Genomic DNA, 144,179 nt, shown 5'->3' on the forward strand with positions numbered 1-144,179 from the left:
TGTGTGTGTGTATAATGAGCCTGCTAGTTGTGAACTCACTAAACAGAACTTATGCATTTATAATGAATGTAGAGAGAGCAACTGTACTTTTCATAACTAGCATGCATACGTTATCCAAATACTGGTCTTTTGACATTTACATCCATGTAGGTTATCAGTGAAGTTACGTTTGCTAGTAATACGTAGCATTAACAAAATAGCATAGTAACTAGCTAGCTAGCTTAGTGACAGCAATGAAACGTTCAATATTAGATGATGATCCAGCAAAATACTAAGCAAATTTATTTTATTTAACACCTTAAAGGCTGAGATGAGAAGTCTTACCTCTATACTGGGCTTTCCTTTTATCTTCTTCCTTTCTCCGTTTTCGTCCCTGTGCACCGGAGGGTTTATTAGACCGCTTCATTTTCTTCATCAACGCGCCAGCAGCTGCGCACTTGCCTAACGTAATGGCGACCCTAGAGGGCGCCCGCGCGGCCGCACCCCCAACATATTTGTCGCCCTAGGCAACCGCCTAGTTCGCCTATAGCAATCGCCGGCCCTGGCGCGTTGTGTGATTATCCCGGCGGTTAGGACATACCACAAGATTTGTGTCATCACAGAAAACATTTCATCACTGGATAGTTTTTTCGTTTATTTAAAGTGTGGTTTATATGTCAGCTGAATGTGTGGAACGCTTTTCAGAGAAGATAAGGCAACGTATTTTAGCACAATTCCCACCCAGCGGTAATTCAGGAAAAAAGAAATCTCCGAATGCTCCACATGAAACTTTAGTCTTCCGACCATGCCATCGTGTCGATTTATTTTCATTAATATGTGCCAGGGAGAGAGAGCAAGACCGTGCTTAGTTTTGATACGGTGAAGCCTATACTTTCGCCTGGCTCCGCAGAGAGAGTGCGCGCGCGCGACCGGGGCTCTATCTCTATCTCTGCTCGTTCAGTTCATGCGCCCTGTCAGAAGCGCAGCAGTGCATCTACATGACAACAACGATGTGTGAACGCCCGTGGCTGCCTCGTTTGTTAGCATTGCTGCAGGACAACAGGCTATACAAGTACGGTGCTGTACAAAAACATAAATTATAGTTCGCCTCAAAGTTTTTTATTTGTGTATTTATTTAATTTGTATTATTTCTTCCCCAAGCTCATAAAATAAATTTGGGTCGCACATAAATTGACAGGGTCGGTCGTAAACCGGAACCAAACAAAAAAAATGTTTTATGACTTAAGACCAATTACTGAACCAGCTCTCTTGATCAGCTTATTTATCCTATTCTTGTCGCCGAGGGTGTTCTCCGGCCGCCGCTCCTGCTGGGCCTCCGCAGCAGCCTCCACCCAGGCTTCAGCATGGAGCCGGCTGCAGTAGAGACGCCCAGCCCGCTCCAGGCGCTGCCAAACCAGGTGGCAAGCGACAGCGAAAGCATTCCGGAGCGGGCCGCCCAGGGATGGATGAGATGCTCTTGGAGCTGGCACGATCACTCCCTCCCCCCGGAATCCTTTCACACTCAGTGTTGAGCAGAAATGCTCCTGTTGCTCAGTGAAGTTCTACGCCCTCAAGTGTTGATCAGAGATGCTCCTGTAGCTCAGTGAGTTTATCACACTCAGGTGTTGAGCAGAAATGCTCCTGAAGCTCAGTGAATCCTTTCACACTCAGGTGTTGAGCAGAAATGCTCCTGTTACTCAGTGAAGTTCTTCGCACTCAAGTGTTGAGCAGAAATGCTCCTGTAGCTCAGTGAGTTTATCACACTCAGGTGTTGAGCAGAAATGATCCTGAAGAACAGTGAACTTATCAGACTCGAGTGCAGAGCAGAAAATGCTCCTGAAGCTCAGTGATCTTCACATGTTGTGTTGAGCAATGCTCCTGTCTTTTCGCGCCCATCGCTGGCACCTACGGTGCCAAGTCAGGAGGGAGCAGGTCTTCATAGTTGCCCCTTATTGGCCCAACTAGACCTGGTTCCCATCGACAGCCTTCCTGACTTCCCCTGAACACTTTTTCAGGGACGGGGCACGATGGCACCCGCGTTCTACCCCTGGAGATTCCGGGCGGTCTTACATCTGAACGCGGAGGTTCAGGTGGCTATTACAGGGACATGTGATAGTTACCATCACTTCTGCGAGCACCCCCTAGAAATGGGTGGCGTGCTTACGCCTTTAGAAGTGGAACCTAGTCGTTGACTGCGTCTTCTCTCCAGAGGAGATCCTGAAAGCTTTCGATTACTTCAGTGCTCTCTTTCTTGCAAGATGGGTTGGAGTAGGCTGTTTTTCTTCACCCTCAAAATGATGTTGCCTCGGTGTTTAAACGACGCTCATCGTGATGCAGAAGTATGGAGAAGCACGTCCTGATCGTCAGGTTCCTGAGGAGAAAGGTAATGTAAATCCTTGCGTCCCTGTTCATCCTCTTGGGCCTTATCTCTGGTGTAACTGCACTGCAGAGACCGCCCCTGAGCCACTGCAGGCAGTGAGTTAAAAATTCTGTTATATCAGTTCTCCTGCTCACGTGGTCTCTACTAGAGGGTAGGGACTTGCTCGCTTTCGGTCAACGTATTGTGCCTGGAGTTCGTGCCGGCTAACTCTCACAAGCTGAGACCCCGGCTCGGATTGTGCCCAAGGTTCCTACCTCTCCCGTAATAGGAGCAGGTGGTGAGCCTGCAAGCGCTGCCCCGGAGGAGGCAGATCCAGCCCTGGCTTCTCTGTCCGTTCGCTTATAGCGGTTAGACGTGTACAGAACGCAAGCCATAGACCTCAGACCAGCTCTACAAATATCTGTTAAGAATTCTGCAGAGAGGGAAGGCTGTTTCCAAGCAGAGTTGGCCACTTAGTGCTTGCTTTCATTTCGGTAAAAATTCCGAGATGCAACATGTCCACTTAGGTGTTGAGCTCCTCTATGATGAGTGTAAAGTGCTCCGCCTGGGCGTTGACGATATGCTTTGCTAAACAGATTCTAGAGTTGGGGGCTGGACGACACCTAGTTGAACCGCTGCTTCCCGTGGGCTCCCTTCTCATGAAGCCAGTTTCACCGTGAGCCCGGTTCAAGTGTCGGCTTGCTGTGCCATTCCCCTCCTATGGACTGGATACGTGCGCCTTTCTACTCCAGTTGAGTTCCCTTAAAATTGAACCCTGTTAGTTCCTCCACACCCCTCCGACGTCGGACGTGCGGAACGTCTGGTGTTAGGCCTACCACTTGTAAGCAGTGTGGAACCTGTGTTAGGCTTGGTCCATATGTTGTGGTCCCTACGGTGACTCCATATGTGTATTCTTCCACGATACGGCTCCCTACGGCGAGACCGTGTCTTCCCTCGGCAGAGTCTCTCTACCGTCACTTTCCGGTGAGTCTCCCCCGTCTTAGGCTGGAGCCACCCCCGTGTTATTCCATAGGTTATACTGCCCGGTCATCCGCCCAGTTCATATGTGTATTTTCCACATTTACCTCCCTTCGGGTAGGATGTGCTTCCGCAGCGTCCCTTCCTTCCAATGTACGGGAACGCTTTCCCAGTGGTCCTGTAGGAACAGCAGTGACTTCCCTGGCCTAAGCCCTGTCCTTCCCCGCCTTGATTGCGGGGGCATCAGGAGGCTTTTGTCTAGGCGCTGGAAGGTGGCAGCTTTAGTGCTGCTTTCAAAGGTTATCCCCATTCAGTCGACGTCGACTACGTTATCGGCTGAAAGGGAACGTCCTGGTTGCGTATGCATCCCACCGTTCCCTGAAGGAGGGAACGGAGGACGTAGTCCCCTTGCCACTACCGCTGGACCACCGCTGACTCCGGGTTACGCTCGGCTCCTCAGCGAAAAAGCAACTAGTGCATGCATCCACTTCCGTATTTATACCAGCGCCACGGGGGCGGAGTTGTGATGCGAATCAGGCACGCCAATTACATTGGCTCGTTCAATATTACTCGAAGATTATAGGCTCTCTGACGCGATCCCCATTCAGTCGACATCGACTACGGCGACTTCCTCCTTCAGGGAACGGTGGGTTGCATACGCAACCAGGACGTTCCTGAGAGTAAGGGAACGAGTATTGTGTAGCTATATGCTACTCCTTTTCTCGAGAATATTTAAGCTTTTATGTTAAAACGTAGTGCAGCTACACAGCCAGCACAGCACAGAGCTTACTAGCTCACTGATTGGCTGGGCTGCGGGAACTGCACAAACCTTTTCCATTCCCTTTCGAGAGCGTTGACTTCGTATTGCGTAGCTATACGCTATGGGAACCCATTTTGAAACGCTGTGCTATTAGCTGACGACTTTGCTTGGAACTATCGCCTGGGGCCAAGCAGTCCGAGGCTTATAGTAGAACTAAAGTCAGAGCCCTACGGGGACCAGACAATGTCGGAGCCCTGGCCTTCTGGGGCCAAGACCTCTTTTCAAATAGAAAGAACTTGTGCCTGCAGTGCTGGCACTTCTAAATTATAAAATCTTACAAATGTAGACGGCGAAGACCAGTCAGCCGCAGTACAAATGTCTTCAATTGGTACACCACTGGACCAAGCCCATGAAGAGGCCATGCCCCTTGTGGAATGAGCCCTGACGCCTATGGGACATTGAAGAGACAGCGTCCACTATCCATTGTGATACTCTCTGCTTCGTGACCAGAAGCCCTTTAGTATGGCCACCGAAGCATACAAAGAGCTGTTCTGACTGTCTGAATGGGGCAGAACGCTCCAGATTCTGAGAGCCCTAACAGGACAAAGCAGACCTAATTCTCTATCGTCTTCCAATAAGGGAAGTGCAGATAGCGAAAAATTACCTGGGCTCTGAACGGAGTAGAGAGCACCTTGGGTACATAACCATGTCTTGGTCTGAGGATGACTTTGGAGTCGTTTGGCCCGAACACGAGACATGAGGCATTCATAGAGATCACTTGTAAGTCGCCCACTCGCTTGACCGATGATAGGGCCAGCAGAAGTGCGGTCTTGAGCGAAAGAGGCTTTAAGTCAGCCAACTGAAGCGGCTCAAACGGGGCTCCCTTAAGGGCCCTGAGGACCGTGGATAGGTCCCAGGCAGGTATAGAGGGAGGTCGAGGCTGGTTAAGCCTCCTGGCTCCTTTAAGGAAGCGCATGACCAGGTCGTTCCTTCCCAAGGACTAGCCAGCCACAGGAGCATGGAAGGCTGCTATAGCCGCCATGCATACTTTGGCGTGGAGGGATCCGACTCACGTCCAGCAGCTCTTGAAGCAAAGAAAATACCAGTGGTACATCACAAAAGTAGGAGTCAAGGTTCCTTCCAAGCTGCACTCCAGCCAGTAAACACTGACCATTTAATGCTGCGTTCACACCAGATGCGAATAGAGCGTCAAATTCTAGTTATACTCTTGAACACTTTGAATCCATTCGCGTGTCGGAGGCGAAATCCGTTGGCGGCCATCTTTTTACAAGACGGCTAATGTTGATCGAGCATTCATCGAGAGAGTCACTGCTCTGTATTTGTTCTGGAGAGCAGAACAGCGGCGTAGGGATCATCGTTGCCATATTTGGGTCCACCAGAACTTTCGGAGGCGAACCCAGTTTGGCGAGTTTCACCATTTGCTCCAGGAGCTGCACCTGGATGCCGGCAGCTTTCAGCGTTACTTCCGCCTGTCCCGCGCCCAAATTGATGACCTGTTGTCCCGCATCGGAGCGACGATCACCCTCGCCCTCACCCACCTAACCTGTAATTTATTTTTGTTTTGATGATAACGTTAAATGGAGCCAGCCTAGGCTACTACAAAAGTGATTAAACTGTCCTGTGATTTTTTTTCTCTCACACAACACTGTCCAGACACAAACTATGTTCTTGCACTAAAGTATGTTGGTTGTCTTTACATTAGAATAATAATAATGTTTCATATACTGTAATCTAGATTAGATATGGAATAAATAGCATTCAATACAAAATGAATGTCTCATATATTAAAGGGGTGGTAAAACACAATTTCACTTTTCTAACTTTAGCTAGTGTGTAATGTTGCTGTTTGAGCATAAACAGCATCTGCAAAGTTACAGCGCTCAAAGTTCAAAGCAAAGGGAGATATTTGCTTTTAAAAAATTCAATTTCTAAGGACTACAGAAAACGACCGGTTTTGGACTACACAACATTCCTCCGGGTTTGCTGACGTAAGCATATCCCATTATTTACATACAGTAAACCCCTCCTCCGAGAATACTTAATAAGCGGGGCGAGGCCATTTTATATTGCTGTTTTGGAGATGAGTTGTCGCAATGCCGTCGAAACGCTGCTGTTATTTTCATCCGGATTGCAGGTCCACTTTGTTCAGCCTTCCTAGGACCGGGGGAGTTAGGGATCAATGGTTAAAATTTATTTTTAACTCGGTCCCTCATAATTATGACCCAAATCTCGCTCTCTGTGCTGCACGTTACGGAGGAAAGCTTTCACAATCTTCGTGAGCTCAATGCAGGATTCGCACATCGGCTTGTTCTGAAAGATGGAGCAGTACCAACTATAAAAACAGAAGCTTTTGTTTACGGGCCACAACCTGTAAGTATGATTTATTTTTCGTCTATGTGTTTTCCTGTAATAGTTCGTATTGCTAATTGTACGTTGTAGCAAGGAAATAAACAAATGACAACGCTGTTTGGCTCTGCTGGTTTGTTAAATGCTCATTCATACAACGTTATCCGACAAACACCTAACGTTTCAAACTTTTTTTTAATCAACAGCGAACTTGGAATTAGTGTAAATTATTCTTTCATTAGAGCTTTTATGCTTATCTACATGCTTGTTTATCTACAGGCATGCTAAACATGGTTCTGTGTTTGATTAGGCAGCCGATGTTTAGTGTTCGTTTTGGGTTAATAGATTTGTCGACAGATATTCTGATATACAGTCAGAAACGATCACTATAGGTCCGCAGTCTTTACTAAAAAAAATCCCTTTGAGGACTATAGTATAATTTGTTAGAAGGATTATATGAAACTCTTGTTTATGAAGCTTATTTTTTTGTAATTCTATAATAATTAGTACAATTAAATAACAGCGTATCTAAAAAGTAATGAGAGAACAACAAAAACAAACCTTTCTGAAACGTTGTTTAACAGCCGTTCTTGAACTGGTTCTGCTACATCATCTTAACTAACGTTTCATTGTTTATAAGGCCAGTGACACACTGGCGGCGTGGCGTGTCCGTTTTTATTTCGGCTCCCATGTTAACAGGCCCGAGACGCGCGTGTCACGCAGGTGGTCTGCAAGCTCTAACCCGTTAACATGGGAGCCGAAATTAAACGGACACGCCACGCAGCTGAGACGCTTACGCCACGCAGCCAGTGTGTCATGGGCCTAACTGTACTGATCCACCTCTGCGACACGACTGGAAGCGTGGTGTCGCACGCCTCTCCAGATTTGTAAGTTGATGGGCGTTCCTCAAGTTTACCGCTATGGGCGTGGTTTTGACCCAGCGCCCAGTCTAGAACAAAGGCCCCTCGAGAGACTACTTCTATTGGATAGATATGCGCGTTTGACGGATTAATTTGCATAAAGATGGGCATCGGCCAGCTTTTTGACGCGCAGCATTTTTCCGTTTGAAGCGCCGCCTTCCCGGGATGCTTTGCGGGCGCGTTAAAGTCGCGTGACGTCACCCATAGGAATAAAGTGGAGTGCGGTGCGACTGAAGTGTCGCACGGACAAGTTGATCAGTACCGTTACCCCTAAAATCCACTGGATCCGTCTACGGCGTGGAACGTCAGCGCCACGTTTTTGATGCGTCCCTAGCTCGGCGTCAAAGTCCACTGGCGTCAAAGTCCACTCAGACGCGTTTCAGCAGCGGAGCGTTGGTGACGTCTTCATTTTCCCTCAGAATCGGAGCGTTGTTTATTTGTTGTTCATTTGTCTTCTTTTGGCTCAGGAGCAGACAGTTAATTGTGCTACCTTATTGATTTTTTTTCTTCAATTTTCCTCTTTGTGCTTCTACAATGGGTAAGTGGGTTACTTAAGTGAATCCTTTCTATTAGTTTTTTCTGTTGTTATTTCCTACTTGGTATCCAATCAGAGGCATTGTTGTCCAAACTGTAGGGATGCGGAGTCTCCACAGGGTGCTTATTTTGAAATTGATAGTGTTTTTTTACTTTTATTTTGTATTCACGGTGCGGCTTGGACGCGGGTCCGTCAAAAATAGACTAGGCGCCTATCTTTAGCGAAGCGGCGCGGAGAGGCGCTTCTGGGACGCTTCTGAGACGCGCTGCGTCCGCAGCTGGTGGACTTTAGAGCATTGACTATAATGGCTGCGATTAGCTGCGGCATCCGCGACGCTGACGTTCCGCGCCGTAGACGGATCCAGTGGATTTTAGGGGTTAGACTTACCCCTAAAATCCACTGGATCCGTCTACGGCGCGGAACGTCAGCGCCACATTTTTGATGCGTCCCTAGCTCGGCGTCAAAGTCCACTGGAAGCGTCTCAGACGCGTTTCAGCAGCGGAGCGTTGGTGACTTCTTGATTTTTCCACAGGGTGTTTTATTTTGAAAATCGACCGGATCCTCTATGCCGTTCTGTGTTCTGTGTCAGTCTAGGGTTCCTACCAAGGATGTATTGGTGTGCAATACAATTGGGATTCTGCACAGGGTGTTTATTTTGAAATTGACAGTGTTTTTTTACTTTTATTTTGTATTGACGGTGCGGCTTGGACGCGGGTCCGTCAAAAATAGACTAGGCGGCTATATTTAGCGAAGCGGCGCGGAGAGCCGCTTCTGGGACGCTTCTGAGACGCATTGACTATAATGGCCGCGATTAGCTGCGGCATCCGCGACGCTGACGTTCCGCGCCGTAGACGGATCCAGTGGATAGGGGTTAGAGCTTGCAGACTGCCTGCGTGACGCGCGTCTCAGGCACGGCTTGAGCCGCGCGGAAAGCGCGTGCATGCTAGAAATAGAACCGACGCCTATTTTTCACGCAACACGCAAGCGTCTTGGAAGCGTTTCCAGGCAAAATAGAATAGGAAAAGATGTTATGTTATTTTGTACACGAATGCATATTAATAAATTACATTTTGATGGTTGAAAGTCTAGGTTTTGACATAAATTTAGATATACATATAATTTAAAAATAAAAAGTTCCTTTTATATTATTTTTATGTTCATATAGTTTTTTTTTGATAATATAACCGTTTGCTTGTTCTTATAATATCAGTTAATTTATTTTTGTACTTCTTATATCTTTGTTCCACTTCTTTTGTTTATACTTTAATGAACAATTTATAGAGATTGTTTTTCTTTTTACAGGCATTAATTATTCCTTTCGTAATCGGGGCTTTTTTATGTTTTTCCTTTATAAAATATTATTTCACAGGGCAATGTTTATTATGCAGGGAATTAAAAATATCTAAAAAATTACAATAAGCACTGAACCAAAGCATTTGGTTCTCTGTGAACTGAAGTCCAATCCTGGAGCGCTAAACTGTTTAGGGCACGGAGCATAATGCATTGCTAATGTTAGTAATGACGATACGCCGTTTTTATTACCCAAACAATTCCTTACCTTTTCAATTCGATGACCACCTCCTCCATATGAGCTAACATAACGTTACTTTGCACGAACATGCATAACTTTGTTGGACTGTCATGAATATTTGAAATGTCCATTTACATCAAGTACAAGTTAGCCAAACATAGATGAATCTTACCTGTCCTGGGGCCCGTTTCAATAAGGAGGTTCAACCAACTCTGAGGTAAAACTTGACCTCTGAGTTGACTTACCCTGAGATGGGAAACTCTGAGTTTTCGGTTTCAGAACAGCTGAAATGAGTAAGTTCAATCAACACTAAGTTGACTGACTCTGAGTTAAGCGCGTGCACCACAACTATAAAAAGCCATTATCAATGGAGCGCAGATATTATGAGTCACCATGGTAACAGCCAGACAAAAAGAGGTCTGCATATTTCTCACCAGCAGTACGCAAACATTTTTTTTTAAGCAAGGCAGCAGCGGTGATCGAGAGAGTTAGTTTGGGAGAAAATAGTTGCTCGAGTCAATGCGTAAGTTTACATTTTATTTACTGTTATACAGTGTTGGGTGTAATTACCTTGTAATCTAAAAGGGATTACTCTTAATGCTTCTGTAATATAAAGTAAAATATTATGCCATTGCATTAAATACTGCATAGACTATAGAACAATTCTGTATAAAACAACAGTGGATTTAACATAGCATTTTTTAAAGGTATATTTTTAATGTAAACTTCTCTCTCTACACACTTTGGTCAATTCAAGAATAATTCATGCAATTGTATATTGTTAATTTGAAAGCATTAAAAGCACAGTTTATTGTCTCTTTTTGTATTGTTCAAGTGGTTGAGGTTGATATGGGATTTATAAAGTAATAAGTAGACCAATACTTTCTAGAGATAGTACTTATTACATTAATCTAATTACACTGTTGAATATGTAATTTGTAGTTAGTTAGTAATTTATAACTATTTTAGAGTAACTTGCCCAACTGTTATAATATCAGAGGTGAAACTGGAAGAACAGTATGTTATTCAACCTAATTTTAATTTCCATGTAGGTGCAATCCTGCAGGCATTAAAATAACATGGCAGCAGCTGAAAATGAAATATAAAAACATAATTCAGTCAGGTAAGGCTTTAGCAAATCATGGATGTAGGCTTCCTGACTTTACAAACATTTGACATATTAAATAACTAAATAGCATCCAGTGTCTAGCAGTGCAGCAGCATTTTTGACATAGGTCTAATTAACACAATTAAATGTTCATTCTCATTTGACTTCTACTCAGCCAACAGAAAGAAGGAAGAGGCTAGCAAAGATGGAAATGGAGATGCAGAGATGCAGAGGAGATGGAGATGGCCCTGAGCCTGAATGCTGGAAGGCCAATGGCTGAGGGAATTCCTGGAGTGACTTCATGAGAGCCAGTCACTCCCGAAGATTCAAGTGCCTTCATAATATGTAAGAGGTCTGCATATGTGTTATTTTTTAAATAGGCTGTTTTTGATATTTCCATATATTTTACTTTGGGTTGTTTTTTTTTGTTGTTGCTCCCAACAGATTCTGATGGTAATATCTGTCTTTTGGAGCCTCCTGTCCCAACAGAACCCCAGACAGTTGTAAGTAGCCGACTCAATACACCAGAAATTATGACAAATAGTATTATAAAATGTGCTCAACCAAATGATCATCTTCACAATACGATGAGGATGAAGAAACAGTTTCTGCTGCCACAGACAGGCCTACAGAGGAAATGTTAATATTATGTGTCTACACATCAAACAATCTACACATTCACATTTCTTCACATTATTTATGTAGGGTATGGACCAATCAGACACATACTAATTATTCATTATATACAAAGGTTTATGAAACTCCTCACACAGCCCAAATGAACAAACACAAGGGCAGAAACAGTGTCATGTTACAGGGCATGATAAGGAGATTTTACGACCTCCGAGGAATGTGGCCTCATACTCAAGAGAGAGACTATGGAAGACAGAAACCCTCTTTAAAACAGACTTTGCTGCATTAATCATAGACTAACTGATCTATAAATGAACATGCATAAAACTGTGAAAGAAACAGTGTAAATGGTTTACTGTCTTGTGTACTATTAGGTATATATTATGGTATGTATCCTGGTATACAACCAACTAACGATCAATGTAACCTCACCTGTATCATGCCTCCTACCTAATTAATCCTCATTTAATGACTCACACTTTGATGTACATCACCTTCTTCTAGAATGCAGTGTGGATGTGTTATAGCTATCTGAGCATTAATGAACGTATAATCATGCTAGGGACAAAGATCCGTAAATCAACTAAGAGCCACTTTCCCTCACATGTCACCTTTCTGATTGGTCGAGTTCAACCCTTAGGGGAGGATCTTTTCCAGGCCTTATTAGAGACAGTCCACATGTGACCTCCCTCTCTAAGTTCTTTCATCCAGCTGCAACACTGTTCTGGTGATTCTGGGGAACCCCCTCCCCCTCCACGGGGGCCCCAGGGCCCAGCAGGCCTCGATTCCAACCAGATATGGGCTCAGGCAGGAGAGAGATGACTCTCTCACAAAGAACCAAGGACAATCTCAAGAGTTTTGGAACAAAGACTCCAACCAACAACGACTCCAATCACCCATCCTTCCGACTTCCTCACTTCTCCTGGGTGCTCGGCGTGGCCTCAACAGAGTCCCAGGCCTTGACCAAACCAGCGATGCGTTCCTGGAGAAAGAGAACGCTCAACCAACTACCACTTGACACTGCCGGAACCATCAACGACTTCAATTTTCAACAACTTCAAGAATTGTTCCCATTACAAATGCAAGTATTCAATTCAATGAAATGTGAAAATGAAATTCTGATGGTTCTTCTCATAGACCCTCTTCCGGTTTCCAATTTCATCCTATCACTAACCTATTTATGTATTCATGTGTGTATGTTGTTTAGTTTATTTATATTCATTTAAATATCTATATTTAGTTAATATAACTTGTACATAATATGTATTTGGTTCTGTTTTGTTTGCAATACAAGTCACTTTACGATCACGGTTTTTGCTACTGGCTCAAAGTACTGTACAGGCGAAGAAATAAATATTCTTCTGTGGTCATGGAAGATACCCTTTTCTTAAAATAAATTATTAATCAAAACAGTTCGTTGGAAGAACTGATTAATTGATTGTAATATTAATTCAGCCACATCAAGTTAATCCAATTAACTGACCCAAATATTTATAATTAATAATAACAAGATATTATTGATTATTAATATTTCCAAAAAGCTGAGTTCCTTACATATATGGTGGAGAATTTTAAGGCATCGTATTAAACATTGTATGCAAGCAGACAGTAATCAATCATATGTTGTCCCATAAGTTTTTATTAACATCTCATACATGCACGTACAAGTTTCTGGGTAAATCAACAAAACTATATCTTGAATATGCCTTCCTACGAATGGCAGAAAGTTTACAAATGCTATAATCCATATTTAAATCGTACGATAAGAAACTCCTGATATTAGCGAAGAAAGCCTAATTTCAGATATAAATCGAGCATAAGCCTTCTCTGACGAAGAAATCTCAGATTAGCCGCGTGCATAAATGGTACCAGAACAAATTAACCTGATATGGACGAAGAAATCTCCATTTTCAGCATTTTTGAATGTGTTCTGAGCGATGTTCCTCAATCACCGATTAAGGCCTTATTATGCGTTACGTCATTGTATTCATATTAAACCACTGAAGCGCTCATATGAAACAATCGCGTCGAATAAGTGGTATTAAATTCTAGCCCAGCTAACTAGTAATTTGCCATTGTCTGTGAAAGAACGGTGCTGTTTTGATTTGTTAAAAAGAGTCACTCACACGCAACGTCGTGTCTAAGCGAGAGACTGAGTGCAAACTGTCAGCACAGCTCGATCGCTGCTCCGACCGATCTGTGTTGTTGGTTGGAATTGCATCCGGAACGCGAGCAGGCGTTCCTATCTAGTTTTTCTGACAAAAGCACCAATCTCACAGACCCTTGTGTAAACAAGCGACGGTTGTAGCCAATAGCTCCCTCAATCCTAACTTACAAGTAAAACCCTCTACCTCGAGTGATAGTTTTAGCACCGCCTAAAAACTTAGACACGTTAGAGCGTAAAGTGTAACCTTAAACCAAAGACTATAGATTTTGCGTGATTTGAACTGAGTGATTTGAACACGAGTAATGAGAGTCAAAGCTCTTCGAGGCTTTGAATCAAAGGAGTCAACTGCGTCACAAATGATTCTTTGTTTGAAGCGCCCTCGCTGGCGACCCCTGCTGGTCAAAACAGTGGAAGTGTAGCGGAAACTCAAATCAACGGAACACCTTTTACAAACCAATCCCAAAAGTTTTATCAAAAGGTGTAATCAGGTAATGGTAATCCGCGAGCTACCTAATATCGTTTAATATGAGGTGTCTTTCAAGGCACAATATCTTAGTAAACTGTAGGGCTCGTTTTATGAAAGCTTGACTTGAAAGTCAATTAGACCCTTTATCAAATGCGTCATTAAATGTGTACGAATCTATAAAGTGATACGAGATCACATAGAGACCAGATACACACTGGTTCACGAACCGTTGAAATTTAAAACAATTTAGAAACAGCTATGACGCGTAACGAAGCCCAGTTTAATAAAATCACGTGACCTTAGCAGTGATACACATTACACACTCCGAATGATTAGAGACGAATGATTCACCCTGATGTCAGAGCTTCACGAAGCACGTCTCATAAGAGGGTTAAACCACCCTCTTCTCTCTCTCTTTCTCTCTCTCGACCCCTTCCTCTTCGTTTCACTTTCAGGTTTTTATTTGTGTTTCTTTTATTTTTACTTAAATCTACCCCTATTTTATTTTGTGTATTTACACCTGTTGAGCCTGAATCGTCCTATTCAGTTAAGTTGAATTTAATTAAATTGGGAATTTAATTAAATCAATTTGCTTATTCAAGTTCCCCCCTAGTTACCCGAGCTATGAGAACACAGAATGTTTACATACATTTCTTTTGATTTTATTTCAATTTAGTTATTTACTTTTGTTTCAGCCTGAATTCTTATATTCAGCTAAAGAAAAAAAAAGGGCTTAACTAAATTTGAAATTTAATTAAATTACTTGATACGCTTCCCTTTCCTTTTAGTTTTCTTAGAGCTATAAGGAACTTTACCTTTAACTTTACCTTATTTTAGATCACTAGTCACTATCCTCATCTTCTCTCTCTCTATAGGATTACAATATCTAGCGACTGTTGTTTCCATAGCGAGTTACACAGGTCATTAATATCCTACTTCCTGTCTGTGTTTTACCCATCCTCACTCCTTAGCACCAAGCTAAATACATGAAGTACAGCTAAACACAAACGCACAGTAGGCCCCAGACAGAACTGGAAACACTTCCCATTGTTTCTTCTTCTTCTTTTGGACCTTGAGATGTCTGATGTGTCCCTGGTAGCTTAGTCTAACAGCAGCATAACCCATAAGTGACTCCTGTTTACCTATGTCTCCTAGCTAAACCTAAATAGGTAAAACACTCCTTTCTTCCTCTTCTTTTCTGGTTTCATCCTATTGTTTTATTTTGGTTTTGCTCTATCTGTTACTCTCGTAGCACAACATGTGAGAAGAACCATCAGCATTTTTGAGTAATAGGTTATGACATGTAAGAGCCCAGTCATCAGTCGATGCTGCTTAAAGCACGTCAACTTATAAGCAAGATACTCAAAACTTTTTTTGTTGTTGTGTGTGCTCACCAACACTAAATTTTAGCTGCTCCACATAGCCATTCTCCCACACAGATAGCTCACCACCTCTGTAGAAACTTGCATTTGCCTTTGCCATTTCTCTCTCGTGTTCCCACAAGTGTGCCAGTAGGCCTCAGACACCCGGCCCTGCCACCAGGACCCCATGAAGACCCGGCAGAGCAGTGTCATGGACATCCTTCAGCCTGAAGCAGGCAACGACCTGCCACGGCAGAGGAAGGAACAGTTAGGCACCAACGAAAGCAGACGTCTGACACCCAGCCTGAGCCACCAAGAGCTGACCAGCATTATCTTCTCCTTGGCCATGCTCCGCAGGCCTCAAACAGGAGGTAAATGAACTAACGCTGCCAGCCACAGGACTCCACAGAGGACGAACCCTGCTTAACGGGAGAAGGCACAGGACAGATGCAGAGACCCTGACAGCGTGGAGCAACTGAAAGAGATCACCAGTTTTCAAGCGGCTCTGACAGCTGCTGAGCACCTGCCAACAGACAAGAGAGGAACTGGTTGAACTCAAAGAGAGAGACGCTGAAGCCATCGGCTTGCGGCCAGAGCTGAAATCCCAACACTGACTCAGCGATGCTGCAACATTATAGACCAGCTCGATGTGGTCCAAATAGAACTGAAACAGTCCAACCAACTGCAAATGGACCCCACGAGAAAGATGTACCCTGCTGTACTTCGCATCAGCAGCGTAGGCTTCCCCAGCCCTGTACAAAAGGGGGGGGGGGGGGGGGGGGGGGGGGGAGACAAACCCCTCTGCTTAACATGTCATCAGACAATTTCCTTAAAGCTTCTGCAGCCGTGGAAGGAAAAGGATTGATTCAGAAGAATCTTGAAACGACGCGTGTAGTGACACTCAGAGACCTCAACCGAATGGCCAGACATATCCCTGCATTTACACCAGAGCTTGCTAGACTCTATCTGATCTGGATCACATCCAGCCCAGAGTTGCGACGCTTTCTGGCTCGGCATACAGAAAACATCCAGTCTAACTACCAGCAGCTGGGACAAGCCATCACAACAGGATTCTCAGACTTAAGAGTCTGAATGTAGACTGGGCGCGGTCCCAGACACCAACCAGGGTAACCCTGAAAGTCCCTGTGCTACTACCACAGACATCAAGCGAGCTACCTCGGAGCGTGCAACGAACTTGTGATGGAGGAAGACACCAGCTTCAAGAACCTTTTGACTCTGAACTTCAAAACCCAGAAGACACACGGCATGACCACAATGCACGACTCTGCTACAAAGTTCCTAGTCAGCATAGGACATAAAACTTTTAAAGTAGATGAAAATGTGTGCTCAAAAGGAAGCAAGAGTTTGCATTAGTAAAATTTGAATTTTACTGATTTAAAGAAAATCTTGAATGCAGGTCTAAGCCTCACGTGCCAACAGACTATGCACTGCTTTTTGAAACATACAGACATTGTGCTACCCGCTGGTTGAAATATACACTGCTGCACATTAGTTTCCATGACAATGACTTGTTACAGGAAATACAAACTCCAAATAGGCCATTCGTCACCCTAATGCCAGATAGTAAGCAAACCACCTAAGCTGGGAAAACTAGCATGACCTAGAGCCCCTTCGTAACTACTGTTATTCCAAAAGTGCTTATTTGATCATTCCGATCCAAATGGGACATGATATGCGATACACATTTTGATCACTAGCTGCTGGCTTGTCTAAATGCAGATAAAACGATAGCTGGAATTGACATCTCTACTTAAAATAATAATAATTAAAAAAAAAGGGGTCTTAACTGGTATCGGTAATTTCAGCATTAAAGCGTAAGTCTGTTTGACAAAGGAATCTCATCTCTGCGGCATGCAAACTGTACCGGTATTTATTAGTCTGCTTTGGTTGAAGGAATCCAAATTGCAGTATTGCTTAATCTGTTTCTGACGAAGGAATCTCAGTACAGTGTTATATACACGTAGACTTGGGTGATGCTCCCCTTTCTACAAAGTAAAGACCTTACAAATTATTGTTAGATTGATGTAATTCACCTAAATTTTGGCTGCATCTACAAGCAGAGAGCTACCTAGCGATCAAAACTGTTCACTCGCTGAAAAGTCAGTATTTATGCACAAAATGGACGTAACTATATAGGCTTAGACAAGCTTTGATTTACAGCAAATCTATTTCCTTACTCTGTAAACAAATAGAATAAGTTGCGTAAAGTAAAGAGAAGAGTTCCATGAGTAAAATTTGCAAATGCCAAACCACATTTGCATTTTACTGAATGTAACATCAAGTTCTTGAAGGACTTAAAGTATAGGCGCCCCCTTTTAACCCGTTTAAACATGCATAACTCATTTAAAATGTGCAGACATTCTTCATGGACTGTTGAATTGTTCTGACATGCACTGGTTCCCCTGACAACGACTTGTCACAGGAAGTGCTAACTCGTGACGTCATTTTGTAAACAAACCAGCCTAGGTGGCTAAACTAACTTAACCTAGCGTCCATCCAGCTTAGGCTAAGCTAAGCTAACCTAGCATCCATCCAGCTTAGGCTAAGCTACATAATAACTTCTACAATTAGCGGTGAGCATCATTTACTTGAAGCCTTAATTACAGCTTTTATGTATACAGCGCAAAGTATTCTAAAATACTTTCTTTAACCCCATTTAGGGTTTCTAATTTTTCTCTTTCCTTACTTTCAATTCTTCTCAGCTGAATTTCACCTTCACTAGTTTAGGCATAGTCCTTGCTGAGCGCTGTAGGCTAAATTTGCAGATGCCCTGTCAATTAAACCCAAGTTTAATTACATGTAAGCTGTGTAGCTAGAGAAGAATTCTTATAGTTATGAGAATTTTCATCAGCATGTTGACTAAACCTTTGGAGGGACACACACGGTGTGGTCTTAAACACGCAACAGCTGTGACCCACTATGGAGTGTTGGTCCAGGCAAATCTAAAGGTTAGTCACTAGTGCTATTGATTATTCTCAATTTCAGATCATTCCCGCTGTTTTGATCACTTACTTAAGTCCTTTTTATTTTTATTTTACTTCGATAATAATAGCAGTCAGCTATTCACTTGTCTATTCTGTCATGTATATGATTTATTTCCATTTCCTCTCTTGTTAAAATGTGGTTCCATTTCCCATAGGGCCCAGAAAGGAACCAGAGACACCTTTATTTGTGATTTTGTTTATTTTCAACAAGTGCACTAATTTTTATGACCCTGCAACACAAGTAATTTCAACGATTACTAGGGCATAACTATAGTCCTGAGGACTGATAATAAGCATAATTTGAATAGGAAAGCTGTCCTTTTTCCTCCTATTCTTCACTTCGTCAAGCCGTAGTGAACCACCAGTTAAGTCCAGAGAAATATTTTAGTCATAAGAACCATAAGTCATTTATTTCATTTCGGCTATGCCCTTTCCAGGAAATACTCTCGGAACCACACAAGTCTTAGCCTCCTAACATCCACAGCTAAGATTATAAGGATACAATACACACTTCACTAGCTAGCTACACATGAAATACCTAGCTTTATGCTACATATCTAGCGAACCCATTAAACCGTGGCTCTGAACTTTCTAGGGTCATGCATTAGTCTCTCACCACAAGTGTGCCAAAATGTTGCAGATCCTCTGCTTAACCTGACCTTAACCGGACAGGAGACCGAAAAGACTGACAATCCATCGCGAGGAACACTGTTCCACCCATGGCTGCTGACATCCGACGGCACCGGAGCCAACGGAACTGCACAATGAGAGAAGAGGACAAACGACCCATGACCCAAGCCAGAGTTACAGCCACACCGGGGTGATCAAGATTCTCATCTCCTTACCCCACCTTATGGGTATAAAACAGAAGGTAAACAACCTCACATAATAGATCACAGCGTCCCACAAGGAGCGGACCTGTGCCCAAAGCCTTACAGACCAGCTAGAGACTGAGGTTCGAACCAGATTCAATGCAGCTGGACTGAGCATGCCCAGGACCAGCACAGAACTGTCACCATGGCAACAACCCAGGTACCAGCCAAGCCCCTTGGAGAAGCCATGGAGGACAGCACCCTCAACCTGCAAACACCACAGGAGGACCAACGGCTGTCAACGACAGCATCCTCTTCCATACCCTTCACACAGGTGTCAATCTGAGGCTCCGCAAGGACAGCTGGACGCACCTGCCTCAGAGTTACTGGAGCCGCTGACACACGCAAAATAGCTCCCTGCACAGGACTCACCCGAGGAGTCCTGTAAGGTACAAGCTTCCGACTCCTTGCCCACCCCAGCTTAGGCAAGCTTGCGTCGGCACCACCATAAGGACAGAGCAACACTTCAATCCTTCAGACCTCTCGTGACTGAGAGGCTAACAACCACCTTCTGACCACCGGCCACCAGCACCAGGTCAGCTTGAAAACCTCTCTATGCTACATAGAGGCCTAACCACTTCCTGCAACCACAAGGAAACACCTGCCCCAAAACTAATGAACTTCAGAATGCCCCAACACCTGCTGCCTCAACACCTGCTGCAGAGACCTGGACTTGGCTACTGTCCACATCACCAGCCGTGGAACGACCACCGCTCCAGAAGACACGAGCAACCAGAGGCCACCATGGCCTTCCAGCCTTCTATGACAAGTGTGTGTCTGATCTCTCTGCACTTCCAACTTCGCTCGTGGTTGTCCTTGAGGGGGGACAACAACGATCGAAAGGGGGGATCTGTAGGGTATGGACCAATCAGACACATACTAATTATTCATTATATACAAAGGTTTATGAAACTCCTCACACAGCCCAAATGAACAAACACAAGGGCAGAAACAGTGTCATGTTACAGGGCATGATAAGGAGATTTTACGACCTCCGAGGAATGTGGCCACATACTCAAGAGAGAGACTATGGAAGACAGAAACCCTCTTTAAAACAGACTTTGCTGCATTAATCATAGACTAACTGATCTAAAAATGAACATGCATAAAACTGTGAAAGAAACAGTGTAAATGGTTTACTGTCTCGTGTACTATTAGGTATATATTATGGTATGTATCCTGGTATACAACCAACTAACGATCAATGTAACCTCACCTGTATCATGCCTCCTACCTAATTAATCCTCATTTAATGACTCACACTTTGATGTACATCACCTTCTTCTAGAATGCAGTGTGGATGTGTTATAGCTATCTGAGCATTAATGAACGTATACTCATGCTAGGGACAAAGATCCGTAAATCAATTAAGAGCCACTTTCCCTCTCAGACATGTCACCTTTCTGATTGGTCGAGTTCAACCCTTAGGGGAGGATCTTTTCCAGGCCTTATTAGAGACAGTCCACATGTGACCTCCCTCTCTTAGTTCTTTCATCCAGCCGCAACACTGTTCTGGTGATTCTGGGGAACCCCTCCCCCTCCACGGGGGCCCCAGGGCCCAGCAGGCCTCGATTCCAACCAGATATGGGCTCAGGCAGGAGAGAGATGACTCTCTCACAAAGAACCAAGGACAATCTCAAGAGTTTTGGAACAAAGACTCCAACCAACAACGACTCCAATCACCCATCCTTCCGACTTCCTCACTTCTCCTGGGTGCTCGGCGTGGCCTCAACAGAGTCCCAGGCCTTGACCAAACCAGCGATGCGTTCCTGGAGAAAGAGAACGCTCAACCAACTTCCACTTGACACTGCCGGAACCATCAACGACTTCAATTTTCAACAACTTCAAGAATTGTTCCCATTACAAATGCAAGTATTCAATTCAATGAAATGTGAAAATGAAATTCTGATGGTTCTTCTCATAGACCCTCTTCCGGTTTCCAATTTCATCCTATCACTAACCTATTTATGTATTCATGTGTGTATGTTGTTTAGTTTATTTATATTCATATAAATATTTATATTTAGTTAATAAAACTTGTACATAATATGTATTTGGTTCTGTTTTGTTTGCAATACAAGTCACTTTACGATCACTGTTTTTGCTACTGGCTCAAAGTACTGTACAGGCGAAGAAATAATTATTCTTCTGTGGTCATGGAAGATACCCTTTTCTTAGAATAAATTAATAATCAAAAGAGTTCGTTGGAAGAACTGATTAATTGATTGTAATATTAATTCAGCCACATCAAGTTAATCCAATTAACTGACCCAAATATTTATAATTAATAATAACAAGATATTATTGATTATTAATATTTCCAAAAAGCTGAGTTCCTTACATTTATGTGGAGTCGCCTATAGAATCTAAGTTTATATCTAAGTATAAACGGATATTCTTATCTCTCCCCCGGCCCCAGAGTGTGAAAGAACAGCAGGAGGAAGGTCCATCAACTTCTGGTGCACAGATGAACACAGTTCAATGATTTTCAGTGAATGCCACAGTTTAATTCTGTAGAATTTGTTTAGAACTACATGATGTAACACTAATCTACTGTATTTTCAGTTGCCAGTTAAGAAGTTATATAGACTTCATCTTATTAAAAAAATTTGGGGAAAAAACAGCAATGAATAAATGTACTGAAAGAATGAATGAGGTGTTTAAACACTGCTTCCTCTTTAAAAAAGGGGAGGAGCCCGAAATAAACTCTGAGTTTACGGAAGTAAACCTGCTCCTGACCAGGTTAGGTTCACAGAGTAAGTTACCATGGTAACTGACTCGGAGTATAAGTTACCTCTCTTTCAGAAACGGGCTTGACTTACTCTGCTTTCTCAGGTTTGACTTACCTCCCATTCTGAAACAGAAAACCCAGAGTTTCCCTCATTTCAGGGTTAACATACTCAGAGTTTTCACTTAACCTCCTTTCTTAAACGGGCCCCAGGAGAAAATTAGCAACGTTGTCGTCTGTCTTCAAATTCTTCTCCGTTTTCAGCCGTCTCCATCTTTCAAAGGCATCTCCTATACAGATCCTTGTTTTATCCTGGACTTTGTCACTTAGTATTTCCGATTCATAGAGAGTTTTTTTTGGTTTTGCAACGTTAGACATTTTTTTATCCCATTCTGACACGTTTGTAGCTGCAGACACTGCAGAAAATTGATCCTGAGCCCAAGGTATTCTAGATGACTGAGGAGCCAGGATCTGTGGGCTTGTAATTCGGCCTCCGATTGGGCCAGAACGAGTCAATCGTTGAGGTAATTAAGAATGCGCATTCCCCACTGTCTCAGGGGGGAGAGTGCTGCGTCTATGCATTTCGTAAGCATACAAGGTGCCCGTGACAGCCCGAATGGTAGGACTGTGTACTTATAAGTCTGCCCCTCGAAGGCGAATCTCAAGAATGGCCTGTGATGGGGAACTATCTGGATATGAAAGTAAGCATCTTTCAGATCCACTGACAAAAACCAATCCCCTGGGAGAATTTGCGCCAGGATATGTCAGAGAAGCCCTTCACCATGGGACCAAAGAGGCCGGTGTTGGAGATTGGAGAGTCCAGGAAAGCAGTTCTGTCTGCATCCAGAATATCTGTCAGGTTGAGCCAGAGGTGGCATTCTAACACGACTAGACTGGCCATACTCCTTCCAATCGCCTGGGCGGTGGTCTTAGAGGTGCGCAGAGCTAGATCGGTGACGTGCAGTGGTGAGTGCAGCTTCCGTATGGCCAGATCCCAGGCACGAAACACACACACTGTGTCCATCCATCAGAGTCCCTCTGCATGAAGTACAGTTTGGACGCGGCATTTGGAACAATTTGCTCTTTCAACCGTGTCGCGGTGGCGAGCACACTGTGCATTTTTAAAGGATAAAAGCAGTTTTCGCCGGATGGCCACAGGAGAACGGCGAATCAGAAGAGCCAGGCGTCCGCTGAACTGCTATGCAGAGTCGGGTGTTCCACTGCACGGGCTTGTCGAAGGCAAAGGCTTCAGCAGGAGAATCAGAGAAGAGAGTTTGCTGAAGGAGATCTGATTCCTATGGTGAAATGGGCCATTTATATAGTCAGTCAGCAGCCATGTCCATTCTAGCGCTCGAGGGGGGAAGCGTCTTGATAGGATTGCGCCGCTTCGCCATAGGTTCCTGCAGTTCCCGCAGCCCAGACAATCAACGAGCTAGTCAGCTCTGTGCTGTGCTGGCTATACAGCTGCACTGTGTTTTAAAATAAAGGCTTCAATATTCTCAAGAAAAGGAGTTTTCCCATAGCATATAGTTACGCAATACGAAGTGAACGTTCTCGAAAGGGAACAGGCTATAAAGTACCTACTCTTTTAGCGCTTGTTAAGTACTTATTGAAATTAAGTACCTACCCATTGAGTATGCAGTTTCGAACGCAGCCAGAGCCTTTTAAGCAGAGGTGTAAAGTCCAGGGGTCAGAAAGTAAAAGTCCTGCCATATTTTTTTTTCCACCCATGAACTCACCCAGCTAATTTCACTAATTAGTTCTCCTGGCTGAAAAACTGTGCTAATTAGCAAATCCAGGTGATTGGAACAAAATACTGAGGAGGACTTTTACGGGTCTCATATCACAATACTTATTCAAGCTTATATATTTGAGTTCAGTAATGGGTCTCAAATTCATAGCTCTTCAATAAATTCCTTTAACTAACTATTAATATAGGTTTTTAACTAACTAAATATTAAAATAGGTTTTGGTTCATCACAAACATCAAGACCAGTCAAAATGTCTCTCAAGTAAATTTAAGATGTGCTTCACATAAATTGTCAATGCATTGTTATATCAGAGACACTGAAGGTGAGGTCTTCTGCATGTATATGTAGGTCATGCACTACTCCAGTTATTTCAATCAAACAGGTAAAGCTGAAAGTAACCAGTAAAGCTTAAGCCTTTGTTTTTAGCACAGTGATTGAAAGACAAGTAGGTGATACTTTGCTGCTGTTCAAACAAATTTGACTACATGAGTATTTATACTGTAAATGCTATGTGGTCACATGCATTTTCTACCACCACAGAATGTGATTTAAAGTAGACAAAACTCATGTTTTGGACCTCATTTACATCTGTATTTAATATTGTCCACATGTGACTGGATTGCCCAACACACATCTTAATATCTGGCATAAAAAGAGCTTTATGAGGCCAATCTGTAAAAAAGATTTAAGAGCCACCATAGATCTTATATTGTAACTATTCCATAGGGTGTTTTTTTACGGTTATATTATCTTTCAATGTGAATATCTAATGCAAATGAGTCTTTATAATATCTCACTCTCAGCTCTGTTTCCACTCAGCAATGTTAGGCAAATGCTTAAACTAGTTATAAAAATGTTCACAAACATTTTATTTAAAAAGCAAAATGTGACGCATATTATGTCATGAAAAGGGGAAGGGTCAAATTAGGTTAAAAGAATACAACAAAAATATGTCTATGGATGCTAGAAAAGTGCCAAATGTTTGTGGTGTTAGGAAGAGGAGAATCTCAATCAAAACCATATCCCAAATAAACCCAACCCTAACTGTTACAATGACACAAAAGAAATATCATGCAGCAAATTTGGTGTACTATATTTCTTTGAGAACAGAATGACACTTCAACCAAGTACTCATGATCATGTAGGTAAGGTGCTGGTAAATATCAGATCACATTCTTTTTTTTTTTCTCAAGCTTTTCTCTTTCCATTATATGAAAAAGACATTCATATAAACCAGTGAACTAAGTCTGAACACATTAACCGTCATCATTTCAAGATCTTTTCACATTAGAGTAAAACAAAAACAGACAATCTTTTATATTGTTGTATTGTATAAATCCACCAAGCAGACAACTATAGTTCTCTAGATGCAACAGGGGCATTGGTTTTGTTTGAAGTGGGGTCAATATCCCACTACTGTGGTCTTTCACTACTGCGGACCACTACTGTGGTCTTCATGGCACATGAATTGGTGACCTTACCGTTTATAAAAGGTCCCATCCAAGGAAGGTACAGTACTATGCCTATTTTGATTTTTTTTTAAAAAGGCTGTCCTGTGAGCTATTTAATTATAAAAAACACTTAAATTTGAGAGACCACAGCAGCAGCTCACTTGCTTTGTCTTTTTTACTGATCAAACCATTTGGCCACAGCATTTCTTTTCTCTCTTCCTTTCTAAAATGGTGGTTGGAATGCAAGGACTGGTCAAAAAGGAGAGTAAATTAAATATGAACTGAGAGAAAAGAAGTATATACTTTACAGGATTTAAAGGGCTTGAGAGGGTACAAATACTTTTTTTTAACGGAGTATAAACAAAAACATTTCTGCAAATTTTCACAAAGTCACATAGAGGGGCATTTAACAATCATTGGAAACAACTTAAAAAACAAAGTTTGAACTGACAATTCCAAGTTTTTACCTAAAGAGGCAATCATGATCACATTGGGAAACAAAATAAACAATTCAAATGGACCAACTGAAGCACCATAAGATCTGCTTGTCAAGTATTATATATCAAGTGAGTAGTGATTTTATGACACTAACGATAATTCAACAGGCCAGAGGGGCGTCAGACCCTAACGATAGTTAGACACTGGAATGATTCAGAGTGAGGAAATAACTCACCGTTCACTAAGAATTGCTTTCATGTGCATTCAAAAACACCTTTCTCTGAGCCAGGTTTGCTATCTATGAGCACACTACAAAACTGTTCTGATGACGACTACTGATAAAACTGAAAATCGGAGAATGTACTCAGTCAAGCGTGTGAAGCATCTTAAAGTATGAGTGCCATTTCATATGCTCATAATACCATACATTAGAAATTAAGATCAGCATGATCTTAAACATGAGAACCCTACTTTAGGAGAACGTTTTGTTTCACCACTGATGCTTAACTTTCCTCTTAAATTCTCAGCATGAACACATCATTGTAGCATTTGGGTGAATTTTCAAAATACATTTAAATCTGGTTATATACTCCAAACTAGTTACTTTAATGTTCCATTGATTTGATTGTTACGAAGTCCACACTAAGTCACATGTAACCGTAGAAATTCCGTTTTTGGAAAAAGATAAGGAACTGGGAAAGGTAAAGAAAAAAAAAAGAAAGAAAAAAAAGTAGACCATCCATACAGAACTCAATACATCAAATTTCCGCTAACAACGCAGAGCTTCTCCACAGGTAAAAGTGAGGATATCACACACTTCTCTTTCTGACACACACACACGCGCATACACACACACACTGTGGATCCTAAAAGGTCCCCGACTGTGTCCATACCCCTGGACCCTGTAAATTTCGTTGTGGATAGTGCTGTGCTCCAGAAGCTGTGAGATGTCTCGAGTTAGCCTGACTGGGTCTGTCTGTTCTCTGGCTGTGCACTCTGGACGACTGGGCCAATTTGGAGTCATGAGAACCTTGTGTGTGAGGTACTGCAGTGCTGTCCATTTTAAGGTGGCCTAGACCTCTTGTGGGTAGAGAAAGAGCAGCTGACAGGGTGCTGTCCAAAAGTTTAGCTTGAAGGCTTGAGGTGTCCATCCCACCTCCACTGCTGCTGTGAGGCTGTGGCACACACATTGTTGAGTCCACTGAGGAGATGGATACTGTAGAAGAGGGCGGGCTTTCTTGGGCGAGTTGGCTGTGTGTGGGCAGCTTTGAAGGATAGTAACTGGGCCTCCCAGAGCTGCAGCAGGGAGGAGAGGGGCTCACAGAGGGACAGAATGGAGAAAAGGAGCTCTGCTGGTCGAAGACGGGACTTTCCGAGTGCTGATGGGATTCTGGCTGGAGAGGCAGCATCTGCTGGACGATCATTAAAGACAGATTTAATAAACTTCCGATCAAACGTTTGTAGTGTATGGGTTTCATGGCATTATCTGAAATATCTGTCTTATCTCAGTTGCGCATTGTGAATATCCTACCTGATGTGGGTGTATAGAAGGACTCTTTATGGGAGATGCCAGAGATGAGCTCTGAAGATCATACCTGTCCATCTCAACAGCATCTATCAAGACACAGACAGAGAAGTACTCAAACTCTGCAGCTCACAGCATTCTCAGTTTAGTTACTGAAAACATGCAGTTCAATTCATACCAGTGGTCTTATCACGACTGCTGATTTGGTCATTCATTCCGGCATCTGCTCTTTTAAGGGCACGCTCTATGTTTAGATTACCCCTCAGGACACGTTCCAGAGCACCCTGTCCCTCCCTCAACCGCTCAACTGATGTAGGGACCATCCTGATAAACACACATTCACAACAACCGTTCATTAGGGATCTGTGAGAATGTATATGAAGAGCTAGTGTTTAGCAGGACCGGCGTTTTTATCGTTAACTTAAACTATTAAAAAAACATTAATTGAAATAAAGCTGAAGTTAAAAAATATTTGACGAAAAACGTTGAAAATTAGAAATGTTGCCTTTGCAACTAACTGAAATAAGCTTCTTTTTTTTCCTCACCAGTGGTTGGACTCTGGTCCACCCAGTACTGTGGTCTGTGTGTGGTTTCCAGACCGGATGCCAGGAGGACTGACCTCCTCAATCTGTGGGAAAGTTTGCCTTTCTGGAGAAAACGAATTGTGCGGAGAGACTGAAGGCTGAAAATGCATGAGCGGCTGTCCTGGAGACTCTGTGCGAGGGCAAATGGTGCTGAGGTTTGTGACGAGGGGCACTGGGTCCCGTGGCCCTTTCTTTCTTTCCCTGTACTCTAACAGAGAGACCTAGATGGAAAGAAGGTGTGTAAATAGTGACTACAATTTGCACATAGATAATGAACTGGCATGCAGTTCTGTCCTTCAGTATAATTTCTTAGTATACACATGCATCATAACATTCACATGTACACAGAAAGCAACACATGCATGATCAATTGATGTAGAATGACAATCTATAATTTCAACGAGTATGAGAAAGATACAGCATGCCAATGCTGCCATTTAGAAAAGCACCACACTAAAAACCACCACATCAATTGCTGATATTAACCCACTCAATGCTGTATAATAAAATAAATACATATGCCTTTTTTCTTTCATTGCTAGAACCCTTGCAAATATAACATACCATGGAAAAAGTTTTAAACTAGGATTCTAGACTCTAGAACAAAAGCAAAGAAAAACCCACATAAAAATACAGACAGATTGACCATGAGTAATGTTTGTAGATTACAGAATGAAAGCACCTGTGTCTTTGAATGAATACAATTGGCTCTGCAGCTGCTAACTTTTTTGTTGTTGTTGTTGTTGTTAAATAAGTTTGCCCAATACAGATGAGGGACTACATCATCTGGAGATGCAAATGTTATGGACATGCACACTTCTAGATGGAGGCCACTTATTTCATATTCACCATTTTTTGCCCTGGCTTGAACTGGCCCCTTACAGCTAATGCCTGGTACCCAGACAAGCCAGCCAGCTGACTACCAGCACTCACCATGACCCTCTGCCTTGAGAAAAGGGTAAAAGAAAGATTTTGCAAGAATTTTAAGAGTGAAGAGAAGAGAGAAACAGGGAGCAAATAAAAGACAGAGCAAGAGATTCATGCCAGATAGAGGACCACCGTTTTCCACTGGAAAAGGAAGGTAAACATCAGAGTTTTTTCCAAGATTTTAGATGAGTTCTTATTTTATACTATGCCAAGTCAAGATATATCCACTCTGTTAATTACATTTGTAAAGATGGGATTATGCGAAGGTAGAATGACATTGATAGGTTAACAGTAAGATGCTCCCCAAATAATTGAAGGTTTATTTCATCTGAACAGTATGGTATGGAAGCTTGTTTCCACCACAAAAAAAAAAAGAGTTAAAAGACTGTAAAAGACTTTTGATCTAACAACTGTTAGTTTAAATGAACAAATGAACATATATGAGATTTGCAAATTGCAAGTTATAAAGTCAGAATTGCAGGAAATAAATTTACAGTTGCAAGAAATAAAGTCAGAATTGTGAGAAATTAGATATTTTTTAATAAGATATACTTTGTGAGATATTTTTAATAAAAAAAAAGCTCCCATAGTTTTGAGGTAAAATAGTCTAATGTATTGTCATTGGATAATAGAGATGTGAGAATTTATTTTATGTTGGAAATTAAAAGTTTTTATTTCTGTTTGTTAGTGGGTGATTTCTGGACAGAAAATGTAATTTAGATCTGTATGGTATAAAAAAAAAGTGTGAAGTTGAAGTGAAAAGTTAAAAGTAGACACTTGGAGTAAGACCCCCCAACACCAACCCCCCCATCCCCATCCCCAGTTGGGACAAAGGCTCTGATACACAGCAATCGAAATCGCAGAATATACTGGTGTGATGTCATTTTTTTTTTTACAAAATCAGCTTGCCAAAGTGAAATTTATGGTAAAAAGTATGAACTATCATTGGTCCGTGGTGATTATGTAATAGGTAGCTGTGCTTTGGGACTCCTGCTTTTTGACGTGGAAATCTTCTCTGGTTCATTTCCTCTGTTCAGTTTGTCAAGGTCACACATGTGTAAAAACATGAACACTCTGGAGAGTTTAATACTATAAAGCGGCTTGCGCTAAAGCAATCTATAGTATAAACTGCTATTTAACAAATGTGACGTGACTTTACTGGAGTGCTGAATGGCAGAGCTCGTGCAAACATGCACATCACTATGGATCAGATGCTACCTTGATTACTGTTTTCTCACCAGTCTTTTTTATTGAGCTTATTTTGTTGCTGAGAGGAAGATGCACAGCACATATTTACATTTTCATCTACAGACCACTGCTAACAGTATGGGAGGCATCGTGATGTTTGCTATTTCTGCTCAGGTATTTTAATCTTTTTTTTTTACCTCTAAGCGAAGAGCGAAAAAGAACTTGGCTGTGAGTATATCAGGGTCTTAAACTTACCCTTGGGGTTATATTACCCCAGTGGTAGGTCAATAATATTGTGCTATAAGAGCTTAATTTAAAAAATCCATTTATTTCCATAATATGGTAAATTAAAAACATATGACTTGTAAATGGACAAACTGATGTGGCCGTAGTACTTGCCTTCTTCTTCTGTGGTGGATTGCTAGGGTGAGGGGATGTGCTGCTCTCTGAATATCCACCTCCGAACTGTGTGTCCAGATACAGCGAAAGAGAACCTGAACCCGCCTCCATCAACAGCCCCTGGCTGCTCATTGTGCTAAAGTCAGAGTCAGCTGTGGAAAAGCCCTCTGATTGTGGGAAGTGTCTGTCACTTACAGGACCACTGGGTAGACTGGCATTGAGGGGAGAGCAGGTGTAAATAAGGTTAAACTCTGTCCTAAAGGCCTGTTCTCGGGCCTGTGCCTCACTGGCATGTGAAACCAAGGAAGAGTCACATAGAGTGGACACAACAGCTGAGCTGCGGGGAGTCCCACCACCAGATCCATTGAGTGAGTCTTGAGCAGTGTGAGAAGTGAGAAGTGAGAAGTCTTCTGACACAGGAGCCGGGCTTCCCCGGCTTGTGGAAAAGTCAGGGAATGCAGTGACTCGTGAAGTGAAGTCTGGTGGCAAACAGGGCTGAGAAGAAAAAAAAAAGAAAAGGAAAAAAAAAATTTTCATTTCAATTTCATTTCTTTTCAGGTATTTTAATGAAATATTTAACTGGAATTTTTCAGTCCACAATATATTCCAAGAATGCAAAATATACGCAAAGCGCACACAATTGGATTCCTGCCGAATAAGAGAGGTACATGAGCCCAGGTTTACTTGTATAGCGCATTTCCCACATGCCTGTAGTTCGTTTCGCTTTAAATACTCTTATTTAGGCTTGCCGTTTATAATAATTAGTGGCATTTATTATGTAAACAACAATTATGTATAATAATTATACCTGCCTTTTCCATTCCTGTTCTGGATACTTTTAAATTTAAAGGATTTGTTATGGAGTGGGAACTATAATGTAATATAAACACAATAATTATGTATTATATCATAACGTTTTTATCTACCGGTGTTTTACATTATTTCTGAATGAAACAATAAAAGGTAATACACAGATGATACACAGTTATACACGTTTTTTTTTCTCTTAAACAATGCAATTTTGACCTGACTTATTTTCCAGAAAAAAATGTTAGATACTATTTGGGCACACAATTTTCTTTATCAACAATCTAAACTTGCCAGTTTTCTTAATTTTAGTCAAACTACACTTTCTGCACAATTTCATCACAACCTTAGCATACTGACTCATATGATGCGTGAACCAAACTTCACGTGACATTTGTAGCGCATCTGCCATCCAATAATTGTAAAAAGCTTTGTTACTTTTGATACAAAGAAGTTGCTTTTGCCTCTTTTTAATACACCGTGACACTCTAAAACAGTGGAAGCAGCAGCACGGATCAAGTGCACGTGAACCGATCGTTTCATCTCCTCTATTCTACAGCATGAAATAAACATGGGTGAACACCAATAAGTATGTTGAAAGATACATTACAACTTATCGAAATGAATCCAATCTCAAGTGATCTCTCAATCAGTGTTTCAACTAGGGAAATATACAATAAAACAGCTTGTAGGCTATTCAATGTCCATAAACTCAGTTAGCTAGAAAAAATAACTCAAGAGATCATCCCTTTGCTAAATATATACACTGTATTACAAATTCATTATATTGTGTCTTCATTATTTAATCTATGTTTAAATAAATCTGTTCTGAAATCAAGTTATTACTGTTTATTGTCGTTTAAATGTTAATATTACACCAATAAACTGGAGTAGATAAATTAACTTTGTAATAACATAATTGTAAGTTAATTTAAATGTTTGTACAACTCATTTAAGTGCATCCGTATTCTCAGAAATGGCAAAGCCAGCCTTCCAAATTTGAACAAGCAAGTATTAGCCCTTCCATGTGAATGTATAAGCATTGAAACTTACTTCTGGAGTCAGAGATTCTGATCTGTGCACAGGAGAAGCCTCAGGAGAAGAGATGTTCTGTGAAAAGAAACCAAGTCATATATATATATATATAGCTATTGTTTTCTATGACTACAGCAAATCACAACAAGAGAGAAGTCCATTTTATATTTTTGTTCACCTCAAACTGTAGAGGTGTATTGCAGCGGCTGGTGGGCCGGGATGTGAGTGGCGAGAACGGAAGCATGGTAGCATTTAGCTTCTCCACTTCCCCACCTAAATAAAGCGAGCAAGGATTTAGGAGCGAATGAAGAGGCGTCATTGGAAGTTCAGAGGGCAGAGGTGGGGTGATGGGGGACAATGGTCGTAACAAGAGTTCAGAGGGAGGAGCTGCAATTTCCGATGGACACTTCAATTTCCTCTTCTTAATGGGCCCTGCCAGCTCTGCACGAGAGGCAATATCAAAAATAGAAAAAAAAAAAAAAAAACATTAATTAGAACCCTGAATACAATTCACATTCAGCTGTCTCAACAGTGGAGTAAGAGCCATTACCAGGATTAAACTGGAGAGAGCTGCTGGTGCTGCTGGTGTTACTTTTGTGGGAAGAATTGGACTCCGTTCCATCCTCCAACAGGCCAGATAACATGCTCTCATCCAGCGCTTGTTTCATCCACCTCTGCTCAGACAGACATACACAAAGGCATGCAATGTAGCCACAATAACAATAACGTTGAGTCTACTAAGTCTTTGGTCAATTCAGCTACGTCTAATTCAAGCTATGTCTAAAAAAACCACATATGAGCTGGAGAACTCTACAAAATCACTTTCAGGGGAAACTTGAATGACAAAGCAATTTACTTGTTTAGTAACTCGTTCTAACCTTCTTGCAAGAACCATATGCTGGGTCAATCATAAAGGGTCGGCGACGTCTTTCAGGGTTAAAGGGGGAACCAAAACGAACATAGTGTTTGGGGGCGGTACAGATGAGAGGTGAATGAGATAGTCCTGGCAGCATGTTGAGGGTGGTGGCCAGAACTGTGGGGTCAGTGGTGATGCGTAAAGGGCGTTCCACAGACTCCTCCACCCGCTCTGGAACCTTGTCATTTAACCATTCCGTCACCAGGTACTTATAAAAGAGAGAGAGAATAAATGTTAAATGACTACATTTACAGCTCTGAAACATAGACTGACCACAGTATGAATAAAGCAATTTTTTTAAAGACACCATGAAATCAAAATTGACCATTTAAATTTTTATGTTAAGGACATCAATGTTTTTTTAAACATCCATGTGCCCTCAGAATATTTAATCAAATACAAATGATATCCCTGATGAAATGTACACTTTGCTCAATAACAGACAATAATCCCCCATCTCAAAGCAACCTGTCACTCACATGAGATCGCAGCAGTTAGCAAATGACAACAAACCAATGGTCCAATCAAGTCCAGTGCTACATTTGCTGCTACAAATCAAGTCCAGCGCTACATTGCTAACTTTAACTAGAAGTATTGAAAAAGTACTCAAATCCTCAAACCTAATCTGGCAATAAAAGAACAGAGGAAGGGGGAGAAATTTTAGATTTTTATAGTGCTAAAGTGTTTCCCTGCCTTCAGCCCTAAGCACTGGGATGGGCTCCAGCATCCCCATGACCCTGTACAAGACAATAAGTTTGAAGAGGGCATGGAATGAATAAATAGTGTTAAGGCCTGGACACACCAAGCCGACAGTCAGCCGGCGGGCAATATTAGGCCATTTTTGAGCGTCGGCCGGCTTAGTTTTTCAGTGTGTTCCACACCATTGGCTCTAGTCGGACGCAGTCAGGGATTTTTTTGGGCCGATTCAGCATGTTGAATCGGTGTCGGGCCGTCAGTGAGAGAGAGAACTCTGATTGGCTGTTCAGCTTAGCGAACAAGCCAGTGCACGAGAATAACAGCAAAAAGGATGAAAGCAGGCAAATAAGTCAAGATGGTACAGACAGAATATAATTTTACAGAATTTAAATTAGAATTTTAGATCATCTTACCAGAGCATTCGAATGCACAAATATGTTCAAAGTGATAAGAATGATTGATATTCAAAATGGTAAGCAAGTGCTCTTAGTTCACGTTTTGTATGTCTGCAATCTTAGCCGACGAAAGGCGTCAAACAGTGTCAGCTTTTGTCACCGCTAGTTCTTTGATGTCGGGTTGGTTCAACCAAAAATGAAAATTGTGTCATCATTTACTCACCATCATGTTGTTCAAAAAGACTATGGTTAATCTTTAAAACACAAATTAAGATATTTTTAAGGAAACCATCAAGTGCAGGTAACCAAAAGTTAGAAGATCCAAAAAGGTCAAAGCGTAAAATTAATCCATATGAATCGAGCGGTTAAATCCAAGATGTAATAGCTTTATAAGGTGAATGGATTTATTTTAAGATTTTATTTTCATATAAACCATGATCGACACTCATACATAGAGAAATATGGTAAACATGGAAGCACAAACATGATTGCGTGATGCACGAGAACCAATGAGGTTTAGGCCTCGTTTACACTGCAGGTCTTGATGCCCAATTCTGATTTGTTGCCTATATCCGATTTTTTTGATCGTCCGTTTACACGTTCTTTCAATTGTGACCCATATCCGATTCATGTGTTTACACTTGGCATACTATCTGAAACATTGTGCATGCTTAAAGGGGATTCTTGCACAGATGGACGAATGCAAAATATGCTTTATCCTAGCTTTGCGATATATGTGAAGTTCGCCAAACCTCACCATGATTTTGAGGCAGAGGAGGACGAAAAGGGCCATCATAGCAGCCTGCGCATGTGCTTCAGTTATTGTGTGCGAGAGAGATCTCAGGAATGGTGAGAACATACAACACGATCTCATGAAAGTGCGTATCTATAGGCCTACCACTAATTTTATTTCTCGTGCCATAATACCCCAAAAATAGTTTTTGTGTGCATGATACGCACTGTGAACCCCTTGGGTAGGATTAGGTATGGAGGTATCTCCTACGACCAGGGCTCGACTTAAGCAATGGCCCGATGGCCCGGGGCCAGTAAAAGAGTATGTCGGGCTAGTTGATTGGCCAGTCACTGGCCCGCACGGGCAAGTGACTGGCCATCGGCAAAACAAACAGCAAACGTCATACACGGTGACGCGAAGAGTGTCAATGTTACTTCAGGTTATTTATAACGTGTTAAAATGTCAAAGAACTACGAGGCTGATACGAGAAAGAGGACATTCCTAGTAGGGCTGGGCGGTATATTTTGTGCAATATATCAATTTCTTTTTAAACGATATGGAATGAGGCAATACCGTTTATATCGATACAGTAGTTTGATACGAGCACATCTGAAAAATAGCGGAGGACGCAGTGTGAGCTCCAGCAGTGAAAGAACATAAGCTTGTGTCATGTTTAGGACAACATGTACTAAGCGCTTCAAAATAGCTGGTAAGATATAACGTTAGTTAACAAGTTTAAAGCAGCTTGCATTGTCAGGTACTCTGATACTGTTGCTGACTGACAGATTTAATACTTGCGCTGTTTAATGCGTTTGAGACGTGGTGCTTTCCTCCGTGCTTAACTTACATTTCACAGGTATATTCTCCATCTGTAAATGTTAGAAAGTCAAACAAATATGTCAATTTCACTGTCAGGAGCGGACGAGCTTCTGTAAGTGAATCTCCGCTAATATTCAAGCTTCCGTTAATGAGCGCCGCCATGCGCATGCGCGCCAAACAGACGAGGATAATATAGAATAGTAGCGCAATAATTCTGACTATAATATACATATTGCTGAAATATTTGTTGTTGGAGACAATACATGTGCCATATGTGGAATTTTAAATCTACAAGTATGTTTTTATGAAAGTGCCCATTATAATGGGGGAATCAAATGCTAGTATAGGCCTAATAACTAATATAGGCCTAATTAGTTTGTGCTTTTGTTTTTATTTTCATTTTTAGTTTAGCCTTTAGTCATTTTAAAAACAAAAGCAATATTTTGTTTTTAGATTGTAATGTTACAATGTTAAAATGTAATGTGATTTTAACCACCTTTTTGCACATAATATATTGCATAGCCTACATTACATTCCCTATATTTGTTTATCCTTCAATATCAACATTGTGTGGATATCATTGAGCAGGATGTGAAATATATATATATATTTTTTTAATAAATACAGATTTTCTTTATCCAAATAGAAACGTAGAAAGAAGGCTACCGAATATTCAGTATATATCCTATATCGCCAATTAACCAAAAAATACAGAGATATGATCTTTTTTTGGCCATATCGCCCAGCTCTAATTCCTAGTGTCATGGAAAACACAGTACACCTGGGTGGAGAAAGGCGATGAGGGCATGTACTCTTTCGTTTGCCGGAAATGTCCAACAAAAGCCGACCGAGCCGTTATGCAAAATGCATAATTCGTGTTCGCTTCAGTCTTGTTATAGAATCAGATTCAGCACGTTCTTCATTTTTTCTTCATTGACAGATTTTTTAAGTGATAAATGTTAAACGAATGACAAAAATAATCAGGCAAACTAATATGCTTTTTGTAAAATACAGTTCAATGGAAAAGTGCTTTTCCTTATATTTCTTTAAGGGCCAGTAAAAATATAGAAGGGGCCAGCAAAACTCTGATCTACTGGCCCTGGGGGCCAGTGGAGATTTTTTTTTATGTTGAGCCCTGCTACGACGACACAATGTTTCGTCGGGCCAACCGTCTCTTTGCAGATGCGCGTCGGGGTTTTTCTCGTCATTAAACCGCTGAGACATAGCCTACGGCCTCAGAAAATCCGATCTGCCTGTTTACATGACAGTCACATTGGCACATATCTGATTTATTTCCACATAAACGAGGCCTGAAACCGATTTCGAAATATTTGAATGCATGCGTTTTTTCCGTTTACACTGTCATAGAACACATCCGATCTGTGTCACATATGAGCAAAAGATCGGAATTGGGTCACATTTCACTGACAGTGTAAACGAGGCCTTATTTTAGTGAATGACGCACGCATGAGTTTCTGAATGAAATCTGTTCATCATATTAGGTGATGCCTTTCATACCTTTTTGAATCTTCTAAGTTTTGGTTACTTGGACTTTCAATGGAGGGACAGTCTCTTCTCAGGTTTCATTAAAAATATTTTTAACTCGTATTTCAAAGATTAACCAAAGTCTTATGGGTTAGTAACAACATGACGGTGAGTAAATGACTGAATTATCATTTTGGATGAACTACCCTCTAAAGCCACAACACTGCAGTTCTGAACAAGATTTATGAAACCCACACTAGAGTGGCTAAGAAAAACATGACCATTAACCTGTGTAGGATTTATTGTGTGAAATGATCTAACCTTTTTGGTTTTTGGGTATCTGACATGTGTCTTATTACCCATCCCTGCAGAGGCAGCTCCATATAGCTCTCCATCTTGAAGATGGCCATAGTTCGGAGATCCTTCTCCCTGGCCCTGCTCCCTGAGGGCTGCCCCACCACTGCCCTCTTCACCCCCCACCAGAACGCCCTCCACTGCTTGCTGGGAAAGAGCCTGTCGCTGTCTCCGAGCACGCTGAGCTGAACTGGAGCGGTACCTGGAGATACGGCTCTTAGGACGTGGTTTGGAACTACGGGCAGGTTGTGCTTTAGGGGCAGGACTGGGTGTAGCAGGGGGCTTCTCAGGGTCGATGTCTGTTGTGTCCTAATGAAGAGACAAGTAAAAGTGTGTAAAGAACACAGCAATTATGAGCAAAATTGAAAGTAAAAAAAGTAAAAAGTAACTACCACAGTGGCAAGGGAGGTGCGCCGTGTGCTGACTCCTCCAACTGCTCCTGTATTTGGTACACAGTTTCCTGCTGTAAGTGAGGGCACTTCTGCCTCTCCCGCTTCCAGTTTGTTTTCTTCAGCTGTACCCTGTGCTGAACCCTGACCACGTTTCTTTCTCCTCTCTAGGTTCTCGAACATGTGCATTATGGCCTCTGCCTTGCGTTCGTCACGAGACTGAGTGGGGCAAAAAGAATGAGTGGTTGATATGGTGAGTAGGGCACTATGAAATCTATTTTATTTCAGGATTGGGTTTTAATGGTTTAATTAATTTATAGTAATCAAAAAGCATGTCAAATCTATGGAATTAATAAAATGTGTAATAATATAGTAATTAAATGGATTAAAACTATTATTATTATTCATCAAAATATTAAGGCCCTTTGAAAGTTTTTTTTATATAGAAATTCTGTAAATCAATTCAGGAAAAAAACAAACTGGTTTCATTAACAATTCCTTTTATTTTTTGAATAAACACTTCAAACGTCACTCATGCTTGAGAATGTGTAGTAGATGAAACTGTGCCACATCTTTTTGACCTTTAATGGTGCGTTCAAGTCCTCCTGGGAAGTTCGTACTTACGAGGTGGGAAGTCGTGTTTATGATGGCATGTGCGTTCAAGTCCCTTTCGTCAGAATAAGATATGTGTCCTTTTTCTTAATTAATTACACAAAAATAGAGCAAGTTTCTTAAACTCTAGTTGTAGAAAATTAAGAACAAAGAAATGTGCATCAGGTGTGCTCTGTTTTTTTATGGATTTAATTAATTTATGAAGCCACTGCAAACTTTATCGTTACATATTACATTGTTATATTATAATGCCATCATAGTCTGTGCAGGCAATTAGCTTACTTCGCTGTAAATAGAAAAGCCTGACAATATCACTGCTAAATACCTTTAAGTATAGTGGTATTCCGCCATGTTTTTCAGTGACACATCCCCAACTCGTAAAGATCGGGGCTTAAAGAAAATCCTGAGGTTCCCACTCGTATTTACGACATTGTGGTGGCATTCATGTGCACTCAACTCGTAAATACGATCTTTACAAGATGACTTGAACACACCATAATATTCACACTGGTCCACTACATCATTTTGATTAAGTGTACCGTCTTAATTTTGATTTATCCTTCCAAAATTGGCTAAATTCCGTGATATTATACTGTATTTAGCGATTCCATCCGTGTTTTCCACATTTTGGAAATCATAGGGCCCAAGGTGAGACCACAGGATCTGTGTTAGAATTAGACAGTATGTATTGATTTATAACTGTTCTCATATGATTAAAGCTTACACATCTGTTTGGTATTGGCACTCCATTCTCGTCTAACTCCTCTCCATTCTCCAACTTCACTCTGTCAATAAGAGCATCCTGTAGCACAAAAACAAGCTAAGCTTCATCATCATGTGAGATAATCATCATTATAATTTCACAAAGTATCTGCAATAGAGAAGTAGACTTTGAGAATCGTTATTCCACAAACATGCACCTCTGTATCGCTAACTCCCTGTGTCTCATTTGCATCTTCCAGCAAGTGGCTGCTCTCATCAGACACACCAGTTACAAGCCTGTCCCCTTCCATCTCTCTGCGTCGGGCTCGTCTTTTCCGTGTTTCTATTCCAGGCAGGGCAAATTGTGAAGACTGAGGGGATGATAGTTGGATGGGGCGGAGATTGTGTCTCTGCACAGGACAGTCCTGATTGCCCTTATGACATGCACAATCTACTTTATAATTACTGTTGGAAGAATCGGAAGAAAAGAGTCAATACAAACAACACCAAATCGCAGTTTATCTAAGACTCATACTAGATCTAAAGAAACGTATTAGAGTGACTAACCAGCAGCTAAACTCGTAGTCAAACCCGATAGTGACTTCAGAATCTTTTGAGATGTGAGCGACAGCATAGATACACAGGTGAATCATCCCCTCTGCAATCATGTGCCGCACCTGTGTTTTAGCGTATACAGGATAAAAATAACAAAATATAATCAGGCTGTCACTCAGAAAAGAAACTGTGAACAGAATATGCACTAATACGTATAGGTGAAGCAACCCTACCACATCAGCAGTTACCAGATAACACCAGATTCATCTCACCTCAGCATTGGGAGTGCATGATCTTCTGATAAACCGTGCATCATTGCCAAATGTCCGGGCATCCACACACATCTCCACTTCATTAAACTTGGAGTAAAACAGGACAAATGGATATGGCCTGAAGTGGAGTTAATAGAAGGAATCAGGAAGGACAGTCAATTTGCAATAAACATTTTACAAATGCACTGTTAAAATGAGATTAAATTTTTTTATATAATTTATCATTTTAAATAATTAAGATGAGACCAAGATGATGTTGACAATACATAGATACACTCACACAGAAACACTTACTTTTTGAAAAAATGTCCGTTGACTTCAAACTGCTGTCTGAGCATGACTTTGCCTCTATACTCAATGATGAGTGTTTCAGGGTCTAAATTCCGTGCAGCTCTGAGAATCTTCCTATGTTTCTGCACACGTGTTACACGCCCCAGCTGTAACTACAAAATAATTATATATACAAATAATTATTAAATGAAAAAGTACACTACATTTGGAAACAAGTTTTCAATTCAGTACAAGTCACTATACAAGGATGGCACAGCTTAAAAAAAATGGAAGCAACATTATATGTGACGAATTATCCCAGATTAACAGACTGGGACACATTTGTGTCCTTAAGTCCGCTTATCAGTAAAACGGTGTATCTCCGAGTTTAAAACTCTCAAGATATGTTTTCCACTAACAGTTTTTACTCTATTCACTAAGTGAGTTAATCGAAGATTAATTTTTAATTATAAATATATGGCATCTCATCTATACAATGGCTAGTTCCGGTTCCAGACTTTTGACTGTTTGTGTTCCAGACAAGCTGTCAGTCTATACATTAATGGTGGCCATATTTCAGTGACCTTTTCTGCAGGTTACATTGTTACACCAGTAGGTGGTGACCACCTATTTTTATTAGCAAACACTGACTCAATTACTTTATTCAAAAACACAGATTCATTCAGGAACAACACACCACCATGTTGTGTTGCTCATGCATTGGCTTTGTTTGGAAACATTTCCACTTCTGGACCCAAAAAAGGCAAAATGGAGTCTAAAATGCAGGTTACTACATATATAGTTATTTCTTCAACTGTGTAAAAAAATATTACACTCGCAATGGTTAAAAATGTTGCTATGAAGTGAGCATGGAGTGGGGTTTCTTTAGTGAGAGGCTCAGTACTAGTACCATTGCTTTTTACCCTGTACATGCTAGACCTTGGGAGATATCATTAGGAAGCATGGCGTTAGCTTTCACTGTTATGCTGATGATACTCAGCTCTACATTTCTTCACGCTCAAACGAAACTAACCAATTTACAAAATTAATGGAATACATAGTTGATTTAAAAAATTGGATGACTAATTATTTCCTACAACTTAATACATAAAAAAAACAGAGGTTTTATTTATTGGACCAAAAACCTTCACACATCATAACCTAGAACACTGTCCAACACTTGATGGCTGCTCTGTCAAGTCTTCATTGTCAGTTAGGAACTTTGGTGTGCTCTTTGGTACCAATCTTTCATTTGAAAGCCACATTTCTAGCAAACCACATTTTTCCCATCTTAAAAATATACCTAAATTACGACATATGCTCTCAATGACAAATACAGAAAAGGATATTAGACCGGTTCTGTCAACACTGCATTGGCTCGCTTTTAAACATTGCATACATTTTAAAATCTTGCCAATTATTTACAAAGCACTAGATGGTTTAGCTCCTCAGTACTTGAGTGAGCTCTTAATGCATTATAATCCTTCACATCTATTGCGATCTCAAAATTCTGTCCAGTTGATAATACCTATATCATCAAAATCAACTGCAGGCAGGAGATCCTTTTCCTATTCAGCACCAAAACTCTGGAAAAGTCTTCTTAGCTTTTTTTGGGAAGCAGACACAATCTGTCAGTGTAAATCTAAAAACACATCTCTTTAACCTGGCATACACAACACATTATCACATTTCTATAATTCACATCCGTTAAAGGATTGTTAGGCTGCATAAATTCAATTGTCAACCGGAACCGAGAACACTTCCCATAACACCCGATGTACTTGTTACATTGTAAGAAGAATAGCATCTACGCTAATATTAGTCTTTCTGTTTATCCCGAGGTTACCGTAGTCAGTCGTATCCTGTCCGTATCCAGACCAGATGGTGGACCTGCACCTAGACATGACCAAAACGCAGCCCTGAATGTCAACTAGACAATCCCCTGTGAAGGCCTCGTCGATATGACAGCCACCAGGCCTGGTTTCTCCAAAGGTTTTTTTCTCCATTCTGTCAATTGATGGTGTTTGGGTTCCTTGACACTTTCGCCTCTGGCTTGCTTAATTGGTAGGGTGTGATGAGATCTTGCGAGATTAAAATGTGACACCTGCGACATTTCTCGTCGAGGTGAAAAGCTGTCTAGTGATATTGCCACGACGGAGTGTGAGGGTGAAGATAGGATAAAATATGCCACGTAGTTCCATCCAATTCCATCTAGCTCATCCAACACGAGCTGCAGAGTCGTACGTAATGCAGCAGGAATCAGAGTTTACTGATCACGTGACGAAATGACTGACAAGACCATGGCTGAGGATTCGTTGCACAACAGAGCCTAAGTGTCTGTCAAATGTATTTTCTTGTAGAGTCCACGTTCAGCACCACCACTCCCTATTCAGAGTACACGCGATCGTGAAAGCGCAAATAAAATGCGAGCGCGCATTCAAACACGCATTTCAATACCCTGCTCCCTGACAGATGCGAATATCTTCCAATATGAAAACTATCTTAGACTGGGCTGTGTAGTTGTAACCATCTCTTAGCTCTGTATCATGTTTGAAGAAAAAAATTGGTCTCTATTTGCACTTTGAATATTGAGAGAGTACTTTGATTATGGTTGCACTTATTGTTTGCACTTAATAAGACTAAGAGAAAACGGTGTTATTCATTTTATTTCTATGATCATTTTGTGGAAAGGAGTTCAGTTTGGAGGTCAAACATTGTAGAAACTCATAAATCATGTACATGTAAAGTCTAAAGACACTCATAAAATCATACAGGAGAGAAGCCAGTCAATTAAGTTGGTGGCAAAACCTTTTACAGTGCTTGAGTATTGTTGTCTTTCAATGCATATGATAATTCATACTCAGAAAGTAGAAATGAAATGGCATTCATTACAAGATGACTTTGTTAAAACATTTCAAATGCACATGCAGATTATTTTTCTAGTCATATATTTCGTCATTGAGGATTTAAAAAAAAAACTGCAAAAGTCTTCTCATCTCGTTCTCGTGAGCCCAATCTCGCGAGTTAACTGTCTCGTCAAACCCCTATTAGTTGGGGACGCTTAATATTCAACGATATTTATTGATTTGACTGCACTGACACTATTGGACGAGAATTCAATTGAATTGTACGATAAAATCACTGTTTTCAGCAAAACTGATTTATAGAAATAGTTTAATAATTGATGATTTTTTCGATGGAACTGAATCAACACTGAACTGACTTTAGCTGAACAATGACACTATTTTCTTTTAGAGCTGCTGTACAGCCGAAATGAACAGTTTGCATCATTGAATCCTCTTCCTGTTATCAATGTTAATATGCTTTGAAACAATCTGTATTGTATAAAGCGCAATATACATAAAAGTTAATAAAATTAGCTGTCACTCCAATCTTTGCACAAAGCCATGAATCATCTTAATTGACTCTAGTTTGTTCCTTCCCAAATGTAAGATGTTTTAAAACAGCTGTTATTTTTTTATACTATTTATGATATTGATGACTTGATACAGTCTTAAAACCTCAAGACTTAAGACGATCCATGAAAACCCATCTATACCTGCATTTGTGAGCCCAACACAGTGTTGTTGCAAGCCAGTTCTGTTCGATTAATGGTGTCCATGGCGACAGTAGACTGGGATGGGGACGAGTTGCAGTTGGCACAGTAGTGTTCGAGGAGGGTCTGTACGTCAGCACTGTACTGGTTAACCAGAGCTTCCTCATATTGGTCAGTCCACTGGCGAATTCGAGTCTCCCATCCTTCTGTTGTGTTCTCATCCAGAACACTGGCCTCAGACGCAGAGTTCTGCAACAATCAGAGGATGCATTCGATTTAAGATTGATCAGATAACAAATGGAGGAAGAGAAAGATTTCAGTCTTTGGCAATTAATAGTACTAAAACTAATGCACACTACAATACTGAACAGATAAAAGACTCACATGTAGGTGCACACACTTCACAACTGATCACCATCTAGATGTGTCAATTACAAGACTATCTTAACTATTGTAGCCATTAAAAATACATTAACAAACTCACATAAACTTGCACATAACATGACAGAATTGCCACATTGTTTATATGTCAAGATTTCTAGAAAACATGTCAACAAATTTGCAGATTTTGCACTGAATTGCACAGAACAGGAAAAAGACAAGCAAAAAAATCTGGTGATGACCTTGAGTCTTGCTGTGTGCTTAAAGGGATAGTTCACCCAAAAATGAAAATTATGTCATTCCCTCCTTAGACAGCTACGCAACTTAACACTTTGACGCTAAAAAAAGTTCATAAAAGAGATCGTCAAAATAAGGTAACGGAAGGTCAACTGTATTATCCTTAAGGGACAATATGTTTCACAGCAAGCAGTAAAACCATACAATCAACAAAACAAACACACAACAGATTTACACACAGACAAAAAAAGATATCCATAAATAGATTACCTAGAACAATTTAAAAAACCAATGGCAGCTGGTACAAAATTTTTAAATCTATTTGTCCAACAAAATGGCAGATAATATCTACGAGTAGAAGGAATTTAATCCTTATAAATTAAGTGGCTCAGACCAAATTTTCTAAAGAGACCTGATCGCTTTATATGATGAACATTTATTTTCGCCCTTTATCAGCGAACATAAACAAGCTCAATCAGCCCTGCTTGAAACGCGATAACAAACCTCTTGCGGAAGCTTAAAATGACACACGAGAATGAACCTCATTCACAGCTTGAGCTTCAGTTGGTTTACCACAACTGATGTGTGTTGGTTGTTTACATGTGAATAAAAGCCTAAGTTCAATCTGTTAATCATATAAAGCAAACATGTCTCTTCAGGAAATGTTAGACTAAACTCAATTTATATGGATTAGTTTTACAATCTCTTTATGACTTTTTTGAAGAGTCAAGTGACATTTGCGTAGCGGTCTATGGAGGGACAGAAATAATTAATCGTCATTTGTGTTCTAAAGATGAACGAAAGTCTTACAGGTTTGGAACGACATGAGGGTGAGTAATTAATGAAATATATATATTTTTTTCTCCATTTTTGGGTGAACTATAACCTTTAATGAGTCTATGCAAGCAAAATGCTAATCTTCAAAGGAGATCCAGACACACAAGTCAGCAAACTGAACTGCTTTTCCCAGTTTAAGACAATGTCAATAATTGTACATATTACATACAATAATATTTCTTAAGATATAGAAGTGGATCATTAGATAACACTGCATATTTGAGTCCATACCTTCATCCTCATGGATTTTCTGGAACCCTCTCTGTAAGCCTGTAATGAGAACAAACACTTTTATTATCATATAATACAGACAATGGGAAAGCTCTGACAGATGTGACAATTAGTCAGTTACTGACTTTTCACATTTGTCATTTTTTGTAGGCAGCATTGTGCATGTATTTGTTGTTCTACCTTAACTTTCTTGGCTTTAGGGGTAGTGCGCGTTTTCTCTGTGCTCTTCTTTCTCTTCTTAACTTTATTGTGTTTGACTCTTTTGACAGTGAGAGTGATGCTAGTGGGTGTGTGTTGAGTGGCTGTGTACGACACAGCAGAGGCTGACATGTCCTCATCTCCACTCTCTGTAGCACTGCTCTCGCCCACTGTAAAGGAAGATGCACATAAGAGAGCAGTGACACTGGTGAGTTTGAGTTATTTTAAATTCTCCTTCAGTATGATAAATGTAGAGATATAAAAGAGAAATACCCAGAAAAACCCTTAAACTTCACTCAACATTTTGTCAGAAACGTCCAAATACAGAAGACATTTGAAATTAATTTACGTACTAAATTACGTACAACTGTTAAACTGTAATTGTATTTGGTATTACTCAATATTCAACTATATTACTGATTTGATAGTACGAACACTATCGGATGAGAACTGAACAGAGCTGGAGGATGACATCACTTTCATCACTTTTTTTCATCGTTTTCTGCAAAGCTGCTTTATAGACGAATTTCATATTTGAATATCTTTACACAGCTTTTAAATGGAACTGAATCAACAGTGAACTGACAACAGCTGAACAATGTTACTATTTGATGAGAATTGAACTGAGCTGGATGATGACATCACGTTTTTTTTGCAGAGCTGCTTTATAGCTGAACTGAACTAGTTTAATAACTGATGATCTTTACAACGGAACTGAACTGACTTCAGTTGAATAATGACACTTTCTTTTTAGAGCTACTTCAGAGGAGAATTGTACTCTGCAGATTTTTTTTGGTAAATGACTGTAAACCTGCTTTTAAAAAGTCTGTATTGTACAAAGCGCTTCAGAAATGAAGGTGACATGACTTTTATTGTTAATATCAGTGTTGAGTAGTAACAGACAGTTGTTTTCTGGATAATGTATGGATGATTGACAAAGCATCCTATATGAAATTAAAGGAATAGTTCACTTAAAAATGAAACTTCTGTCATCATTTACTCACCCTCAAGTTATTTCAAACCTGTATGAATTTGCCCACTTGAAGACCCTAGAGATGTTCCCTACTCCGCTCAATCCAGAGGGTTGTTATGGGGGGACCGCACTGTGGTTGCAGCCGTTGTGTGTGCTGACGCGCAATACACTGCAGCTATTAACACCAGACAGAAGGAGATTCACGTCACCAGATGGAAAGAAGCGTAAATGGATGGAGAAGCATAGGTTACTGTAAAGCTACGTCTTAGTTGGTGATTATCTTGGCGAAAGCCGAGTACAAATCAGCATGAAGTTTTAACACCAACTCTCGTGTAATGGAAATCATGAAGATCTGGATACGTCCAGTGACTGCAGTGAATAGTGCTGCTGGCAACAAGGGAAAGACCTTGTGACAGCCTGGAGAGACAGCTGACAGGAGGAAAGAGACCCCAATGGGGCTGGTAAGGGTTATTTACCATTGTCGGCAGTATCCAGCTCTGTGTTTACAGAATGCTGGAGACACCCGCCCAAGGCTTCTGAAAAATTAAAGGGGAAAATACCCCTAGAGTCTGCGAGAGCAGGGGCGGAAGATGACTCAATGGTGGACAACATGGTTAACGACTTTGGAATGGAAACGGATATGAGTATGGAGAGTACTTCACAAAAGACTAGTTCAGGCTCTGCAGTTGGCAAAGTCATTGAACTCCAAGCTTGTTTCTGTGGCTGGAGCAAGGCATCAACAGTCAGGGGTTTGAAGATTTATCAAGGGAAAATGAAATGCTTGAGGGAGAAGGGACAAGCGCCTCGCATTGATCAGTACTTCTTACGAAGTCAGTCAAGTCAGTCGAATGAAATCCAGCGACAGGAAGCAAACCACAGTTCGCAGGATATCAGCACCCCTGTCATAGAGGAGAGGAGGGTTTGCACAGTTAGTGATGAACACATTGATTCTTGTGAACCCGGTCAGACTAACCAGCATAAGAGAGAAAAGAACCTCAATGGGCATAGGCCTGGAGTTAGATGGGCAAGAGCTTGTGAGAAAACTGCCTATGACACGGTAAACACAGATCTATGCTTTGCATTGGAAAGATTAACTGGTACAGTTGAAAAGAAGCTGGATAAATTTGGGGACATCATTTACGCATATGGAGGTGAGAGGTTTCTTGTGGAAAAAAGGAAGGAAAAAGTACAAACTACTCCTGGATTGTCTAGACGGCAGCAGAAAATTGAAGGGTTAGTTAGAGAAAGGAGACAGCTGAGGAAGCAATGGAAAAGAGCGGAACAAAGTCAGAAGGAGGGACTCAATCTCTTACAAAGGGCCATAAAAGATAAGCTTGCAACATTACGCAGAGCTGAGCGCCTACGGAAACGCTACAAAAAGAAGGAGCGTGCGAGGGCTTTAAAGACCCATTCAAATTCATAAAGAAGTTATTCACCAGTGAGAAGAATGGCACTTTAAAAGCATCTAGGGTTGAGCTAGAGAGATATTTGGAGGAAACGCATACATATGCAAAAAGGCATGACCCTATGTCAATTCCGTCAGACATCCCACCTATCAATCCACCAGAATACCAAATGGAGGTCTGTGCACCTAAGTGGAAAGAGATAGAGCAGGTTGTGAGAAAGGCAAGGGCTTCATCATCTCCAGGGCCTAATGGAGTTCCGTACAGAGTGTACAAGAGTGCTTCAGGAGTTCTACGAATTCTGTGGAAATTGATAAAAGTGGCTTGGGAAAAGCAGGTTGTACCTAGAGCATGGCGCCGAGCAGGTGGAGTCTTTATACCCAAAGAAAAAGATGCTACAAGCATCAGTCCGTTTCGCCCTATTTCACTATTAAATGTCAAAGGCAAGATTTTCTTCAGCATTATTGCTCAGAGATTTTCAACCTACCTATTAAAGAATGGCTTCATTGACACTTCAGTTCAAAAAGTCAGCATTCCAGGATTCTCAGGATGCTTAGAACACATCAGTGTTATCTGGCAATGAATTCAATCAGCTAAAAAGGAGAGGAAGGAGCTCCTTGTGACATTCCTGGATTTGGCTAATGCATATGGTTCAGTGCCACATGAGCCTCTTTGGGCATCATTTGATTTTTTCAGGGTACCGATGTCGATAACAAATTTAGTGAAAGCCTATTTTGGAGATTTGCAATTTAGTTTCTCAACTCCAGAATTCAGCACTACATGGCAATGCTTAGAGGTTGGAATAATGGCAGGATGCACCATTTCTCCACTGGCTTTTACCATGGCAATGGAAGTAATCATTAGGGCATCAAAATGGGTAGTAGGAGGAGAGCGCTTGGCTTCTGGGATGCGACTACAACCAATCAGAGCATACATGGATGACATGACAACCATGACTACAACTGTAGCCTGCACTAATCGGTTATTGGGGAAGTTAACAGATAATATTGAATGGGCACGAATGCAATTTAAGCCCTCTTGTGAGATTGTGGTTAGGTCTCAGCAGCAACTGTTGGTTTATTTGTATAGGTTGTATAGTATTTACAGTCATTACGTTCCTGTGTATATTGCGTGAATGACAGGTGGTTGGGCAGATATTGTGTTTTGTGGTAGGTGGTATGCCATACGCAACCGTTGCCACTGAAACTGCATATTAACGCACCAGTGGGGCTCGACGGCCTTAGTCAAACGGGTTGGTGCGTATGGTTGGGTTGCGGAGAGATTGTGAGATTGTGGTTAGGTCTCAGCAGCATGAGGGAAGTAGAGGTCAGTAAGCTGGGCTGAGTTGAGTGGGGGACGGAGGGGGGTGACTCTGGGACGCCAGAGTCACTGTCGAGCCCTCTTGAGGTGTCGTGGGCTAGTCGACGAAACACTGAGGACGGAAGGTGCCCACTTGAAGACCCTAGAGATGCTCCCTACTCGTCTCAATCCAGAGGGTTGTTATGGGGGGACCGCACTGTGGTTGCAGCCGTTGTGTGTGCTGACGCGCAATACACTGCAGCTATTAACACCAAACAGAAGGAAATTCACGTCACCAGAAGAAGAGAAGCGTAAATGGATGGAGAAGCATAGGTTACTGTAAAGCTACGTCTTAGTTGGTGATTATCTTGGCGAAAGCAGAGTACAAATCAGCATGAAGTTTTAACATCTACTCTCGTGTAATGGAAATCTTTCTTCTGCTGAACACAAAGGAAGATATTTCGAAGAATGTCAGTAACGAAACTGTTGATGGACCTCACTGATTTTCCATAGCATTTTTTTTCCACTATGGAAGTCAATGGGGTCCATCAACTGTCAGGTTACCAACATTCTTCAAAATATCTTCCTTTGTGTTCAACAGAAGAAAGAAATTCATACAGGTTTGAAACAACTTGAGGGTGAGTAAATGATGACAGAATTTTATTTTTTAGGTGAACTATTCCTTTAAACATACATACTAATTTTCACAAATACATGGTAAATTAAAACTACTACTATGAAAATAATTGTCTATAGCAATATGTAAAATGTTTTAATAGGTATTGACATTTGTTTGTGGTGTTATGTTGTATTTATTGTGCATTGGCCACTACTTATAATGTGCTGGGATGGTTCTGTGTCCTTCCGAGTTCGTTCTTTCAAGGTAGCCTGGCAAGACCGGTCTCTTCTAGAACGCGAGTCCATTTTTTGCATTCTTGGAATTGAGAAACAGCCAGTTTTACCTGAAAAATTTTCTCCTTTTCTGCGTTGCCCGTCTAGCCCTTTCTTCTTCTCCAGACCCCTGCAATAATAACACATTCAGAACAGATTCTCTATCCATTAGAGCAATAACTAATTGCCAAGACTCGCAGTGAAGCTACTGGCCACTGTTCTTATGAGGCCAATAACTGCTATGATGATTCAGCCCATTTACATTTACACAGAGCTGATTTAAGGCCTAGACATTTGAGACCGGGCATGAACGTGAAGATGTTAAAAATGAAACCGTGGACCTCTGCCAAAATTCCAAAATATAACAAAAATTTCAAGTCCAATAAAGTTTTTGTCATTGGTAATTTATTTGTTTTTAAGGTACAAACCCTCAGCAGCCAGTAAGATATAAGCTTAGGGGTAAATGCTGACATTTTCCTATAATCAAGCCATCACAACATATCGAATATATTTTAGAAATGGACTGTGCCTCACATTAAATTAAGTGAAATCCATATTTTCATATGTGGTGAAACACGTTAATGACTGAAGTTTACTGTACTTTTTTCAGGTATGTAAACTTTACTAAAAATGGGGGTGACAAAAAAAAAAGTGTTAATAGTTTTGATGAAAAAATGCTTGCCATTTACAGATACCACTAAAGCACAGTACAATCTGAAATGAGATATCTGAAATACAAATCACCCACCTGCAATTCTCACACTTAATGAGGAAGCCATCCTGCATTAGATGGCACTGACACCAGGGAGGTGGAACTGCGCCCTCCACAACCTCCTCCTCCGATGAACTCTCGCTGTCGGCAGAGTTGTCTGGTTCATCGGTGGGGAAACAGGGTCGTGATCGTCCCAGAGTGCCATTGCGTTCCGTGTGGGAGAAAATGGTCTGGGAGAGTGGGGAGGCAGGAGGGGTGGGAGGGGGTGGAGCTCCATAGTTATGATCCTGACAACACACAACAGAAGACTGTTGTATCTTCAAACAACGGTGTTCAGGCACAACAAAAGAGAAAAGGAAAGAGAGAGAGGGGGAAGAGAATGAAAGGTGGGGAGCAGGGAAAAGGGGCAGGAAGAAAGAAGAGGTAGGAATGAAAAAATAAAAAAATGTGGCATTCAAAAGTAAACAGTATTTAATGTTGCTAAGAATGTATGGGCTAAACTTTCTTAAACTGAAACCATAAAACAAAGGAACTTCATTTAAGGAAACTTGATTTTTGAAAAAGTGAGGAACACTACTGAAAATATTGTAGAATCCTGCATAAGACAAACTCTGCTAAATTCGAATTCAAATATAATATCTGCCCAGGTTGGTTTGTAGGAATGTTAAAGTGAGAGGTATTGAGGTAATGAGTTTGTGGCGATGTTTGTTGTACAATAAATACTCTTCATTATAAATTCATGATTCAGTTTAATCATGTGCACAAAACAAAAGTAGCATTATGCAAGAGTTTTTTAAATATGATTCAGCTCTATGCATAACTTAGGTGCTATTAGGTTACATCAGTGGTTCTCAAAGTGTGGGGCACACCCAGCAGGGGAGGGACACACACACACACCACGCCACACAGAAAATAGCCATTGCATCAGCGTTCAAAAACGCGTGAATAGTGGTTGCTGCTCTGTTTTTATAAAGCGGCAGTGAACGCCAATTCCACCATATCGTTCTTCTTTAGAGCTCTTCAGCGGAAGGCATGACAAGCTGCTATTACGAACACGCAGCTCCGCTGCCATGTTTTCAGACGAGAAGACATACAGGAAGCTGAGCTTGTGAGCCACTGATTATACATTGTTCATCCAAAGAATTACTGAAACATTTACATTTGTTTACTTAAATTAAAATGTATGTTCTGATCTATTATTCTCTCTATACTGTATTTTTCAATGATTCAATGATATTACAAAATTAAACTATTACAGGTGTTTTCATTGCACATTTTAATTTTAAAAATCTTTTCATTTTTATGGTTTTTAGAGAAATTATTTTTTTGTCGGAAGGGAAGCCAGATTTTTTTTAAGGGGGGGGGGGTTACACATTGATGCTAAAATGACAATAACTCATAATATAACTATAACTATACTCCATACTCTATATTATAGGCTAATCTGTAAAAATATAAACTAGAATAAAAATAACTTACAGCATAGGGCAGGCCACCATATCCATGATTCTGTTTGTTCCCACAGCTGCGACTTGAGTAATTTTTCTCGTTAACTGCTGGGCTTGCTTCAACTGACTCAGGACTGAGAGAAAGAGAGATTTTTAAAATGATTGGAAATAAAACGCTGGTTAGTTACACAAGTAAGTGTGGTTCTGTAAACTCCAGATGACCACAAGAGGCAGCATTTAGCACTAGTGAATCATTGCAGCGCCAGTCAGATAGACAGAGAATATACCAACAAGACATGTCAAGAAATAGGCTTGTCATTTTAAATGACAAAGATCTATGGCAGTCACTTAATTTCAGTTTTCAATTAAGAGAACCGCGACTGTTCTGTTTCATTCCTCCTGACCACCAGAGGGAGTTCTAAGCATTAGTAGATGACCCATACCAACACAGACACAAGGAACGCTTCTCAACTGAAAGTAGTTAAGATCCACCATAGTGATCTGCAGAACTGAACATGTTAAACTGAAAGAGTAAAAAGGAAATGGTGGAAGGAGAAGTCCAGTCCGCCAAGAAAACGAGACGGTTCAAGTAGAATGACAAGTGATACCACCAGGTAGGGCCACTGGGCCATCCTGCAGATTAGAGTGATCACCACATCAAGAGGTGGTTTGAGACGCATTGCAAATGAAACTGGACAAGGTGTAAATGCATCTGGATGTTGAAACCACATATGTAAATTTTACTCCTCCCAAAATGGTAAAAAATAAACCTGTAAGAGCGTGTTAGGCTACCGGGAGATACACAGATATGACAGCACTACAGCAACACACGTCGCCACATTTACGGCATGCTACATACGAGCGAGTATCTTTTCAGCAAACCAACGTGCAAACTGTGGATAAATGAAACCTGGTGCAGCGTCGTATCCTGAAGCTTAACACACAATCATCATTAAAGGTAGTGAGACTAAATTATCTTGCACTCGCAATTTGAATTTAGCGCAGGAATTGAAGATCAAATTCATGTTCATTTGCGGAGACACATTTATGTGGCCAAGTGTAAATGGAAATTAACAAATCAGTAAAAATGGATAAAGTGACCAGGTGTAAACAGGCCCATTGAAGGATTAGGACTTTTGGAAGGAAACTTGGATTAGGTAATGACACCTTACTCTAGTAACCAACCAACACTGAGTGTTTGCCAAGGTCACACTAGACTTTGAGCATGCAGAATATATATGGACACCACGTGAAGCAGTCCTTTCAGGATCACAGAGGAGGCAGCAGTAAGCATCACTATCAGTATAATCTAGAAGCATTCTGTGCTGCAAAGTCATTCATAACCAGAATTGCAAGAAGCTGCAAAATGTTGGTTACCCTAAGCATATAGCAGGGTGGTAGACATTGTGGGAGTATCCGGAGGAATCCCAATAAATATAATTCAAATATATATTCATCCTAGATTAGAATAAGTGTGTCCCAAAGCATAGTATGCCAGAAGCCCTCGGATGGTCTACTATTGGGCTAAACCTTTTCGGTGGATATTCAAAGTGTGGATCCATGCACACTCTAAAGGCTAATATTGCGCACAACCCATTGTGCTTTGGAGGAGGAACTACAGACATGAGTAAAAAGTGTTTAAAAAAAAAACTACAAAACATGGCGGAAATGAGCGACCGACGATGAGGTTTAGAAAAAGGTTTGAGTGACTAATCAAAGTTTAACCTGGTAAAAAAATATTTATTTAATGTTATCCGTGTTATATTTCATCTGCAATAACAATGTGGACTTTTATAAAGATCCGTTTGGCCATTAACTTTAAATGCATCATTATTCATTAATATGAGTCGTTTCCACATGAAAGACCCACGACAGCAGATCAACGTGCTACTGTATTTCTCACCGATAAGGTAGGAAATTAAATGAAATGTAATGTGGAGGATTTTAACTGTGACAATATAATTGATAGGCCAGTTTACTGTGAGAGGATGCGACAGAGAGAAACCGTTAAAGACGCAATTGTAACGTGATAGTACGTCCCAAAGCTTGTCTACTTTTTGCTACAAACTCAAAAGTATCTACTTTTTCTTCACAAAAGGAGTGCATACTTTTAAGGCGTAGTATAAGTAGGTGAAGTGAGATGCAGCAATTGTATGTTCAATAAGTACTACAATCTAACAAGTCATCCACTTTGACTACAAATTCAGATCACTGTCCTCTGCAGGTTAGGTGGAGTATCACAACGCAGTCGTAGTGTGCATATGGGGCAGTCATGGCCTAATGGTAGCAGAGTTGGACTGGTGACCCAAAGGTTGCTGGTTCAATTCCAGTACCGGCAGGAATATGACTGAGGTGTCCTTGAGCAAGGCACCTAACCCCCAATCGCTCCCCGGGCGCCACTCAAGGCTGCTCCGGGTGTGTGTATCCAAGTTTGCAGTGTGTGTGTGTGTTCACTACTCACTACTCTGCTCCTAATGTGTGTGCACTTACTTGGATGGGTTAAATGCAGAGGTCAAATTCCAAGTATCGGTTACCATACTTGGCCATCACGTGTCACTTTCACTTTCACTTTCACTTATACACAAGAGCAATAACCACAGACTAGAGGACAAGCTGCAACACTAGGAATGTGTGAGACTAGTCGACTAGACAATACTATTTTTTCACATTTATGTCATGCTTTATATCTTTAAAAAGACTATATTCAAATGTTTTGACGTGAGTGGAAAAGAAAACCATTTTACCTCAGACCACACATGCGTTCGTTTTCTTTGTGTCACTCGTGGCGAGCTAAACAGAAATGCCAACTCGGAAGGTGAGCAAGGTGAGGGAGTATTTTGATTTTAAAAAAAAAAATTGTGTTGAGTGTTGAGCTACTGCAGCTTATAATCTTTGGCCTGTCCCCATGACGTTGTTGGCATATTCTGCCATATCTGACTGGTGCCACAATCTTCTACTAATACTTAGCACTTCCTTTGGCAGACAGGAGTAATAAAACTGTGAAGAAGAAAAGAGCCAGTGGTTAAGGAAACCATGTTTTAAATTGAACAGACCATACCATAATCACGTACTCTGACTCGATCAGTGTTCTCTCAACTTACCAATTACATTAAAAAAAATTTTTTTTAATATATTTTGGTTAAATGATGAAAAATGTGCTCCAAACGAAATATAGTGTGGGTGAACATCAGCCAAATGTTCTAAGACCTGATTCAGGAGAGAAGAAAAATTCACTGAAGAAAAAAAAAACAGAATAAAATACACTGAATAAAAAGCGGGTTGTGTAACCCGCAACATCTCAGTCCCCATAATGCGCAAACACACATAAAATAAAAATAATCAAGTATCTGTAGTTGAAACATTATTGACTTTTGGTTTTGTTCCCTACAGTTTGAATAATGGTAGCAAGGCATAAAAAAACAAGGAAAGACGTTAATATCATATGTTTAGTAGGTTTTTAATGTAAAAATGGCTTAGAGAAAAATCAAATCTTTAGTGTTTGACATAACATATGTGGCTTCGATTGATTGGCTTGAGTGATTGGCCATTCAGGTGATAGAGTAGCCTATATTTTATTGAAAAGAATTAAGTCTGCCCACTGCCCAGCTTTATAGATTAACAAGCAAGACAAATGAGTAAGTATATTTCTCTCAGTTTAAACTAATTAATTTGCATCTGTCCACTGTATATTTCACATTTCTCTCTGAGTGAAACAGATCACGGAGAAACAAAATGCACTAAATAAACAACCCTCATTACCCCTTTTCTATCAAAATGGTTCGCATTCTGGTGCCAGAACCCATTCTTGGCCAGTGCTCAGCCGGGCAAATTAAGCCTTTTTAAATCCAGCCCTATGATTTCACAAACTTGACATAATGAGTTTTGTTGCAACGTGTTATGTGACTATGACTGTGTCTAAAAACAAATGTGGCGTGTTATACAATTATGTAGTCAGTACTGACACTTCTGTGTTATGTGGTCTTTGCTCAAAAGCTTTTTGGAGTGGGAGAGACAACTAATTTTCAGCCTTTTATGCCGTGTAAACCAACAGAACGGATTAAGAACGGACACCGATCAGGAACCCACACCAGAACCACGTTAGTGGAAAAAGTGCTCATAACTGAAACTTACTCTGATCCAGCGGCCATATCGGTGTAAGGTGTCTCAGGTGTGGTGACTCCCAGTGTGATTACTATGCTCATGACGTCGAGAGCAGCAACGCAGGGAAGAGGGGGGGAGGGGGGGGGGGGGGGCAGGGAGGGGTGAGGGGAGGGAGAGGAGAGGGGAGGGAAGAGGAGAATCAAGGGCTCCTAATGACAGCAGTGTAGCACTCCTCAGATGGGGCGCTGCTATACCACATCACACACATCAGGAGACCTAAAATCAGACACAACCACAAAAACAGAGAGAGGATTAAGTATGTCATATGTATAAATGCAGCCTTAAAAACTTTTGCCGCTTTTCCACCGTTGGGCTGAACGGGTGTAAGAAAGGTAAGGAACGGATCCAGTTACATTTCCACTTGAGCCTGGTACGTCACGATTACAAACCGTTCTCTGCCCGACCGTGCTGATAGAATGCATGTAGTGATTCGCAATTTAAGATTAGTCACTTGTCTGTTGCCTGGCTAAGATAGATATTTGAGCAGCGTAAACACAAATTAATAATACAATTAAAAGAAATATCTGATCATCCTCCATAACGTGGTCGATCTAATAGCATCTGTAAACTCTTGCGTTACCAAGGCAACGACTGATGCATTTGTAATACATTCCAAACAGTAGCCATTATCAGCCCCACAGTGGAAGATGAAATCATTTCCACATTGGATTGGCCTGCTCAACACGAAATGGAATGGTTAAGCAAAGAGAACGGTTTGGCCCAATCGTGGAAAAGTGGCTTTTATAGCACCCACAAAAGAAAACATTAAAGTAGCTCATCAAGAATTGTGCCTTAGTGCCATTCCCAAACTGTGGTCCGCGGACTACTAGTGGTCCGTGAGGGTACTGCAGGTGGTCCGTGGAAAGGCAAAATAAAATATAAAATAATATTTTTTTACCTTAATTTTACAAGGAAATTCCCATAAAAAAATAAAAAATAAAAAGCATATGTTGGCCTATATTTATATAAAATTTAAATTAAATTGTCAAGTTATTGTGTGATTACTAAAATAGGCTAGTGGCGCTCGGCCGTGACGTTCAAGTTCAGTGCCGTTAGAACCACAACATGGATCGGTGGATAGCAACAGGTTCTCTGAAGAGAAAACATCATCCATCTCATTAGGTGAGCATTTATTTAGTTGTTTGATTTTAATATAGGCCTATAGTAGACAGACGATTAAAAGAGGAAGGGAAAGATGTGGAGGGGGACAAAGGGGGATATTGCGTTCATATCGGGCTGGCAAATAGACTACAATGGCTTTTCCTTTTGACAACTTTCTTTTATTTTTAACCTGAAGTAACGTTAGGCCTACTGTGTTTTCATTAAATGTGTATAGGGCAGAGGCAAATATGTTCTCATTATCACATCACACGCATAGCCTTTATAGACAGTTTATATGAAACGAAATGTTTATAAATGGAATGAATAATACCTTTTATTTTAATTTCCAGTTTCTTGATCTCGCGTTTCTGAAATGTTTTGCGGATGTGCTGTTAAGTGGACAAACTCAAGCCTTCTTTTTGAGGACTTGTAAAACTCTGAAGATTAATAATCCCCTAAAATCGCCAAAGGTTTTGAAATGTTGACTATATCCTTGACTATATATAAGTGTTCTTATTACTATAACGTTATAGAATTCATACTCCATTGCTATGGAAATAAGCCTGTTGTTCAAATGAACCTGATTATGCCCTCGGGCGTTGAGTAAATAAATATATGGCAGCCGTTGTGTGCAGTAAACTGTCTTTTAACAAGCCTGTTGTACTGATGTGATGACCAGTTATAGTTTTAGTGCTAGTACACAGTTAAGTTGAGTCAACTAATCTTTTTTTACAAAGTCAAGTCATCTTGTTGCTTTGACTGAGTTAAGTTGAGTCAACTAATCTTTTTTTTTTTACAGTGTAAGCCTATTTAGAGGTGTGGATTAATTCAGGTTGGACTGTGTGTAGACATATTTTATTATGTGTATTATGAGGTGGTCCGCGAAAATTCTTGATTACAAGTAGTGGTCCACACACACAAAAAGTTTGAAAACCCCTGCCTTAGTGTGTAGTGCTATAGCTATAGTGTGTAGTGGTGGGTGGTATACTACTTTAAACCAAAAACTGGAATAGAATTTTCAACAGGCTGATTTTTATTTATTTATATATATACACACTAGGGGTGTTGTAACTGTATAACAGATTTTCACGGTATGATAATAGTCTCAGAAAATCACGGTATAGAAGAATCATTATTATTATTTATAATCATCAGCTACCATGACCCTTAAATCAATGAAAACCTAGGGTTTGTTGGTTGAACATATGGTTTATTAAAACAAACTATGTTAATTAAAAAAAAAAACGTATGTAAGTATGAGTCTACCTTTTGAAAAAAATAATGCTGCACATCTACCATTTGAACAAACATGTCTAATCAATTGCATTCATAAAACCTTAACTTATTTGTATTGTTAATTTATTCATTATTATTTAAGATAATTATAAGATAATAGAGTCTTATGAAATGTATTTTATTTCCTCAGAAATTCTGGGTTGTCTGATATAATTTGTCTGGATTCTATGATTTAAATTTATTATTGAAAATGCAATCAGATGAAATGTAACAACGTTTGGTTGTTTGCAGATCTGCACAACAAAGGTTTACTAAATTAAAACAGACAAAAAACTATATTATTATTTATTAAATAGTGTTTAAATATTTTTTTTTATGAATGAACTGCTCATTTTAAAATCTTCCCGGTATACTGACATTTGTTAAGACATCTGCTTTAAACATTACAATCATCATGCTAACTTTTGTTAACTTTACATCAAGTAAATCCCAGGGCTCTCAAGTTTTATCAAAAGTTTAGAGTGAGATTTAGGGGAGGAGCCACCCAAATATTTGCAGCAGCGGTCCCTCGACCCAACCAAATTCGCCTCAATTTTTGCTAGCAGTTCAATTTTGCCTATTGTTCATAATTGACCAGCACAAATGGAAAGTATAACAATTGTTAAATCTAATAAAAAGAAATTCATCCAAATAAAATGAATAGTTATATTTAAAAAAAGACAAATTTATTGAACAATAAAAATAAATTTGACCCCAAACAAGCCAACTGAACATCAGTGCTCAATGTATATAACAATGTGTCATAACAACTTGCCCTGAGCATGTAAAATTTCTCAATGGTTGTGATGATGATTAAGAACTTTTTGGCTTTTTGAGGATTAAAAAAAGTGAATGGATTTTTTTCATTGCATGGTGATTGTGTCCACACACTGCAAAGACACATTTATTTGCAAATACCATATAAAAGTATGTATTTTGCATCCGATGACCCCTTTAAAAGCAGTTGGAGAGTTTTTGAATGCATCAAAAATAATTTAGCACGAATTTGGCTATACTCCTCAACATTAGCTCTCACTATCTTTGATCACAGGCAAGAGATATCGTCCAGGAATCGTAAAATCAAAATGCTAAAAAATATAAATAAATAAATGAAGATGTCTGCAAACCGCATTCATCAGATCGTGCTCTTTCAACTTCCACTCTGTGTGTGCGCGTGTTCTCTAGTAACGAACGTGCTTGCAGCGGGAACACATAATTTACCCAGAAACAACTAATTCTAATTTCTGATTGGCTGGTAGCTAGCATTTAACTCTGTATAACTCGAGAAAGATGCTATGAACTCGGCAGAGAACTCCTCCGTTTGCCTGCGCCTCGTCCATTAATTGTATAGCGGGACAAGTTCCCTTACTCCTCAGCGTGAGAAATACAAGGTGTGGCGTGTGAGCGTGTGAACGGGTTGAAATGCGTAGACTTGAGAGCCCTGAAATCCACTTCAAAAGCTAATTACTCCTGGACAGCAATCACATATAGATATACAGAACGACCGCAAAAACGGAAGTTCAAAGACAATTGATGCCGGGGTTCGGGAGTGATGCCCTGACAAAACATGTTTAAATTGCACTTGATTGTTATCCGATTTGCACGTCACTGGAAACGTGTTTGGAACGTCAATACGTTTCCAAACCGTTACATATAGTATTATAAATTATATTTAGTATTATAAATAGTATTATAAATTCAGACGTTTGTGATATACAAAAATAAACATATTAGAATAACTTTTAAAGTTGTGTAAACACGGAGCAGTTTTTCCCGTGAGTGGGACTGGGAAACCCGGAGTGGATCAGGACCGGAGTGATGACAGAATGCTTAGAGTGCAGAGAGGAACAGGCTTTTGCTCCACTCCAGGCTTTATCACATCCCCCTCAGCAGAGTGAACACCTCGTCCTTCCCATTCAAACTAAAATTAAGACATTTATTACACTATTTGAGAAATGCAATTATGCAAGTATATTTAAAATTATGAAAAGTGAACTTAAGACACAAGGACAGGGGGACACTTTACATACATTATATATTTTTTAATATATGAAAATTCCTTATGTATTATTCAATATATTGTAATATATTAACACCATATATTATTCTGTATATTTTAAACCATTTATGCCTGTGAGCTGTTAAACCATTTCATATATTAATCATTCATATATATGGAAATATATTTTCTTTTCATAAGGGGGACCTCAGACATTAAAATATTATTTTGTAACATCATGATTTTTTTTAAAACATGTAATATCACTCCCTTCATTCATGTTTTTAGTCTAACCATTTTTAATTATAGCACCGTTAGGTCAAATTCACTGTAAAGATGTACAATTCTTAGTTTCATTCATGATGGTAACATGAAAAATGAGCCATAATCTAGTGGAAGATTGCTGCAATCTCCTGGACAAACTGACACTTAATAACATGAATTTGTAACAAAAGCCACTAGATTTCACTCATAGCAATCAGACATAATTTCAATTTATTTATTTATTGTGTTTAGATATAGTAACGTTAAATGTGAGCTTAGTTATCAAGTGTCATGCCGTTTAAACGAATGGAACTTTTTTTTTTATGTAAGCAAATGTCAAGAATTTGTAACCTTTGTCCAATTTCAGCGATCTTTTCACAGCTCCCTGAAAACTATCAACAAAACGGACAACATCTGCTATTCTTACTTTTGTCAGATATATGAATGACAGAGAGAAAACAAGCTGTTCACAGTCCATTTTGAGAATGAATGGCGATCGTAGCGGGCGGCGGCGCAACCAGAAGTCTTTTTGTCGTCTGTGTCACTTCTCCCCAGTTGTTCTATGGAAACCAGCAAAACACGGAATACTGTGAAGTGATAAATAGGGTTGTTTCTTCTTTGGGTTGAAACCGTTGAAACATAAAAAGGAACGCAACAGGACTGACCACTTTTTTCTCTGAATTTGTTCTCCGACTGCAACTGCTAGCCCTTTCACCGGAAAAGAGTTTACCCTACTTCCGGTCTCGGTCGCCATTTTGTGAAATAGGCCTATATTCCAAAGATGGCGGCGCCCTTGTTTCTCAAGGGGGTAATCCATCAGCCGGAAACTGAAGCCTTGTGGGAGCCGCCATTGTAGCAGAACTTCACCTGCTGTTAGCATTCCATTGACTCACATTCATTTTGCCGTCACTTTGACAGCGAATAACTTTTTCATCTGAGGCGTCCAAAGACTTCATTTGTCCATTATTTATTTCTAAAGAAACACGACAATGTATAATTAAAAGGCTCCATTACTTTGTATCTTACGTTATGGCCCCGTACAAGCCGTTTTTGTAAAAATAGGCTAACGATTGCGTCATAACCATGCGACTTTCTGTCGCACAATAGATAAATTACCGTATAGACAGGAGCAGAAGCTCGCAGGCAATCTTTTACTGTCTATGAGGCAATCGACATAAAGGGACATAAAGTCAAGGAGAAGCCAATAGATAGAGAGTCCATAAAAGCAACGGGACAAAATATTTCAACAACGTTTTTGAGGAATTAGGCGATTTCAGATTTGTCTTGGCACCGCTACTAGAAGATTTACAACTGTCAGACTGTCGTCAAGCTCAGTTTGAGCCTGCGCAGTCGCTCAGCCATCCGGCAGGAAGTGCAATAATCGGGCTTCAGTCTTCTCCGTTGAAATCAATGGGGTCGCTGTGTCTATTTCTTTTACTGTCTATGTTGTTTCTCTGGCGCATAGGGAATGTGAAGGTGACGTCACGCCGTGTTGCATTATGGGTCCGCCACAATATTTACAGGATCGCGCCCTACCCCGCAGTGTTTCAATTCATGTGTTGGAGGCTGTGTTTGGATTTTCTGTCGAGATTTTAATAAACGTAGATATGGTTTGTCAGTGCTGCTCGATCAAGAACTGCCATAGCAGGTAACACGATCGTCCAGGGAGGAAACTGAACAACGGAATACGTTTTTTCAGTTTTCCTTCTTGGAAAAAACAACCAGGGAAGCACGTCGAGGAGCTGACGAGAAGACATGTTCAAGGCATGGGTTGCCGCAATCAGGAGGAAAAACTTTATTTAGTCACTGTCCTCCACTGCATACTACATTTTTAAAAAGTTGTACAAAGCAAGAGGTTGTGTATTGTATATTCCTTGATGAATAGGAGGATAGTTGATGAATGATGTTGAATTTGTGGTTCATGTTAGCAGATGATAAAGCCAGGCCACATTGCATGAATCAAATTATATTTATTTTGTTTTCAATTAACAATTTGCTTTGATATTCTGTACATCTTTTTAAATGCCTTTTTAAAATATTTGTGAATCAAGTTTTTATATAACTGCTTAATAAATACATTAAGTGACTTTTATCTGTTTCTGTACAGATTTCATCCACAAAGACCCTTTAAGTACACATAAACTGGGCTGGACAAAGATACATCAAACTATTTTAAAATAAACCACCAAATACCCTCATTTTTACATGCGTCAATAGCAACTGATGACAATAAGGCACAGTTGTATTTAACAAGTTACCCCATCTTGTGGCATTATAACGTAGCTAATGTACAACAATTTTTTTCTTGCACATCCTATGAAAACTTAACAAATGCTGAAAATAGCAAGCTAACATTAACTATGAGAGCTGCTTCTCAGGTCAAATAGCTAGAACATTATGTACAATAGTAATCAACTTAGCATAGGCTACTAAAACAAACACCAAAACTAAATCATATGTATCAACGCTGTTTATCGCAGACAGTTTGTCCAAATAACGTTTTTTGGCAGTGGCATTTAGTTTCTCCAGGTAGGGTCCCTTCTCTTTTTCTTTTAACATCTCAATTTCTTCAGTTCTTCTTAAATTTTACCTCGTTTTAGCCATACACCCACTATTATACCAAAGGTAAATAGAGATCGTGCCTGTAAAGATGGTGCCCAAGTCCCATCATGCAACACGGTGTGACGTACCTTCACATTCCCTATTCCCTCCTTTTGCGGCCACTCTTCGTCCACATTTCTGGACACAACTGGATATCCATCTTCAAGGAAAACCCCAAGTTCGTTTTTTGGATACCCAAAGTATACAGCAGATTTTAACTTTTTTTCGGTGGGGGATAGAGATTAGAATTCGCGGCCTCTGTCGCAGACATTTTCTCCATGCACATGTATGGGTGGAGTCTAAGAAGTCAAGTGGAAATAAGTTGCATATGCGCAGGTGAGATCTGGTTTAATTTTTTTCTCCAAAACCGTGGATAAGCAAATGTATACGATATGATAATCGTACATGTCAATATCGTGATAAACCACTATACAATTACAACCCTAAGTACATGTATTCGTTCTGAACTTTCACGTTACAGATGTCACGGTTTGGTGCATACAGTCAGATGGCAAATACAGTCAGTCACAGGCGATCCACACTCCAATCCAGAAGGTGGTGCCTGCAGGAATATAACGTTGTTTGCTAACTGTCATGTACATGTAAATTTACAAACTCGTATCAAACCGTGAGCCCAAAACCGAGGTCCATACTGAACCCTGACTTCTGTGTACCGTTACACCCCATATATAAACCATTCATACTGGTTCACACACAAACAAGCAAAGTATACTTTTGGCTTGTCTCAGGTGTGCATCTTCTAACGGTAAAATACACACAAAATGCACATCTTGGCAAGTATACATCTAAAACCCAGTTATGTCGTAAGCGAACAAACAGTATGTGAGTGGGGTGGGGAAATCATTGTATAATATATTGAATCTGTGCATTAGGTCTTAGAGTGACAACAGCCTATTAATTCTGCTGCTGCCTGTGTCATTAAAACAAGAGAAAAATCACTCACTGCTCTGAATAAGTTTTGTAGCTGTAATAAGAATCAGCCTATATTTAATTCATACAGTGAAGACAATTAAGTGTTTTATTTTATGTCTGACAACTAATTAAATTTCTGTAGTATTAAGTTTAAAATACTTTATAAAGTAATTTATGTCTTTGTTTTGTTATATTTATTTGTCTTATTGTTTGTCATTTGTTTCTTGGTTCTTATTTTATTATTGACTGCTTACTTGTCTTTATTAATTGCTTGAGGACTTAACTTATAGCCAAGTACGGTATTCGTTTTTTCTGTACTATCAAAACTGGTATCAAGAATTGTGAAATTTCAATGGTACACTCTTAAATGTTGCTGTAGATTTAGCAGCACAGTACTGTAAAAACCTACCGTACAATGCTGCATTTCTATATTACAGTAAAATACCGTAATTCACACTGCATTGTGGGTAATTTTGTTTGAGAGGGAACATTTTACAGTATATTTTAGTGTTGCTGTAACCTGGCTGTAATATGCCAGGCAATAATACAGTGTTGCTGTAAACAGAGCGTGTGTGCCGCCTGACGTCAGAGAACAACTACAGGCAGCAGTTCACTCACTGGATATATGGACGTCTCACTCATCAAGGATTGTGGATTGCGGATATCTGGAAGTTTGGTAAGTTAACTTACTTTTATAATTAGGTTTTAGGATTTTACGCTATAGTGTACATAGCTTTTAGTGTGAAATGACAATGGATGTTTAGCCAGCGAACGTTTCAAAAACACCGTAGATCTGCTCTTTACCCCGTTGCTTACCGACATTTTCAAATCTTCAAGGGATAGTTCACCCAAAAATGAAAATTCTGTCAGTATTTACTCACCCTCATGTTGTTCCAACCCCGTAAGACCTTCGTTCAACTTCGGAACACGAATTAGGATATTTTTGATTAAATCTGAGAGCTGGATCACTCCTCGATAGACTTCTAAGGGATTGAAACTTGCAGCCCCAAAAAGTTATTAAAGACATCGTTAAAATAGTCCAAGTGACTACAGTGGCTCAATCTTAAGTTAATCAAGCAACGAGAATACTTGCGCAAAAAAAAAAAAAATAATGACTTAATTTCAACTATTAATTTACTTCTCTGTGGGCCTCTAGTCAGTTAACGTAGTGTGATAGCGTAGTGCTACGTCACACGTAGGCTCACTATTGGCCAATGCTGGTCGTGTGTGATGCTTGTGACGTACAACACAGAAGCTGTACGCTATTACACTAGTGAACTGACTCAAGGCCCACAGAGAAGGAAATGAATAGTTGAAATAAAGTCGTTATTTTTGGGGGGTTTTGCGCACAAAAAGTATTCTCGTTGTTTGATAAACTTAAGATTGAGCCACTGTAGTCACTTGGACTATTTTAACGATGTCTTTTATAACTTTTCGGGGCTGGCAATTTTCAATCCAGCTCTCACATTTAATCAAAAATATCTCAATTCGTGTTCCGAAGTTGAACGAAGGTCTTATGGGGTTGGAACAACATGAGGGCGAGTAATTACTGACAGAATTTTCATTTTTGGGTGAACTATCCCTTTAAAGCAGTGAATTAAAGTTACCTTACGGTTTATTTCGACCAAACCAGACATGGTGATTGTTGGAACGGTGGAAAGACAAATCGAGATGGTTTTTGTGAGTTTTAATTTGTTTATTTTTACTTAAATTATGATGGTCTGCGAGATAAAATTACTGCATTTGATGGTTTTTTTTAAAAAACAAATATCTCTGATTTCAGCATACAACAAGAATGCTTCTCAGTACATATATCACATATCCTCAAACAAGTTAAAGAAAGCAAAAAAAGGAGCAACAACAGCAACAAAAAATAGAAAAGGAAAAAAAATATTTGGAAAGGTCAAAGAGAAAAAAGAAAGAAAAAAGCAGCTAAATATTTCTACCTTTTTCCTATTGACACATTCAAGGTTCATAGAATTTGGTAAACATAGTGGGGACATGAGGTGACTTCCTCAACGATTCCATCTCTGTTAAGAATATTTTACATTTAGGTATACATTTTCACCACATATTCACACAATTTGCTTCTGTGTGTGTAAGAACATATAACATCTATTAGTCTCAATGATTTCAATTCGCCTTTGGCTAAGCCACGCCCTAGAATGTAGATTGACCAATCACAGCGCAGCCAAGAACGAGCTCCGACAGAGGTCCGACACTTTTTCACAGCGCTCCATTGACTTTAACGTGAGCATCTCATATTTTTGGTCTCGGCAGGCCATTAACGTCGTAGGATTATCAAAAACATGGTTAAACGTTGTGCCTGGGGCATTTGTAACACCGATACGCGTTTCCCAGAGAGGTTGGAGGGGGGTGTCCGTTTTTTTCCCTTCCCAAAACCGAAGTCAAATCCTGACAAGTGTCGTCTTTGGATTAAACTGTGTGGACGTCCTCACAGTCAGCTAAACCCTTCGAGGATCAACAAGCACACCTTTGTGTGCTCTAAGGTAAATTTAGCTTTTAACCTTTCTGTGAAGTTATACTAGTTAGACAGTTTTATTAAAACCCTGTGGAGCTAACCAAAACATCACCTTGTCAGCTAACGTTAACTACTGTAGCATACCGATTGTTGATACGCTACACGCTGCTAATATTTACAACGTTATACTCGCGTAACATTAGTCCGTTTGCTTTGTAATAACGATTATAGAAGTGAATAAAAACCTACCCAGCTTTGCATGAACATTGTTGCTCTTTGATATTGTTAGTCCCAGCCTCCGTCTCGATCAGTAGGATATGCGGTGGTTCATTTTTTGACTATGACCGGTATGTTTTTGCCTCTTTTTGGATGCCTTGTTGTTCCTTGCGTTTCACCTACATGTCATGGATATAGCCTTCGAACGCAAATTGCAGCCCCTTTTGCCTACTTCTATCGGACACTTTATTTGCTTTTAATTTATTTATATTATTAATTTAATTTATTTATAAAAGTTGGATAAAATTTCACCAGGAAGAGCTGTCACAGCATAAGCCATGTTGATAGCAAACACCAAAGCCCAGACGAAGTTTGACGGACGTAGCAACAGTAACTAAGGGGGGCGGGGCTTAGCCAAAGGTCAATTAATCCGGATTTTAATCTTTTTGCATACACTAGTGCAAACAATTTGTAGTCTATATTTAAGAGAGTGATAGGTCTCCAATTATCTATATTTTGGGCATCTTTATCTGGTTTAGGAATCAGGGAGATTAATCCTGGTTTCATAGTTGTGACCAAATCCTTTTTTTTTATACATTCATTAAACAATAAGAAAAGGGGATCTTCCAATACCTACCAAAATGTTGGTAAAATTCGGATGAAAGCCCATCTGGACCCGGACTCTTAACCTTTTTCATATATTGGAGAGCTGACATAACAAATGTTTATCATTACTAATTAAATGGAATAAAATCTTGAATGTCATTAGTAAATGATTTACAAAAGTCATAATTAAAGTTAGACTGATAAAGTTTTTCATAAAAGGAGCTGACAAAATCTGAAATTAGTTTGGGATAAAAAAAAAATAGGCTGTCTTCCTCTCTCCCTTTTCTATCCATCTAGCTCTTGAACGCACAAAAGCTCCACTAGCCTTGCTAATATACAAGTCATCAAGTTTTAGTTTTAAGGATTGGAGCTCACTTTCCTCTGTTTGAGGTGACTGTTTGAATATCCCAACTTTCCAAAGAGTATCAATTTTGTTTAATAGTTTTGTTTCTATGCAATCTATGTCTTTTTTTAATTCCTTACATCTCCTAATAGCTAATTCTCTGGATTTGAATTTAAATAACTCCCATTTAGATGCATAATCTGATTTCTCTGAATTAAAGACATTAGCGGCTAACGTTTCAATATTTTTTGTAAATATTTTATCTTCTAAGATGGTGTTGTTAAGTTTCCAATATCCACGGAGGCAGCTGGGTTTATGAACCGTCTGTAAAGACAACTCAATCAGAAGGTGATCTGAAAAGGGAGCATAATGATGTGAGATATCTTGAACATGTTGTAGCAGACTGGATGAAATAAGAAATGGGTCAGTTCTCGATTTTAAAGACTTTGACGCATTGCTCCATGTATATTCAAATGAATTACCATTAAAGTAGCGCCACGAATCCACTAAAGATAGATCTTTGCATAAGGAATCAATCATATTAGAGCTTTGAGAGTGGGGTCTTGCTTTCCTTGGAAACCTATCCATTACATCATCAGGGACTTCATTAAAATCTCCCGCGGTTATTAACTTAAGCACTTAACTTTATTAACTTAACTTTGGGTTGTTTTCAGCAATTGAGATAAAATAAGAGAAATGTCAGTGAAAAAGGAATTATTCATAGAGTGGGAGTTAAACCCATAAATATTACAGATAACAAAGATGGTATTATCTAGTTTAACAGTTAGAATAAACCATCTGCCTTCAGGGGAGGACACAGAATTTACAATATCTCCTTTAAATTAAAATGAATTAAAATAAGAACACCAGCTGAATTATTTGAAAAAAAAAAAAAAAACATATCGCCCCATTGAGCTTTCCAAAATTTTGAACCAGAAGCAGTTGAATGAGTCTCTTGCAAGAAAATAAAATCTGCATTATAACGTCTACAAAACAGAAAAATTGCATTCCTTTTAATGTCATCTCTTAAGCCACGCACATTTAAAGAAACAATGTTCAACTGGTTGAACTCGAATTTGTCCATTAACAAATAAAATTATGAGAAAGATTAGGGGAAAAAGAAAGAAAAGGAAAATGACAACCACAACGTGTATTGAACACCTAACTTGGAAGTTCTGTAACGCTGTTTCCTTTAAGAAGGATCAGGGAATCAGTAGAGTAAGGTCGAAAATCCCTTAGAAAATGTCAACAATTCGAACTAGGCAAACACGTGCAGAAAAAAGTATATCAAACCTAACACGCAATTAGAAACTGTAGTCCGTTTACCGATGCTAAGCTGAATTGGTAGCGATTCGCTTGTCTGTTACCCCTTTTCCACCAACAAGAACCGGGTGCTGGTTCAGAGCCAGAGCCAAAGCTGGTTCAGAGTGGGTTCGACTGACGAGCTTAATAAGAACCGATTTGCCTTTCCACCGGCTAGAGAGCCACAAAAGAGCCAGATCTTACGTCACTGTATACGTCTCATGTTGCCCAGCAACGCTAGTGCGGTAGCGCCAAACAGTACGCCAGGCTTGTTCGAGATGCATCGGCTTCTCGCAGATCGATCTCCGCATGACATCAAAGCACTGCGATAGCGATCTAAAAGCACAAGGAGTCGTATGTTCTCCAAACACTCCCGCAGCTCCGATCGGTCCGCGCCGCTCCGATGCATCTCGAACAAGCCATCAACAATAACGGACGTTGCAATACTATGGATGCTCATGGGTTTACAAAATACATCGGAGTCCAACACGTTTGTGCAGCTCGCCGTAACTTACATAGACGGATATTTATAATCGAGCTGCTATTAGCTCGACTAGCTGCTATTTAAAAATGGCGGTCACAAGTTTCTATTCGTCTTGTTGGTCACGGTAACCCCGCCCCCAGCCCCTGACGCAAGTGGTTCTTACTTGGCTCTGTTCTAGACCAGCAATGATTTGGTGCTACTTAAGAACCACTTTTCCTGGTTCGGAGCTGGTGCTTTGCGTGTGGAAAACCAAAGAACCGAATTGAAACTAGGCTCTGGCTCCGAACCAGCACCAGCTCTGCCTTGGTGGAAAAGGGGTAATTGATAACAGCAAAAGGACCACTGAAACCGGCCTTCTTTCCTTTCTTCCTTGCCGCCAGGACAAGGGGCCAAAGTTTATTCCGACTTTCAATGTCCACTTTGGAGAGAGATTACTTGACATAGCGAGCGTTCTCTCTTACCCCTTTTCCACCAAGGCAGAGCTGGTGCTGGTTCGGAGCCAGAGCCTAGTTTCAATTCGGTTCTTTGGTTTTCCACACGCAAAGCACCAGCTCCGAACCAGGAAAAGAGGTTCTTAAGTAGCACCAAATCATTGCTGGTCTAGAACAGAGCCAAGTAAGAACCACTTGCGTCAGGGGCTGGGGGCGGGGTTACCGTGACCAACAAGACGAATAGAAACTTGTGACCGCCATTTTTAAATAGCAGCTAGTCGAGCTAATAGCAGCTCGATTATAAATATCCGTGTATGTAAGTTACGGCGAGCTGCACAAACGCGTTGGACTCCGATGTATTTTGTAAACCCATGAGCATCCATAGTATTGCAACTTCCGTAATTGTTGATGGCTTGTTCGAGATGCATCGGAGCGGCGCGGACCGATCGGAGCTGCGGGAGTGTTCGGAGAACATACGACTCCTTGTGCTTTTAGATCGCTATCGCAGTGCTTTGATGTCATGCAGAGATCGATCTGCGAGAAGCCGATGCATCTCGAACAAGCCTGGCGTACTGTTTGGCGCTACCGCACTAGCGTTGCTGGGCAACATGAGACGTATACAGTGACGTAAGATCTGGCTCTGTTGTGGCTCTCTAGCCGGTGGAAAGGCAAATCGGTTCTTATTAAGCTCGTCAGTCGAACCCACTCTGAACCAGCTTTGGCTCTGGCTCTGAACCAACACCCGGTTCTTGTTGGTGGAAAAGGGGTATCTGAGGTAGATAGAATTCTTAGCTTCCATCCAAATGATGTTGCGGTACCTCCGCGTGGCGAATCGAATGATGATGTGTGGCGGCGAGCCATCCGACCGTTGTTTGCCTACACGATTGACCACATCCACAGCCTCCTCCAGCTTGTCTTTGATTCGCAGGACCACCCTGACAAGATGATTGATGGTGATCGTTCGGACATTTTCTTCCTCACGTTCTTTCACTCCAAGCAATTTCAAACACCATCTCCGGCTGTACCTTTCTAGCTCTTCCACTCTAGACTCGAGAGAAACATTCTCCTGTTGCATATGTTGTATCGAAGCTTCGGCCTTACCGGTCTTTTCGCCGTGAGTGGCAACATCTGAAAGGAGTCGATTGACGGTGTCAGACAAAGAGTTCAAAGCCGCAGTTGTGATCTCAATGTAGCTCTCGATGAGAGTTATCTTTTGAAAAAACGCGCCTTGCTTGGAGTTCAGGGACTGAATAAGAATGTTTTCATAACGTTCCCATTAAGTTATAAAAACGTTAACGTTATTTCTGAATGTTCTAGGAACATTCAAAATGTCCAGTTTTTTAGACGTTGTATTAACGTTATTTCTTGGTTATAAGAACTCCATTCAAAACGTTATAAGAACGTTCAATTCTCTCGTTATATAAATGTTGTATTAACGTTCTTGCTTGGTTATAAGAACATCATTCAAACGCCATTAGAACGTACAATTCTCCCGTTATATAAACGTTGTATTAACGTTACTTCCTGTTTATAAGAACGTTAATAGAACGTTAAGAAATAACAATTTTAGGTTATACTGGGCGCTATTCTATTCTACAATATTCACTAATGACAGTAGACCATCCTAAGTCAACAATAGACCATCCTAAGTCACTTTACTGCAGTAATTCCTCTCTCAACCAATAGAAAATGCTTTGAACACCTGATTATGCATGAAAAAAAAGTCATAAACCGGAAAACCGGCATAATTAAAAAAAAAAAAACGTGATATACATTTTTGGTCAAACCGCCCAGCACTATTTGAAATGTAAAAAAACTAACAACGAATAGTTATTGCTACTAATACTACTACGAATTCAGATACTAATAACAATATAAACCGCACTAAGGATTGATGAGCTGCTGGGTTCATGAATATTATCACGTCTGCGTTTGCGCATTAGTTTCTGCTTGCTCATAAAAGCTGAATAATTCCAAATAAACTCCATTATTTTTACAGGAAAATACAACAAATAATATCATTTACATGTAGATGTCATGTACACTTCAATTCTGCGTGGTATGTAAGACTTTCTCTCTCATTGAGTGTGTGAGAAACACTGAGCGCTCTCAGCAAAGTGACAGCAAGTCGTGCACCTCACACTAGTGTTTACTGCGTGTCAAATACACTGTATTCATTGAGATGAACTGATATAGTAGAGCGAAACTCTCAAGCGCTCAGTCAGTGTTCGGCGAGATGGGCGGATGAAAATCTATCTGTGTGTACCAGTTCCAGATTGTAGAGGTAGTAATGGTGTGTTCACACCGAACGCAAATAGAGCGTCAAATACACGTCTAGTTAGACTTTTGAATATTCGCTCGAGTTAAAATTTTTCAACTTGCGCGGAAGACGTTCACGGCAAACGCGTCGCCCAATTCGCGTCATTCGTGACGCCCGGCGCGAATGATGCGTCTATTCGCGTCTTTGCATTGACTTTGTATGTAATCTACTCGCGCAAATAATTAAATTTGCGTTCAGTGTGAACACACCATTACTTGTTTAGCGATAAACTTCACCTCAGCTTCACTTCCGCCATGGGCCTGAGCTGCGAATTGGTCCCGTCATCAACTAGGCTTTATCGTTATTATCGCGGGAAGACTAATTCTTATCGTGAGGAAAAAATTTACCGGTAGATCGCAAACGATAATATATCGCCCATCCCTACAAAAGATTTACATGTGTTATGTTACGACATGTTGGAATAAAGTCGAGCTAAAGACAATCTACTGTCTCCTTATAATATACTACACAAATATGGCAACACTTTACATGGTGTCAGAAGTAAACCGACATGGCACGCGGGCTCAGGATGTAGTTTCACTGGAGGAAACCGCCCAGGATGGCAAAGTTTTCGGCACCGAAGCAACTTAAATTCACTAAACCGGAGGACTGGCCCAATTGGAAACAACGCTTCTCCAGGTACCGAGTAGCAACGAAGCTTAACCAAGAGCCAGCCGATGTCCAGGTCAGCGCATTGATTTATTCTATGGGCCCGGAGGCAGAACAAGTGTACAAATCATTCGTCTTGGAGGGAGGGTGACGCGGAAGATGATTTTGATTATGTGCTGAGGCTGTTTGACAAGCACTTTGTGCCGAAAAGGAACGTGATTTTAGGAACGTGAACGCAAGAGGCGGGTGAGTCCGTTGAACAGTACATAAGGCACCTGTATGAACACGCAGCTCACTGTGACTTTCATGAGGAGGAAATAAGAGATAGACTTGTCATAGGGATTAAAGACAAAGATCTTTCATTGAAGTTACAAATGACAAGTGACCTCACTCTGAAAAAAGGCAGTTGACATTAGGGCTGTGCCATATCATACCGGTATACATTTTTACATGATAAAAAAAGTGTCATATCACGATATCAATGATATAGCGACGCGATGACGTATGGCGCATTTACGTTCCCTAGCACGCACAACAACAACACCTGTCTGAGCGCGAGAGCAGCCTGTCAGCCTCCGATGACGATTTAGCAATTTCACAAACAGCTTGAGTGTTCAGCGGGGCTGCCGACGCGCGTCTTCTCTCGCGCGCGTTTAGGAGTCGGGACATGACTGAATGGTCTCTTGCACAATCGGGCCATCAGTGCATCGTAACTAAAGTTTATAATCAAGTCTTCTTAATTCTTATCAGTTTAAACATTCAAGCGGTTTTAAACTATCCAGTAAGCTACTCGCGCACTCTCTGAGAGAGTTGCACTGCGTGCATACATAGAGTAGCCTACAGCTCGCGAGAAACTAAAGTTATTTTTCGCGGATTATATCGCTTTAATGGGGGGAAAAACGCAAAATTGTGTAAAACTTCCGGTCTTGGTAAGTATACTCACAAACACAGTCGGTTATGTATAAAACGCATGTGACAGTGTGACAGACAGTATAATGAAAACAGCAATGGATCCGTGCACTAGCTGTAAAAGTGACAGCAGCCATAGGCTATGCGTCTGTCATTAATGTTATCGTCAAAACAACAAAAGATAGCTTTAATTGTAATGAATGAGAATTATTAGCCTATGTATTTAATTTAATCAGGAAACAGAACTAAAAGACTGTGTTATTTTACATTTGATTACTTTATTATGTTTCTGTAGTATTTCTGAATACTGGTGTTAGACCTACGCACATTTAACATTTAATTCAAAGATTGAAATCAAGCTTCCTTGTGTTGTGTAAACTCTTAACAACAAAATTACCACATTGTAAAAACGCAATGAGTGAGCAAACATTTAGGCGAGATAAACATAATAAGAAAATTTTCAACAACAACAAAAAAAATGTCTATATCATCATAAATATCATTATCGCAAATATTCTTGAAATATCGTGATATTGACATTGCCAGACACTCTAAGCTAGTGAAGCAACAGAACAGTGACGCTGGCGCATCAGGGAACGTTGATGAGGTGAAATCAAAGTCTTATAAAAGTAAATGGATTAACATACAGTACAAGGCAACAGGAGTAGGGCTGCAACTAACGATTATTTTGATAATCGATTAATCGGACGATTACTTTTCCGATTAATCGGATAAAAGTTCAGAACATTTAATTTGATTGTTTGTTTATTATAACTAAATAAAACCCTAAATCAGGGTATTTATGTGTAAAAGTGTACTTTAAAAAGTGCAAAAGCCACACATTGAGTTTTACTAATATAATCTTTATTTTTTTACATTTTAAACCTTAATATATTGATGAATTAAATATAGAAAGACTGGAAACAAGCATGTGAACGTAGTAGAGCCGCAGTAGATTGCGTTTGAAAAACAATTAAAACTTAATAGTAGACAAATGCTATAAAAAGAGAATGGAATGGAGGTACGCAGCAAGCTTACAGACTTGATTAAAAGGACAGGAAAAATTAGCATTAGTGCACAAGCATTCGCTGAAAACCACTGACTACAGTGACTAAAAAACAATCTTTAACTGCTGCTGTTATTTACTGCCCTTATATTTAGTGCTTCACTTTATAAACACCATTTTAATTTCTTTGGTAGCGCTATTTTAATCCATAACTTATGTTGCGAGCGAACTGATTGCGCAACCTGATGCTCGAGACAAAAAGATCTAGTGTGACTGTCCCGAAGTTAGTAAACAAAGCTGTTTACACAGTAGCATTGTTTTCTCAGATCGGATAGCTATTTGATCGTGAAAAGAACAGGTGTAAATGCCCTCCGAAACGCATTCGAGACGGATTTGAATCTGATCGCTCAAACCGCTTCAGGAGGAGATCTGAGACTCATTCCAGACGAAACTGGACAAGTGTAAATGCATCTGGTTGTTGAAACCACATGTAAATTTTACTCCTCCCAAAAATGCTAAAAAATAAACATGTGAGAGCGTGTTACATAAGATATATGTAATATGTAAAAATGTTATAGCCAGATATGACGGTGCTACTGCAACACGCATCACCGCAGATAAGAAGCTGAACACCTATTTATTCATTCATTCATTTATTTATTTATATATTTGTTGGTTAATGCGTTCGATTAATTTTTTCTTCCGCTTTTTTCTTTCTCTTTCTCGAGCTTACTCCACTGCCGCCGCCGTCACGCTGAATGCTGCAGAGACGCAGAGCCGCTGTGCGGGAACCATGTGACATAAAACGAGGCCAGCTATTGGCTATTCGCTACTTCTGCTGTACTGGCTGAGTAAAACCTCCGGTGGCTTATTACTGCCACACTTTGGTCACTGCAGATTTAAAATATTTACGAAATGAGCCGCTTACGGCAAATAAAAGTTATTTAGCAACTAATCGATGACTAAATTAGTTGACAACTATTTTAATAATCGACTTTAATCGATTAAATCTATTAGTTGTTTCAGCCCTAAACAGGAGGATGAAAAAAAAGAAAGGCAAAACTGTGGAAGATGTGGGCGCAGGCATGCAAGAGACAGATGCCCAGCTAGGCAGCTACAGAGAGAGAATGTAATAAATGCCACAAAGTTGGTCACTTTGCAAACAAATGCAAAACCAGAATTGACAGCTTATTCCTAGGCTCAATAGATGAGACTACAACCAAGAATGAGGCTACAGTAGATGAAGTCATCACCCATACAGAGCCACCATGGCGTACAACTCTAGTGATATGCCATACTCCAGTTTAGGGCTGTAATCTCCCAGTCGACTAGTCGATTTATTGGTCGATACGTTCTGGCTCGACCAAAATTGTGATTGGTCGATTTTTTGCCATGTTAATTTCATCAGGTGGAAAGCACTAATTGCTAATGGCAGGGCTCTACATAAGCAATGGCCCGGGGCCAGTAAAAGAGTATGGCTCCAGACTGGCCAACAGCAAAACAAACAGCAAAGGTCATACACAGTGGTGCGAAGAGTGTCAATGGCTGCGTTTACACTTGGCATTAACATGCGATCCCAGTGGGGATTTTTTTTATGTTGAGCCCTGCTAATGGGGGTGTTTTCAGAGCACCCCTGTTTCACAGGTAGCAGTCTGTCTTCAGAGCACCCCCCTTGTTTTTGGATTAGCCCAACCCACTCCAGACAGATTGAAGAAAGTACTAGAAGGCCTTAGTCTGGTGGTTTGCTGAATATTTATTTAATTGACCATTCGCTAAGCCACGCCCGAAAACTGCCAATGGCCAATCGTGTCTTAGCAACCGTAACTAGGCGCGGGAGGTCTGGCAAGCTTTCAGGCGAGGGAAACATGCCAAAGCGTTGTGCGTGTGGATTGTGCAAATCTGATACTCGTTATCCTTAAAGTTTGGACAGGGGAGTTGATTTTTTTTCCTTCCCGAAAATTTAAAAGCCAAGGGGAGAAATAACGGGCGTGGATCAAGCAGTGTGGGAGACCCAATTCACAACTAAATGCCGACAGGATTAACAAAAACACCTGTTCCTTGGAAGTTGGAAATAATTACGGTTCTTTGTTCATAATGCACGTTTTAACGTAAAATAAGACGTTGAAAGACAAGACGGAGGCTCACTGACATACTTTAAAATATATTTCAGCATTTTGTTAATCGACGGCCAACTAAGTTAGGCTACCCCTGACGGAGTAACTTTAACCCAATCCGATCGCGGCTCTCCCGGTGTTAGTGTTGTTCCACAAGATTTATGGATAAACTGTTTGATTTATAATTATTAGATTAGTTTCACATTTCACTTACCCTGCTGTGCACGAATATAGCTGTTCCTCAATTTGTGTGTTTCCCATTTGAATGGTCAGTGTATGAGGCGGCGGCTGCTGCGACAATAGGCTTTAGCTTAAATTTTTATGAAATTATTCTCTAATCGGTTGCATATTATGTCGTGGATATATCCCTCGAATGCATACTGCAGTGCCTTTTGTCTTGCTCTCTCAGATATTTCACATTCACCAAAAATTACTAATTATCTCATTGGGAATGTCTGACACCGGTGCATACACACTGTAATAGACGTGCTAGACGCGAAAGCATGACACGCGTAGCAACAGTGACTAAGGAGGGCGCGGCTTAGCGAAGGGTCAATTGTGAGCGTTTAATTTACAGTCAGTCCTCCTTTACCATGTCAAAGACATCAGCAGTGTGGCAGCATTTTACAAAAATAGATAACGGAAAAAAAGTCGAATGCAAAGTTTGCAAGCAACAGTTTGCATATCACAGCTCGACTACAAACATGGCATATCACCTAAAAACGGTAAGCTAAATTGTCTGCATTAGGTTGTCCCGTCTGTTTTGAGTAGGTTATATGAATATGAACGTATCAGAATTGGCATATTTCAATGTTTTAGTCTAATAACTTAATCATTTTATAACTGCAGGTGCACCTTTAGTGTAACTTTAGCATCCCCCAGACACACCCAGACCACACTGGAAGGATGTTAAGCCTCCTCTATCATCCAAACGCAAAAATAATATCACATAAGGAATTGTCGACTTTTTTTATTAAAGTGGACATGCCTTGTGTGTTTAAGAGTAAAAGTTTTAAGTTAATAGTCTATTCATGTCTCAGCCGTGAAACTGAGCTTCAGCCTCGCTCTGTGCGAGGATATGCACAGAACGGCTGCAATGATAGTGTCTGTCAGTTATTATTACATATGACAAAAACAATTGTCTAAATTATGTTGCATATTCCTCAACAGTTCTTGTGCTGATATCACTAGTTGACATAGTACTATTTTCGGAAATCATAGGCTATGATACAGAAAATATTGTGTTTTCATACAAAAGATCATTTCGAAATATGTTTCTTAGAAATAATGGTTTTGTTTAATACTGTATGAATCCCCAGACTAAAAGGGGGAGATGTCACTAAACCAGTTACGATCTGTGATTGGGTTTACGTCAGTACCTACGTATGCGTACGAGAATTGAAGAAGTTAAGACAAAAGATTTACTTGTGTTACAACATGTTGGAATAAAGTCGAGCTAAAGACAATCTATTGTCTCCTTATAATATACAGTACAAAGATAGCAACACTTTACACTTACGATGAAAAATGTCTAACTGTTATCCAGGGATCCTTTCCATAACAATCCGATCATCCGTGGCTCAATCTTAAGTTTATCAAACGACGAGAATACTTTTTGTGCGTAAAAAAAAAAAACGACTTTACTTAATAAAGTGGTTATTTATTTTTACGGACCAGGTGTCTTCAATATTGAACCTTTTCACAATATTAAAATTTTCTGAGATACTGACTACATTTACATGCAGCCAATTTTCGGGTTATGATCGGGGTTAATGTCACTATTCGGGTTTCTGAAACATTAAGAATAACCCGTTTACATGCGTGAGCAGAGAGAGTTACTCCTGTATACATGGAATTGCAATATCCCGATGTAAACGGCGACGCACAGTTAGCGTCTGGACGTACGGACAACCTTAAGACGCAATATGCGTCATATCCGATTCTTCTTCCTGTATCCAGAGACAACAACAACAGCTGCAGCACGCGGATGATGAATAGTTCGGGGCAGATAGCGATCGCCTTTGTTTGCGCTTTGGTGCTGGTACTGACCTCGCTCCAAATGTATGCTGTGCTGCGTCTCGCCATGTTTACTTCCGGTATACTGCACGGGAGTTTTTGTATGCGCCGAGAAGTTCCTCTACTCAAAAGACCAAGATTCCTTGCGAATAGAACATGCGCAAAACACAAATCAGGATATGCCGATACGCGTTTACATGACCAAAAATTCTGGTTAGAAAAGGAGTACCCCAGGTATCATATCCCGGTTTTTAAAATCCGGGATATGAGCATATTCGGGTTTTTGCCGGTGTTTACATGGCCGTGCGTGACCGGGTTATTGCTAATATCCCGGTTTTGAACGGGTTATTGGCTGCATGTAAACGTAGTCATTGATTTTGGGTTTTTCATTAGCTATCAGTTATAATCATCAAAATTAAAAGGAATGAACACTTGAAATATATCAGTCTGTGTGTAATCAATGAATATAATATCAAAATTTCACTTTTTGAATGGAATTACTGAAATCAACTTTTTGATGATATTCTAATTATATGACCAGCAACTGTAGTGTGTGTTCAATGTTTTTTGCACTGTTGTTTAACAAAAAAAACTAATATCTTCCCAAAAACTTTCAGTAGACAAAAACCTTATAAAACAGTTTTGAAAATGACATGTGATCTAGGACTATAATCAATTCATGTCTATCCCTCACAGCCTTGTTTTGACTTGGTAAAATTCAATATGGCGTAAACCCTGACTAAGGTCTATAATTTGAGTTTCCATGGTCTCTAAATTATTTAGAGTGAGTGTTTTTGTGAGTGTTTTTTTGGTCAACGGCACAGTCTATTTCAGTTGCCTCAAAATATCAACACTCCAACAATGTGCCTGAACACACCTCGTTTTCAGAGCACCTGTTCTGCTCCCTGTTAAAAACAATATACAACCATTTACCTTGCAATCTCCTCATCAAACTGCCACATAGAGAACAATATCTCATGAATTCTATTGGACTACACTACTGGAATCTTTCAATTCTCTTACCAAATCCTCTATTTTCACAGTCTTTATTCAGATCAACTTTTATTTTCATTTTAATCTCTATTTGCATCCTTTGCAATGGTAATGTTCCTAAAGTGGATCAGATACCCTATTTTCTGTCAAATTGGTTGAATCCCCCCCCACCCACTCATACTGGTTTGTACAAAGCTGAAGTGATTGCAATCAAATTTACTGTTGTTAACGTGTGGGATATGCTTGATATTAAAATCGTAAATCAACCATGAGATAAATCCTAATTTGGTACCTGCATTCTGTCTGACAAGCAGCTCCCTGTGTGGGTTCCCTCCAAGACGGAGCAGAACACCCAAAGCAAAGTATACTTTGAGCTTGACTTGGGTGTGTGACTAAATTATCAAATAAACACAAAATGTGTTTATCCCTCCCCTATTTCCCCATTACTTCGGAGAAAATTCAGTTTGTTTATATTCGCAACTCCCTTGGACCGTTTATTTGTGTGTGGTATAAATTTTCTTTTACATGGCTTCTACAGTTTTGAAAAATGTTCAAAGAAACATTTTTGATAAATGTGCTTGCAAGAATTCTAATGCTTTAAAACCCTTTCGCGCACTACAATTTAAAAAAACATGACACTAAAATACTATAAACTGGTCCATCAACAATTTTAACAGTTTGCAAGAGCGTGAATACAAACAATCAGGGCTCCATATGAGTGCAGTGGCACTGGTATTATATAATTTGTCTCATGGAAATGAATATTTGACAGTAAATCACCTGGCTTGAGTTGGGGAAATTTACTATTATTCTTCTATTCATAGTATTACGTGACCGGCACAAAATGTCCATAGAACGGCAGCAAAGGTTTGTTTTAAGCCACAAATATTGAGATCACCTTTCAGAATTCTTTTTTTTTTTTAAATGCATGTTTTGGGCACTTGTGATCAGTATAGCACCTGCTGCAGTATTTCAATCACTAAAAACAGCGGGACATTCTAAAATGCCTATAATGTGAAAACACAATTCCCCCTGTGGTGAAAATCAAGTTTGTCTATGTGGTGTTTTTAATATTGCCTACTTTAAGACAAACTGCAAATTCATGAGTAAACACCATTGCTGAGTATTTTCTCCTTAAAACTCCAGTGAACCAAAGATACTCTCAAATTCACGGTTTGAAATCGATGGTGTTTCTCAAAGCACAAGCTACCTTGTAACCAATCACGTCAACGAGTGGATCTCTGACCTGGTGCAAGTGAGTGGAAGCGGGGCTAATTTCCATATTCATAGAACTAAATAACTAGCGTATACTTAATTAGGCAAGGGAGTAGAGTTACATTCAAGTTATTTTAAGGCATGAAGAATTTTTTTTCAAGGAATTTTGGTGATCAAAGATTAGTCAAGGTATACAATTATTGACTACAGGAAGCGTTTTAATGTAATAAAAGTGTGATATTAAAAGATTAAATTCAGTACACACCTTATTGATGATGATTGATTACTACATGCGAGCAGATGAGCCAGAATATGAATGCAACGTGCTAAATGGTCGTTTTCTTTATAATGGTTTAAGGAAAAACGCAACATAAACGTCTCCGTTACTAACGTAACCTCGGTTCCCTGAGAATAGGGAACGGGTATTGCTAAGTTAGCTTACGCTATGGGAGAATTCCTTTTCTCGAGAATATTGAACCAAATATTGCTGCGGCAACTGCACAAACCTATGGCGAGTCGGCTAGGATGCGTGAACCAAACAGGATGCTTCGAGCCTACCAGAATGGGCGTGGCTTATAGCAATATAAGCCCCCATTTCGCCATAGAATTCAGGTTAAATCGACTGAAGCGATCCCCTGATCAAAGCACAGTAGCACGGCAAGTTAAGCAATACTCGTTCCCTACTCTCAGGTAAACGAGGTTACGTCAGTAACCAAGATGTTCCCTTTCGAGAGGTCTCTAGTACTGCTCAAGTTAGCTTATGATATGGGAACCCCTTTCAAAACACCGTGCGTGCTTACAAACTTTGCCCCATACTATCCACCTTTTTCCTGGTTAGCGAATTTACACAAAAGTAATGATTATGCATTAAACATTTGAATTGTTTATTAATAACTAGTGTTTTCTGTAAGTGTCGACTGCAAAGATAAATTTGATGATACTGACTCGCCATCTTCGCATTAGTGACCGCGCCTATAGAGAGAAATGCACATTTCATACGAATTAAGCTATACATAAGCAGAGAGCAGCCCATTTCTGCTCGTTTTAATTATTTTGTTTAAAAGTACACATTTCAAGCTTTCTATAGATATACTTATCATGTATGTGAGGCAAGTAACTTATACGCTGAGTTTCGTTGATTAATAAGACGCGCTCCAGTTCACGCGCCCGCGCCTCGTGTCCTGTATATCTACTATTTGTGCTTCTTATTTATTTTTCCAGGCAATTTGTTGATAAAACATTGATAAAAATTAAGATACAATTTATACTGAACGAAATTCACTTTAAAGAAAGGCTTTCTACAAAACAAAACTTGATAAGTGGTCAAAATCATGTCTGATCCATACCAAATGTTTTCCGATATTGGGCATCTTATGATCATATCTGACTCATCTTATGCGGTTCCCTTTTCATATAATCAACATAGATTAAATAAATTTAAAAAAACAATTATATTTAAATATACTTAAATATAAACTTAAATATAAAACGTATGTTTAGTTCTTTTTTGTTTAACTTATATTTAAGCGTCACACTGCTCCGCTTTGCTCATGTGCTCTGGTGTGTAGCCTATAGCCTTTACATGCATGTTTGCGTGATGTGATGGAGGGGTGCGATTCTCAAATATTAATTACATAATACCCAGCGATCTTCGAATATTATTTTGCTTGAAATGCCCATCCCTACTGGTAACGTATTACACCTTTTTCGTTGGATGCTTCAGTTTTAGCGCAGCTAACCAAAAACGTCTAACGTTACTCTCTGGTATTGAATGTAGCTGATACAGAACCGGACATAGGCATTCTCTCCTTTTTATCTTATGCTCAAAGCACCCAGTTTCTAAAAAGTTTTTTATCTTCTTTGAATTGTTAAAACAACCAACAACAGCACGTAGAGCCTGAACTCATTCTCTCACTGCTAATACAGTACGAACCGGAAGTAGGCAACCAGAGTCGTCGTCATGGCGGCGCCCATTGTTTAGAGCAGAATAAGGTGGATAGCCTAGGGGCCAAGCGCCCGAGGCTAATAGAAGGGTAAAGTTAAGAGTCCTAATATGACCAGATCAGTAATGAGCCTTATATAGGAAAAGAATAGGAATGGGCCTTAAGGGGCCATTCTCCTTCGTATATGGCATATAGAACCGCAGTTCATGTTTATCCAGGACCAGACAGACGTTGGGCCTTATAATTGTGAAAATGTGCTTAACACTTTATTCATACAGAAAGAACCCTCGCTTGCAAAGCAGGCACTTCCTTATTATAGAACCTCATAACGGACAGTGAGGACGTTATGCCCCCTGGACGGTGAGGCCCAGCCTGCCGCCGTACAAATATCTTCAATTTGTATTCCACTCGACCATGCCTCTCATGGAATGAGTTTTGATGCCTATGGGACAACAGAGGCCCTTAGACTCATAAGCCAGCGAGATAGCATCAATTATCCAGTTTGACAGTCTCTGCTGCGTGACCGCAAAACCGTGACCGCTAAGGTGGCTCTCAGCCAAGGTCGGTTTACTTGGCGCCATTACCAAGTACTCCGATGTTTGGCTTTAGCATTGGAAGACAAGCGTAACATGACCAATAAGTTGCCACCTGTTCTAGCAAAACATTACACACAGAAGACAATATTCCTCCGCCCAGACGAGCAACCACCAAGAAAAGGTGTTAAAACCAATTCTCGCCCAGGACAACTGGAAGCTGCTAGGGACTGGAAAATGCTGGCTGATCTTGATCAACGGCTTATTTTTCCACCTGAGATTGCCACCACTAACCTCCGACCAAATACTGTTTATCAGCACGCATTGTTCAACTGATAGAGCTTACAGTGCCATGGGAGGATGCTGTATGATGAGGCATATGAGAGGAAGAAACTGCGGTATGCTCAGCTGGCCACTGAAGCAGAACAGCGAGGATGGAGAGTCATGGTTTATCCAGACGAAGTGGGTTGTCGAGGATTTGTGAAACACTCCACAACCCGGTTCCTCAGAGACGTCGGGATCAGTGGCCAAGAGTTGCGTCGCACAGTAAAGAACTTATCTGAAGCAGCAGAGAGGAGCAGCAACTGGCTGTGGTTGAGACGGAAAGATTCTGGCTGGCTGTGTACAGGCCCCCACGCTACGGTTTCAAAGAATTCTTGAAAAACTTGAAGAGTCTGTTGGTTTATTTGTATAGGTTGCATAGTAATTACAGTTATTACTTTCCTGTGTATTTTGCGTGAATGAGGATTGGTGTTTGGACAGATAGTGTTTTGCGGTAGTATGCCATACGGAACCGTTGCAACTGACCTGCTTTAACGTCGGCAGTGGGGCTTGACAGCCTTAGTCCAACGGGTTGGCACGTATGGTCAGGTTGCGGAGAGATTGTGGTTAGGTCACATGTGACCTACGAGGAAGGAGCAACCTCAGCAGCAGGAAGGATGTAAAGGTCAGTAAGCTGGGCTGAGTTGAGTGGGGGACGAAGGGGGGTGACTCTGGAGTCACTGTCAAGCCCTCTTGAGGTGTCGTGGGCTAGTCGACGAAACGCTGAGGACGGAGGGTGCCCACTTGAAGACCCTAGAGATGTCCCCTACTCAGCTCAATCCAGACGGTTATCATGGGGGGACCACACTGTGGTTGCAGCCGTTGTGTGGGCTGACGTGCAAAATACACTGCAGCTATTAACACCAGACAGAAGGAGATTCACATCATCATATGGAAAGAAGAGTAAATGGATGGAGAAGCATAGGTTACTGTAAAGCTATGTCTTAGTTGGTGCTTACCTTATCTTTAACATGTAATGGAAATTTGGTGCGGCCTCTTAAGCACACGAAGAGCTGTTCTGACTGCCTGAAGGGGGCAAAATGCTCCAAATAGACAGAGTTCTCACAGGGCAGAGTGGGTTCGCGTCTCTTTCGTCTTCTGACGAACGAAGAGCTGACAGCAAAATAACTTGCGCTCTGAACGGAGTCGAGAGCACTTTAGGAACATATGTGCCTTGGCTTCAGGACGACTCTGGAGTTGTTGGGCCGAATTCAAGGCAGGAACTGCTCACTGAGAGTGCTTGCAAATCACCAACTCGCTTGACTGATGCCAGTGCTAGCAAGAGGGCAGTTTTGAGTGAAAGCGGCATCAGGCCAGCAGACTGAAGTGGCTCGAAAGGGGCCCCTTTCATGGCCTCCAGGACCGTGGAAAGGTCCCAAATAGGTATGGGGGGGGGGGGGGGGTCGAGGCGGGTTTAGCCTTCTGGCCCCCTTGAGGATGCGCACAACTAGGTCGTTTCTTCGCAGTGATTGCTCAGCCACGTGAAACGCTACTATGGCCACCACATATACTTTGATACTTTGGCAACGAGCGTTGTCTTCTGAGGCGAAGAGGTTGACCTCTGCTTCGCCGTAGATGCTCCATATCATCTGAACCATTTGCGGGTGAAGAGACCATTCCCCTGGGAGGACATTGTCTCTGGATAGCATATCCACACCCTGGTTCAGAATGCCTGCAACTAGGGCTGGGGCGGTATGGATTTTTTCTAACCGCTTTAAATACCCCACCCACCCACAGACTTTCGCGCACGCACCAGAAGTCGTTTTTGCTAGACAGACTTTGTTTAATATTGTCACCTTTAGCCTGCATCCGAAAAAAAACGAGCACAATTTGAAATAGTCCAATTTTCATCAAGCAGTAATTTGGCATGAACCAATCAATGAATATATTTCCTTATTTAAGAATATTCTCAGATACATTCGCATTGAATTCATAATTTTCAGGAGAATAAATTATGATGTTCACATTGGAAATGAAAGAACACCTATTGCAACATGTCTTAATTACAAATATTATACTCCATATTTATGTTTACATAATAGTGTTATATAATATGTTATATAATATAATATATGTCGATTATATGAAAAGTGAACAGCATGATTAAGATAGGATCATAAGATGGGTCAGACACGATTTTGACCACTTTATTAAGTTTTGTTTTGTAGAAAGCCTTTCTTTAAATTAAATTTCGTTTTGTATAAATTGTACCTTAATTTTAATCACCGTTTCATTAACTATTTGCCTAGAATTAATAAATAAGAAGCAAATATAGCAGACATATAATCAGGAGGACGTGGAAGTGCGGGTGCGATCTCTTGTGCGTGACCTGGAGCTGGTTTCAAATGAACCAAAACTGGGCGTAGGCTAGGCCTAAATGTCTACTTTTAAACAAAATTCAAAACGAAATGATAAAATTTTAGTCTACAGTAGCCTAGTCAGCTAAGGTCAGGTTTGCCGATGTGCGTTATAGGCTATTTATTTATATTTATCCCTGTCCGCCGATCGGAGACAGACTTCACTGCTGATATTCTGGTGATACAACATAGCCAATATACTAGGGACTTTAGCCTTTAAATATCTTTGCTGCATTGGATCAGTGTTGTTTCTAGAACAGCCGAGACCTTTCTAGCCTCGCGGCAGCAGCGCCTCGCATTGCTCATAGACCTTAAAACAGTCAGCGCCACGGATGCGGTTTCTAAAATTGATCAAAAAACATTGGTGCGGGTGGATGGCGGGTGGATGGGTGACCGCGGTATTGCGGTAACTGTCCCAGCCCTACCTGGAACGTGCACTGCTCTTAGCGAGCGCAGGTTGAGGTGAGCCCATAGCAAGAGGTGTTTGGCTATGGTGTGCAGGTTGCACGACCTGAGACCGCCTTGGCGATTTATATAGGAAACCACTGAAATGTTGTCCGACCGGACCAAGATGTGGTGACCTTTTATGTATGGGAGGAAAGCTTTTAGTGATAGAGCGACTGCTCTCATCTCTAGACAGTTTATGTGTAGGCACCTCTCTGGGCTCAACCAAAGGCCGGAGATGGCCCTGCCCTCGTATAGAGCCCCCCAACCTCTGTTGGAAACATCTGTCCAGTAGGGTTGGGCGGTATTTCGGTAATATCGTATACCGCGGGGGTCTTAAAATAGCAACGGTATCAGTTTCAATACCGTCATTACTGGCACTTATATAAAATAAATAAATATAATTTATTCAATGCCTAAAAATGCTTATGTAGTTGTCATCCAGTGACAGTGTGGAGGAGAGAGAGAGAGAAGGGAGAGGCGGTAAATACTTACTAGGCAATTTGTAAATGTTGCAATAAAAAAGGTGACCGCGAGAGATGGAAACACCTCTAACCTAATGTCGCATCTCCGAAACAACCACCCACTCAGTGCTGCGAGGATGCATTTTGCCCCGAGTTCATTAAATAAGCGCATTCGTTTATATTTGTTAAAATATTATAATGTTATTTTTTTTTACGTTGATAATGAAAACTGAACAGCACGAGTAAGATGGGATGAATCGGGAGTCAGACATTGACCACTTAATTAAGTTTCATTTTGTAAAAGGCCTTTCTTTAAAGTGAATTTCGTTTTGTATAAATTGTATCCTAATTTTAATAATTTTTTTTTTATCAACCAATAATAAATAAGAATCAAATATAGCAGACAACATAATCATGACATGATCATGCGCTGGCGCGCCGCGGTCACTTGCATTGAAATCTCATCATAAATTAACCGAAACTCAGTGTATGTCTCACAGACATGACAGATATCTAAATAAAGCTTGAAATTTCATTAAACGAAACAATTCAAAACGAAAAGAAATAGGCCACTCGCTGATTATTTAATCCATGATGTGCATTTCTCTCTATGCGCGTTCTATACGGAAATGGCGATCATCAAGTTAAACGAAACTATTCAAAACGAAAAGAAATAGGCTAGCCTACTCTCTGATTATTTAATCCATGATGTGCATTTCTCTCTATCGTTCACTATGGAGATGGCGATTCGTCAATTTCTTTAAACGAAAATTCAAAAGGAAAAGAAATATAGGCAGCATACTCTCTGATTAATCCATGATGTGCATTTCTCTCTATAGGCGCGTTCACCACTGAGATATCAATCGTCAATTTCTTTAAACGAAACAATTCAAAACGAAAAGAAAAAGGCTAGCCTATACCTTCTGATTATGTAATCCATGATTTGCATTTCTCTCTATATATGCGCATCCACTAGGAGATGGCGATCGTCAACTTAATCTTTGCAGCACTGACAGAAAAGTTGTATTAATAAAAATCAATGGACGCGTGTCACCGGATTTACAAATGCACTTCTTGCTTGTTGCTTGTTAATTTAATTTAAATGAATTAATAAAATGAATACAATTGTCATAATTAAAATAATTAAATATTATTAATTGTCCCATTTTTGCTCATTTATAAATGGTATTTATATCTACCACCCCCTCAGCACCTGGGTTAAACAATTATTTGGCGCCACCATATTATAACGGCCCACGTATTAAAAATAGTCGAGTCTAAATAGGGCTACGGCTCATATTACATTTAATGCCGTCAACAGGGATCAGACACAACGTGCACGGGTTGGCCTTGATTTTTTTTGTGTGTTTTTTATGCCCGATCTGGTATTCAGTTTCTGAACGGTGTAGGCACAAGCCAACAGTTTGGTGACGCTGTCTGAGCCTTATGTCATAATTTTTAATTAGTCATGGTAATACCGTATACCCCGGTAAAATAGGGAGGAGGTTTGACGGTATCAAAATTTGGATACCGCCCAAGCCTACTGTCCAGATCACTTTCCTCCTCGAAATCATTCCCATACTTACGCCGGACTGATACCAGTCAGCTGCTTTCCAAGGAGCCAGGGCTCTGACACAGCCGTGGTTTACTTTAATGCTTAAGTGGCCAGATCGCCACGCGCGCTGGAGGGGACGCATATACAGTAGACCCAACTGAAGTACTGATGATACTAAGGCCATGAGGCCTAACATCCTCTGAAATCCCTTGAGGGGAGCACAAGGGCCTGCTCTGAATGATGCCGCTAGACTCTGAATGGCGAGCACGCGCTCTGGCGTCAGCCGCGCTCTCATCTGTATAGAATTTATGACTGTTCCCAGAAAAGATATACTCTGGCTGGGAGACAGTGCGCATTTTGAAGCATTGATCCTGAGACCTAAGCATTCTAGATGGCTGAGGAGCCAGGATCTGTGAGTTATTAACTGCGCCTCCGATTGGGCTATAACCAGCCAATCAGAGGTAGTTCAACACTCACACTCCCCGTTGTTGGGTGAGAGCTGCGTCCATGCGGTTCGTAAATGCACAAGGTACTAGGTATAACCCAAACGGTAGGACTGTGTACTGATAAGCCTGCGAATCTCAAGAATAGTGATTGGGTGCTATCTGAATGTGGAAGTAAGCAGCTTTCAGATCCACTGAGAAAAAACAATCTCCCGGGTGAATCTGAGCGAGGAGTCTGCGCGCAAACTATAGCCTCGCTGGAGCCTTGATATTCTGGGGATGGCTTCCCAGGCCTTGGCCCACATAGCTAGGGGTTGAATGAAGTCTGGGGACGTGCTGCTTTGTGATCGGGACCCGGTCGCCCAGCCGTTTTGTGTTTGTAATACTGTGTGAACAGTGCTTACATGCAGGATGCATATTTCATTGTGGGCACACGATCTACATTTATTACACCTCCAGTGTGAGCCAGAGGGAAAACTGATACTGTGGGGACAGTGCTTATGTGCAGGGGTGCGTACTTTATAGTGGGCACACAGCCTACATTTATTACATTGCTTTATTTTGGTCGCGTTTGTTTACAGGTGTGCATGTTTTAAAACAGACTCGTCTACTACAATGTTGAAGTTCCCAGCCGCCTGAACTAAAGAGGGGACTGGGAGATGTGTGAAAAGCTTTTTGGAGATTGGTCCAACCTCGGTGGGACTCAAAAACTCTTTTCCTTCCTGTCACCGTGGCTAGGAAGGCTTTCGAGGCTCCGGGTCCAACACAATCTAGGGTCGGGGTCCCAGTCGCTCTAGGAACTGCTCTCGCTTCATTGAACAAAAGCGGTGACGGACTTCAGCCGCTTGGCGGGGCTGGGAGACCGGCGGCGCTGGCTTCACTAGCTGAGGTGGCCCGAAGCAGAGCTGGATCATTTAGGGAGGAAGTGACGCATAGCCTGCTACACTTTCTGAGCCTCTGTGTAAAGTTCCGCGAAACCTTTGACTTCTGGGCCGAACAGACCAATGGTGGAGACAGAGGAGTCGAGAAAAACTGCCCTATCTGCATCCTTCATCTCTGTTAAGTTAAACCAAAGATGACGTTCAAGCACCGTCAAGTTCGATGTGCACCTACCAATCGCCTGGGCGGTTGATTTGGTAGCTCGCAGAGCCTGGTCTGTGGCGCAGCGCAGGTCTCTGAAAGCTTCCAGTTCAGGTCCAGACTCGTCCATCGAGCAGAGAAGTTTGGCCTGAAAAACCTGGATGACAGCCATGATGTGAAGCGCAGACGCAGCTTGGCCAGTGGAGGCGTAGACTCGACCAGCGAGAACTGAAGTGGTGCGGCAAGGCTTCAATGTGTGGGTCGCATTAGCTTTCATCCCATAGCGATGGGTGGGCAGAGATGTGCGGCCACCGCCTCTTCGAGGAGAGGAATCGTTTCGTACCCTTTTTCCACAGAGCTGTCGACAGTCGAGAGCGTTGAGAAGGAAGGCTTTAGACGAGCTAAATGCGGCGCTTTTCACGACTTCGTTAGCTTGCCATGCACTTCAGGAAAGAAGGGGGCGGGTCTCTGCTGAGGGGCCTGTCGGCGCCGCTGCAGGAACCATTCGTCCTGCCTGCTGGGCGTGGGCTCCTCGGGCGAAGACAACTCGAGCCCGAGGTCTTCAACAGCCTTAGTTAGCACGCGGAGAGGCTCTGCTTCAAAGCTGGTTCTCATGACGTTCGCGCTGGCTTGTGTTGAGGGCGCGGGGTCAGTCACAGAGCCCGCCCATTCCTCGCATTCGGATGCAGCGAGAGAAACGCTGTCATCCTTCTCATCTTCCTCGTCTTTTTGAATGAAAATCGGTTTTCTCTTTAACAACCGCCAACCCTCCCCTCTGGGCTCCCGTAGTTCCAAACGGGCTCAGCGCTTGCCATGATAGAGATACACAAACAACATGGCAAATGAACAAGACCGCGGCAGCAGAAGCACACCCGCCGAAAACATTTACAAGCTGAATCTGCAGGGCTGCCAACTCTCACGAATGCACTGTGAGACGCAATTTTGTCACTTTTTACACGCTCTCATGCCACACATCCATTTTCTCACGCAGAGAAAAATCGCGAAGCAAAGAGGACACTGACACAGACAGACAAGTCAGAGCAGGTTACTATCGATATGAAACATATTCTCAGCTCTCAGATTCTGTCAATTTTATTAGGAAATTCAAACAATAAACACCGTTTTGGCACTTGTAAATGTTACTTGAGAGAACGCTGACAGATCTCACTTTAAGCGGCACGTGAACCAAACATCTGTTACTCTTTACTACCAACTTACCGAAATGTAATAAATCGATCGATCAGTGTTTTTCAACCGCGGAAAGATGTCCATAGAACAGCTGGAGAACAAAGACCGTCGGTCTTAGTACACGATGTAGGGTGAGTGTACCCTTTAAGACCACTTTCAACTCTGAAGTCAAATAAAAACAAATTTGAAATTGAAAAAAAAAAAAAAAAAATTCCCTCACACAACACTGTCCAGACACGAACCATGTTCTTGCACTAAAATATGTTGGTTCTCTTTACATTAGAATAATAATAATGTTTCATATCATCTAGATTAGATATGGGATAAATAGCATACAAAATTAATGTCTCATATATTAAAATCAAGTTTTTATGTGGTAAAATATTTACTTCACCACGTGACAGCAGCAAGCTGGCTCCTGATTGGTTAATGCGGCGCGAATTTTATGCAGAAGTTCAGATTTTTCAACTCGGGCGGCAGATGAGAATTTGCGTCAAACGCGTGAATGCACAAAAAGCACTAAATAAATCATTCGCGCGTAACGCACCAGACGCGGTACGCGTTCTTTTAAGAATGTCAGTGCGGTTTCTGGCTTTAAACTAGTTCAAATCACTGAGACATTTGTCTTTTGTAACAATTCTGCATCAAATTCAAAAGCTTCTCACTGGATCTGCAGTTTAGGTTATGTCTACATTAAACTGGATAGCCTAAATATAATATGCTTACTATCCACACAACCATTTAAGCATTTTCCAAATGTTTCTCATCCACACTGAAATGTTGGAAAAAACTAAAATCATCTTAATGCGCAAGCCTAACGTAATAAAAGCTCACTGAGATCATACCAATACCAGACACAATAAAGTTCTCACGCTATTCTTCAGGTCCAATCATTATATTAGCAAAATATACATTTTAGTCTCACCAGCACAAAAGTAGGGATGGCCCGATACCGATACTGGCATCGGGGATCGGGTCGATACTGTCCTCATATACTCGTACTCATAAAAATTTGCCGATACCACGCCCCGATACCACGTACATTTTGCGAAACGAAACTGGCCGCTGCGAGTGCTTTGTCGAGGTGAACTGAGGCATAGGGACGTGCACTCCCAACGCAAAAGAGTGCAGCGCGGCACTAGATCTGATGGCCGAGCGCGAGCGCGGGCGCGGGCGGTAATGCACTCACTCTGTGTGTGCGGGTTCCGGGAGAATAAAACGATTCGCGGGACTCCCGCAAACTAGAAATATCTATGAATACAACATATTAAAACTAATAGATTTTCATTCATCTGTTGCAGAAAAGCAAGAAGAACAACTAAAACAAAATAGAAACGATTTACAAGCCAGAGTTTCTATTCATAACATGTTTGCAGCGTTGAGCGATGTAGCCAATCACAGACATGTGTGTTGATTTCTTGAACGCAATGGCTAATCAGAAGCATTTAAGATAGACTCCCCTCACTGCTCAAAACTTTTTTGTTCAGTGCTGAATTCTGTATGCTGGCAAATCCTCTAATTATAACAAACAAAGTGTGGATATTATGAAAGATTCATTGTGCAGTCAGCTTCATTGATAATAACAGATGTGTGAGATCGCGATGAACTGTCAGCTTTTTAGGAATTAGACTATTAAGGGAGCGCACTTTGGGCGCATTCAGTCATGTCAGACCATGCACGCAGTAACTGCTTGCTTTTATGTTAAATTAACAGTGGTTTGTGTGTTAATACATTTATTATTTACTCATTATTATTTATTTTTAGACTTGTTAAAACAAGCAGAGAAGAAAATAAAAACAGTCTTCTAACCTGTGTTCTAAAATAGTCTTCTGTCTTCTTTTCTGGGAGCCTATAGTTACTTTTGCGGTAGAAATATCGGTACTTGATATCGGCAAGTACACAAATGTAAATACTCGTACTCGTATCGGTTTGAAAAAAAATGGTATCGGGCCATCCCTACACAAAAGTAATGATAATAATAATAATAATAATTTGTTACATTTATATAGTGCTTTTTCTGGGACCTCAAAGCGCTTTACATAGGAGGGGGAATCTCCTCAACCACCACCAAAAGTGCATGGAATATGTGAAAAAATGTACTGTTGTGCCTTTGGATGTCAGAATCGGAATGAGATGGTCTTCATTTTAACAGAAAAACATCATCAAAACCCCATTTGAAGCTAAACGCAGATGTTTATGATTGCAGACCATTAAACGGACAGACTGGGCTGATGAAACCTGCGATGATTACCCTACTATTAAAGCATGAATTTGATGTAAACAAAAATAAAATATGCCTTAGCCATAAAGTTACAGCATGAAATAATAATTAAACCATTTTACATAGGTAACATTAAAGGCACACTGTGGAGGAATTGTACCTTTATATAACAGCTTCAAAGTAATTTCGGTGGTAAACAAACTCATAGTAGGGCAAATCATCCTGGTAGTAAAGCTTGGGGGGGACGCCGCTGGAAAAACCAGCTATGTAAGTTTGAGAGGAGCGCCCCCGACAAATCTCGCGAGAATCACGACTTGCTTTACGGCACGACGTCGCTTTACGGCACGACGTCACATACATCAACAAAGCACGCATTTCAGAATTTAATCTTGGCAGAGTCGACAAAGAAAACGCGGTCGGAAGAGTCAAGGAAAAGAAAACGAGAAACTGACAGCGTGAGGAACCGGACAAGAGTCTCACTCGGCCAGGCTTTCACTCGTCGGCGAGAGCTAAAAATCAGCAATGGATGCAAAAGCGATGCTGACCTGGCGTTCTTGTTGATGGACTAGTAGACATCTTCGGAGGCTATCTGTGCCTGTTCGATGTCCGACGCTTTGTAAAGCGTTGTGTCAAAAGGAAAAATAGGGATAGCTCACAGATGAAGTTATTACAGAGGCCAGACAGACTCACAGAGGCAATTGGCATCTCACAACTTGCACTTTATTCCCCAATCGAACTTGTGTAACTGTCTGTCACACGTTCTACCGTTCACAGCGTTAACTTGATAAACAAAAATAGGATAAGAATGAGAATCAAACAGAAATAACCCGCATACATGGGGTGTTGGAGGCGCGCATACAATATAGACTGCTGACAGTTCAACAGAGCGCGTGCAGCTCTTAAAGGGGCCACGCCATCCTACTGAACAGGTAGCGGTATACAGGGGAGGGGATCAGGCCGTGAGTACAGAGACATCTCTGGTGAGTGGTATTTACGACAGTAACGTTAAGTACAAGTACTCCACAGCGACTCAAGGGGTCGCTGTTTGACAAAAACGGAATTCCTCCACAGTGTGCCTTTAAACCTAACATCTCCAAATTTTAAATTTGTACTCGCAATTGCGAGTTTATATCTCTCAATTCAGACTTTATGGCTAACTCACAACTGCAAGTTTACATTACAATTCTGAGGGGGAAAAAAAGTCTGAATTACCTGATGCAAAAGAAAAAAAGACAATGTGGCGAACAGGACGGCCGAGGGACGTGAGAGAACGGCGCGAGGCTGGTGGTGCGATTGCTAATGAGCAACACCTGTGAAGCACACCGGTCTCGCATCTCTCACGGAGGAGCGGAAGCATAAAAGAGGAGCGACGACGTTGATGACCGAGAGAGGAACAGGGCTGTATTTTAGTTGAGTTTTGTTTTTTGTATTTGTGTTTTATTTTAGCAGTCGTCCGCGAGGGGCTGCTGGCCGTTATGTTTATTTTAGGTAAGCCAGCAGTCGTCCGCGACTTGAACAGTTCTTCCCTGAACATTCCTACACTGGTGCCGAAACCCGGGAAGAGGGAGGAACGCCAGAAGGGGAGCAGCAGGGAGTGGGGGAGGAGCGGCCATGGACGCTCGAGGCGGTGCGCTGGAGTGAGTTGCCGGTGGGACGGTCGAGCTCGCTGCCGGCCGCCTGGGTATTGGAGGGGCGGCTGCCATCCGGGAGGGAGAGGAGTCGCCGCCGCCGCTCGCCGTGGGCCGGAGCCTGCTGCCGTCCACCAATGAAGGGGAGGAGCAGGGAGCGGGGGACCCCTACCGTCTGCCCAAGGCACCCGAGGAGCCGTCGCCGTCCACCGGGCGGCGGAGGAGCGTCGAGCCGTCCACCGAGGGCTACTCAGCGTCACCGCCAGGCACCGCGGAGAAGATGGCCCAGCTGGTGGATGACCAGATGGCAGCGCGTTGTGGGAACCGGACCAATTTTTTTTTTCCTCTCTCCCCTCTCTCGATCTGTCGCTCCTCATGCTTCCGTCTCCGTTTCCCTCGGCTTGTCGGTCCATATCCGCCAGGGATCATCGCCGCCGGGGGGGGGGGGGGGGGGGGGGGGGGCACAGGCTCTTGGGTACCCCCCGGCCTGTGAGGGGCGATGGGGGTATGTGGCGAACAGGTGGTGCGATTGCTAATGAGCAACACCTGTGAAGCACACCGGTCTCGCATCTCTCACGGAGGAGCGGAAGCATAAAGGAGGAGCGACGACGTTGATGATCGAGAGAGGAACAGGCCTGTATTTTAGTTGCGTTTTTTTTTTTGTATTTGTGTTTTATTTTAGCCAGCAGTCGTCCGCGAGGGGCTGCTGGCGGTATTTTAGTTTGGTTTGTTTTATTTTAATAAAGTTTATTTGAATGTTCGCCGGTTCCCGCCTCCTTCTTCCCTGAACATTGCTACAGACAAAACATGAAGCAAAAGAAAGCAAAAGAAAAAAGACAAAACATCAAGAAATTCAGATTTTTCTTGACGGAATTGGGAGAAGCAATAAGTCAGAATCGTGAGATATAAACTCGAAATTAGCTTATTCCGTGGCTTCCATATGTTGCAACTGCAGAACTGTAATTTTCTATCACCAGTACAGCCCCCACAAAAAAACAATCACTGTTTGCAAACACCCAACCAAATGCTCTAAAGCCCTATACAGCACCCGTTGGCTAAAAATAACTACTGTTCTAAAATGTTTAATAACTTTTGAACCGCTAATCCAATCTGTATGCTTTAAAAAGTCCTTTAAAAGGTGCATTGTGTAATATTTAGGAGGATATGTTGACAGAAATGCAGTATCATATGGGTCAATGACGTGACGCCTAAATTTTCAGGTAAAAACTGTTTTAAATGCATAAAAAGATACTGTATATTTGCAGTACCTCTCCCATGTACTCACTTTAACTTCTCAAAAACCTTTAGTTATTGTGATTGTTTTGTAATTTAAAGTGTCAAAATATGGTGCGACCCTCCGGCCATAACATCTGTTTTGGGAAACGTCTTTGAAATTACTCTAAATTTATTTTCTGCACTCTTTGGCATGATTTCCAAAGTGTTTTGTAATCCTGTAAAAAAATTCAAAGCATTTGTATTTATATTTCCATCATAATATACAAACAAACTTTGTCCCATGACGTCCATTTTATGAAATATCATGTGGTGCGACCATCCAGGAACTACCATTTTGGGACTTTTATATTGAAAACTATATAAAAAGGAAGTTACATCATATACCAATTTACCAAGGACCCATGGAAGCACTAAGCAGGTTTGTAATTCTCTCAAATTGGAATAAACAAAACCCTTTGTAATGGTTGGTATGTAGTTATCACATTAGTATAATTTGGAATAGGCTAGAACTTTATGCAATTTGGGATCTTTTTTTTTATTATTTCAATTTCAAAACTATTTTAATCTATTTTACCAGATGCCACTGGCAAGCGAAGTAAAAATTCTGACCCTGCAGCAAGAGCGGAGTACCTTTCTAGGAGAAGAGTGAAATATTATTACAGTTTAAAATAGCTGTTTTCTATGTGAATATATGGTAAACTGTCATTTATTCCTGTGATCAAAGCTGAATTATCAGCATCATTACTCCAGTCTTCAGTGTCTTCAGTCTGTATATAGATATATACACGTTCGCTAACGATATACACTGTGCTCACAATATTGTACAGATAATTACCATCATATATCAGTTAATAGCAAAGCTATTATTGGTCATCTAGGAGTATTGGAACTTACCAATAACAGAAACTAATAAGCTTTGATCAGACGTATGTCATGCTCATTAATATCCGTCCAGACTAACGTTACGTGATATAACGTAGCAGTTTCTCATCGAGAGACAGAGAGAACATAACATAACATATCGTTTGACTGAATAATTAAGTAAACCTAATTTCTTAATTTATCTTTGTAAAGAAACCTCATTGCTTAACTGGCTACTCTCTGCGGTCTCAGACGACGGCGTCTTTTCCTGTCAGCCACCGTAACTTCTGTTGGTTGCAATTCGCTTCCTCACCAATAGATGGCGCTAAAATTACACAATGCACCTTTAAAGAGGAGATTCACGACTAAGATAATATCAGGTTTTTCGCTTTTGGAGATTCAGAGGCTCGTAGTGAATGTGATTGAGTCATCAAGTTTTGATAAGCATTGATTCATCAAACAAACCCAATACTTCTATAGTTAGTGAAAATAATTTTCACTGTTTGTATTTTGTTGCACAAGACAATTTTCACAATTGTTGACACTACTTGCTGCACTATTCGTGTTTGTTGTTCATGTTCAGATTGAAAACACACTCATACAGCGCCTACATTCACACACACACACAGAAGCAAAAGTGACTTATAGGCTATGCACAAAACAGGACATGACAGCATGACTAAATATGGTGAAGGCTAAAAATTTTCAAATGCAGGAAATACCCTGATATCAGGAATACTGGAAATATCCTATGATGGCATGACTTTTCAAAATTGAATTTTCAAATCCAATAGGAAAATTGCTCTTGTTTTAAAGCCACACATACCCAACAAAGTGAAAGGGGCTTTTTTTTAGCAAAAAGGCTGATTGACAGGGGAGTAGATGGTCGTTCTGTTGACTGGGATGCATCAAGAAGTATTGGATTGTGGCCACATACATTTCTGCCTACAATTTGTAAATGATTTGATTACAAAAACAAATCCTGCTGTATCCTATTAAGACTTCTGGGTATTTGTGATGGTATCACCAGAGACCAATGTAAAAATTGTGTTTAATTTAACTAAATTCTCTCTGTCAGCTTGTTTGACTGATGACTGACCCACCCTTGCCAAATACCTGGAAAATTGTTCAAGAGATAAAATGGCCGCACAGGGCGCATAGAAACAAAAGGCTAGAGAACCTTGACTGACAGAGCATATGGATACCGCATTATGTTCTTCTCTCTTTCAGTTAGAAAACATTGTTTATGCTACTAAAAGCTGTTTTAAGACTGTGCTGTTAGTTGTTCCAAAACACTGGTTAAGGAGGGGGAGGGGGGGGGGGGGGAGATACTTCCTGAGAGAGAGCGAGAGAGAGCAACAACACTCCAACGCATCTGATTGGCTGAGGCTGTCTGAAACCATCCAATCACAAAGCAGAAGAGAAGCAGGCATCTCGGCAACTATTTTTTAGCCCCAAATAAGAGAACAAGAGCTAAGAACCCACAAAACTACACACAAACACTATTTTCTCTATGTTTTTTCTACAGTTAAATGTATTTTTCATTAATACAAAATAAACATTTTAAATATCCTTTTTTTTAAAGAATTGATCACAATGAGCTATGTTTTGTTCATGCACTGGTTTGGGGTTAGAAATCACCTATCATGTGGTCTAGACTCTAAAGACAAGAGCTCAAGTATCAACCAAACATTATTTTGGAAGAAACAGATTGTCCTACCAGTTAACTAAAAAAAGTCCCTAAAATGCAATTATAATAATCATAATAAATTACAGACATTTGGCCGAATATATCAATTATATGCATGAAAAAGAATCGCAACAGTGCATTCATTGAATCATGCATCATTTTCTATTAAAAATGCAGTAGGCTATGTCATAAAATCCCTTAAAAGCTGGAATCTTCAAGATCAAAAAGTATTTAATAAAGTCACAATATTTAACATTGGTAATAAAAAGTATTACATATAAATAGATGTAAACAAACCTAAATAACATAAACAATGAGGACAGAACAGAAAGGTTTTGATCCAGAAAAAATGCGTTGCATATTTGGCATGTCTCAATTGTGGTACAATTTCTCTAAATTAATATATTAGGCTAAATGGTAACCAGTAGTTTGATACTAAAATGCATCAGGGCATTTATTTTCGAAACTGCTAAAAGTTAAGATTTTCCAAGCTTGTCCTTTGTCTCTTGACAAAGACACACGTTGACTTTAGATAACGAGTTGGGTGAGTCACAGAAAGATCAGGTTTCACAGTTCAAGGCGAACGAAAATAAAACCTGAAAACATACTGGGAAAATGTCAGACAAGCACAATCACACACTTGCAGTTGCCAGGAAGCTCTTCAGGAATTACAAAAGAAAAAACATTTCCTTTCTAAGGTTTTCAAAGCAGATCATGCAGCTGTTTGATTTTGAGAATAACATTTTTTATGTAAATGGCCAGTCACTATTTTTACTGAAGCTGTTTAACTGTTCATTCGAACAGCATTAACGACAAAAAAAACCTCCAGCAGCCCCCCCCCCTGTACAGTTTAATTTACAGTTATGTTTTACCTGACACTGTCCATGCAAATAGCAAACCATTTCAATAATGTGTTAATTCTATCAGGCACTGTTATGGACACTCTTTGTTCAGGGTCCTGAACTCCTGATGATATCAAATTTATCAGTGAACGGACAGAAAGGGCAGCATACAGCCAGAAGACCGCTAAAATAATGCAATTATTGCGTGTATATGCAAAAGTAACCCTGAGTATGGAGTACGCGGCCTTGCCACAACAGCAGGCGTTTCCTCGAGGTTCATTTTACATGCTGGAAAGAACAGAACAGCAAATGTTACTTATTTGCAGCGTATCGAAAACTGTCACCCAAAAACTAGCCTATATATAGATATTGTGTGGGAATATGGTTGAGTTACAGTCTCCTTGTCTTCCTTGTCGTTTCCACTCACTTGTTGTTGAAATAAAAATGGAGGCTAAAAAAGGAAAGGCGAGTTCCCCTTAGAAATACCACCCATTTCTCATGGCTCGAGTTGGGGGTTGGTTGATGGGGGAGGCGGATATGAAGAATAAGAAAAGCAAGTCACGGTTCTTGGGGTTCGCGTTATTTTCGTTTCCCAAAGAAAACACATAGACCTGATCAAGAAATTATAAATACATCAAAAGTTATCAAGAGATGGAAGCAGGCTACATCAAAAATATAAATGTACAGAATCAGAGAGCAGTGCTCAACAGGATATCTGCTTATCCCGACAAACTATCTTCTTTTAGAACCGACAGAAAATAAATCCACTGTGAGTCTAACAAAGTACCTCCAAGCTGCTAAGCAATACAGTTAAGGATCCGAATACATAATTTCCAATGTTTTCGCAAAACTGAGACTTAATAAATTCTATTCTGACAAGCACGAATGTTGTAAATACAAACTCTACCATGTCTGTTTTCACATATAAACTTGATTAACACAAGAACAAGGCAACCAACACTAAAATGGAAACAGGTTCTGCCACGAAACCCACTTCAATCATTTCTCCTTATTTACAAATAAGATCCTTTGATTTTTACCACTTTAATGCATTTAAATCGTATAAGCTTTTAAGACAGCCTCTCTCAGCTAAGCTAACGGCTAACTAAAATGATACCTTTGCTCACTTTGATAATTAATTATGTTGAGTGGCACGAATGCTATTGATGTGATATAGGTGTAAAGGGTAAGAAATGCAGCATAACAATGGGTCGATCACTGAATGTTTACAGCAAAAAAAACAGCTCTTAGCACGAGGTTGTTGGCAAAGTGTGATTGTGATTATAGCTAGTTACATCAAGCTAACATGCAGACCAACCAACACGGTGTTACATCATTAATTTTGTGGGGATTTGATTAATTAACGTGACAGCAGAAACATTCAACCAAGAAGAGTTGAAAGAGGAAAGCTACAATTTATGTTGATAAACAAGAGCTGATAAGCTGAGCTCCCAACTTCTGCATCAACTTTGCCTAGTTCATAAAAAAACATAAGCTATTTGCCATCAAACCCTTCATTGGAATAACAAAATACCTTACCTACAGCGTCCTCCCAACGTAACTGAAATGCAATAGCCTATTAAAGGTATTTTTTTTTCCAAAAAAATCCAACATCAATGCGAGGCAGAACAGGAGGCCTTCTCTTGCAACCTCGGTGTTTCCTGTGAACTGTAGACCGCGAGGCTCTCAGGCTATCTTCCAAACTTCTCAGTGTCCCTTACGCAAGAGTTGCAAGTTTCACATTTCTCCTATTTAAGACATAGTGCGGTCTTCAAATGTTCACGTTGAGTTGCTAAAGCATACATCAATGTACAGTGTTATTTTACAAAATCATAGTCGATATTTATATGGGTATGTACAGCACTTGGTGATTCAAGGCTGTGATTCAATCTCATGTCCTTTACATTTGCTGTATTGCCCATCCCCCTCTACACCGGCATCAACCGCGGCTCCCAGCGAAGCCTACACACAACCATAACACAGGGTTTCCTACACAGTGGAGCAGGGGTTCATTATGAAGGCGGACTTTCAGCTTTAGCTCGCGCCCTCTGGTACGCTATAGGGCAGGAATGTGTCAATCGGGGTATCAAACAGGAACGCGAATATGCTGTTGGATCGTTGCGGAGCTTAATGTTGTCGTAGACGGAAAAGAGGCCGAACCTCGTTTTTCTGGAGGTGCCTCACTTCTCTTGTCAGCATTCGGCAGCGTGAGATGGCGTTGAAGGGCTGCAGGAGATATAGATTTCGAAGACGAACACCTAATTAAACTGGATACTTTCGAAATGAGTCACTGTGGATTTGGGAAAATATGCTGTGTTACTAAATACACAAGGCGTGGAGTTTAATGGTCTTTCATATAAGGGATTATTATTGTTCTTTTATCCGTGTAAAAAGGAATAAGAGTGTTGCGTTATACAACTGTAGCTGCACGGGGTCTCATGGGCGCTTTCGCAGGGACCGCGATACTAGAGCGTCAACAATACTGTGCGTGGAATATATGAGGGAACCGGTTTGGACTGGACGTTTGATTTGGTGCAGGATTACATTCTATCCAAAATATTAACCTAGTTGGCGAACTGTGGTCCACTATTTCAAAAAGACAAAGACAAGGGGACCAAACATGGCATGGGCAAAAATAATAAACCCCGCGTAGAAGACCCAAAAAACATTGAAATCACTCCTAACTGTAATGCTTGCACGCCCTCCGCAGTTGTTGGAGAGCGTCTCTACAAAAGCGTAGTTCCATTACCTAAATAATATTCATTTATTTTTAAAGTTACACAATTTATTCGTAGTTGTTGCCAATTTCAGGGCAGTCTGTTAACCAGCTCACATAACCAAAATTAGCGAAAATGAAAACATCTCCCGTCGCAACATATGCAAGTACATTTAACGTTAGATGTACTATACTAAATGTATTAGATTTAATATATGGATAGACATATTTTTTTTAAAACATTGTGATGGATTGGAAATGTCATTTAACAGCATGCGCCATCGGGTGAATTGCGCGCGCAACTGAAGAGAGGGCGGGCATCCTGGACGTGAAATACATTTATGTTAATATACGTTTGTCAATATTGTAAGTGTCTGTCTGTCTATCGTACGTTTTTTTTGGTATATATTTTTTTATTTGATTTTTTATTAATAATGTGGGTTTGAAATACTTTTTAATCATAATAATTATCCCCAAACTACCCATCTAAAAGTGTAAGTCAATGCAGGACAGGACAGCAACTGACATTACATATTTCTGTGCATTCATTTCTACTTTAAGTACCGGTAGTTTAATTTCCATGTCTGTCTGGGACAAGCCGACAAGCTTTGTTTTCTGAATGTTTCTTGGGCCATTTTGATGATTGTTGAAGTGTAACAAAGTAATTAACCATTATTAGGCCTATATACCTTTGAATCTGTTTAAATATAATGAGCAAATATATATTTAAGGCATTACATGCTACGTTTGTATAGGTACACGGTAGGGTTCAAACCCCTAAAACACATTTTTGAGATGTTGCAAATGACTGAAAACAATGAAAACATTATTTTTGAATGAGTGGAAAGTGGTTGTTTTTCTTATTATCCTAAGCCATTAGAAAGGTTTAAGAAATTCACAGAATTTGACACTATAGTGCAAAATCTGAATTGCAATGGACTTGAGCACAAATGTCATGCACAAGCAAGTTCTGTGACCACTAGTTGTTTCTATTACTGTTGCTGCATCGTAATTTAAAAAATGAAAACAAATTTTTTTGTTGAATTTTGAGTCTGCATTCAATATCTACCCTTGCAGCTAAAATAGTTTTGGCAAAAGCAAATTTATCAAAAATAGTGATGAAATCATTGCAAGTAAAAATGACCAACACAATTATTAACTCACATTGTCACAAAGATACTTTGTGCAACGAATCAAGGAATATAAGTTTAATGGTCGTCTCTTGTTCTTCATTGCCAGTAATTGAAATACTGACCAATCCCAATGTCTGCAATCACTACATGGGTATGCACATTAAGTGGTGCCAGAAAGCCAGTTTAATGTTGCTGTTCTGTGCAAGAGACATGATTTCTCTTGTATGATTAAAATCACATATCCAATATCACTATGGATGAAGTGTTCAGGATGAGTCTCACAACTCATATTTATTCCATCTACTGCAACAGGAAGTCACTCCCCGTGTCCGAATATGCCTACATCCCAACTATACAGTATAGTAGCAGCAAGATAAATAATGTCTGAATTTATAGTATTCATAAAATTCATTAAAAAATAGGCTAAATCTACTCAAATAACATACTGCTCCCGCTAAGCAGAGTATCCAATTACCACTAAACTCTTCCATGAAGTAAAAGTAGATTAATTTAAAATAAATCGACTGACTTTGTGGGCCACATAAAAACAGGATGGATCTAATATGTCCCCATTGTTAAAAAAAAAAACCATCCTTGTACCTAATTTCACTTAGAAAAAATTATACAATAATACATTTGATTTAAACAGTTTTTATCGTTGTAATAGATGTAAATGATTAAACATGTATCATCTGAATCAATAAGATTGTCTTGTTTAAGTTGGTTACTTGAAATGTTACTAGAAATAGAAACGTCAAGACTGATGACCCCAAGCTTAACAAAAGCTGATACACAAACAAAAAGACATTCTGAGGATGCACACCAAATTGTCAAATTCCACCTAATATGGGGAACTAAAGAAAAAAAAGAGAGAAAAGGAAACGTGCATGTATTTATGTGAAGATTGGGCAAAACCTATGAGAAGAGTATGATAAAAATGTCAGAAATCGAAATTGATAACATGCATCACCCAGGGATCCAGAGGAATTGGTGCTTGGCTTATGTTTAACAGTATGATATGTATAATAACAGAGTATGTTATATAATAGTAATAGCCTTTAAATATAATACTGTATAAGTATTCAAGCTAACATATTTACATAAATAGCTACACACAGGCAGATTTCATCATCACAAAGGGATCGGGTTCGTTTAATTGTAAACAATAAAAAATAACATTCACACAATAAAAAAAGAAGAGACATGTTATACATTATACTTTGACAATGGCTATTTGATTTCACAATCATCAAAACATTGGGTTCTACAGGCACATTAAAGGGATAGTTCACCCCAAAACGAAAATTTTGTAATTTACTTCCCCTCATGTTGTTCCAGACCAGTATGAATTTCTTTCTTCTGCTGAGCATAAAAAAAATATTTTTAAGATTGTTGTAACCAGATAGTTGACAGCTCCCATTAAATTCCATAGTAGGAAAAAAATACCATGAAAGTCTTTTGTGTTCAACAGAAAAAATTAATATAGGTTTGGAACACAAGGGTGAGTAAATTATGACAACCTTTTCATTTTTGGGTGAACTATCCCTTTAAGTATAACACTTACATGTGATTATAATTCATTGTACATTTTTATACACTGCTATTTAATTGACAACTCCTTTTTGAGGACATTTTTTTAGCTCTATAGAAATTCAGGGATCTGTTGATAATATCAATGTCTTCTCACTTAATTTAAAAGCTTTAAAAATGCAATGATTTGAACATGTCTGTTGTTGTTAAACTATTTAGGTGGGTTTTACTTTTTCCCCCCACAGGTTCACTCAGTAATTTCTTCCTTCAATAAAAAGTTACAATATAAATAAATAAATTGTAATATTGAAACTATGTTCTAATCACATACATTCACATAAGATAAAGACTACAATAATTTCAGTGGCTTAATAAAAGCCGTTTTATTTTACATAGAGTGAGTCACCTCATGTTGAGTCGCATTATCAGTTGAATGCTACTTATGTTACCTCAGTAATCCACCTCCCTTTTGCTTGACATGTATTTCTACAAATGTATTAATAGGGGTGGGCGATACAAGCAAAAAATTTAATATCTAGACCAAATTTTATTCGGTAACCATTTCAATTATCCACTTTAGACATTCTTCTAACTTTGCAGCTATATGTCAACTTACTCTCATTAAAGTATTAGTAGACTCTCTGCTTACACTTTATTTTTGTGGTTTCCAACAGACATTCTACTGACTATATGTAACTTTGCAAGTATGTGTCAACTTATTCTACAAACCTAACAGTCTACTAATACTCTAATGAAAGTTAGTTGACATGTAGTTGCAAAGTTACTTATAGTAAGTAGAATGTCTGAAATTGACCATCAAAATAAAGTCTAACCTCAAAAACTAATTAACGGTAGATCTGTCACAAATTTGATGAATTTAGATTTAGAAAATAATGTTTTCACAGCAAGCAATGAGGCTTTTCTCTTTTTAGCTATGTATGACGTTTTTATGTTTTTAAAGCCTCATCTCCATTTAAAATTTTGAATAACCTTCCATGTCAATGCTGAAAAACTGACTAAATAAAAGTTACCCAACAGAATTTAGTTTTAATTTTTTTAAACTCAATTCCTGAAATAATTCATTAAGTGTGATCGCTTTTCATAAGGGATTAAGTGAAAGTGGTTAAACATGCATGTGGTCATGTAAACACGTAAGAGATGTTCTTTAATGCTTTTATAGACTTGCGCATGTAAATGTTACAAATATACAAAATGGTAACTCTTAAATATATGTGAGTTTTGTTGAGTGATTTAATAAAAGAAGCAGCTTATTTGAATCATTTGTTTGTGAATCTGACTATACCGCACTGTATGTTTGTTTTTGTGTGCAGCTCCCAATGACAAGTCAATATCATTTTGCAATACACTTCCTTTTCACATCACAACCAACTCACATTCACAATTGGTGTAATATATATATATATATTTTTTTTTATCGTAGTACTGGAGATTCAGCCTTACAGGACACACCCTCATAACCACAATAGAAACAATACTCAAAATAGTTATACTGGTAGACAAACAGTTATACCGGTATAGCGGTATATCGCCCACCCCTAGGTATCAGTAACAGAAAATGTTTGCTTTCGCGTGAAGATGCATTCACGTCGCCAGCTGTCAGTATAAGTCATCACAACATAAACAAAAAATTACTGAGTGCACCTTTATCTTGAGAACCATGCTACTGTGGGCAAACGCTGACCCCTGTTCTTTCTGTGGTACATCACACATCTACACTTGAAGAGTTTTCCCTCAGTGTTACAGCAGTTTCAGGCTGCCTGTGACGTTATTCACCATCTCCTCTTCTCCTATGATGGCAAGCACAGTGCATGAACCTGGCTCCACCTGAACACACAAACACAATCCAAAAATCAATTCCAGGCTTTATCAATATAGTTACACAAAATTGCATCAGACAAAATGCATCTTCCTCTCATACGTCTTCCTCTCCATATATTTTCCTTTTTTTTGTCAAATACAGGTCCTTCTAAAAAAATTAGCATATTGTGATAAAGTTCATTATTTTCCATAATGTAATGATAAAAATTAAACTTTCATATATTTTAGATTCATTGCACACCAACTGAAATATTTCAGGTCTTTTATTGTTTCAATACTGATGATTTTGGCATAGAGCTCATGAAAACTCAAAACTCCTATCTCAAAATATTAGCATATCATGAAAAGGGTCTCTAAACGAGCTTTTAACCTAATCATCTGAATCAACTAATTAACTCTAAACACCTGCAAAAGATTCCTGAGGCTTTTAAAAACTCCCAGCCTGTTTCATTACTCAAAACCGCAATCATGGGTAAGACTGCCGACCTGACTGCTGTCCAGAAGGCCATCATTGACACCCTCAAGCAAGAGGGTAAGACACAGAAAGAAATTTCTGAACAAATAGGCTGTTCCCAGGGTGCTGTATCAAGGCACCTCAGTGGGAAGTCTGTGGGAAGGAAAAAGTGTGGCAAAAAACGCTGCACAACGAGAAGAGGTGACCGGACCCTGAGGAAGATTGTGGAGAAGGACCGATTCCAGACCTTGGAGGACCTGCGGAAGCAGTGGACTGAGTCTGGAGTAGAAACATCCAGAGCCACCGTGCACAGGCGTGTGCAGGAAATGGGCTACAGGTGCCGCATTCCCCAGGTCAAGCCACTTTTGAACCAGAAACAGCGGCAGAAGCGCCTGACCTGGGGTACAGAGAAGCAGAACTGGACTTCAGGCATTTTGGCATTTCCTTCTCCCCAGTCTTCCTCCAGACTCTGGCACCTTGATTTCCGAATGACATGCAAAAATTGCTTTCATCCGAAAAAAGTACTTTGGACCACTGAGCAACAGTCCAGTACTGCTTCTCTGTAGCCCAGGTCAGGCGCTTCTGCCGCTGTTTCTGGTTCAAAAGTGGCTTGACCTGGGGAATGCGACACCTGTAGCCCATTTCCTGCACACGCCTGTGCACGGTGGCTCTGGATGTTTCTACTCCAGACTCAGTCCACTGCTTCCGCAGGTCCTCCAAGGTCTGGAATCGGTCCTTCTCCACAATCTTCCTCAGGGTCCGGTCACCTCTTCTCGTTGTGCAGCGTTTTTTGCCACACTTTTTCCTTCCCACAGACTTCCCACTGAGGTGCCTTGATACAGCACCCTGGGAACAGCCTATTTGTTCAGAAATTTCTTTCTGTGTCTTACCCTCTTGCTTGAGGGTGTCAATGATGGCCTTCTGGACAGCAGTCAGGTCGGCAGTCTTATCCATGATTGCGGTTTTGAGTAATGAAACAGGCTGGGAGTTTTTAAAAGCCTCAGGAATCTTTTGCAGGTGTTTAGAGTTAATTAGTTGATTCAGATGATTAGGTTAAAAGCTTGTTTAGAGACCCTTTTCATGATATGCTAATATTTTGAGATAGGAATTTGGGGTTTTCATGAGCTGTATGCCAAAATCATCAGTATTAAAACAATAAAAGACCTGAAATATTTCAGTTGGTGTGCAATGAATCTAAAATATATGAAAGTTTAATTTTTATCATTACATTATGGAAAATAATGAACTTTATCACAATATGCTAATTTTTTTAGAAGGACCTGTACATGTAAGAAATTAGGATATACAACCATAACCCAAGGACAAATGTAGTGTCTCTAATACTTTTATATACTATTTTAGGTTGTAAACTTATAAAAACAGAATAGTACAGTCCTACTTTATGCCACAATAAACTATAACCACAATTGTCATGCACGTTTGGCATGTGTCGCTAACCTGTGTGTGTCCAGCGTCCTGTACCAGCTTTGTAGGAAGACTGAGGCTCATAGCAAGAGCCTGCAATTCCAACAGGTGTGCCATGTTAGTGCCTTGTAACACAATCTTCTTAGATCTAAACAGCCACAAAAACATACAAATACATGTGACTTAGGTTTTAATAGATGCTTTGATTTGCTGATGATTCCTTTTTTAAAAATCTGAATACAGATCGGTTTAATAGGGCCTGTTTACACCTGGTCACTTCATGTATTGTCTCTGATTGGATAGCTATTTGATCATGAAAAGACCAGGTGTAAACACCCTCCGAAACGTTTTTGAGATGGATTTAAATCTGAACACTCCAACCACTTAAGGAGGTGGTTTGAGATGCATTCCAGATTATTGAAACCACATATGTAAATTTTACTCCTCCCAAAAAATGTGTGAGAACGTGGTATAGGCTATATGACATTAGTGAGTATCTCTTTAGCGAGCCAAAGTGCAATCTGACACAAATTAAACTATAAGTTCAGTTTCATTAAATGTAGTGAGACAAGTGCTGATGTCGCTCTCTCTCCTATTGTGGTCTTTGATCTTGAAATTAGCTGATAAAACACAGCTCATATCTGTTGCTTTGGTTGACGTGAACTTCTTATATTTTCATATAGCATGGGAATTGAAGATCAGATTTATAATCAGTTTGCAGAGACACATAGATGTGGCCAAGTGTAAATTAATCCATTTTAAAGCAGTCATGACAGGAGAAATCAAACTTGCCTTGATCTTTTGACATATAAGTGCCCTTGTACCATTAAAACATTCTTCAAGTTCATAGCTTAAAACATTAAAAAAGGCTTGTTTGGATATTGTGGAATTTGTGACATCACACATATGCCTTCCTCCAGAGCAAGACATTGACTCCACCCAGTGATGTTCAGTCACAGCTAACACTTGCCTACATCAGTTACGAGCATCATATTGCGTTAAAAGCAAATACAACCCATTATATAATAACTGACACTGTCTGTTGTTTTGTTTTGTAAACAAGGCATATAATGTCAGCTGTATTGAATCTGACAGCAGCTGCATATCAAAACCGCCTGTAAATGAGTAAAACACTGATTGGCTGTTCAGTTTAGCAAACAAGTCAGTGCACGAGAATACATGCAAAACTGAAGAAAGCGAGCAATAAAGAAGTCATGACGGCACAGACAGAATGTTGTTCTAATTTTACATCATCTTACCTGAGCATTCCACTGCACAAATTTTTTCATAATAACATGAGTGAAGTGGAATAAAGAACGTGATAAGCATGATTGATATTCAAAACAGTAAGCAAGTGCTGCTTTGTTTATGGTTTGTATACCTGCAGTCTTAGTTTCGCTCTACCTTTTTGAATGGCGAATATAGACGAATATATCTAGGACTGAAATAGACAGTTATCCCTTTTACATGCTGGCACAGAATGCACGTGCTAGTTGACAAGTCGCCTGAAGTCCTTTCGGCGTATTCAAGCACAATTGGATTTCATCAGCGCTAGTTCTTTGGCATCGGTTTGGTGTGCTATTCACATGCTATAGTGAGTGGGTATTGATATTGTTTCCTATGCAATGATGTTAGCCAATCATAGCAGTGGCCATTTAATGACAAATCCATTTCATGACTCATTGAAACAAACAGTAAAAACTCGAAGTGACGAAGTATAAACAGGCCGCTGGACTACCAGTGAAAAAACTTTTTTTTGTGTATACACATAAAATAAATTAAAAGATTAAAAGATTTTTTGAAACAAGTTTCTTGTGTTCAAAAGGGTTGCATTTATTTGAATCCAGTAAAAACTGTAATAATGTGAAATATTATTACAATTTAAAATAACAGTTTTCTATTTTAAATTTTAATTTCTGTGATGGCAAAGCATTTTCAGCAACCATTACTCCATATGATGCGCACGGGTCAATCCCGCACAAGCTGGTGGAAACCTCACTGACTCGACACCAGGTTCCAGACAAGTTCAGGGACCTCATTCTGAACTATTATAACTGTTTTAGTTTGAGAGTCGCCTCTGGATCAACAACATTTGGATTTCATAGGCAGGAGAAAGGAATAATCACAGGGTGCACTCTCAGTGACTTTGTTTGCCTTAGCCATGAATATGCTAGTTAAGTCAGCAGAGGAATGCACAGGTCCACTCATCCGGTCAGGTGTGCATCAGCCCCAGATCAGAGCTGATCTGACGGTGACCACAACATCCGCACCAGGATGCAGATGGATCCTCCAAGGCCTTGAAAGCCTCATCAGCTGGGCCCGAATGGACTTTTAAACAGCCAAGTCCCAAACCCTTGTGGTGAGGAAGGAAAATGTAACCGACAAGTTCTGTTTCTCCCTGGGTGGAGTCCAAATTCCATCAATCACAGAGAAGCCAGTTAAGAGCCTGGGAAAAGTCTTTAACAGCACACTTAGGGACACAGCCGCACTTCATGAAACCGGAAAAGAGTTGCACGCCTGGATTGCAGCAGTGGACAAGTCAGGGCTGCCAGGAAAGTTTTAAGCCTGGATTTTCCAACATGGCATCCTGCCGCAACTCCTCTGGCCTCTGCTGGTTTACGACATTGAGAGAGGAAGATAAGCCACTCCCTTTGTAGGTGGTTGGGTCTCCCTCGTAACATCAGCTGCATAGCCTTGTTCGGTAGTATGAACAAGCTACAACTCCCCTTCAGCAGCCTGTCAGAGGAGTTAAAGGGTTCCAGAGCAAGAGAGGTGCTGTTGTACAGAGAGTCCACTGACATCTAAGTGTCCTCAGCTGGCATGGAAGTGAAGACAGGTAGGAAGTGGAGGTCCCAGGAGGCAGTCGACCAGGCTGTAGCGCTTCTGCAGCACAGTGTGCTAGTAGGGACAATGGCATCAGGACGTGCAGGGCTTAGCTGTATCCAAAGACCGCGATACGACAAGGCCCAGAAAAGGACAGGCTGGCCCATGAAGAAATCAGAGCAGGAGTAGAGGAAAACCGCATCAGCAGGATGGAGGGATCCGACAAGAGGCGTGGACTCGATGGGAACAGTTGATGGACCGAAAGATTTCGTGGTCTGAGCTGTGGAAAGTGAAGTCACACCGGCTCCAGTTCCTTATCCAATCAGTCTACAATGTCCTCCCCAGTCCAACCAACCTCTTCTCCTGGGAACTGATAGACACCCCTGCATGCCCCCTATACCAAAAAAGACTATCCCAGGAGCACATATTAAGCTGCTGCCCTAAAGCTCTGGGAGAGAGATGTTATCAGTGGCACCACGACCAGGTGCTAGGGGTCATTGCAGAAGCCATCAACACCAGGACCTCTCTCAGCAGGCACCAGCAGCCAGCACAGCGCTCAATCGCATTGGTCAAGGCTGGAGAGAAACCACCACGGAGCAGGAACCCAGCAGGGAGACTTCTGGCAACAGCCCGGGCTTGGCAGCTAAAGGTCGACCTTGGAAGGTAGCTCAAATTCCCAGAGACCATCGCCACTACCACACTTAGGCCTGACATGGTCCTGCTTTCAGAATCATCAAGGCAGGTGGTCCAACTGGAATTGACTGTGCCCTGGGAAGACCAAATGGAATAGGCGTTTGAACAGAAGAGGGCCAAGTACGAGAAGTTGGCAGGTGAATGGCTTAGCAAAGGATGGAAGACCCGCTGCCTCCCCATCGAGGTTGGCTGCCGAGGGGTTACCGCCCAGTCGGTCTGCGAGGCCCTCAAGCTTCCGGGAACCAGGGGACTGCACAAGAAGAAAGCCATCAGGAACATCACGGATGCCGCTGAGAAGGCATCTAGATTGGGCTGTGGATCAAAAGGGGGGATCCATGGATCACACAAGCTACCTAGACACAAGTCAGGGACTGGTCATCCCTGGCTGGATCACCTGGGCGAGGGTGTATGATGCTGAAAGACACGAAACACCAGATGACCCCAGGTTACAGCACTTATGATGCGTCTACGTTGCACCAGAAATCATTCTAATATGTTGATTTTATGCTCTGTTACCTATCCATTATTAATGGTGCTCAATTATTAATAATGGTTCTTATTAGTATGAATGTTTTCAACATTCATAATAAGAGATGTGTCTTGAGCACCAAATTAACCTATTAGAATGATTTGTGAAGGATTATGTGACACTGGAGTATTGAAAATCATTTTTGCCATCATGAGAATAAATTACATTTTAAAAATTATTAAAACAAATAAGTTATTTTAAACTGTAATAATGTTTTTACTGTATTTTTATCAAATAAATGCAGCCTTGGTAAGCATAAGAGACTTCTTTCAAAAACACTAACAAATTTGTACTTAATGCAGCGTTGAACTAGTAATGTATTCAGGAAACAATCTAGGAATCAAGCTAAAGTAGAAGGATAAGACAACATTGGCATCTCTTACCCAGCATGATCCCATCTCCAGGCCATTTCCCTCCAGCTGTTTTTCTCCTGCAAAGCCTGATACAAACCCACCGCAGCATGACCCACCTGCGCCGCCACCTATAGACACATTGCTCATCTCAATTCTATTGAAATACACGGACCATACACAGGACGTTATTCTCTAACAAATAGTACATACCGTAACCAGTCAGTGTTCAAAACCATCTGCTTGCCTTAGCTCGATTCAAAACAGTAAGCTTGTAATAATGTTTTTAATTCCAGTGGTACTGGTGGATTTCCGCGGGAAATTCGAGCATGTCTTTGCATCATTACGTCACATCTGTACACATGAAGGCTACACACGTACACGTAGTTCTCGGCTAGTAGGCTATATTGCGTGTGAGGATGTTTGAGGTGGAGATTTATAGCCTTTTCTCACAGCACTTGATATAATTAAACTTATCAATTTGATTGTGGATCCAGAAAGGTTCAAACGACAATCACCAGTGATAACTGGAGATTCACCCGTTGTAAAATGCAAAAGACTTTGGAGTGGCTACATAAAAAAAGAGACTGCAATCGGGCCCATGGAAAAACAAGGATAAATATCGGAAGGGCATTAAATATAGTCAAGCAATGCTGATGTGGTTAACATTAACATTTTGAGAACAAAGTATAATTTGCACGGTTGGACGTGATATGATAAGCGATCGTGAAATTTAATCAGCTCGATTTACTGCAATGCCTTTTTCCCTTTTTTGGTCAGAACAAAAGTGGATGCTACTTCAGTTCAGATGAAATGTTCAGATGAAAATTCTTATGTTGGTCATACTTCCAAAAAGTAGAATCTGTGATTCCGAATGAAAGTATCCGGTGACTGACAGCCGCACATTCTCCTCAAAACATTGGATTCATCCGCGCTGTGCCATGCCGAGGCACAACCCACGTAAAGTTGATAATGCCGTGAATAACTGCAATTGCAGATTTTGAACAGAGATGGCGACAAAGAGGAAAAACTATGGACTGCAATTTGAATTATAATAATATAATAATTATTTAAAACATTACATTGTATTTTTTAACGCATATTATTTTACATAGTTTGACAAAGGTAGTTGATTTGTTATTTATTGGCTAAGCAATTTTAATTCTGCCGTTCCAAAAATAGAATGTGACCTCTGTGTAAAAATGTCATTATGATTGGTACAAAGAGTCCAATATTGCATTGTTAGATTTTCACATAATTCATGAGAGGGAACACCCTCCTGATACATGAGATCACAAAACAGAGGAAAACTCAAACACACACACAAAAACACAGACACACCCTCAATCTCATTCATCTCTATAGTAAGTGTGTTGTAAAATTGTTAAAATAATATCTACCTTCCCGACACCCATGGACAGCTCCATATTTACAACAAAAACCATTTTAAACATCAGGTCCTCATCCCCCTCTTCCTGTAAATTAAAAGACAACAACAAATAGGGTTACACAATTAAAAAAAATAATAATAGTAATCGATTGATCATGGCCCGCCTTGATTACACAGCATTCTATTTATTAGATCTATCCATGTTGAGACAAAAGTGTGTATTTATAAAAATGTTTTGCAATGTTGAGAACTGTACTCAGTGAGGCGAGGAATACAATGGCCAATCAGAGATATTTAAATTAGTCACTGCAATGACGGTATTTTCTCAAAATGTCAAAATTTAGTTCAGCTTGAGTTCTGCACTCTTGCATGCTCTCATTATAACCAACAAATTGTAGACAGTATGTAAATAAGAGATTTATTATGTAGTGTAGACAACTTCACTGATTATCAATAGCTACAGTTATTATAAAGAGAGTGCTCTGCTCACTTTCTGTAGGCCTATATATTCTTTCTATTCATCATTTAAATAAAACTTTTGTTTTTAATGCTGCTAAGAGGACCAATTCCCATGCATGCACTGCACAGTTTCAGACAAAGCAATAATATTTAAGTGCAGGGGCCTCACCAGATTTAAGAATTAAACCCCCAGTTTCAGGGGGTTTAAGTTTTTATTTTATTTTACTCTCATAGTGCCCATATTCTTGCAAAGCTCGATATATGAAGTGTGAATTCTAGACCAGGGTAATTAATAAAATCTTAAACCACCATGGATTTTTTTTCATAATGAATATATGGGTTCCTTCTAGCGATGCAAAGGTCTAAAACCTTTTAGAAGATACATTGTGATTTTAAAAAATGATTACTACAAATTTCTTATACTATTCTTATTCAGTTCATTATGAACAAGTTGTTCATAATGAAGTTAGGCTACACCTAGTTTCTGTAAATAAAACATTTGAAAACAAGCAGATGTGTAATTATGAGAGGATATATATTAGCCTATGAAAATTGAAAAAAAAATTAATTTAAAATGGTGGGAACCACTACCATAAATTGTAGCATGTATCATGTGAGACAATCCCGAAACTTTAATGAATGACTACAGATTTATAAATTAGCTGTTAACTAAAATAAAAAGATATCTGCTTGTTTATGTATGTATATACTGTATATAAAGAATATACCATGATGTTTCTTTAAAAAAAAAAAAGTATTTTACAGTAGATTCAATTAATAAACTTTAATAATCACAATAATGAGGGAAATGTTTGACAGTTACGATTTTGTCAAATTAGTGCAGTCCTATATAAAGTGATTGTCTCTCTTCAGAAAAGTTTTGGACCAAACCGCTCAATTCATATCGATTAGTTTTATGATCTCTTTATGAACTTTTTGAAGCATCAACGTGTCAGTTGCGTAGCTGTCAATGGAAGGACAGAAAGCTCTCAGATTTCATCAAAAAGATCTTCATTTGTGTTCCGAAGATGAACAAGAGTCTTGCAGGTTTGGAACAAATTGAGGGTGAGTAATTATTGACAGAATTTTAATTTTAGGGTGAACTAATAACCCTTTAAACAATGTATGTCTGTCTGTCTGCAGGTATGTACCTCGTTCTCCAGTTTGTTGAAGTAATACATTGCAGCCTCCTCTGCAGACACATTCTGTGTGTGTAAGAGTGCCTGGAACAGATCAATAAAATCATCTCACTACAAAAGACAGCAATCATGACATTACATTCATATTTTATGAACATCAGCTTCTGCTACCACAGAAGGTAAATCAGAGTCTAATGTCCAGTATACAAACTGTTAGGTTGCTCAAAATATTTTGATATTTACTATGCAGTACTGGTTGACTCTAAAGTGGTTGTTTCTCAAATGCACTACCACTTCATTCATTGTAAGCAGGTATGTGTAAAATGCTGTATATACCTGTTTGGCTGCCTCCTCGGGTATGTCCAACTCTCTGAGCTGCTGCAGGAATACAGGGTTCACTTCCTGCTGGGACTCCATTTCTAAAATACAGACATGCACATAAACCCCCTTATTAACATACTGTTTTCTAAAAAACTGTAAGTGATGTACTGTCACGTTTTAATTGAAGATAGCAGCCTCTTCACAGAAGTACCCCTTACAGAACCATTAGGTTCAATTAGGTCAAAATGAACGCAATGTCTTTCACTGCCGACACCTCCCGAATCATTCAAAATCAACTGACCGTCCGTTATATATAAATTAATATTTTCATGCTACATCAGGTTTGTAGCTGCTGATGCTAATGCCAGTATTGCCAATAATTTTGGGGAATTTTTAAACAATCTAAGTGAAAGCAGCTCAGGGCAATTGTATTCTGTAGTTTAGGGTGTTGACGATCGTGTCTCTTAACGTTACCTGCTTTACTGAACTACTGAACGAGCGATTATCCCCCAATGCGACTGTGAGCTTCTTAGCGAGCGGTTGTTTCGTCTTTTTACTTCCAAATGGGCATAGAGTCATTTGTGATATTTGCGATTATTTTTAACCTCTCATTTCCATTCAACGTCGCTTATAGTTTTAGAAAAAATGCTGCAACAATAGCTTTCTACGCAAACGTGAACTACACATTACCGTATACACCGAGTTCATGGGTCATGTCGGTTACATTTCCGGGTCATCTTACTCTATAATTCCAAAGCCACTTCTTCTCTGACAAACCTCCTAGATTATGCGTTTCGTTCTGTAACTAACAAACAAAATTAAATCATTTCGGTTAATAAGACTATATCCATCCTCACACCGCAGGTAAAATTCCCCTCGCGTTTATTCATTATTCCTACATAGTGGATGCACAAAAAAATAGAAAGAACTACAAACATGGCGGACATTCTTGAGGCCACCGAATCCATGACCGAATCGTACGTCAACGTCGCCTCTCATAAGTGGACTGTAGAAACGATTATAGACATATAAATATCCAACTAGTTTGAGGTTGTAGCAACCGTTTTTCCAAGAGACTGTACCTCCTCTGCTTATTATATTAGTATAGGCTACTATGTATAACCTACTAAATTATTGTATAATTCATTGCTTCACTATATTTTAATTTACTTTTTTTAATTTATTGACTATATTATTCTAAAATGTATACTACTTCAAATTGCTGTTATCATTAGTAAAATGTTACTATCATATTATACTCATAGTCTATTGTGGGCTATTTATAGGCTATTAATAATATTAATAGGCTAACTTACTATTTTTACCATATCACATAAATGTTCTACCGCTGTAAATGTCCAAAAGGATTATTTAGGGATCCACACACCAAAGGTGTATTGTGTTTGTACTTTGTACTGGTTGTCTTCTATATGTTTCTGCCCTAAATGTGTATGGACGTCAGAGACACCTCAAGACCAACTTGGCAGGATGGTTCCACAGACACATACCATCTGACACTAGGTGGGGCTATAATAAGGGGATTTGCATCATAACTTTAGAACCATAAGAATTAGAAACAAAATGCTTTTCGCCTTCATTTCTCAAGCCAAGTCAAATATCCCTAATATCAAAATTTGTATAGGTTTTTTCCCATCCCTTTGAATGGAAATAAATGCACAGATTTAGCTAATTTGTAACCATGGTGTACTGACAGTATAGTTTTATATAATTAGTGTAAATAGAATTTGTGAAATACTTATAATTAAATGTTTACTGTAACTTACCCAATAAAACATTCAAGTTGCCAGACACGATTAAATATGTTGCTGTCCATTTAAAATAGATGAAGACAATTTTATTATAAATTATAACATTTCTACAAAGACAGGCTTATTTATTGTTGTTGTATGAATAAAACAAAACTTCTGTGTTAAAACTACAAGCATAAGTAATCATACCGTCAGCACATTCTCATATAACCCGACACCAGCTCAGAAGCACCTGCAGCCCAATAATTATTAGATTTATTTACATGTTGTCATCATGTATCTCTGTCCAATGTTGTTTAAAGCATGTGTTCCACAGGAGACAAAAATGCATACAGGTTTTTAATGACATAACGGTGATACAAATGATAACAGAATATTCATTTTTTGTTTAACTATTCTTTTAACAGATTAGGGCTTTTTACTGATACGCTATCGGTCAATTTTCTTAACTCTTCTCCAGCGTAGGGTTTTAGGCCCAAGGCAGGGAAACACCCTTGGCAGGTAACCAGTCCATCACTCCTATTGTATTCTAACATATTCAGATATATAATTTACTTTTCATATCATACATATGTGCATAAAATGAAATGTTTAGACATCTAAAGTAGACTATGCTAAACAAAATTGGCACCTGCATACTGTTGGAAACCCTCAAGGAAGAACAAGATACTTAGAAAAATCTTCAGATTCTTCATTGAGAAAGTGCAGTTCATAAAATCTAACTTAGAAGGATGCATTGTATTTTATAAGCATGCAGTGGGCAGTCCTTAGAGTGTCAGTCTTACAGTCTCAGAGGTAAGAATTACCCTTGACTGTGGGCTTCAACCAAGTTCTAATGAATATCACTATTACCAAATTTTAAGCACCAACAAAAAACAGAGACTCTCCAAATGTAAGCTTTATTTATCCTAATTATTAAACTGATGACATCATGTTCACCTTGAATGCCCAATACAATGTAAATCATTTTAGTTTCATGTGATGTTATATGGAAAAGACACCTGATCATACATTTTATTCCCACATGAAGCATACATTCAGAAACGAAAAACCTAAACACTAAACTTGTAAGCTTATCGTTAAACCTTTTCTTTTAATTAAAATAACCGTTTTATAATAATTTACTCTTTTTGAACTTGCCAAGAAGCTACGTAACAATTCAGTCATTATTTACAATATTATACTACAAAAAAATGTGTCACTTCTTTCCTTTTACCATTTCTATTTATCTCAAATTTTCATTGGTCAGTGTTTGAGAACAGTCTTTGATCAGAAGTTAATTGCATCTAGGTGGCCTATTTACCTATGCAATAGAGCAACACTAATATATCTGAGCACAACTTTTATATACAGATCATATTTTCTCTCGTGAAGGCTAAAATGTCACAATACTATCTCTTTTAAATGTACCTACATAAAATGATCAGTCTTTAAAATTCCTTATTGATGAAATGTTAGAGGATGTGGTAAGAGATGATTAATTAATTCAATCTCATGTTGGCACCTCAAATAATAATAAAAAAAAGATACCAACAGATCAACATTAATCGACAAAACAATATGTATATGTTACACTATATGTAACAGATAACAGTGCCTGCTTTAAAGGTGCAATGTGTAATATTTCTGAGGATCCATTGACAGAAATGCAATATAAGATCCATAACTATGTTTTCAGTGGTGTATAAAGACCTTGCATAATGAACCGTTATGTTTTTATTACCTTAGAGTGAGACATTTATATCTCCATAACCGCGGGCACCCCCTTCTATGGAGGTCGACATATTGTGTCGTCATGTTTGTACCGTAGCCGACAGCGATCAAACAGCGCTACAGAGCGCGTTTCGTCACTACCTTGAAAAATAAGTTTTCAGTGGTGTATAAAGACCTTACTTAAAGGGTTAGTTCACCCAAAAATGAAAATTAAGTCATTAATTACTCACCCCCATGCTGTACCAACCCCGTAAGACCTTCGTTCATCTTCGGAACACAAATGAAGATATTTTTGATTAAATCTGAGAGGTGGATCACTGCTACATAGGCTGCCAGAGGGAATGAAACTTGACGGCCCAGAAAGTCATTAAAGAACATGTTTAAATATTCCATGTGCCTACAGTGGCTCAACTATAAGTTTATCAAGCGACGAGAATACTTTTTTCCCGAAAAAAAAAACATAATAACGACTTTATTCGACTATTCCTTTTCTTCATTGTGGGCCTGAGACGAGAGTTCAAGAGATTTCCACGACGCATGCGCGAGAACTGAACAAGAAGTATTAGAAGAAGAACGTCCTCTTCTCAGTTCTCGCGCATGCGTCGTGGAAATCTCTTGAACTCTCGTCTCAGGCCCACAAGGAATGAAAAGGAATAGTCGAATAAAGTCGTTATTATGTTTTTTTTTTCGGGAAAAAAGTATTCTCTTCGCTTGATAAACTTATAGTTGAGCCACTGTAGGCACATGGAATATTTAAACATTTTCTTTAATGACTTTCTGGGCCGTCAAGTTTCATTCCCTCTGGCAGCCTATGTAGCAGTGATCCACCTCTCAGATTTAATCAAAAATATCTTCATTTGTGTTCCGAAGATGAACGAAGGTCTTACGGGGTTGGTACAGCATGGGGGTGAGTAATTAATGACTTAATTTTCATTTTTGGGTGAACTAACCCTTTAATGAACCGTTATCTTTGTATTACCTTAGAATGAGCAGTTCCTATCTACATACACCGCGGCTCCCCTTACATTGAAATGCGCCGAAATGTTTCTACAGTAGCCCTAAACGGACAAACGCGTTTCGTTACTATGTTGCTCTTCGTGCAAGGAAGCAAGCAAGCTTAGTTCAGCGAAAAAAACACTGACACAATGATAAACAAGTAACAATAATATTCGCAATAACATATAGTTTTACTGAATAATTAAGTAAACATAATTTCTTAATTTATCCTTGTAAAGAAACCTCATTGCTGAACTGGCTACTCTCTGCTGTCTCAGACGATAAAATTTTCCTCTCGGCCACCATAACTTTTGTTGGTTGCAATTCGTAACCTCACCACTAGATGCCGCTAAAAATCACACACTGCACCTTTAAACATTTTAAAAAGTAAACAAAACAAAGACTCTTTCATACTGTATTATTCCAGTGACTTACTAAACAATGTCAATTACAATTTACAATATCATCATAAACTATAAATGTTCTAAAACATTTTACTACAGTCATAAGATGTTTTTGTTTTGACAGTTTTAGCAACTGTGCAAAAATGCTGAATCACATTAGAATTTTATGCCCAGTGGACAAGAGAAAAATTACAGCCGCACTGAGGAGATGAAGAACTTTTACATGAACACATACAGTACACACTGGTAGATCTATAAAGTGGAGGTAGACAGAGTTCAGAACATCTAAAGTGTTCTGTGGTAAGGCCACGACCGAGCAAACGCTTGTGCATGTATGTGTTTTTCATGATAATCCCACAGAAAAAAAAAAAATCTACTATGAGTATAATGCATTCATGAATTCAAGAAGCAATTCAGACTTAAAAAAATGTAAAGGGACTGAAATGGGAATGCCAAATTCCATATAGTTTTAAGAGAAATCATCCCATGCCCATATTCAAGTTAAAGACCACATCTTTCTATCCCAACACATCAGAAAAGACTGTAGCTCTTAATTTATCTTCGTTGGTAGATACCAAAATGAATACAACTTGAGCTATGTGTACACCTGCTAGACATGGTAGCTTTTCAACTGATACTGTACCATGTGTTGATGCAACAACCCATCAGTGTCTTTTACTTTCACTTTTTCCATGATCACAAGTCTGTCACTTTATTTTCTACAGCTGCAGCGATCTGTTGAAGCCGATAGCCGAGCTGCATCTTCTGAGCGGTGGAATCTTCCTCCAAGGCAGTGATAATCTAACATATATAACACACATGTGCATACAGGAAAGAGGAGTTCAATTGGAGCATAAATACTTAAGCAGCAGATATTAGTCCTTAGAAATGTATTTCTATACTAAAAGTGGTAACACTTTGTAATAAGGTTTCAGTAGTTAAAGGGATAGTTCACCCAAAAATGAAAATTAGCCCATGATTTACTCACCCTCAAGTCATCCTAGGTGTATATGACATTCTTCTTTCAGATGAATACAATCGGAGTTATATTAAAAAATGTCCTGGCTCTTTCAAGCTTTATAATGGCAGTGAATGGCTGTTTCTGTTTTGAAGTCCATAAAAGTGCATCTATCCATCAAAAAAGTACATCTATCCATCATGAAAGTGCATCTATCCATCATGAAAGTGCATCTATCCATCATGAAAGTGCTCCACACTGGGGGTTAATAAAGGCATTCTGAAGCGAAGCGATTATTCATATTGAACACATTACAAAGTAAAATTCGTGCTTCCGGCCAAACTGCCATACGGATTCAAGTCCCTGTAAAGGCAATTCTAAAAAAAAAATTCTAAACACATTATAAATGTTAGAAATGTATTACTAAAACATATTACAAAGACTGTGAACTGTGAAGTACTGAATTGTGGAGTTAGACAGTAAAATAAATGGACACAGCAACCCCCTTGAATCCAACGGAGAAACGTGAAGCCCATTAGAAGCACTCACTTCCTGATGGCTGAGCGTACTGCGCATGCTCAAACTGAGCTTGACGACGTAGATGTGACGTAAGCAACCTGTCTGACAGTTGTAAATCTTCTAGTAGCTGTGACGCATACCGAATCATTTCCAATTCCTCGATAACGTTGTTGAAATATTTTGTCCCGTTGCTTTTATGGACTCTCTATCTATGGGCTTCTCCCTTGACTTTATGCCTCTATGTCCCCCCGATTGCCTCATATAGACAGTAAAAGATTGCCTGCGAGCTTCTCCTCCTGTCTATACGGTAATGTCTCTATTGTGCGACAGAGAGTCGCATGGTTATGACTCAATCGTTAGCCTATTTTTACAAAAACAGCTTCTACGGGGCCATAACGTAAGATACAAAGTAATGGAGCCTTTTATACATTGTCGTGTTTCTTTAGAAATAAACAATGGACAAATTAAGTCTTTGGACGCCTCAGATGTAAAGTTATTCGCCGTCAAAGTGACGCCAAAATTAATTGGAATCAATGGAATGCTAACAGCAGGTTCTGCTACAATGGCGGCCCCCAGGAGGATTCAGTTTCCGGCTGATGGATTACCCTCTTGGAGTTAGACCGTTAAACAGTTTTTCACCATTGCTGTGTTCCGGATTTTTGGGTGGGGCTAAAACGGGGGCTCGATGACGCACTGGAGCCCCTGAGCTCCTGGACTCGCCCCTAATAGATGACGCACTGGAGCAACTGAGGCTGGCCCCTCCCCTAATCGCGAGTTACCGTCAGTACTATTAGTTACTACAGCCGACAGTTTGCTAGCTATGCCTTCATCACGGAAATGCGTACTACCTGGATGCGATCACGTACAAAACAGATTGGTGTCCTTATTTAAATGTCCGAAAAACGATCACATCAAGAAGAGGTGGATTAATTTTGTGAAGAGCCACCTTGATGGAGAGCTGAGGATCACCGCCAAAACCCACCTCTGTAGTGATCATTTTACACGGGATAGTTTTATAAACTTTCGTCGGAGACAACTGGGATTTCACTGATAATCCGCTGTTACTGGTGAATGGGGCCGAACCGACTATCTCCCGCCTCGGCCTTCATCCTCCCGTCGCGCCGACAACTGGTGCCATCATCGGCAGTGTGTGCCCACTGTGCGAGCATCCATTCCAGCTGTAGCGGTGACAGTTGAGTGTGTCGACGGCAGCTTTCCCGCGAGTGGGCGTGGTTTCAGCACAGCCAGCGGACACGCCCCCAGCATTTGAGAGCAGAGACTACTGCTCATTTTTTCAAGATTTTGATAGCCTATTTTATGTACCTGCCAGCTTTTTATATCATTCAAATTTGGCTGGGTGGCTAATAACACATTTTTCTGTGGAGTGACAAACTCAGAAAACATACTTAATTTTTATTTTACAGGGACTTAAATCTTAAGGGGAGACACGGCAGGCAAAAACATCGTTTTTTTTTCACAGGCCAATTTTGAGATTTTGGGCTATTTGTCTTCAATAACATGTCTTCTTTCAGACTTGTGCTGAAAAAAAGTCCAAAATACACATTAAGGTCTTTATTTTACTACACTTTGTCCGTTTGCGTATGTAGATTTCGCATAAATTCAACAAAAGTTGGCGTTCTAAATCATCCCGCTGCTCCGCGATCGCTGTCTGCACCCTGGCATCACACACACCGTTAGAAAGCTCTCTCTCTCCTTTGCATTGCTGTCGGATCCAAATATGGTAATTTCCTGTTTTTCAGCAACCAATCGTGAAAGTAAAACGGCCGATTTAACTCGAAATGCGCAATCTCATTGGCTGATTCCAATATCTGACAACGTGGTTTGTTCAGAATAGTCACGTTACGCGCTCTGACATTATATACATACATCACATATACTATACTCTACACACTATATATACAAAACAATTACATTACACAACACATTTCAGTTTTGTATAATATAATTACTATATAATACTAAACAAATCTGTAATTGTGGGATCATAAAGTGGTTGTGAGTCCCTCGCAGATCATATTCACCTGTGTGATGGACTGTGTTGTTTTGATGTTTTGAAGTTTTGTTTTGGATGTTATGATCAGTGATGGATGAAGAAATAATGAGTTTTGGATGTAAACAGTGTGATACATTGATTTTACTTGAACCTAAAGCATATTTTGTCTGTAATTCATGGCTTTCAATAGAAATTAGTGGAATTTTGCCATACAAATCTTTAAAGGCCGTTTTCTCAAAATGAGTTTTTTCCTCACACTCCTAGATACGATTTTCCACTTCTGTAGCACCTACATACACCAAACTTTACAGTCCTATTCCTAACTATATTGTGAAGGTTTGATCAGATGGATTTGTTGATATATCATTCTTGGCCTGATTTATATGACATTTTATGCCTAAAAATAGGGCGGAAATCAATTTTTTAATGCTATTGGCAGTATTTTCTGATTTACAGGGTAACAAAAGGAGATATTCATAATCCCCTCTGGTAATGTCTTTTCATTGAATATATCAACAAAATGCAAAAATGTTTTTGAACCTTGATATTTTCATCTTCAAAAAACGTGACTTCAAAAGATATGCAAATTAGCACATATTTAATTAGATATAGCCTGATTAGCATATTTAAACATAAAATTACAGAAAACTTGCAATACATTTTTTTTCTCCTATTCATGCGAGTAATCAACTGGTAAAGTTTCATGGGGATATCTGTAAGTTAACATTTTTATTCACCTGTAGTGTCTCGCCTTAAAGTGCAACATATGACGTAAGAAGTAGTGTAGTGCGTCATGGTGTAGTGTAAATATCAGCAGTATGTCACATTACTCGCATAAGTTGCGCTTTAGACTTAAGTTGAATCTGTATGTTCGTTTGGCCGGAAGCTAGTTATTTTACTTTATAAAGTTATAAATATGGATATTTGTCTTACACAAACTTATCGCTTCACTTCAGAAGGCCTTTATTAACCCCCCGGAGCCGTGTGGAGCACTTTTATGATGAATAGATATTTTTACTCTTATGGACTTCAAAACAGAAATGGACATTCACTGCCATTATAAAGCTTGGAAGAGCCAGGACATTTTTTTAAATAACTCTGATTGTATTCGTCTGAAAGAAGAATATCGTATACACCTAGGATGGCTTGAGGGTGAGTAAATCATGGGCTAATTTTCATTTTTGGGTGAACTATCCCTTTAACTACTTTAGTTAACGAACTAAGAATGAACAATAGGTCTACACCATTTATTAAACAATGTTAATTTCAACATTTACTAAAACATTATTAAAATCAAATGTAATATTTGTTAACATTAGTTAATGCACTAACATGGTGAAACAATGAACACCTGTATTTTTGTTAACTAGATTAACAAAGATTCATGAGAAATGAGAAGTATACGCTATGGTTCAAAAGTTTGAGGTTGATACAATTTTTTAATGTGTATGAAAAGTATCTTATGCCCAGCAAGGCTGCATTTGTTTGATCAAAAATATAGTAAAAATTGTGAAATATGATTACAAATTTTTAAATATTTTCATATATTCTAAAATGTCATTTATTCCAGTGATGGCAATGCTTTGAGGGTCTCAAATCCTTCAAAATATTTAGCTGAAAACGGTGCTGCTTAATATTTTGTTTTTGTGAAAACCATGATGTACCCAGGGGGCAAAGGGGGTTTAGCAGACATGGGCTGCTGTAAAAGGTTGTCATATAAAAATGAAATCTATGATGTCTGAGGATCACAACCTGGGTGGACAACCTGGTCAACAAGCTGCTGGAAACTTGTAATTAGGGTCAAAACAATGCTACCTCAAATTCTGCTTTAACTCCCCGGAATCACCCAAACATGCTAAAAAGGTTTAATTATATTCATGAATCCTGAGCCATATCTCCCTGATACTTTATGCTAGAAACGAAACTGAGCACACCTTTCAAAAGAGTGGAAGATAAGCTTTAATCTGATGCATTGATTGTACATGTAATTAGAATGTAAGAGTTAACCCTTGTGCATTGTTCAAATTCACTACCCTTTCGTTATGTTTGTGGCTGAAAACAGCCACTACTTTAAACTGCTGTAAAAATGAATCAGATAAATATTTTTTTCAATTTTTTTTGCATAAATCTATTAATCAACCTCAGTCCTGATCAAAACTACTAAATGTAATGTACGGAAAGAACCCTCGCTTGCAAAGCGGGAACTTACATATTATAAAACCTCATAAATGTGATTGGTGAGGCCCAGCCTGCCGCCGCACAAATATCTTCAATTGGTATTCCACTCGACCATGCCCACGACGAGACCATAATAATAATAATAATAATAATAATAATAATAATAATAAATTTTATTTATATTGTGCTTTTCTTGTACCCAAAGCGCTACAAGTACAGTACAAAACTAAATACATTAAAAATTAAGATAAATTAACATACACCAATTAAGACACAAACACCTTCTTAAAAAAGATGGGTTTTTAACAGTTTCTTAAAACTCATTTAACGTTGTAGCATTCCTAACTGTTAAAGGGCATGTACCGGAAGCCAATGCAGATTCCTAAGCACACCAGAGTTTTGCTGACGAAAAGGAGTATGTGTAAGAACACGTGCAGCTGAGTTCTGTATGTGTTGCAGTCGCTTAATGGACTTTGCAGGTAGGCATAGATAAAGGGCATTACAATAATCAAGCCTAGAGGTCACAAGTGCATGGACAAGCCTCTCAGCATCAGGTAATGAAAGAAAAGGCCTGATCCTGGCAATATTCCTTAAATGGAAGAATGCAGATTTTGATATGCTCTTGATATGTGCTTCAAGTGTTAAGTGAGAATCAAAAATTACACCAAGGTTACGTACTTGAGGTGATGGAGACAGTACATTGTTTTCAATTTCTAAATTAAAATTTTGTACCATTAAAGGTAGCTGCAGGGGTACCAACTAAAAGAACCTCTGACTTAGTACCATTTAATTTAAGAAAATTGTGGCACATCCATAATTTAATTTCGTGCAGACAGTCAGAAAGGGTTGCTGATGTACCTGTGATATTAGTTTTTGTGCTTATATAAATCTGAGTATCATCAGCATAGAAGTGGAATCCCAAACCATTCCTTCTAATAATCTGCCCTAAAGGAAGCATGTAAATATTAAAAAGTATTGGGCCAAGGACAGACCCCTGAGGGACACCATGACATACCTGTCCAACATTAGATTTATTATTTTCTAATGTGACGAACTGGGTACGATCAGTGAGGTAAGATTTAAACCACTCCAGCACTGTACCGGAAATACCAAGCCAAGTCTCGAGTCTGTCAATCAATATAGAGTGACACAGCGTATCAAAAGCTGCACTCAAATCTAACAGCACCAAGATAGTAAGGGCACCAGAGTCAGCAGAGACGAGGAGATCATTCATAACTCGGACCAAGGCAGTCTCAGTACTATGTCCTGATCGAAAACCAGATTGAAAAGGTTCTAAAAGCTCATTCATGGACAAGTGAGAATGTAGTTGTGACATTAGGCTTGGGCGGTATCCAAATTTTTTAACCCAGGTGCTGAGGGGGTGGTAGATATAAATACTATTTAAAAATGAGCAAAAATGGGACACTTAATAATATTTAATTATGACAATTATGACAATTAAAGTATTCATTTTATTAATTAATTTAAATTAAATTAACAACCAACAAGTGCATTTGTAAATCCGGTGACACGCATCCATTGATTTTTATTAATACAACTTTTCTGTCAGTGCTGCAAAGATTAAGTTGACGATCGCCATCTCCTAGTGAAAGCGCATATATAGAGAGAAATGCAAATCATGGATTACATAATCAGAAGGTATAGGCTAGCCTTTTTCTTTTCGTTTTGAATTGTTTCGTTTAAAGAAATTGACGATTGATATCTCCGTAGTGAACGCGCGTATAGAGAGAAATGCACATCATGGATTAATCAGAGAGTATGCTGCCTATATTTCTTTTCCTTTTGAATTGTTTCGTTTAGAGAAATTGACGAATCACCATCTCCATAGTGAACGATAGAGAGAAATGCACATCATGGATTACATAATCAGAGAGGAGGCTAGCCTATTTCTTTTCGTTTTGAATAGTTTCGTTTAATGAATTTGATGATCGGCATTTCCGAATGAACGCGCATAGAGAGAAATGCACATCATGGATTAAATAATCAGCGAGTGGCCTCTTTCTTTTCGTTTTGAATTGTTTCGTTTAATGAAATTTCAAGCTTTATTTAGATATAGCCCTATCTGTCATGTCTGTGAGACATAGTTTGAGTTTCGGTTAATTTATGATGAGATTTCAATGCAAGTGACCGCGGCGCGCCAGCGCACGATCATGTCATGATTATGTTGTCTGCTATATTTGAGAATAAAATTAAGATACAATTTATACAAAACGAAATTCACTTTAAAGAAAGGCCTTTTACAAAATGAAACTTAAATAAGTGGTCAATGTCTGACTCCCGATGCATCCCATCTTACTCGTGCTGTTCAGTTTTCATTATCAACGTAAAAAAAATAACATTATAATATTTTAACAAATATAAACTAATGCGCTTATTTAATGAACTCGGGGCAAAATGCATCCTCGCAGCAGTGAGTGGGTGGTTGTTTCGGAGATGTGACACTAGGTTAGAGGTGTTTCCATCTCTCGCGTCACCTTTTTTATTGCAACATTTACAAATTGCCTTGTCAGTATTTACCGCCTCTCCCTTCTTTCTCTCTCTCTCTCCTCCACACTGTCACTGGATGACAACTACATTAGCATTTTTAGGCATTGAATAAATTATATTTATATATTATATATAAGTGCCGGTAATGACGGTATTGAAACTGATACCGTTGCTATTTTAAGACCCCGCGGTATACGATATTAACGTAATACCGCCCAACCCTATGTGACATAACAACACGTTCCAAAACCTTCGCCAAAAAAGGAAGATTAGATATTGGCCTGTTATTAGACATATCAGACACATCACAACCAGGCTTTTTCAGAACGGGTGTGATGGAAGCAACCTTAAGGGCTTGGGGAACAAGGGCTTGGGGTCCAGTAGTAAGAGAAGCATTAACAATGTTCAGAATGACAGGACTGATAGATGACAGAAACTCCTTGAGAACACGATTTGGAATAGGATCCAGAGTACAGGTAGAGGAACTCATCGTCATAATTAATTTGGAAATGTAATCAATGGTGACCGTTTGAAAACAAGAAAACCGGGTAAGTGGACAATTTACAGGCTGAATCTCAGGAGGTGCACACAAAGAGACAGAAGTAATAGACTGATAAATATTCTCAATTTTATCAGTAAAGTATATCAGAAACTTATTGCACTGCTGCACAGTGGAACAAATAAGTGAATTGGTAGGTTTAAGGAGTTTGTTGATTACTCTAAACATCTTGTTTGGTTTTGCAGTACCGTCATTAATGATTTGAGAGTAATATTCGGTTCTTGCTATTTTGAGGGCATCGCTATACCGAACCAAATGCTCATCATACATAAGTTTATGAACAGTGAGCCCTGATTTTTTATATTGTCGTTCCAACTGCCTGTTCTTTGCTTTAAGAGCCCTGAGCTCAATAGTAAACCAGGGTGAAGATTTCGAAAATGAAACGACACGTTCCTTCCTGGGGGCCAGCACATCCAGAGTTGATGATAAAATTAAATTATAGTGATCAACAGTATTACCTGCAGGACTCTCATTGATCATACATGAAAACTGATTAAGATCAATATTTTTAAGATTTCTAAAACTAATATCCCTCTTTTGTAGTTTTTGAAGAGGAACAGATAAGTTAAAGCTCAAGAGCTTATGGTCACTGATACACAAATCTTTGCCTTCAAGCTGATTAATATCAGCACCAGCTGTACACACTAAATCAAGTGTATGACCTTTTCTATGAGTAGAAAAGTTTACATGTTGTAACAGGTTAAAACAATCCAGAATCTCCATCAAATGAGTAGTATGATTACAACTAGGATTATCAACATAAATGTTAATATCTTCAATAAGAATCATAGAAGGACAGAGGGGATTTACAAATGCAAGTAGCTCTGTGAGTTCTTCAAAGAACAGAGGGTTAGGTTTCGGTGGCCGATAGATAAACAAGATCAAAACAGGAGAAACACCACTAACTTTAAAAACAATACTCTCAAATGATAAGACAGGAGGGACAGCAATTTCAGTAACAGAGACCTCGGTCCTGTACACAACAGCAAGGCCACCCCATTTACCAGTTGCTCTGGGTTTGTCAAGATATATAAATGCCGTTGGACTACACAGATTGAGATTTAAAAAGTCATTCTGTTGATGCCAAGTTTCTGAAATACAGCAGACATCAAGTTTTTTGTCAAGGATGATGTCATAAAGTAAATCAGGCTTTTTGTTTAATGAGCGTACATTAAGGTACGCGAACCTGATGAAATCAGGGCATACTTTGTCAGAGTTTATAGTAGACACTTGTGGATAGCATAAGTTCGCAGGGCAAACACCACGAGAGATGTTTTGATTAATGTCAATACATGTGCGACGGGAACATAAGACCTTAATATCAGTCCCTGTGATGTTAAAATTCCGCTGCGATCCCCTATGGACATATTTAGGCCGACGTAGAAGGTGAAGTGATCGTAAAGTTTCACGGACACTTATGTTGAGCAACAACTGGTGTTTCTGTGATAGCAGTTCAGGTAGAGAGTACCTTATCATAACGTGGTCCAGGTATTCGAGGATATGCACTCCACAGAGCCCAGTCAAAGTTAAAATACAAATGACAGCAAATAGTAAACAAATCCACATAGTAATGTCCAATTGAGCTCAAAATGTTGTGATGAACCAAAGATCAGACACTGCTACACAGGACACGGTTTGAGCCAATCCAAAATGTCCAGGTTAGAATCCAAAGTGTTGTGATAAAACAAAACTTCTGATGCACTGTTATACAGAATCACGGCGAGCACAAAGGAGTGAAATATCCAGTGTTTTGTCCGATCCCAGTCAGGAATGTAGAAGCACGACCAAGTAACAAGGAATCCAACAATAACATATAATAATAAAAAATTAAAAACCACGTAAAAACAATTAAAAGTACAGAGTGAAGAAGCGGCAACCAAACATGCCAGCGTTCTCTCCACCGGAAGTCGGATCCGAATGGCAAACCATGCCTCTCATGGAATGAGTTTTGATGCCTATGGGGTTGTCCCGTTGTGGAGGCCCTTAGACTCATAAGCCAGCGAGATAGCATTAACTATCCAGCTTGACAGTCTCTGCTTCGTGACCGCAAAACCTCTGGTGCGGCCTCCGAAGCACACGAAGAACTGTACTGACTGCCTGAAGGGGGCAGAACGCTCCAAATAGACTCTGAGAGTCCTCAGAGGGCATAGGTTCACGTCTCTTTCATCTTCTGTAGGGTTGGGTATTGGTTGGGTTTTATCCGATACCAGTACCTACTCGGTATTTTTTAAACGGTTCTGGTGCTTAAACGGTTCTTGAACCGGTACTTAAGAGAACGAAATCGCACACACTTTGTCAAAAAATAATACCCTTTTATTTACAGGGCCAAACTGGACACAATATTAACTTAAATCTTTAAAAAATATAAATACAAGTAATATATGGTAGTAATAAATAAACCAATAAAAATAAAAATTTACATTTACATAATATCAAATAAAACAATATTGTATCAAACAATGTTATAATACTGGAGATTAATAGAGATTACTACCAGGGTAATCTAATCTCGACATGCCTCCAGGTTTCCATGTTTTGTCTGCTTGAACCAGTCATGTAAGTTATCTGGTCGTTGTAGCCTAGCTTAGCTTGACGAGTTTGGTATTTCGTTCCCACTGCGTCTTAGCTATGTAGCGTTGAGTGAACCTATGAAAGAGAACGTCTCTGGTTACGGCAGCGCTTAGCTTGACGAGTTTGGTATTTCGTTCCCACTGCGTCTTAGCTATGTAGCGTTGAGTGAACCTATGAAAGAGAACGTCTCTGGTAACTGGTGTAACCTATGTTCTCTGAATAGGGAACGAGACGCTGCGTTCGCTGCCAAGCTCCTCGCGCTGCCGATAAGCTTCCTTTTTCGGCAGAGAAATCTGAGGAGCAGATTGCGCGCGCGCCAATATAATATGAAGAGCGTCGAGGCGGCGCCCGCGCCATCAGCCAATGAATTGGCGTGATTCTATATGGGCTTCAGGCACACCCAGAGGGCGTTCTGACGCGTAATTTTACACGTGAAATGCAGCCAAACCTTGGAGCGTTTTGTCTTCAGCATCTTCATTAATCCCCTTTGCTATCAGCAGGCATCCCAAGTCTCCCGCATATTGATAGTGGCTCCCTGATGCCCGCAAATTAGTTAAAATCTCCCAGGAATCTAGAGCGAGTGAGCAAGAGTGCGCATGCGAGACAGAAGAGACTGTGCTCCAAACCGTATAGCGCACGCACGGCGGAGAGGGAGAGAGCGAGAGACCTTGCGTGTGTGTGCGTGTGTGTGTGCCTCATGAAGCGCATGTAAGAGAGTCAGGCATCGAAATTTCCGTTCTTATTCGGTTTGTTACTACCGTTTACGTCGGAACCGGTTCCCTATTGGCACCGTGTTTCGGTACCCGACCCTAATCTTCTGATGAAGGAAGAGCTGAAAGTGAAATGACCTGCGCTCTGTCTAGAGCACTTCAGGAACATACCCGTGCCTTGGCTTCAGGACGACTCTGGAGTCGTTGGGCCCGAATTCAAGGCAGGAACTGCTCACTGAGAGTGCTTGCAAATCACCCACTCGCTTGACTGATGCCAGTGCTAGCAAGAGGGCAGTTTTGAGTGAAAGCGGCTTCAGGTCAGCAGAATGAAGTGGCTCGAAATGGGCTCCTTTCATGGCCTCCAGGACCGTGAAAAGGTCTCAAATAGGTATAGAGTGGGGTCGAGGCGGGTTTAGCCTTCTGGCCCCCTTGAGGAAGCGCACGGCTAGGTCGTTTCTTCCCAGTGATTGCCTGGCCACCTGAGCGTGAAATGCTGCTACGGCCACCACGTATACTTTGAGCGTGGAGGGGGTGCGACCCGAGTCCAAAAGCTCTTGTAGAAAGGAAAGTACCCTTGTCACTCCACACGAGTAGGGGTCCAGGCTCCGCGCTGTGCACCAGCTGGAGAACACTGACCATTTTAAAGCATAAAGGGCCTGCTCTGAATGATGCTGCTAGAAGCTGGATGATGAGCGCGCGCTCTGACGTCAGCTGCGCTCTTATCTGTATAGAATTTATAACTGTTCCCAGAAAAGGTATACACTGGCTGGGAGACAGTGCACTTTTTGAAGCATTGATCCTGAGACCTAGGCATTCTAGATGGCTGAGGAGCCAGGATCTGTGAGTTATTAAAGGAACACGCCACCGTTTTTTGAAATAGGGGTTATTCACCATCTCCCCTACATTTAGATAGGTGGGCAAACACATTTTTGTCTCAGAGCATGCATTGTCTTAGTCTGGCAGCGCCGACGCTAGCTTAGCTTAGCATAATGAATGGACTCCTTTGTTGCTGGATAGCAAGTTGTGAGTAAAAGTGATCCAAAAAATTAAAATAAATAAATAAACAAATTACTTCTTGTGGCCTGCGTATTCACAAGGAGTACAAATAGCAATGCAGATTAAGACTAGGCGATTTCCTAGGCAGAAATTGACTTGGGACTAGACTTGGGACTTGGGAACTGCCCATTCCTCGCATTCGGATGCAGCGAGAGAAACGCTGTCATCCTTCTGATATTCCTCGTCTGATCCCCCAAAAGAGACGAGACCGGCCGCTTGCTGAAAGGGCGTTTCTCGTGGAGAGAGCTAGGCACGTGGGGACTGGGCCGACGTGTGCTCGCTCGTGTTCATCCACTCTGGGATCCTCTGTGCGCGGCACTTTTTCTTGCGTGGCTCGATCAGAGGAAAAGGTAGAGTGGGAGGCGTGGGGTTGTCGTGGGCGAAGGTGGTCAGACGAGACCACAGGGTGGAGAGCGCCATTTCAACACACTCCAGGGCAGCTGCCCTTAGAGAGTGCAGCTTCCGCTGGGTCATGGCCCAGACAGGAAGCGCAGAGGATGTGATGATCTCAGGTGAAGAGAGCGAGGCGCAGGTGACCCAAGGCATTTGAAACAACGCCTGGAAATTTGCTCTTTTAGAAAGTGAGTCGCAACGGGGAACACACTAGCTTTTAAAGGATATAGCGCGCCGGATGGCACAGTGGGCTGAAGGCACCGTCCAGTTGAAACCAGGGAGCCGGCGTCCAGGTTGCTTGTTCCGCTGAAGGCTTTTCGATGGTGGCGAGGCTTCTCATCCGGAGGTCAGCGAAGTGAAAACTTGCTGAAGGAGCTTAAATCTGAATTCTATAGAGAAATGGGGGCTTATATAGCTATAAGCCATGTCCATTCTGGGTTCTGGCGTGGGCGCGAAGCTTCCTGATTGGTTCGCGCATCCTAGCCGACTTACCATAGGTTCGTGCAGTTGCCGCAGCACAGCCAATGAGCGAGCTAAGGCGCTCAGCTGTATGTCTGCTGTGCAGCTGCACTGCGTTTTAAAAAATTTGCCTTCAATATTCTCGAGAAAAGGAGTTTTCCGATAGGTTAAACTACTTACGCAATACGAGAGACCTCTCAAAAGGGAACTACATGTACTTACACTTAACCGTGTTATGGTTAGGGTTAGTTACTTATTATTATGCATAATTTACTGTTACTATAGTAAGTGCATGTAGTAACATGTAATTAGGTCACCTTAAAATAAAGTGTTTGTAAAGTGTTACCCTAAAAGCTTACACATTGTCTTTTTGATCAATCTCAGACTGTCATGACTCACCTGGTCGTAGTATTTGTTGATGTACTTATAGAGCTCATGAAGGGCCACCAGGTAATTTAATTCTCCAGAATAATTCTGACAATCAAAGCAAATGTGTAAATCTTATGAACAACATTTGTATGTTCTGCAAAACAAAATGACTCACCCCCCTGCCTCTAACCTATAATGAATTCACCTAAGTCAATATGACCTTTTCAAATTTTACAACTGAAAGGAAGTAAACTGATGACGGACATACCCTGGAAAGCTCAGCCAAAGCAGAGTTCATCTCCTGATCGCTGGCAGAGATGGTCTGCTTGATGTCGGCATAATAACTGTGTAAGAAAAATAATGAGATTCAGAACAAGATGACTTTCCAATTAATTTAGCCTTCATAGTAATAAAGTACTGTAAAGTAATTTTACCGTTCCACCATCTGTTTATAGCGAGGGATATCTCTGGCATACAGCAACTTATTAATAGGTGAATCCTAGATAAATAACAGATATTTTTTTACTTTTCAATCTTCAGTCTTTCTACTGGCTTCCTGCTCCTTTCTCTGTGTATCTCTTACCCTGCCGAGTTTATGCTCTGTGGTAGTGCAGGAGTCCATAAATGTTTGAGCAATTACTGACAGAACCGCGTCCACATTATCCGACACCTGCACATCGAAGATGAACTGAGGGTTCTTTACAATATTGATCCAGAACCGCAGAGGCAAACTAGAACCAAAAGACAATCAGATCATGAAAAAAACAGGCCCTTTTCAAAGATACTGGTAAATCAGTTCTGACAGTTTCCCGGTCTGAGAAATTGTAACATTACCAGTAAATTACCGACATGATGCTGTGTAGGAACAAAGATTGAAGACTTCCGATATGAGCACATAGGAGGTCAGAATGCGCTGATGTAAGAAGTTTGCTTTGGGCCAATCATAAATACTCCACTGCTTTTAATTGTTTTATTATGTAAACATGCGCAACGTCATTCACAATTCGCTAAATTTGTCAACTAATATAATATAGTTCACTTAAGGGAGTGAATGAAACTCCCTGAGTTTCGTACTGAGTGCACAGGAGGTGCTACCGCCTTTGCATAGTTTGTGCTTGCAGGCAGTTCCAGTATTAAGATGAAAAGATTTATCATTGAAATCTGTCATGGAAACAATGTATAAACCTTAATTAAACAATTTCATGATCGATTTAAAAGGAATATATAGCAGTTTGGAAAATTGATGGATGAGTGATTCATCTGCGGGCGCCATCTTCTGGCGAGACGTGGGAATTCATTCGGCACGACTCTCACAGTGCATGATGGGTATTCTCTAGCAGTTGAATGTACATTGGTTGTACACTCGTTATTGCGGTGATTTGGGGGATTGAACGAGTGGACTCGGTAACGTCCACCACTTCAAATAGCGCCCTATTTAAGGGTATAGGGGGGTGATTTCGGACACAGCCAAAATGTGCAGAGCTAGGGGTCCTTCAGAACCTGTCATCCGGAAGTAAATTTAAAAAAAAAGTAACTAAAATGAAATTAAAGCACTTATCATTCAGGTAAGGTCTAAAGATAATTTCCGATGATTGACATCCGAGTTTACCTGTATTTTGGAACTGATGTGCGCATGGTATCTTACCTGTAAAAAGACGGAACGGCATTGCTTGTGTGAACAGCACATTTGTGTATTTACCAGAAAAGTTGTTCTGGTAATTTTACAGTAATTTACTGGTACACTACTCAGTTTGAGGTACATTATGAGATGTTGCAACTTAAATTGCTCATCACCAGCATTAACAAGTGCATGTCCATCAACAAACTGATTATTTTACTTGTACTTATTTAATTTACAGAGTATTTTCCTAATTTATTGAGGTGAACATGTGGAAACTATCAATAATAGTGCATACATTAGCCGAGCTCTAGCGTGAATGACTGATGTAACAAACGTTGGTAAAACAAATCTTGCTCCATGCTTAATCTTTCCTCAAAGTAGTGGGAACGATAGACAACAGCTGCCGGTTTGAGGTTCAAGTTTTCCCTGGTGTCTTTGTGGGCAATAAGTGGGTGGGCAATATGCTAATATTTCGTGTTGACATCACAACGAAATGGCTTATGACTCGTTTGAAAAACGATTAATTTCATTGACTTAGAGTTGACTCTTACTTTTGAAAGACAGTAACTTTATATACGGTGCACTTTCAGATTTAAAACTTTGCAGGATGTTTTAAATCACTTAGAGCTATGTTACACACTACATGAAAGGTAATTTTAAAAAATCCATAATAAGTGCACTTTAAAGGTTCAGTTCACCCAAAAATGAAGATTTTGTCATTTACTTGCCCTCATGACATTTGATCATTTTTAGAACACTAATAAAGATATTTTGAATATTTTCTCATCCTTTTGTGAGTGATCGTGTCCCTTCAGAAGACTTGGATTAAACCCCTCCATTAATGTGGATTACTTTTTCGATGTCTTGTTGTACTTTTTGATGCGGTGGACTTCGAATGGATAAAGCAAAATGTTAAGAAAATATTAAAGATATATTTAATGGAAGTCTTATGAGTTTGGAACCAGATGAGGGTGAGTAAATTATGACAAAATTTTCCTCCTAAGTATTTAATGGAACTACTTGGCAATAGATTATTATTGGATGAATGGATTGGAATTCGATATTAGCCCCTTTCACACAACAATCCATCACTGAGAAACGTCCTGCTCGAGTTGTCATTGCGATGGAGGTTCGGGTTCAATGACTAGTTCTTTCAATGTTTCATCTTCGGACTCACGCTCGCTTTGATATTGTAAAATCAAAGTCATTGTTCGTTACAGTGTTTAGTTTACAGTGTAGGACGCTTTAGGACAAGCTGAGCTGACGTTGTTATGACAATGGGCGTTTTGGTTTACGACACCCGCGCTGCGCTACACACGGCAGACCAATCACAACAGACTGAGCTGTCTGGACAATCAGAGCAGAGTATCTCGCGGAAAGAAGGGATTTAAAGAGATTGATTCATCTGACGAGTCGTTTGAGAATCATTGAAAATGTGGTGATGTGCAAATGTATATTATGAGAAAATGAAATCGTTTTTTGACCTTTGATGCATGTAAACCTGTTGTAGGAGTCTCCAAAACAACATTAGGAAACTTTAAAATAGAATAATAGGGGCACTTTAACACAGACATTGCAGGTTCAATACTAAAAATATGACCTATGAAAAAGACATTGCTGATATGACATTTATATTTATTGTGCATAAATTAACCCTCAAGTTTCATGAGCGGAAAAGCACCATCATTCCCAGACTGAATCTAACATCTTTTAGCATTTTATTTAGTTGAGGTGTTCACTAAGTTAATTAGTACCTGTTTGTTTTCCAGATGTGAATAGTTTCAGAGTCTGAAATGCCATGGCGCGCTGCATGATCATCAAGCAAGTCAAAGAAATATTTGATTGCCAGAGGAACTGGCTGACTAGTGCTGAGAATAACCGTGAACAGATCATCCACAAACTTCTGCAGTGTACCCTACAGAAAGACAAAGACAGAGCAAGTTAAAAGGTGTGTGTGAGGTCATTTGATTTTTTTATTCAGCCAGAGATGTACAGGAACTGGTATTAGTTTGGCTTCTCTTTTATGTTTTTATCTTCTGGCTGTTTGAATGTGTTTGTTGGGATACCTTCATTGACAGTAGCCGTGTGAGATAGATTTCTGGTATGGTCTTGGCTCGTTCTCGTTCTTTTAAACTGCCTCGTCTGTGTTTGGGTAACTCTGGCTCCTCGCTGGCCTTCACTAGATGCCACAGCCTCACTCCTCCCTCGTCTGCATCCTCTAGCATGGGCGTCTCTGCATAGTGAGAATGAACATGGTTAAAAAAATCTATATATTTCAGTGTTGAATATAGAGACCATAATAAAAATGGTAGTTATGTGTTAAAAAAAATGCACACTTATATTTATTGGTTAATCTCATGTGTAGTATGTGCTATAGTAAAGCTAAAATTACTTTTTTTTAAAGGACCTCAATACAAATTAGATATTTTCTACATATTATAACCCATTTTCCCATGAAGTCAACTTATGCTTTGTACATTTTATTTTTCAGTTTATTTTTTTGCAGGAAAACACTGCAAGGCTGTTTTTCATAATTTCTTTCTCCATTTTTAATAGATATGAAATGAACGGAAGATACGGAGATTCCGACTACAATCCCTAATGCACAGATCTTTTTGAACATCAGATTATTTTGTTCTGCCTGTTGGATTTACTAAAGACATAAACAACGGTGTTCACATTATTGATCTGTGCCATGACGCATTATGCTGTCAATCATTTGAATTTTTTTTTATACATTACTGTATTGTTTCAAAAGTAATCTAAACAATCATGAGAAACAGAACCATGTTTTGTGCATCTGTGTGAACATGAACATTATAGATAGTCACATGTACTGTACTCACTCTCCCCCGCAATGTAGTCATGGGTATCATGGTGAATATGTTTGCTATGGCGTGGAACCAAAGCAACAGTTGCTCCATCTGGAACCTAAAATCCCCAAAATATGTGAAGTATATATATAAATGATTATTAAAAAAATTGAAGTATACTTGTACAGTTGTAATCGAAATTATTCAACCCCCATTGCAAATAAGGTTTATTCCCAAAATTTACCAACTTTCAGCTGTTTGCAAAGAACAAAGCAAACAAAAGTAATTGAAATAGCTCAACACAATAAATGTTTCAAGTTGTTTCTGCAAATTCCACTTAAAATGCTACTTTTAATGACTTCTGCAGTCTCAAAATTATTCAACCCCCCTCACAAAAGATTAAATCTGCAAATCAGATTTCTATTGAAATCACTTGATTTCGCCGCAAAAATTGCGTTTTTTTTTTTTTGTTTTGACGTTCTGCGTCACTGTCACATTTGGGTTGTTCACTAAGAGGATTTCTAAGGTACAATTTCCTGTAATCAAACATACTTTAACAAATCAATTGTAGTAATCAGGATTACTACAAAGCTGCAGGTGAGTTTTTATCAGGGTTGAAGGTAAACTCTATAGGACAGTGGCCCTCCAGGACCAAAGTTGCATATCCCTGATATACATGAATAGCATTTTCACAAAATTCACATAATACGTTTACCAACAGCTTGACTGTGTTATACCTTATAATGCTGGAGCGTGTTGAGGCGTTTCCAGTTGCCCTGAACCACAGATGTTAGGTCTTCATCTGAGAGGATCAGGTGACCTGCAACACCAGAGCGCCATTCTGGAAATGTCCAAAACATCATGTAAATTTAAAGACAGGAAAGGTTTAAAAGAAACAAATAAAGACTGAAAGAATTCATTAATGAATACAACTAGAGAGAACACAGTGTGTTCAAATATGTAAGAAAGAGGGAAGACATGTAGAGTATGAATGTTCTCACCCAAGTCCACGGAGTCAGTATGTGGTCTATGAGAGTATGAGGTGCCCTTGTACACCTGGTCTAGTATCTTCTCTTTCACCTGGGTTATAGTGTCACAATCTAAAACTTTAGCAGCAACTGGCTGGGCTTCATTCACACCCATTCCCTGCATCAAGACATCCACAGTCTAAAGAGAAAAATAATGAGAGTGAGAGAGTTAAGTATTTTTGTAAATCACATTTTTATTATCTACATTTTATGTCAGCACAATAAAATCTGCTAATAATTCTGTAATAAATCTGTGAATTAGTCTATTTATTTTAAATGTACCAGTTGTTTTTTTTCCATTTTCTCTCTAAATCATTCGGTACTGGTTAACCATGATATGTTTAAATTGCACATTTGTGTTAACACTCACAAAAAATGTAATATTTGACAGCACTGTGTTGACACTCACATTTGCATAATTCAATGCATAATTCTTACAAACGCTTAACTTGTACAATCTCCTGCTTCTACCTGTCACAGTGGGTTCAGGCTAGGACGAGGAGATGCAGAGGATTCTAAGTGCAGCTATAACAAAGATAATCTAAGCACTGGTGGACAGGACAGTAAGTATTTTTACTTCGTTACAGTACGAAGTACTGGGTTAGTTCACCCAAAAATGAAAATTAGCCCATGATTTAATCACCCTCAAGTCATCCTAGATGTATACAACATTCTTCTTTCAGATGAATTCAATCAGAGTTATTTAAAAAATCCAAGGTTTATAATGGCAGTGAATGGCCGTTTGTGTTTTGAAGTCCATAAAAGTGCATCTATCCATCATAAAAGTGCTCCACACGGCTCCAGGGGGTTAAAAAAGGCATTCTGAAGTGAAGCGTTTGGTTCGATTGAATCGAACTCAAGTTCGTTTCCCCCGTTGGTGGGGATCTTTTGGGCAGGTGTGAATACAGCAATTGCACTCGGGTGCGGACCAAACAACCGTACAGAGACCCAGCTGCAGAGGTGGTCTCGGCCCGGTTCCAAACGAACTCTGGTACGGTTCGAATTTCTGTCCAATGAATGGATGACCTTAGCACATGTGTGGTTTTGTTTAAAAAAATTGTGTTCACTTGCAAAAAGGGCAGTGTGAAAGCAAATCATAAAAAAAACATTGTTTTTTTTTACATTTGGTCCGGACCAAAGCAAGTGAACTAGCAGACTTTCCTGGTGTGAATACACCCTAGGGTAAAAGCACGGAGAGAGATCACAGGAGAAAATAAACAACAGCAGGGCTCTCAAGTGTCACGCATTGAGCGTGACAGTCACTCATTTCGGTCTTTTGTCACGCACTCCCGCCACACATTGTATTTCTCACACGGAAGAACTATTTATAATACATGTAATATGCCGCAGCGCCCAAAATTTCTCTGGCCGCGCCGCTCTCGCTATGGAACCGGCAAGAATCAGTCTCCCCTGGAGTTCTTAGTCGAACCCGCCACTTATCAGCCAATCCAAAAAAAGAAAGGGGCTACACAACAGCCAATCAGAAAATAGCACTATTGTATCTGGGTAAGATTTAACGCAACAACCAATGAAAAAAAGCATATCCTGGAACTGTTCATGTGATTCTGCTACAACATCTTCTGAAAGTTTTGTTCACCCACAGTGGAAACCACTGGAGCTCCAAACATAACTTTGAACACAGAGTAACTCACGATCTCCTGTTTTAATGTTACAACAAATTCACAACTTGTTTGACACAAATGACAATGACAACTTGACTGCTGTTAGAGAATGTTTCCCAGATAATTAGCATCAGTTTTTCATGAGTGTCTGTAACTTAGCCAACAGTATTACAGCCTGTTCACTGACAACACCTGCTCAGAACAAGTAGTCTAGGACTAGTCATATTTCCGTTACCACACGATGACTGATATATTGTCATGAAACAACCCTATTCCCGCGACACAACAGCACTGATAGTGTAGTGCTAATTGACACACCTTTATACGGTGATTGGTCAGTTAGAATGTCTCATATACGGTTTTAGTCACATGGTCAAGGAAGGGATAAAAGAAGATTGTAAGTGTTGCTCTGTCTCTCTCTTTTCTTTAGCCCTTCTTTCTTCTTGGATCTTCTCTTATCTTGGGGCCTTCTCTTTAGCTCTCTTCTCTTTCTCTAGCTCTAGTTTTGGGGCTCTGCTCTCTACACTCTCTCTGGTAACATTCTACAATTTATGCTGGGTATGATTGATACTTGGTACCAAATATTGTTATTAACCATTTCAATCATAAATTATGTGCTTACTAGTTTTGATTCAGAATCAAATTTGAAGTGCTACCTATTGCAATACAATATAGTCACACTATAACAATGCTC

General features: G+C 40.0%; 3 protein-coding genes across 10 annotated transcripts in view; all 3 read right to left on the reverse strand.

Annotated features, from left to right (window-relative positions):
• Positions 1–24,368: 24,368 nt before the first annotated feature.
• setd5 (SET domain containing 5) lies at positions 24,369–102,362 on the reverse strand. 4 transcript variants are annotated; one of them, XM_077199093.1, is made up of 24 exons: positions 101,964–102,362; positions 56,370–56,615; positions 52,270–52,372; positions 50,827–51,077; positions 50,150–50,208; positions 45,495–45,682; positions 45,315–45,353; positions 43,632–43,877; positions 40,097–40,245; positions 39,803–39,920; positions 39,543–39,652; positions 39,194–39,440; positions 38,998–39,075; positions 37,665–37,880; positions 37,240–37,581; positions 32,753–32,998; positions 32,425–32,548; positions 32,053–32,315; positions 31,893–31,949; positions 30,033–30,527; positions 27,480–27,739; positions 27,113–27,258; positions 26,941–27,023; positions 24,369–26,818 (listed from the first exon to the last, which is right to left on the reverse strand). In XM_077199093.1, the coding sequence occupies exons 2-24, from the start codon at positions 56,438–56,440 to the stop codon at positions 26,276–26,278; spliced, it is 4,434 nt and encodes a 1,477-aa protein (XP_077055208.1). In that variant the 5' UTR covers positions 56,441–56,615; positions 101,964–102,362; the 3' UTR covers positions 24,369–26,275. The 4 variants fall into 4 exon arrangements, with proteins under 4 accessions (XP_077055208.1, XP_077055207.1, XP_077055206.1 ...); XM_077199092.1 differs by having other exon boundaries at positions 24,369–26,821; XM_077199091.1 differs by having other exon boundaries at positions 50,827–51,107; positions 101,964–102,156.
• Positions 102,363–104,908: 2,546 nt separating this feature from the next.
• On the reverse strand, positions 104,909–117,948 carry LOC143706813 (putative peptidyl-tRNA hydrolase 2). 3 transcript variants are annotated; one of them, XM_077199158.1, is made up of 7 exons: positions 117,700–117,948; positions 117,241–117,315; positions 116,917–116,988; positions 115,317–115,391; positions 113,950–114,047; positions 109,555–109,669; positions 104,909–107,648 (listed from the first exon to the last, which is right to left on the reverse strand). In XM_077199158.1, the coding sequence occupies exons 1-7, from the start codon at positions 117,802–117,804 to the stop codon at positions 107,562–107,564; spliced, it is 627 nt and encodes a 208-aa protein (XP_077055273.1). In that variant the 5' UTR covers positions 117,805–117,948; the 3' UTR covers positions 104,909–107,561. The 3 variants fall into 3 exon arrangements, with proteins under 3 accessions (XP_077055273.1, XP_077055275.1, XP_077055274.1); XM_077199160.1 differs by having other exon boundaries at positions 117,241–117,323; XM_077199159.1 differs by having other exon boundaries at positions 117,241–117,323; positions 117,916–117,946.
• Positions 117,949–121,583: 3,635 nt separating this feature from the next.
• Positions 121,584–144,179, reverse strand: part of plxnb1b (plexin b1b) — a 118,871-nt gene continuing 96,275 nt past the window's right edge. For all 3 annotated transcript variants that reach the window (XM_077199086.1, XM_077199087.1, XM_077199085.1), the window contains exons 29-38: positions 141,837–142,002; positions 141,573–141,676; positions 140,869–140,953; positions 140,089–140,255; positions 139,777–139,937; positions 136,985–137,132; positions 136,836–136,900; positions 136,670–136,745; positions 136,432–136,506; positions 121,584–122,908 (exon numbers count right to left, since the gene is read on the reverse strand). In XM_077199086.1, coding sequence (XP_077055201.1) covers positions 122,804–122,908; positions 136,432–136,506; positions 136,670–136,745; positions 136,836–136,900; positions 136,985–137,132; positions 139,777–139,937; positions 140,089–140,255; positions 140,869–140,953; positions 141,573–141,676; positions 141,837–142,002 — 1,152 coding nt within the window. In that variant the 3' untranslated portion in view covers positions 121,584–122,803. The remainder of the gene's footprint in view (positions 122,909–136,431; positions 136,507–136,669; positions 136,746–136,835; positions 136,901–136,984; positions 137,133–139,776; positions 139,938–140,088; positions 140,256–140,868; positions 140,954–141,572; positions 141,677–141,836; positions 142,003–144,179) is intronic.

The sequence above is a fragment of the Siphateles boraxobius genome, unplaced genomic scaffold, assembly GCF_051911475.1.
Source record: "Siphateles boraxobius isolate OS27281-9 unplaced genomic scaffold, OSU_SipBor_1 41, whole genome shotgun sequence".
NCBI classification, from domain to species: Eukaryota; Metazoa; Chordata; class Actinopteri; order Cypriniformes; family Leuciscidae; genus Siphateles; species Siphateles boraxobius.

What these genes read in the sequence shown, in the direction of transcription:
- setd5 (XM_077199090.1), bottom strand. Translation starts at nt 56,440, where the DNA reads ATGAGCATAGTAATCACACTGGGAGTCACCACACCTGAGACACCTTAC. An exon ending in AGGGAGTTAGCGATACAGAG is followed by an intron (nt 39,076 to 39,193) that starts GTGCATGTTTGT and finishes TTTGTGCTACAG; the next exon opens with GATGCTCTTATTGACAGAGT. An exon ending in CAGAATCTCTGACTCCAGAA is followed by an intron (nt 30,528 to 31,892) that starts GTAAGTTTCAAT and finishes TTTTCTTCTCAG; the next exon opens with CCCTGTTTGCCACCAGACTT.
- LOC143706813 (XM_077199158.1), bottom strand. Translation starts at nt 117,804, where the DNA reads ATGACTCTATGCCCATTTGGAAGTAAAAAGACGAAACAACCGCTCGCT. An exon ending in TCAGTAGTTCAGTAAAGCAG is followed by an intron (nt 117,316 to 117,699) that starts GTAACGTTAAGA and finishes TTAGAAATGGAG; the next exon opens with TCCCAGCAGGAAGTGAACCC. An exon ending in TCAACAAACTGGAGAACGAG is followed by an intron (nt 115,392 to 116,916) that starts GTACATACCTGC and finishes TTTAATTTACAG; the next exon opens with GAAGAGGGGGATGAGGACCT.